This window comes from Sphaerodactylus townsendi, linkage group LG05 (assembly GCF_021028975.2).
Source record: "Sphaerodactylus townsendi isolate TG3544 linkage group LG05, MPM_Stown_v2.3, whole genome shotgun sequence".
Classification (NCBI taxonomy): Eukaryota; Metazoa; Chordata; class Lepidosauria; order Squamata; family Sphaerodactylidae; genus Sphaerodactylus; species Sphaerodactylus townsendi.
The window spans coordinates 127,977,329-128,121,507 of record NC_059429.1 but is presented as its reverse complement, the minus strand read 5'-3'; the positions used below and the strand labels follow the sequence as shown (position 1 = coordinate 128,121,507).

The 144,179-nt window shown below is 46.9% G+C and overlaps 1 protein-coding gene across 2 annotated transcripts; it reads right to left on the bottom strand.

Annotated features, from left to right (window-relative positions):
- Nucleotides 1-58,130: 58,130 nt before the first annotated feature.
- Nucleotides 58,131-131,861, bottom strand: SLCO4A1 (solute carrier organic anion transporter family member 4A1). Of its 2 annotated transcripts, none has more exons than XM_048495720.1 (13): nucleotides 131,796-131,861; nucleotides 108,783-108,885; nucleotides 94,666-95,647; nucleotides 90,532-90,622; nucleotides 88,042-88,163; nucleotides 83,837-83,948; nucleotides 75,392-75,546; nucleotides 71,957-72,152; nucleotides 67,731-67,896; nucleotides 64,142-64,314; nucleotides 63,885-63,949; nucleotides 60,331-60,479; nucleotides 58,131-59,545 (listed from the first exon to the last, which is right to left on the bottom strand). In XM_048495720.1, the coding sequence occupies exons 3-13, from the start codon at nucleotides 95,483-95,485 to the stop codon at nucleotides 59,396-59,398; spliced, it is 2,199 nt and encodes a 732-aa protein (XP_048351677.1). In that variant the 5' UTR covers nucleotides 95,486-95,647; nucleotides 108,783-108,885; nucleotides 131,796-131,861; the 3' UTR covers nucleotides 58,131-59,395. The 2 variants fall into 2 exon arrangements, with proteins under 2 accessions (XP_048351677.1, XP_048351676.1); XM_048495719.1 differs by lacking the exon at nucleotides 131,796-131,861 and adding an exon at nucleotides 130,144-130,223.
- Nucleotides 131,862-144,179: the final 12,318 nt, after the last annotated feature.

Sequence of the window (144,179 nt, the reverse complement as noted above, 5' to 3'; positions counted from 1 at the left end):
GTTCCCTGTGCTGGCCACAAGTCCTCCTTTTCAGTTCTCCCTTCCCACCCAGTTCCCCGCCGAAAAACACACTCTCACTCACCGGCCATGCTCCCAACTCCCGAACACACACACACTGTGTGCTGACTATGGTAATCAGACATCCATCTATTGGCTATCCCACCACTCAGGGTGGCCTGTTTGGCATGAACCAGAGTCCAGGCCTTTTCCTGGGGGTGTTTCAACTGTACGTGGGTTTAAACCACTAGGCTGTTTTAACTGTAAGCTGCCTTGAACCACTAGGAAAAACATGATATAAATGTCTCTTATGAATAAATAAAGATACATCGATCAATCGAGATAAATAAATTAATATGGTTTATGTTGTAGGGTTCGAAGTTGTATGGTCAGTGTTTAGTAGCATTTCCTGACAGGGTTGGCATCTTCAGAGGATCCTCTGAAGATCCTCTGAAGATGCCAGCCACAGATGCAGGCGAAACGTCAGGAGAGAATGCTGCTAGAACACGGCCATACAGCCCGGAAACCACACAGCACCCAAGTGATTCCGGCCGTGAAAGCCTTCGACAATACATTAATATGGTGCTACCTGTGATTGAATGTGGGACCCAGGTTTGAAAAGGCTGAAGTCCAAATGCACCCAGAAGTAGTTACGTCCAAAATGAAAGAAGCAATTAACTGAATGTTCTATTATGGGTTTCACCCTGAATCTTCCAGCTAGTACTTGTAAATAAATCGTTCCTTATTGTGCACAGAAGTACCTCAAATTGCATTCAACTGTTTCCGCAGTTCAAAATATCCCACCTGTTGTTAAGTCATTTCTAGATTTCCAATTTGCACATACCGTTTATCTTGACCGAAAATGCTCCAGAGATAATTTGGTATGCAAATAACTTAAACCAGCATCCTTCCTAACCCATACCTCTTTTGTGGACAGTTTTCATATTTTGAACATGCATGCTGCCAGTACACAGTTCATGCATTATTATCCTATATTATAGGTGGAGTTCTTATAACTTCCAGATGTGAACTATTATTTATCAGCCCCTGCCAGCATGGCTAATTGGCCATGCTGGCAGGGGCTGATGGGAATTGTAGCCCATAACATCTGGAGTGCCAAAGGTTCGCCACCACTGTTAGTATCTCACATATTCCTGCTGAGCCTAGAGGGCTAACCTCCTCTCTTTCATGAGAAAGGGGTACGGTTCCAGGATAACATCCTCATAACAACCAGAAATTAATGGGTAGAAGATAGAGTCACAGTGATCCCCAGACTTTTGGATACAGTGACCCACAAGTCCAAATTTACTTGGGGACCCACCTGAAAAAAAGGAACATTAATCCGGCTTTCTGCAATCTATAGAAAACTGAACATAGGTTCCAGGTTCCCCTGGCCACTGGCCACTGCGGGGCGGGGGGGGGCAGTATGATTGTCAGATCCAGGTTAGGAAACACATGAAGATTTGGAAATGGTGTCTGGGGGAGGACAGGAATCTCAGCAGAGTACAATGCCAAACAGCCCACCTTCAGTCCAAAGCATCTGTTTTCTCCAGGGAAAAACTGATCTATATAGTCTGGAGATGAGCTGTAGTTCTGGGGGGATTCCCAAGTCCCACCTGGAGGCTAACATCCCTACAATTTATTCAAGAAAGCTTTTCTACATAGGCAATAGAGTTCCACTGTACTAAGTGATTCACAAAGTTACTTAGACAAGTTATTAGGGATTGTGGTCTATTCTGCTCAGAGGTGTATCTAGGGAAAATATAGCCCGGTGCAAAATCTGTTTTCCCCCCAACCCCCCCCCCCGTATGGCCAACCGCCCTCCCCCACCATGATCAAACAACTTTTTTTGCACCAGGTCTTGAGGTCAGTGTATGGACCCGGGGAAAAGGAGAAGGGGCGTGGGGGGTGAGTTTCCAGGGCCCCCCCCATGACTAAGTGGCTGCAGCCCGGGAACATTTGACCCCATATGTCCCCCTGGGCGGTATGCCCCATTTCTGCTATGTATCATTTAATGAAACGTGGATCATGCTATGAAATTTTAGTATAACTAAATATGGCCCCTTCCGCACAGGCAAAATAATGCGTTTTCAAACCACTTTCACAACTGCTTGCAAGTGGATTTTGCTATTCCGCACAGCTTCAAAGAGCACTGAAAGCAGTTTGAAAGTGCATTATTCTGCATGTGCGGAATGAGCCTATGTTAAGAACTATGCTTTTCTTTGGTTCCGTTTTTTTAAATTCTGATGGATTCTACAATCCTAAGCCTACTGCATTGTTTATTGAATCCTGCTCATTGTATTGACTTTCTCTGTGTAATCCATATTGAGTTCAAGCAACAAAGGTCGATTATAAATTATGTAAACGAATACAAAAATAAAATAATTTTTTTAAAAACCCAAATAATTAAAATCAGAATAGCCTGGAGCTAGCTATCACAGGCTTCAGGGCCCATGCACGGTGTAGTGATTAAGGGCAGGTGAACTCCAATCCAAAGAACTAGGTTTGATTCCCCACTCCTCCACCTGAGTGAACTGATGAACTGGAATTGTTTTCCCACTCCTTCACACGAAGCCTGCCGAGTGTCCTTAGTCTAGTCACAGTTCTCTCAGAACTCTTTTAGCTCCACCTGCCTCACGCTGGGTTACTATCCACTCACCTCTTACTGTGCAACCCCGCAGCGCCCCCGCCTGGAAAAGCCTCCGTGGCTTTTGACCACGGAGACATTTGTTTCCCACTCGCTCCCTGGACACTGGTGGCGTCTCTGTCATTTGTCTCTCGGCGGGTGCTACAGCAACGGGGATCTCTCCCTGCTGTTGCTGTTGCTCTTGTGGTTTCTGCTGTTGGTGGGCGGTTTCGCTTTCGGCCTCTCGCTCTACTCCTCCCCCCTCCTTCTCGCTCTTCCCCCCTCCCTTCTCCGTCGTCGTGGCTGCTTTCGCTTTCCGTGAAAATCCCCTCCGTTGCCAACTCCCGGGCCGAAGTTTGGGGATTTTAGACTGTTTCTGCCATTCAGCCCCTCCTGAGCTCCTGTCAGTTCACTGGAGGAGTCTTTGCCGCTCTTCCACCTCCTTTGCCGCTGCTGCGGTTTTTGAAAATGTTCCTCTTCAGAGGACCTAATTCTGCCGCTACTGCAAGGGAGGTGGAGAGGCGGCAAATCCCGGGCAGCTGCGCAGTGAGCGCCGGTGATGTGGGGAGCGTCCGGGATCCCCGCGTCTTTTACAGAGGTGACCCCGCGGCTTATGGTGAGTGGATAGTGACCCAAGGTGCCTGTTGTGGGAAGAGGAAAGGAAAGGAGTTTGTAAGCTGTCTTGAGGCTCCTTACAAGAAGAAGAAGAAGAAGAAGAAGAAGAAGAAGAAGAAGAAGAAGAAGAAGAAGAAGAAGAAGAAGAAGAAGAGGAGGAGGAGGAGGAGGAGGAGGAGGAGGAGGAGGAGGAGGAGGAGGAATTTGGATTTATATCCCCCTTTTCTCTCCTGCAGGAGACTCAAAGGGGCTTACAATCTCCTTGCCCTTCCCCCTCACAACAAACACCCTGTGAGGTAGGTGGGGCTGAGAGAGCTCCGAGAAGCTGTGACTAGCCCAAGGTCACCCAGCTGGTGTGTGTGGGAGTGTACAGGCTAATCTGAATTCCCCAGATAAGCCTCCACAGCTCAGGCGGCAGAGCTGGGAATCAAACCCGGTTCCTCCAGATTAGATACATAGACTCTAACTTGGACCTAATGAAATTTCTAACGGAAAAGCAGACCCAATTAGTAACCCCCTCTCGGCACACACAAATAATTAGTAACCCCCTCTCGGGAACTGGTGAGAACCTGCTGGATCCCACCTCTGGAATGATCTCTTCCCAGCATTTTGCTAAATGCCTCTCTACACGCCACCATGTGACGAGCCGCTAAAGCAAATAAAAAATGATAGCGCTGATTCCCTGCCTGGCAAACATCTGTTCCGAGCTTTAATTATGTGTGGTGCAGAAAGACAGTCTCAAATCAAAACACTTTTCCTTGGGGGAGGGAAGGAAGGAGCCGAACCAGTCCCACTCCGCAACTCCAATTTGTGGATACATTTATCTCCGCGAACTGGATATTGGAGGCCCGACAGTGATCACGTTTGTTTTAATGAGTACTTTGAACTTAATTCATTTTAGCTCTCAGCTGCCTTCTGCACAATTACATCGCTGTTATCTGGAATTCACAGCACGCTCCTTCATGTTTCAATCTGTTTCTCGCCTTTCTGGGCATGTGCGCCTGCATTCTTATCTGGGCACAGAGAAGGCAAAGACAGAGGCAACATTTTAAGAAGGGGGCAGTCAGTTCGAAAATGCCACCACTTCCATCGTGAGTCAACATGTTTCTCCTCCTCTGAAACAAAGCAATTTTGCCAATTTGTAACAGAAGCCTGCAGTTGATGGTGCCACTGAAGAAGAAGAAGAAGAAGAAGAAGAAGAAGAAGAAGCAGGAGAAGAAGAAGAAGAAGAAGAAGAAGAAGAAGAAGAAGAAGAAGAAGAAGAAGAAGAAGAAGAAGAAGAAGAAGAAGAAGAAGAAGAAGAAGAAGAAGAAGAAGAAGAAGAAGAAGAAGAAGAAGAAGAGGAGTTTGGATTTATATCCCCACTTTCTCTCCTGTAGGAGTCCATGCACGTAGGTAAGGGGGGGGGGTTTTCTCGGGTTTGAACCCCCCCCATTCATGTCCGAAGCTCCGCCCACCAGTTTGTGGGTTTTTAAAACGTTTTAGTGCTTTTTCGGTTTTTTGCCCGCCTCACAACAAACACCCTGTGAGGTAGGTGGGGCTGAGAGAGCTCCAAGAAGCTGTGACTAGCCCAAGGTCACCCAGCTGGCATGTGTGGGAGTGCACAGGCTAATCTGAATTCCCCAGATAAGCCTCCACAGCTCAGGTGGCAGAGCTGGGAATCAAACCCGGTTCCTCCAGATTAGATACATGAGCTCTTAACCTCCTACGCCACTGCTGACTAGTGTTCATCTTCAGAAGAAGAGGAGGAGGAGGAGGAGTTTGGATTTATATCCCACCTTTCTCTCCTGTTCAGGGGCATACTACCTATGGGGACATGGGGTACACATAGACCTGGGCGCTAGTGTAACCCCCATGCTCAGAATGGGTTGACCCAGAAAGGGGTGGAGACTCAAAGCAGCAAAAGGCTGCAGAGCTCATGCAGTTTGGAGGAGACAAGGCTACCAGACTCGGACCTTGATTTGTATAAGCCCTTAACACCTTGTTAAGGTAACTGCAATGTTGTTGTAAACTAGTGGGAAGGTAGTTGTTTATTTTTGCTATTTTGTAAATGTTGGAGTTTATTGTTTCAGGGTTTCTTTTTGTGGTTGTAATGGGTGAGAGTTCTCCTGGAAACGTTCATCATGTTGAATCCTGTTCACCAAGCCCTTGGAGTCTTCAGGAGCCAACCCACTTGCAAAGAAGAATTGGACTTGGCAATATCAGTAGACTAAATATAAGGACTTGAAAATGAAACCTGAACAGGACCTTGAAGTGTGATGTTCAATGTTGATGTTTGATGTTATATGTTAAGAAGTAAACCATTTTGTTTTTTATTTGTTGTTGCAAACTCATTCCAAGTTCTGCCCCACAGAACCCACAGATAGAGGTTATACTAGCACCAGCTCAAGGCAGTAGATCTGGATGCCAGCGTCAGCTCTGAGCGTCAGACCTGGACACCAGTGTCGGCTCCGAGCAGTAGACCTGGGCTCTGGGCAGTAGACCTGTGTGCCTGTTGCGGGGGGTGGAGTGGGGGCGGAAAATTCAGATTTTTGTTTCCGGACTCCATTTTTCCTAGATACTCCTCTGCTCTTGTAAGGAGACTCAAGGTGGCTTACAAGCTCCTTTCTCTTCCCCTCCCCACAACAGACACCTTGTGAGGTAGGCTTCACATGGAGGAGCGGGGAAACAAATCCAGTTCGCCAGATAAGTGTCCACCGATCAGATGGAAGAGTGTGGAAACAAACCCAGTTCTCCAAATTAGAGTCTACCACTCTTAACCGCTACACCATGTTTGCAAGATTCAAGCCTAGTCGAATTTTAAAGACCCCTCCAAGATTTCAAGTTCATAAGCTTTTGAGGGCAAATCTCCTTTCGTCAGATATCCGTCTCGAGATATTTGTCTCAAAAGCTTAAGCCCTGCAAATTTTGTCTGACTTTATGATGCTGCCAGATTTAGATCTAACGGGCTGGTGCACTTGACTTTTATAACCGTCCTCCCCAATTAGAGAAACATTTTTCTGTCTTGGTTTCCAACGTTTCCATTTTTCATAAGTTGAAGGATGTGCAAATATGAATGGGCCATTTTAAATGAACGCCGAAGCAGTGAGCAGCTTATCGGAAACACGAGGGAAGAACGAGGAGGAGGGTTCGTCCAGCATTTAACTTGGTAGCCTGTATTTCAAACTGTGAAGCTGGGAGGAAAGAGGATTCCTGCTGTGCATAAAGAACTCACAGAGTTCTTTAAATATCACTTTGTCCACCCCAAGTTTGTCTGTGCTGGTTTATCCTCTGAGCAGGGAAGGAAAAGGTAGGCAATTTGCATGCCGAAGTCTTTAGCGACATACCCCGAGAAGTCTCATCTGAGATTTCCGTACGTCAATTTCCCAGTCATTCTGTCTGATAATGCAGAACACAATTACGCTCAAGTGTTTTTCTAACTGCCTCCTAAGTGGAAAGAGTTCCAATTCATCTTTTAATCTTAATGAAAGTACAGCACAGTTACTTCTTGGAACAAAAAAAATCAATGTGATGAGTTGAGACGCATAATTACAGCTGACGTCTGGCTTGGGGAAGTCATTATGACATCGCTCCAGTTATCCGGTGGGACCTGACGGGAGCCGAAAGAGCCGTGATATTTTTTGAATGAAACTATCTGAGGACAGAAGGAAGTGGTCATTTAAAGAGTGGTAATAAAGGAAATAAAATGGCAATAAAGGAAATAAAATTGTCCATGACAACCATGAACGTGAGTCAGCCTGCAACTAGTGGCAAAAGACAAAACTGAGCAAATTAAAATATAAGCTCAACCTGGCTCAAAACACAAGTGTGGTTTCTGGACCACCATGTGGCAACTCCACTTGTGGTTCAGAACAACTGATCTGAAGCTAGAGGTTACAAGGATCCCACCTTGCCCTGCTAAATGTGCTTTCCCACAATCTTATCATCCTAGCTTGTAAATTCCTGTCTCTTTTGGGGGGAGGAGCTGTTTCCGTTCCGCTCCAGTTAAACTCCCTCTAGTGGTCGATTCGGTATTACATCAATTTATGTCCGGAAAAAAACTCTGCAATTTAAATCTGCAGGGAGATATGCCAAACATAAATTGATATGATATTGAATTGGGCACTACAGCTAGCAAAACAGGTGTAGAACAGAAACAAACCCCCTCCCGCACCTGAAACAGGAACTTACAAAAGAGAAAAGCCCTCTGATAGGACTGAGAGAGACTGAGATAAGACTGGCATCTTTTCTGCATCTACTTTCTCATAAGCAACTCTATTGCAGCAAGAACATCTGTTGAAAATGCTATTGAGTGTAGATTGTTCCAGTCAAATATATGCACGGACACCCAGGAGGACTTGAACGCACAGTTTTGCAGCAGCATAGAATGTACACTTAATCACATTTGTTGAACTAGGTCTTGTAATTTGCCTGTTCATGATGCCCTTGAGAAACTGAAGAATGGGAGGAAAAATGACCGGCAAATGGCCTCCATAGTGACACTCGAGGAATTTTCTCCATGTCTCTAAGCCCTTTAACATAGATAATAGGGGAAATTCCTAGACAGTTACCTTGAAGTTGTTACGGCGCTGCCTGGGTAACTTTTACTCTCCCAGATCCACCAGCTCTCAGCAGCGCAGAGGAACAGAAACAGGACCCAACACAATGAGAACAGTGAAAATAAAAATGAGTTTATTGAGATGCTGACCTACGTGTCAGCACCTCCACACCACAGCAACTGCAACCGCCTAGCAGCTTTATGACAACTTATATACACTTTCTCCCACCCGGGAATCCAGGGGAATACAAGACAGCCTACAACCATTCATTTACAGATACATAGGAACCAATTAGAGTCCGGTGGGCAGTCCCTTCTTGAATTTTGTGGCAGAAGCCAGGCGAGGTGATGATGTAGGCACAGGTGGGAAAAACACAAAAGAGTCCTTTGGGTGCTAATGATGACAGCACCCTTATCTGCTTGCTGATGGGATTAGGCAGATGGATGTGCTTCTTCCGGGGTCCCTTTTGTCAAACGTCCATTCATGGTTTTTGCAAATGAAAGGGACATGCCCAGGTGGAGCAGGGGTGGATTCCTGCCCTGAGCGAAGGAGGTTCCATGCAGAAACAAATACAAAATACAACTACAATTCCTGCTTTCTACCCAATACAACTTGTTCCTATCTAACTTATAAAGAAATGAAACGTAACTTTCACCTTTATTAAACAGCAAGATCAGACATGGAATAATTCATTTCTGGCTCCGCTATCAAAGTGACATCACATCTTCCCCAAAGTCCAGCTTCCGAAGACATTGCCCCTAAAATCTCTCGGTATTTTCTGAGCAGTGCTGGCAACCTCGTGTGTAACACAATACTGACTTTGTGATGAGATAAGAATCTCTCTCTCTCTCTCTTACTCTGGCATAAGGGGCTTCATGCTGGTAAAATGCACTCTGGTAAATAAATACAGTCTTGTGAGAGCTTCTTGAACCACCGGGGAGAGCCTTGCAAAGGAAAAATGTGCCAACAGGATTTCAGAGCATCAGTTTTTGAGAGTTAAAATTCCCTTTATCAGTTATATTTCAAAAATGTTGTTGGTCTCGGGCATCCAATCCAAAGTAGGGGGTCCGGACCTAGCCTTGGAGCTGGCACAGCCCTGAATGGGTGCCCATCTCACAGGTGCAAGGGGCAAATGGGTCGGCGGAAGGGCATGTTACCTAAGCAGGTGGGTGCTATGCAGCTACATGGTGCTCGACTCAGAAGCAGCTATCCATGTCTAGAATGCTGCTCCAGGGTGGCCAGGGGCATTCTGGGGATGCACCAGGAGGCGGAGCCAACTTTAGACACCTTCCACTGCCTGGCCGGCCTCCGTGTGATGGCAGAGCCAGCCTTGGAGATATGCCAGGTTTTTCATGGTGCATCTCTGTTATTCCCTGTGAGGCGGGTGGGGCTGGGAGAGCTCTGAAGAACTGTGACTAGCCCAATGTCACCCAGCTGGCATGTTTGGAGTGCACAAGCTACTCTGGTTCACCGGATAAGCCTCTGCCACTCAAGTGGAGGAGTGGGGGATCATAAGAGCATAAGAACACACCAGCTGGATCAGACCAGAGTCCATCTAGTCCAGCACTCTGCTACTCGCAGTGGCCCACCTTTGGGAGCTCACATGCAGGAGGTGAAAGCAATGGCCTTCTGCTGCTGCTGCTCCCAAGCACCTGGTCTGCTAAGGCATTTGCAACCTCAGATCAAAGAGGATCCAGATTGGTAGCCAGAGATCGAATTCTCCTCCATAAATCTGTCCAAGCCCTTTTTAAAGCTATCCAGGTTAGTGGCCATCACCACCTCCTGTGGCAACATATTCCAAACACCAACCACACATCGCATGAAGAAGTGTTTCCTTTTATTAGTCCTAATTCTTCCCCCCCAGCATTTTCAATGAATGCCCCCTGGTTCTAGTATTGTGAGAAAGAGAGAAAAAATTCTCTCTGTCAACATTTTCTACCCCATGCATAATTTTATAGACTTCAATCATATCCCTCCTCAGACATCTCCTCTCCAAACTAAAGAGCCCCAAACGGTGCAGCCTCTCCTCATAAGGAAGGTGCTCCAATCCTTCAATCATCCTCGTTGGCCTTCTCTGCACTTTTTCTATCTCTTTGATATCCTTTTTGAGATGCGGCGACCAGAACTGGACACAGTACTCCAAGTGCGGTCGCACCACGGCTTTATATAAGGGCATGACAATCCTTGCAGTTTTATTATCAAGTCCTTTCCTAATTATCCCCAGCATAGAGTTTGCCTTTTTCACAGCTGCCATGCATTGAGTTGACATTCCCATGGTACTATGAATCTGGTTCTCCAGAATAGAGTGCACCTGCTCTTAACCACTACACCACGCTGGCTCTGGGTGACTGGGTGTTCAGGTGTAATGTTGGGTTTGACAGATAAATTTGCAGTCTAAATTATAAAATGTCACTTTTCGCCCTGGCGGCTAAGAAAACTCAAGCCCAAACTGTACATAATTGGGGCAATATCTATTTGAAAGCCTGTTTTTATATGTCATTTTATCTGTTTTGAAGTTATATAGGATTTTATCGTCATCACTGTAACCATTTGATTGCAACAGCCTTTGGCCCTAGGCAGTAAACTGTACCTGTACGTGTGCAATAAGTTTGTTTTCTGCCTTTTGCGGCAGCTCAAGACAACAGACGAGCCTCAGTCTACGAATGCAAAATCCTGAGGAACAACAAGCCGTTCAAAATTCAAATCATAATAATTTACAATTTAAACAGGCTCATAAAAACATCTCAGCAATCAACTCCTTTCAAACGTCTTCCATTAAAAAAAGAGAACACCCAGATCATTAATCAAAACATAATCAAATTAGGTCTCGCAAGTTCCATGGAAACCCCAAAGGGAATTAGCTTTCCTCACCCTTCGGAGAAGCGACTTTGCAGAATTGGCACTGCATTTTGTGGGCCTCACCCAAGTGGCAGGGGTCAGCTGTTCACAACGGCCGTTTCCCCACAGATACGTTAAAACGTTTTGGGGCAGCAAACAAAATGTTTCCTCCAAGGAGCTCTGCACTGGTTTTTTCCCCCAAAAAACATTTTATTTGCCGCCTCAAAACATTTAAAATGCATCCTCTTTTCTTGCAATTCTTTTGGCTGAGATGTTTTTTTGAAGGCTTCATTTGCCTGCTGTCCCTGGTCGAATCCCCACTACCGTCTTAGCTAGGTTTCAGAACACAAACTAACCAGGTTTGAGGGACGACCTCCCCGGTCGAATCCCCACTACCGTCTTAGCCAGGTTTCAGAACACAAACGACCTCAAACCTGGTTAGTTTGTGTTCTGAAACTGGCTAAGACAGTAGTGGGGATTCAACCAGGGAGGTTGTCCCTCAAACCTGGTTAGTTTGTGTTCTGAAACCTGGCTAAGACGGTAGTGGGGATTTGACCCCTTTCAGGTGCCACTTTGTGAGTTCACTCCTTGTCTGTGAGTTCACTCATTTTTTAGATTTCTAGGGGCTTAATCTTCACAGCGCCAACTATTGAAGACTCAGGGAATTGCAGCATGGGGCAGTGAACCATTGAAGCACCAATTCGTTCATGCACTGGGAGAAAAACAGGGAAAAACAAAATGGCAGCCAGGAATCGTTCCAAAGGGGAGAGTGTGAACAAAAGCGGGGGATTGAAAATGTTTTACAAATGGCAAGCAAAACCCAAGACAAAGCAAAACAATCAAGAGGGACGTCAGGTGTCACTTTCTCCAGGGCTCCCCTGAATATGAACCCATGAGGAGGCCCTCTGCGGGGTCTTGACACCATCTCACAAAGTTGGTGAGGAGAAGAAGAGTTTGGATTTATACCCAACCTTTCTCTCCTTTAAGGAGACTCAAGGTGGCTTACAAGCTCCTTTCCCTTCCTCTCCCCACAACAGACACCTTGTGAGGCAGGTGAGGCTGAGAGAGTTTGTTTGTTTGTTTGTTTGTTTGTTTGCTTGCTTGCTTGTTTGTTTGTTTGTTTGTTTATTGGGTTTATAGACCGCCCTCCCCCGGAGGGCTCAGGGCAGTGAACACATATAGATAGAGCACAATAACAATTTAAAACCACAATTTCAATAAATTCAGGCTCTAATAATTAAAATATAAACCCTATAAACCCTATTCCCAGAGAACTGTGCCTATCCCAGCAGGAATGAAGGAGTGCGGAAACACATCTGGTTCACCAGATAGGCCTCCGCCATCCAGGTGGAGGAGTAGGGAATCAAACCCAGTTCTCCAGATTAGAATTCACCTGCTCTTAACCAGTACACCACACTGGGAAGGAGTTTGCAGGCCACTCATGGTAGAGAAAAACAGCACATAAAAACCAAGTCTTCTTCAAGTCAGAAGAGGTAGTTTGTCATTGCCTTCCTCTGTCTCGTATTCAAATGCCAGCCCTGCTTCGCTTCTGAGATCTGACAAGACATTGAGTGACTCAGTACCATTCCACGTCCCCTCCACTTAAACACATCTTCCAAATATTATTTTACCCCAGCCATTTCTAACTGTTTTGTGAAAGAAATATAGAGCAGAGTGCCGTTAGCAGAAATATAATAACCAGTTCCATAGCTACTATCTTTCACAGCAGCTTCTTACAGTGCTAAGCACTTCTTGAGATAAAACTCATCCTTGTGGTATTGTAGGAATTAAGTCCCAGGGGAATGATTTGAGATCTGTTGTAATAACTATGTGCTCTTTCAGAAAGTAGAGACCAAGGAGATGTCTCTGAGATGCTTGTGGGTGTTTAGTCATATTCGTACAATGACTCAGCTGCCACATGCCTGCCTGTGAGCTGGGTTTCTTGCCTTCTCATGCATATAACGAAGTATGGCCAGCTTTCTCTCACCATAAGCTACATGGGCTGGTGTCAGAGGTGGGATCCAACAGGTTCTAACAGGTTCCTGAGATTAGGTTACTAATTATTTGTGTGTGCCGAGAGGGCGTTACTAATTGGTGATTTTGCCACGTGATTTTTGCCTTAGTTACACCCCTCCTCTCAGCAGTAGCGCGCAGAACTTGAAGCAGTCTAGCAGGAGGTGCACCGGCGTGTGTGGCAGCCTGCTTCGCGCCTGCATTCAAGCTTCCCCCTCACTCTGCGACCGGCACGCAGCAAGGCTCCCGCTGCCACAGCCCCTCACCAGAAATGCCTCCCGCACTCGAATGCCCGGCCACGCACTCGGCTCGTGCCCTCCTCTCGCCTTGAAGCCCCATTAGCGCTACGCCACAGTTTGAATCCCACCACCATGGGAACCTGATACTAAAATTTTTGGATCCCACCACTGGCTGGTGCATATTTGCTGATCTGGTTCAGAATTTGGAGACTGTCTTAATGTCGCACAGAACTTTGATATCTGTTTTGTATGTCACTTTTGTGTAGTACCAGCTCATGGTTGTGTCAGATGAGTTGCTAATTTTGTTACAGTTTCATCTCTTATACTTGTAAACACAGCCTTTGATTTTCTTTTTTTTAGTATTATGTGTCTTTCTTTGTATGTATGGTTTACCTTATAATAGAGTACTACTTACCCATGTGAGCAGTTGAAAGTTGTGGATAAGTCTTATCCACAGAACAGGTAAAGAAAACAGCCTAAATTTCCTAAATGTTCAGACTGAACCGTCTGCTTCGAATTAGCTATCTAGTGACCCACTAGTTTTGGGTTGATGGGCGGCAGCCATTATTTCTGATTCACACAAACCTCACCTGTGGTTCATGCGAAGAATTTAGGGAAGGAATGAGTCAGCTTCTGATTTTGCCAGGATATTCAGAGGCAACAACAGAAGTTATTGCTGCTTCTGAGCTCTCCGAACCTTGACGCAAAGGTAAAGTGATCTTCCTGTCCTTTTGGTGCACAGTGAACTTGTGGGGGCGGGGGGGGGGAGGACATTTTTTTAAGAACATAAGAACTAGCCTGCTGGATCAGACCAGGGTCCATCTAGTCCAGCACTCTGCTACTCGCAGTGGCCCACCAGGTGCCTTTGGGAGCTCACATGCAGGAGGCGAAAGCAATGGCCTTCTGCTGCTGCTGCTGCTCCTGAGCACCTGGTCTGCTAAGGCCTTTGCAATTTGAGATCAAGGAGGATCAAGTTTGGTAGCCATAGATCGACTTCTCCTCCATCAATCTGTCCAAGCCCCTTTTAAAGCTATCCAGGTTAGTGGCCATCACCACCTCCTGTGGCAGCACATTCCAAACACCAATCACACGTTGCGTGAAGAAGTGTTTCCTTTTATTAATCCTAATTCTTCCCCCCAGTATTTTCAATGTATGCTCCCTGGTTCTAGTATTGTGAGAAAGAGAGAAAAAAATTCTCTCTGTCAACATTTTCTACCCCATGCATGCATTTCCTCCCAGCATGAAGGGAGAGCCAACAGGGGCATAACGAGGCAGCCCTGGGCAAACTGTAGCCCTGGGCAAAAGCTGAGTTGGATGCCCCCCCCCCATGGGTGGCCACTCCACCATGACCAAATTTTTTTTGCACCAGGACATTGGTGCCTGCAGGGGGTGCATTTTTAGACATATCAGCACCAATATTTCAGCATATCATCAGGAAACTGTCCTTATGCTACTCCCCAGGTTTGGTGAGGTTTGGTTCAAGGAGTCCAAAGTTATGGACTCCCAAAGGGGGTGCCCCATTCCCCATTGTTTCCAATGGGAGCTAATAGGAGATGGGGGCTACAGTTTTGAGGGTTCATAACTTTGCCCCCCCTGAACCAAACTGCACCAAACTTGGGGGGTGCCATCATCTCCAGATGATACCCTGAAATTTTGGTGCCGATACTTTCAAAAATGCACCCCCTGCAGGAACATCCTAGAAATTTGCCCAAGAATCTTTGTTCTGCATTGAGTTTTCTGCATTGCTGTCAATGGGGGGTTGCAGGCTTGGGGGGGGGGCACATTTCTGAAGGCACAGTCTCAAAACTTTCAGGGTCTCATCAGGAGACTGCCCTAATGATACCCCCCAAGTTTGGTGCAGTTTGGTTCAGGGGGGGCCAAAGTTATGGACCCTCAAAACTGTAGCCCCCATCTTTTATTAGCTCCCATTGGAAACAATGGGGGATAGGGGCACCCCCTTTGGGAGTCCATAACTTTGGACTCCCTGAACCAAACCTCACCAAACCTGGGGGGTTGCATAAGGACAGTCTCCTGATGATACGCTGAAATTTTGGTGCCGCTAGCCTAAAAACTGCGCCCCCTGCAGGCCAAAAATGGAAAACCACTAAATACCCAAAAACGAACCCAGCATTTTGATGCCCCCCACAAGGTGATGCTCTGGGCAGCTGCCCACCTTGCCCAATGGGCATTACGCCAGTGAGAGCCAAATTCTTTTCAACTTGGGTGGAATCCCAGCTCTATAATTACGTTAACCTCGAAGCACGGCTGTATAAATAAGCCTTGCAGTGAAAAAGGTGTTTGGGGACTTTCCCATTATCAGCCCATTCTCTGACATCACCTGTGACTGCCACCTATTAAATCAGGAGGAGATGGTTCCTAGCACCTGGCTGCTTTTCCTCTCACCTGTCTTGCCCTGTCACAGCTCTATGGAGGCTGTGTGCCTTGGACATCCATCTGACAGGCCTTCCGTGGCTCCTGCCATTCCCATCCTCTTGCAGGGATCTTCCTGGGAAGCAGGTGACTGGCCGTGGCAAAGACCAGAACCGCTACCTTTCAGTGGTTGCTGCTGTTCCTTAACAGGACAGACTTCTAGGGCCTCTGTCCAAACTCTTCCCAGGGTGTCCTCTGGTTGCGTTTGGAAGCCTCTTTGCCTCTGAGCCAGAGGTGGGATCCAGCAGGTTCTCACAGGTTCCCGAGAGTAGGTTACTAATTATTTGTGTGTGCCGAGAGGGCGTTACTAATTGGTGATTTTGCCATGTGATTTTTGCCTCAGTTACGCCCCTCCTCTCAGCTGTAGCACGCAGAACTTGAAGCAGTCTAGCAGGAGGTGCACCGGTGTGCGTGGCAGCCTGGGCGCCTGCATGCATCTACTCCATATTCTCGATTCTGCAAGGACTCACGCAGCAGCTGCTGCCTGTGCCATTGCAGCCCTCGCCCAGCAATGCTCCCTCACCCTGAATGCCTGGCCACACTCCCAAGAAGCCCCACCCAGCCCCATTGGCGCTACGCCACAGTTTGAATCCCACCACCATGGGAACCTGTTACTAAAATTTTTGGATCCCACCACTGCTCTGGGCAATTGTGCTGTGTGGAATTTGCTGTATGGAACTGAACCGGCTTGATATGTTTCCACTTTTGTTGTACATTTTATATTTTATATTTTTCAGACTTTGCCATAAAGCAGGTTTTCTCCTTGTAAAAATATATATATATATATTGTAAGCCGCCTCGAGCCCTTTGCGGGATTGGCAGGATAAAAATGGGAATAAACAAACAACAAATAAATAATGGTCGACAGTACCAAAAAGCAATTTTAGAATGCTGGAAAAAAATAAAATAAATAATAACATAGAGCAGTGATGGCGAACCTATGGCACGGGTGCCCGAGGTGGCATTCAGAGCTCTTTCTGTGGGCACGCGTGCACAAAGTTCATCATGTGGGGGTGGGATGGAAAATCCCCCCCCCCACCCACACACACACATCTAGGCTAGCCTGGGCACGACCCTTTACCTGGGAGTAAGCTCGATTGCTGGTAATGGGGCTTGCTTCTGAGTAAACCCTCCTAGGGTTGTGATTCACCCATTCGAAGCGTTGCACGGTTGCTTCACCAAGCTTACTCCCGAGTAATGGGCACCTTGGAGCCAACCGTTTTTTCTAAACTAAGACCTCAGTATTCAGGTTAAATTAGCGTACTGGCACTTTGCGATAAATAAGTGGGTTTGGGGTTGCAATTTGGGCACTCGGTCTCGAAAAGGTTCGCCATCACTGACATAGAGGGTTCCCATCTGCATATCACTGATCCATACCCAACCTGAAGTTGCAGCTGTAGATTTAGAAAGCTGTAGACTTGCTAAAAGTCCATTCATTTGAAATAACCACAAGCCTTTGAAGTCTGTAATGGAGGTCAAATTTTATCCAACGAGGACCAACGAGCTCTGTTATTATCACTTCACTTTATGTTTGTTGTAGACAACCGAGTGTGCATTTGTATTCCATTATTTAATCATTTTGCTACTGAAAGCACAGTGGTGCATATTGTTTCATCTTTGTGAATATATAATTAGAACACATGCACTGATTGATGTATTACAGGTGAGTGTATATTTAGTGCAAGCTCTTTGGCCCCTTCCGCACGTGCAGAACAACGCACTTTCAATCCACTTTCACAATCGTTTGAAAGTGAATTTTGCTATTCCGCACAGTAAAATCCAGCTGCAAAGGGCATTGAAAGTGGATTGAAAATGGATTATTTTGCGTGTGCAGAAGGGGCCTTTGTGTTGCTACGGGTGCACTAACCCTTAAATTATTTTACCGTGGTGGACCCGCCAAGAGGTTGGCAGCACAGTTGTGGTGTCCCCTGCCCCTGTTTTCCTATACTGGACCCTGAAATAATGATAAACGACAAGACAAAAGAGAAGAATGCAATTATCACAATGCATGCTGTTGCATTATGCTGGCCAGTGGTGGGATCCAAAAATTTTAGTAACAGGTTCCCATGGCGGTGGGATTCAAACTGTGGCGTAGCGCCAATGGGGCTGGGCAGGGCATGATGGGGCATGGCCGGGCATTCCTGGGGCGGGGCATTCCTGGGCGTGGCTGTGGCAAGGATGCAGCTGCTGCGCCAGTCCTTGGGCGGGAAACGAGTGCACGCAGGCGCAGGCTGCCACGCACGCTGGTGCACCTCCTGCTAGACTGCTTCAAGTTCTGCGTGCTACTGCTGAGAGGAGGGGCGTAACTGAGGCAAAAATCACATGGCAAAATCACCAATTAGTAACGCTCTCTCGGCACACAGAAATAATTAGTAACCTACTCTCGGGAACCTGTGAGAACCTGCTGGATCCCACCTCTGATGCTGGCCACAAAGACAAACTCAAACCTCTGAGAACAAAGCGATGCATTATAAAACACAAATGTGGCATCAGGCACATGATTTATTGCTAGAAGAAGAGAGGACAAGAGCCCTTGAAATAGCCTTGCAATCCTTTGTTTGGGTCAGGGGCATGGAACGCACTCGGGGTTTGTTCTGTCTCCTCCGTATCAGCTGGGACTTGGGCCGAACGTTTGCATCCAAACCCAGTGGCGGATTTCGTTTGCTTATCTGCCAGAGAGAATATAATTTACCGAAGAGTGCTTTGAGCCAAAGGCTGGCTTCATCAGATACACGATGCTATGATTCAGGGGCATTGGGCATCTAGTGGCAAGAATGCAGGTTGCCAATCTCCAGGTAGGATCATCCATACGAAAAAAAGGTAGGTACACCTGAAAGTTATCAAAAAAAATATTCTGTACCTTTAAGGCTCAAGTTGACAAATTACTATCTTCACAATGACATTTTTACTATAGAAATAATTTTTATGCTCTTACAATGATATAACTCAAATAAAAAACTCTCTTTGCAAGGAAATAAGATAAATATACAATATACAAGGGGTCCCTTGTGCATCAGATTTTCTGAAAATGCCAGCCACAGATGCAGGCGAAACGTCAGGAGAAAATGCTACTGGAACACGGCCATACAGCCTGGAAACCACACAACGCTCTAGTGATTCCAGCCATGAAAGCCTTTGACAATGCATATGACCATAATGTTCTTGTGTAACCCCCATGCTTAGAATGGGTTGACCCAGAAAGGGGTGGAGACTCAAAGCAGCAAAAGGCTGCAGAGCTCATTTAGTTTGGAGGTGACCAGGCTACCAGACTCGGACCTTGATTGGTATAAGCCCTTAACACCTTGTTAAGGTAACTGCAATGTTGTTGGGAACTAGTGGGAAGGTAGTTGTTTATTTTTGCTATGTTGTCAATGTTGGAGTTTATTGTTTCAGGGGTTTTTGTGTTTGTAATGAGTGACAGTTCTCCTGGAAACGTTCATCATGTTGAATCCTGTTCACCGAGCCCTTGGAGTCTTCAGGAGCCAACCCACTTGCAAAGAAGAATTGGACTTGGCAGTATCAGTAGACTGTAACTAGAAGGACTTGAAAATGAAACCTGAACAGGACCTTGAAGTGTGATGTTAAATGTGGATGTTGTATGTTAAGAAAGTAAACCATTTTGTTTTTAAAATTTGTTGTTGCAAACTCATTCCAAGTTCTGCCTCACAGAACCCACAGATAGAGGTTACACTTGCATTTAAGATTGTGTGTGTGTCTGGAGTTGCATTTAGAGATACTTCAGCTCAGGGTGGTTTGGTTCCTGTTCTGTTTGCCAGCTTCTCAATGGGCTGTTGTTTCTTAATAGGCTGTTGTTCTGTTTGTCGGCTGGTTCAACAGGTTGCTCCAGCTATTCCTTCCTAATGGTACTTTGCGTCCAGATGTGCAGATGCTTATCTGGCGAATAACCACAGGACCCGTCTCAGAATCGAACGGGCCACAGCCCTCTTTATTAATAACATCTTTAAACAGAAGCTGGGCTTCAAGAGGAGCACGTCCATTTAGCAGCCGGTCAGCACTCCTGGCTGACCCCGGCACCAACCCCAGCCCCTGTTGGGGAGGACATAGAGGTATATGGCCACCAGGGTGCCCGCCCTTGGTGGCCCTCTAACTGCTGGGGTGTCAGGCTCAACTTGCAGAGGCCTCCGCGGCATGTCCATGAGCCCGCCCCACCCCAAGCCTCTTAAGGAGGCCTCCAACCGTTGAGTAGGTCCATCATGTAAGCTCGGCCTCTCCACAAGGACGTGCTCCTCGCCAAACTGCCAGGGCTGCGACAATAAAGCAGTAAAACCAACCCCTAAAATTTAGGGAGGGCAGGTGGGTCAGTTTTGCTCCAGGTATCAAAAGAGGCTGGAGCAACTGCGTGCTGCCTAATTTATAGGGAGCGTGCTCCACCCTTTCCAACTCGTGTGCATCACGCGATCAGGGCCGGGTGTGGCTCAGCTGCCCAGCCAGCCCAGGGCACAGATGCTCCCCGCTTCGGAGAACTCTCTGTGCCCTGCCCCCATTATGGCCCAGTTGAGTCTAGTGCCATTATTTATAGCGCAATTGGCTATTTCTGTATCCACATTGTCACGCATGCTAATGGAGTTGCCTGCCACCTTTCCTTCCCTGTGCTGTCTCTAGACTAGCATTATTTCACTTGACCATGTCAATTCTATACCAATTTCAGCACTAAAATAAAAAGCCCTTAACTCTCTGAAATGTTGGCCCGAAGAATGGGAGGAACTGCTGTGGTGCGGACAAGGAAATTGGGGAGGAGAAAAAAACCACCTGAAGAAACTTAGGCAGTTTCCGCACAGCCAAGGGAGAGACCCTGCATCGGCATTAATCATGCCGATGCAGGCTCTGGGGCCGTTTGCACAAACGGCCCCATGAGATGCGCAGCTGTGGGAGCAAGCTCCAAAGTCACAGTGTCGCCAGATTCTCCTTCGCCCCAAATGCTCGCTACCAGTTGCGATTGCTGCTGAGGTAGCTGTGGAAATCGACTTTATTGTCGCCTCGAGGGAGGGAAGGGGACACTTCATGGCTGGCTAAATGGCTGGAAGCCTTAATACGGGAGACCAGGGGGTGTGTTCCCTTCCCTCCTTGGAGCGACGATAGAGCGACGCGGCTGCCAGCAGAAGGTAACAAGGCATTTGGGGCCAGGGAGGGGAGGGGAAAATGCCGGCTTCCACCCGCTGCCATTCGCATGGCAGCGGATGGAAGCCAGCGTTTGCAGGAAAACTCACTCCCCAAGCGAATTTTGAATACACCGTTTGGGCGGGCACAGAGCGCTGCTGCATCGATTTGGCAGTGGTGCCTGTGTGAAGGGTCCCCGCCAAAACGGTGTTTTACCGGTCTGAAGCCGTTGCTTTCAGCCCGTGCAGAAACTGCCTTAGACACATGGGGATCTTTGTCGATTTCCCTGTGAAGGGAGAGAAAAATTCACATGCTCAGAGTTTGGGGCGACTGTGAGGATTCTCTGATCTGAAGGCGGGATGACTGCTGAAGAAGGGAAAACATATGTGTAACCAAGAATCAAAACCAAAGGGCAGATACACTCGGACTACACATGTGTCAATGGCCTTAAGAGGATGAAAAGGCACCAGAAGGTGGAGATCAAGAAAGAATTTTGTGAGAGAAAGGAGAAAGGCAGGAGAGTGAACACATATTATCGTACATGTGTAGTATCAGGAACGGTGCCTGCCTCTTCCTGGCATCAAACAAATGCAGGGAACAAGGTGATAGGAATGATTCCTGGGCAAGGGAGTGTTGTTTCTGCTGGGGCTGGCTCTAGATCTCTGTCCTTCAGTGTAACCGGACCTGTGATATGCTAATGGAACTCTTTTCTGTTTGGTCTGTTTCTATATGTTTCTATATGTAGATAACTAGGCTAACTTTGTCCAGCGTCGCGGAGAAGGTGGAAGAACTAGAGCCTGTGAGGGTAGCTCGGCAGGAGGCTATCTCTGTACCGGCCTTGGGATGCTTAGCTTCAAAAAAATTCTTTCTCACCTTTCTTTCACACATTCTCTGGGAAAACGGGAAGGGGGAATTCAGGGGACCGCAAAGGGGGATAAATGTAACTGTGGAAGCCAGCTCCCACAGAACTGACTTCCTAAAGTTGAGTGCTTGATGCCAACTCAATAAACTGTTATTACTGTTCCTCAATCTAGAGTCCATTTATTGACTACAGGTCCAAGACATAACAGTAGTTGGTGGTATAACCCGGGCATACAGCAGTCATGTGGGTCTTTTGATGCTAGAGGATTGCAAATGTGCCTGCAAATGGGCGTGTGGAGCACCTACCACTGTGCTAAACAGTCCTGTAAAACAAAACACTACAAAACTGGATCTGTACTCAGCACAAGGCAGAGGTGGGATCCAGCAGGTTCTCACAGGTTCCTGAGAGTAGGTTACTAATTATTTGTGTGTGCCGAGAGGGGGTTACCAATTGGTGATATTGCCACGTGATTTTTGCCTTAGTTACGCCCCTCCTCTGCTCCTCAGCAGTAGCATGCAAAACTTGAAGCAGTCTAGCAGGAGGTGCACCAGCTTGCGTGGCAGCCTGTGCCTGCGTGCATTCGTTTCCTGCTCAAGGACCGGCACAGCAGCTGTGTCCTTGCCACAGCCCTGCCCAGCAATGCCCCGCCCCTGGAGTGACCGGCCATGCCCCCCTCATGCCCCGCCCAGCCCCACTGGCGCTACGCCACTGTTTGAATCCCACCACCATGGGAACCTGTTACTAAAATTTTTGGATCCCACCACTGGCACAAGGCCATTTCAAGATATGTTGTTGTCCTACACATGATACGCCATGACCTCCTCTTGTACCACAACAGGCAGCCTCCAACTACAAGGGCTTGTTGTGGATCTGGCCCTGGGTGTCTTGCATGCTCTCCGTTGCCAGGAGCAACTGAGATCCCCTCAGAATGCCACAACCAAGCTGGCTTGTCCAAAGAACTGTTTTCACATTTAAAAAGCAAACTAGAGTCTTGTTTTGTGGAAGGCTTTCACAGCTGGAATCACTAGGATGTTGTGGGTTTTCCGGGTTGTATGGCCATGTAGAACGCAGAGGTCTGGACCCCCGGACAGCTGGGCAGGGCTGGCATCAGCATACTCTGGGGCTCCTAGGGGGGGGGGGGCACCAATGCTGACCCCATCTACACACCTCGGCAGGATAAATGGGAAAGGCGGCCCAGACGACTTCCTGCCTGCCAAACCTCTGCTTGCCATTTAAAGGGTTTTCTTGCGTTCAAACCAATTCCCTTTGTCATAAGAGGCAAAACCTATTAAAAATGGAGCAGTTGAGAACCAAGCTGCAGAATCAACATCAGCACTTACAACGCCCACACAGGCAACGGCAATTCAGAAGCATCTGCTATTTAAAAAAAAATCTCATCTCTCTTTGCAAAGCTGACTTAAAATGAAAGATCTGGCAATCTCAATGGAAACTAAATAATGAAATTGCCTGCCTAATCCCTCCGGAGAACGGGTTGCATAAGGCAGGTGCAGCTGTTGAAAGCCATTTCGAATCTTCGCCGCTCTGTGGTAGCCGGTGGAGGGGAACCCCAGTAAAGGCTGTGGAGCTGTTCTTGAGAGGCATATTTGCTCTTCCAGAGAGTGACGAGCCGTCAAGTATCCTAGTTCCAGGCCATGAAAGAAATATGAACACCTTGATTTGAATCTGGAAAGAGATGGTTATCCAGTAAGGCTGCAGCAACATAAGCACCTTCCCAGGTACAAGGTGAGCAGCCTCATTCTGCACCAGTTGTCTACTCGCTCTGTACCTGTTGTCTTCTACTTTCAAACTGTCTTCAAGGGCAGCCCCATATGGACTGGTCTAAAGTAGTCAAGTTAGCCTTGAGCTCTTGTAACCCCCATGCTCAGAATGGGTTGACCCAGAAAGGGGTGGAGACTCAATGCAGCAGAAGGCTGCAGAGCTCATTTAGTTTGGAGGAGATAGGGCTACCAGACTCCGGACCTCCGACCGATTTCAGTAGTGAAGTTCCCTAACACCTTGTTACGGTAACTGCACCGTAATGTTGTTGGGAACTAATGGGAAGGTATTATTTTTTTGCTATGTTGTAAATGTTGGAGTTTATTGTTTCAGGGTTTTTTTGTGTTTGTAATGGGTGAGAGTTCTCCTGGAAACCTTCATCATGTTGAATCCTGTTCACCAGGCCCTTGGAGTCTTCAGGAGCCAACCCCGTTGCAGGAAGAATTGAACTTGGCAATATCAGAAGACTGTAACTAGAAGGACTTGAAATGAAACCTGAACAGGACCTTGAAGTGTGATGTTAAATGTTGATGTTTGGTGTTATATGTTAAGAAAGTAAACCACTTTGTTTTTTTTAATTTGTTGTTGCAAACTCATTCCAAGTTCTGCCCCACAGAACCCACAGATAGAGGTTACAGTCTCTTATCATGGATCAGCAAGGCAAGGTTAGTGCTGTATAGGCAAAGTAAAAGCTTTTGCACAGGATGGAACTAAAGAAAGCATATTGACACGCCTCAAATTATTTTCTAAAAAGCCCCAACTCCACCATACATTCACAAAACCACCATCCAAAGATAGATAGATAGATAGATAGATAGATAGATAGATAGATAGATAGATAGATAGATAGATAGATAGATAGATAGATAGATAGATAGATAGATAGATAGATAGATAGATAGATAGATAGATAGATAGATAGATAGATAGATAGATAGATAGATAGATAGATAGATAGATAGATAGATAGATAGATAGGTAGGTAGGTAGGTAGGTAGGTAGGTAGGTAGGTAGGTAGGTAGGTAGGTAGGTAGGTAGGTAGGTAGGTAGATGATAGATAGATAGATAGATAGATAGATAGATAGATAGATAGATAGATAGATAGATAGATAGATAGATAGATAGATAGATAGATAGATAGATAGATAGATAGATAGATAGATAGATAGATAGATAGATAGATAGATAGATAGATAGATAGACCTACCCCTAAAATAAGCCCTACCCTGAAAATTAAGTGCTAATGCAATTTTTGGTGCAAAAATTAATATAAAACCCTGTCTTATTTTCGGGGAAACACAACAGACAGACAGACAGACAGACAGACAGACAGACAGACAGACAGACAGACAGACAGACAGACAGACAGACAGACAGACAGACAGACGATGATAGATAGATAGATAGATAGATAGATAGATAGATAGATAGATAGATAGATAGATAGATAGATAGATAGATAGATAGATAGATAGATAGATAGATAGATAGATAGATAGATAGATAGATAGATAGATAGATAGATAGATAGATAGATAGATAGATAGATAGATAGATAGATAGATAGATAGATAGGCCCCTTCTGCACATGCAGAATAATGCACTTTCAATCCACTTTCCCAATTGTTTACAGGTGGATTTTGCTATTCCGTGCAGCTGCAAAGTGCACTGAAAGTGCATTATTCTGCATGTGCGGAAGGGGCCACAGACAGACAGACAGACAGACATATACATCCTGTCTCTACATCCTGGTTTCCAACTCAACCCAATCTTTGTGGTAGCGAGTTTTTCTTCTCCCTCTCCCCCTTTGCTAAAAAAGCAAGCCAAGAATGTGGGATGTGAGAAAGCAAATGGACTCCAGCCTTTAAATCCCCAATACAGTGAAAGTGGAGAATCATGCACAGGAAATACCCACTATCAATTATTCCTCCCCCAGATAACGCTCGAGAGGGACTAACATGAAGAGATGCTGTATTCTTGGCACACAGGGAAAGAACTTGTCTCAAGGGCGCATTTGGTAGCCATATGGATCAAATCCGCGGAGGAACACGAAGAGACTACACTCGCCTCCAATTAATTTAACTAGACAAACAAACATTGCTGGCATTCTGCCTGTCTGGTCCTTTATCATCATTTTAAAACAGAAGAGGGCTGGTCAGACAGAAGCCTTTCCCAACTGGAGATTGTATTTGTTTGGTGATAATATTTTTGGTTTATTGCAGGGTAACTATATAGGCTGTTGTGGATTTTCAAATCTGTTCAGCCCTGGTCTGGTAGTTTTTGCTCCGAACGTTTCACTGGCATCTACGGTTGGCATCTTCGGAGGCATGTCACAGTGAAGACGCCAGTCATAGATGCTGGTGGAACGTTAGGAGATAAAACTACCAGGCTATGGCCAGAAAACTCACAACAGCCAGTTGACTTTGGCAGTGGAAGCCTTTGACAATACATAACTGTAAACTAAGGTGACCAGATTGTCACCTTTGTAAACCGGGACCCGCTGGCGTATGGGCGGTCTATGCATCGCTGGCGCGATGCATGGCTTAACGCAGCCGTGCAGGAGCGCACTGGCCTCTCTGGGAGCTCCTGCTTCACGCCTCTGTGACAGGGTGCACCTGCTTTCTGGGCTGGCGCCTCCCCTGGCTTCCTCGCCTCGAAAACGGGAGGCTCCCCAGAAGGTTAGTGCTGCAGCTCCTCCTGTGCATCGCGGGCCACAGGAGCCGCCATTGGCCTTTTGGGTGCTCCCGGTTTCTCCGCCCCTGGAACAGGAGCCTTGAAGGTGCACGCAGCTCCCACGACATCAATAGTCAGATTTTCACGATTGCCTTCTGGCGCGGCTTCAGTTTCCTGCCCCACGACAGGGCAGGAGGGCAGCTGTTTCCAGAAGGCAGCGGAGCCTTCCAAAAAATCGCCCGGCGTTCAAAACCCGATGGACGCGGGACAAATTGTTTTAAGGCGGGACTATCCCGCCAAAAGCGGATGTCTGGTCACCATACTGTAAACGTAGCTTCTTTGCAGCAAACACTACAGTTCCACCTTCTGTGTTTTAAATTGATTCGTTTGATAACCCAATTGATTCATTTGATAACCCAAATTGATTCATTTGATAACCCAACAGTGGCTTGACCCCTGCCACGTATGAGAAAATGTTCCTGATGTAACAATTGCATGGGAAGTGTGGCGTACTTATGACATACGTTACAATGGAACAGTCTGTTGCCCCCTCTGAAATTTGTGTGAGTTGGTTTAGTCTCTTGGGGTGGAGAAGCCTGCTTAGTTAGTTTAAAAAAAAATTAAATAGACATGAAATTAGATATAACAATCAGAAAACAAAAAGAAACCAGAAAAAAGACAAAAAAACCCCATCCATATTATGTTGCATTAACAATTAAAAAAAAAAGAAATCAGAAACATAATACAATAAAAAAGAAAGACAATTATAAGTTGATTGACTTCCAAATATCTCTACAATTATACAAGAGAAACTTCATATAAATAGTTTACTATCAAAATCTAACATTTTGCTATAATGATTTTTGAACATAATCAAACCAATTTAGCCAGTTCTGTTGAGAGTCTTGTTCTGAAATCGGTAGAGTCAAATATTTTGGCTAATTTAGCCATTTCAAATGTCTTAAAGTTGGTTCTTTTATGAGTGACAATTCGACACTTGGGCCCCTTCCGCACACGCAAAATAATGCATTTTCAAACCACTTTCACAACTGTTTGCAAGTGGATTTTGCACCAATTCCGACATAGCTTCAAAGAGCACTGAAAGCAGCTTGAAAGTGCATTTATTCTGCATAAAAGTGAATGAGCCAGAGTGTCTGTACATCTCTTGCTAATAAATAGCTGTTATTTTGTACATACTTATCTCTTCTATACGGACATAAGAGCAGGAAATTGAGTGAGTATCCCATACCTGATTTGCTAGCAAAAGGGAATGACATAGAAAGATAGCTGAGGACAGACAAGTCGTCCTTCTGGGAAGCTTATCTTTCATTTTGTTATTTTATTATTTTTAATTTACAAGACTGTTCTTTTTGTTGCATTTATGCCCTGCCTTGCTATAGTCATTCAAGGCAGCTTACAAATACAATAAAATACAATATAATGCAATAGCATGTACAATAATAAAACCTACAACAGTATAAAGCCCAATGCAATACCATAAAAATCACACCATACGGTAAAAAAAATTAATCCTACAATAAAATGCATACAAGACCTAAATTATTAAAATCTAGATGTTAAAAGCTGTTTGAAATAAAAATATCTTCACCTGATGACAGAAGGAGAGCAAGGAAGGAGTACACTGGACTTCCATAGGAAGAGTGTTTCAAAATCTGGGAGCCACCACGAAGAAGGAGCAGCATTGGCGTAGGTGGTTAAGAGCTCGTGTATCTAATCTGGAGGAACCGGGTTTGATTCCCCGCTCTGCCATCTGAGCTGTGGAGGCTTATCTTGGGGAATTCCAGGATTAGCCTGTGCACTTTACCAAACGCCTAGCTATGGTGACTCTTGGGCTAGTCACAGCTTCTCAGGAGCTCTCTCAGCTCTCACCCACCTCTGCTACAGGGTAAGCGAGAAAGCAGAGGGGAAGGGCAAGGGAGATTGTAAGCCCCTTTGAGTCTCCTGCAGGAGAGAAAGGTGGGATATAAATCCAAAATCCTCTTCCTCCTCCTCCTCCTCCTCCTCCTCCTCCTCCTCCTCCTCTTCTTATTCTTCTTCTTCTTCTTCTTCTTCTTCTTCTTCTTTTTCTTCTTCTTCTTCTTCTTCTTCTTCTTCTTCTTCTTCTTCTTCTTCCTCTTCTTCTTCTTCTTCTTCTTCTTCTTCTTCTTCTTCTTCTAGGTCTCTACCAGATGTCCTGATGGGTTGGAGAGATAGTTTTTCCCAGTTGTATTAGCATGAAATCTCCTGCCATCACCCACAGATGTTTTATAATAAATACACGAATCATAACAAACTTAAAATCATGTGCCATTTATCCTTACTCTTCATAGAAAATATGTAAAGACCATGGAGTGGAGAAAGACACAGTATAAAGGGAATTTGTTTGTAAATGATACAATATGTTGTTATGAACAATAAACCTTTATAAGTGGCATATGACTTTAAGTTTGTTATGATTCATGTATTAATTATAGAACATCTTTGGGCCAAGAAGGCATTGAGGCTGGCGACCAACTAACCCGAAACACAGAAATATAAAGCATATGAATGTGGGCTCATTTGGAGCACCTATTTAGTTTTCATTTAGACAGTAAGAGGCGGTTTGCGTCAAAGACAAGATTGTATTGTTTAACAATTTATACTTTGTTTGGATTGAATTTGAGATTGGAAGGCACAGAGTGTGCCTAGAACAAGTTTCATAGATTTAGAAGAAGAGTTTGAATTTATTTTCCCCCTTTGTCTCCTGCTCTGTAAGGGAGCTTCAAGGGACTTACAAACTTCTTCCCCTCCCCCCACACAACAAACATCCTTTGGTGGGTGAGGCTAAGAGAGCTCCGAAGAACTGTGACTAGCCCAAGGTCATCCAGCTGGCATGTGTTGGAGTGCACAAGCTAATTTGATTCACCAGATAAGCTTCTACAACTCAAGTGGCAGAGTGGGGAATCAAACCGGGTTCCCCAGATTACAGCACACCTTCTCTTAACCACTACACCACGCTGGCTCTCTAGTTTAGTCCAGAAATTATACAGTACTTTTCTGAACCTTTGTTCAGAAATTATAAAGTACTTTTGTACTGCTAGCCATTGGATGCAAAGGGGTCGTTTCCGGGAGGTTGGCAACCCAGAAACATTTCAGTCCTGGGTCAATTCAGTCCCCTGAGCACTTGGGAACATTAGTTTCTTGAAGTCACATGCTGGGGCAGAAGGCCATGACCCAACATGTTTGAGGTGTATCATCTAGTTTGGCCTGAAGAGGACAATCCTAAACAGAGCGACACCTTTCAAAGGCTACTGAAATAATTGAAGTTGTTGTTTCTCGGCTTAGGATGGTACTGTAACATATCACCTCTGAACTAGGTTTGATGTTACCGATATTCTCTCACTGTGGACTTCTCTGGCCTAGCCACCCCCCAAGTGACTGCTTGGCTCTGCAAAATGAGGATGAGTCAAAGAGATTTAGCTCCATCTTGGTCCTCGTTGCTTCAGGGAATATCGTTCTCTGTGCTGCCACCAACCAGGTCCAAACTACGTCTTTGTGCTATTGTGGAAAGAGCCAATGGCCACCCCTTGCTCGGGGAAAACAAAAGACTTTGAGCCAGCTCTAAGGTTTTGAGAAACCACAGGATATCTGGGGAATTCAGATTCGCCTGTGCACTCCCACACACGCCAGCTGGGTGACCTTGGGCTAGTCACAGCTTCTCGGAGCTCTCTCATCCCCACCCACCTCACAGGGTGTTTGTTGTGAGGGGGGAAGGGCAAGGAGATTCTAAGCCCCTTTGAGTCTCCTACAGGACAGAAAGGGGGGGGATATAAACCCAACCTCCTCCTCCTCCTCCTCCTCCTCCTCCTCCTCCTCTTCTTCTTTCTCTCTCTCTCTTCTCTCTTCTTCTCTCATCTTCTCTTCTCTCAGCCACTGACTAGAGAAATGTCTCTTCTCTGCTTCTTTGATAGCAGAGCAGAGTTGGTGAGGCATCTCAAAAGAGTAGAAACTAAGGTATTAAAAATATTGTTTTTGTGCTCAGTTTTACATACATGTGTAATATATCCATGAATTTTCACTGCGGACTGGAGAAGGCTGTAGAATGGTAAACAGTTAGTTTATAACTGATAAAACAAATTGCCTTTCTGTCTGCAACATCCAAAAATAGGATAAGAATGTGCGCTAATCTCTGTAAACTTGAGGGGTCAGTCGCCGGAAGACAGAGCATCAGGTAAAAGATCCCCTTAGCATGGTAAGAATTACACCCCTAATTTAAGCACATACAAAATGAGGGGGAGGAATATATTATCTCCAGGGTAGACCTGGAGTCTTCATGGGAGAACCCTGGAAATTTGGGGGGAGGTAGGCAGAATGGAGTCCCTGCCACATGGAAGAATAAGGATCAAACATGAATGGACAAGTGGGTGGCCACACATTTTGAGATAAAAGAAGAGAAGAAGGAAGAAGAAGAAGAAGAAGAGCTAGAGAAGAAGAAGAAGAAGAAGAAGAAGAAGAAGAAGAAGAAGAAGAAGAGAGAAGAAGAAGAAGAAGAAGAAGAAAGAAAGAGAGAAGAAGAAGAGTTTGGATTTGAGTATCCCCCTTTCCTCTCTCTGCAGGGAGACTCAAAGGGCTTTACACCTCATGCCCAGTTTGCCCTCCACAACAAACACCCTGTGCCAAGGAATTAGGTGGGAGACTGAGAGGGAGGCCTCGGAGAGGTCGTGGACCCCTGGCCCAAGGTCACCAAGTTGGCATGCGTGTGGGAGTGCACAGGCTAATCTGAATTCCCCAGATAAGCCTCCCACAGCTCCCAGGCGGCAGGAGCTAGGGAATCAAACCCGGGTTCCCTCCAGGATTAGATAGCTACACGCAGTCCTTAACCTCCCTACGCCACTGCTGCTCCTGCATTTGAATTTTATGTAATTTTTTTGGAAAACTCTTGCTTTCACAGCCGCATTATGGGAGCAAAGTAGCCCTATGAGTGCCTCCATTTCCTTTAATCTTTCTATAGAAAATAAAACTTTTTTTTTTGGTTTTCCACTCTTGGTATGTCTTACTGGGTTAAAAATCCACACCAGGCAAACCAACCTATGGGCTTGTGGGCCGTCATTTTTTACTTTTCCTACATCTGTCTTGGCCATCATAAAATTCTGCATAAAACATCCTCTTTGTGTACTGGTTGTATCTTGTAAGTCACATTTCTTTCTGCATTCCCTTCAGTTGAATTTAATAAGGTGGTTCTGTTTTATGTGGAGAGCAGGCAGCTCATAGAATCATAGAGTTGGAAGAGACCCCAGGGGCCATCAAGCCCAATCTCTGCAATGCAGGAACACACAATCAAAACTCAACCTCGGCAAAGTTCTTGTTTTCTCTGTTGCATCTTTGGAATCTCACACGAGATCTACAAGTGACATTTCTTTGCTACGGGGCTTTCCTGAGCGGAGGAATGCTCTCAACTAGGAATAAAGAAGCTTTAAAAAAGAGGAAATTAAGATGTATTTGGAAGTTGGGAAAATGACCCTATCTCAATCTGTAGAGGTAACCAAATTTTCCCAGAGAGGGAATTCTCATTCTAGGGGAAGAATTATCTACATTGTTCTACTATGTGGTAATCAGAGGTGGGATCCAGCAGGTTCTCACAGGTTCCTGAGAGTAGGTTACTAATTATTTGTGTGTGTACTCTAAGAGGGGGCATTACTAATTGGTGAGATTTTGCCACGTGATTTTTGGCTCACCTTAGTTACACCCTCCTCTCAGCAGTAGCGCCACAGAACCTTGGGGCAAAACAGCGCTCTAGCAGGAGGTGCACTGGTGTAAGCGTGGCAGCCCATTCGGAGCCTGCGTGCATTTGTTTCCCACCCAAAGGACTCGGCGCGAGCGGCTGTGTCCTTTGCACCACAAAGCCCCGCCCCAGGAATGCCCCCGCCCAAATCGCTGTCATGCCCCTGGCACAGCCCTACCGGCGCTTACACCACAATTTGAATCCCACCACCATGGGAACCTGTTACTAAAATTTTTGGATCCCACCACTGGTGGTAATACTCATTATATCACACATTGGGTATAGATGCAGGGTGGAATGTGTAGTAAATAGTTGTCTGTACAGGTTCTCCAACCATTCAGAAGGAGAAGTTTCTACATTCCAGTCTGTGCCACTTTCATCTAAGCCAATCTTTGTCTCAAAATATAAAGAGGTTCCCCACCGAGAGTCTACTGTTCTTAAATGGTCCCGCCGATCGCCTTCCTCACATTTCACGCGACATTATTTATTTTTCGTTTTGCTTTGAATTGGCCCTTGGTCGCAGGGGCACTAAGAATTATCCTTTGGTCACAGAACCACCAAATGAATGAAGTAACATTACTTTTGTTTGGAATATGGCGAGACCCCTCACGCCATGTAGAGTGGTTCTTCCTCTATGCGTTGCCCTTTCTCTACACAAGTCATTGAAAACATTTTGAGAAACATTGTTTGCAAAGAAGTTGCCAGTCCCACTTCCCCTACAGCATTTGTTTGCACTCACGCTACATAAACGCGATTCTTGGTCGCCATTTTGGTAGGTCATTCCATTTTTTTTTAAAGAGACCGGGTAAGATGTGCAAAGAAGCCGCCAGAAGCCTTGTGCTACTATTCTCTAGGGAGTTGTATCCTCTGAAGGACTTTGGAGACACGGGCCCCCCCCCCCCCCCGCAAAAAAACTGACAGAAGTATAGTCTAAGATGAGGCGTGAGCTCAGGAAATGGTGCCAATGAGAGGAAGTCCAGGAGATGTAGGAAACGCCTTATGATCTCTACATTAAAGGCCCTTTCCCCACTTACCTTAAAGTTGCCGCATTGCTACTCTCTGCTCCAAGTAAGTAGCGGGGGAGTCCAGGCCTGCACTCCTCATCTCTTCAGAAGTGAACGGGCTACAGAACGCAGTCACTCGGGACGCTACCCCTCTCCTCGCTCTCAGTGCAAGGCTCTCAGCGCGCGAGCGCCTTTTAAAGTGCGTGTCTTTGTACTGATGACCCCGCTGGGGAAGCCGGGCGAACGCCAGGAATTAAATGCTGGCTTGGGAATTATGCGTCTTGCAGCTTTGGGAATCTTGGCAGCCAAGAAAGTAAAATCTCGGACAAAGGTGAGTGGGGAAAGGGCCACAGTCAGTGAAAATGTTTTCAAAACATTTTCAGAAAAATAATTACCAGGGAGCAACATGCAAATAAATCATGTCGAGGCTGGAATTGAAACGTTTTGGGTCAGAAACCAGGAGGAACTCTTCAGAGGAAATGTTTTATTTCCTGCCTCAAGACGTTTTATTTTGGTGGTGCAGAAAGAGCCTATGATGACTCTGATGGTTGAAATAAAGCAGAGGGAGCCCTTGAAGTTAGGATTAGCTACCTGTGTGAGGGGAGGAAAAGATAATGGTGGTATTTGTAAAAAAATTACACAGATAAGATCACATCCCTCATTATCTTCCCATGCAGGCCGTCCTCCACAAGCCTGTGTTCGCTGGCCCGATTTTCCGACTGTGTCAGCTCATAGGTGTCTGCAGCTGCTGCAAAGACCAGGTGTAGTAAAAAGTGTTTTATGGCTCTTGCTGAGCTGGCTGACAAGATCCTCGGCTGGGATGAAATGTAGCCTCCCGAGCCGTCTGGCTGTTTGAGGACTAATGTTGCAGGAGAGCCATCTGCCACCCTGCCAGCGCCTGAGAAATTGCATCTGCCAGAGCTATTCTTAGCTATCTGTCGGAATGCTCATAGACGTACACTGGCCAGGCAGCCCTGATCAGAGTTAGAGATGCGGCTCAGTGGGAGAACGGTATACAGAGAGTCCCAAGTTGGACTCTGAAATATCTCTAACATATCTGCTTTGCAGGCTAGGTACAGGGTCAAACATGTGGCCTGGAGGGCCAAATTACTGCGTCCTTGAGAGGGATCCTACTCGAGGCCCCTTTTTTGAATAGCTAGAGGCAAACTCCATCACTTTTGTTGCCGCAATCTTGTCTGGCAAGCCACTCCCCAATACCAGTCTGAATTGGTAAGCTGTTGCAGGCTCTGGGGTGCTGTGTGGTTTCCAGGTGCTGCTGCATGGCGGTCGTTGTTCTAGCAGCATTCTCTCCTGACGCTTTGCCTGGTTTCATCTGGCGAATTGGCTGGCATCTTCTAGAGGGATCTTGATGATGCCAGCACTAGACATCTGGTGGCTAAACGCCACGGCCCTGAAGGCAGCCCGAAAACCACATACAGCACCCCAGTGATTCCGCCGTGAAAGCCTCTCGGCGATGCTACATAGGATCTCGAAGATGCCAGCCAGCAGGATGCAGGCTAAAACATCAGGAGAGAATGTCTGCTAGAACACGTGTGGGCTATACAGCCCGAAACCACATACATAGCCCCCCAGTGACTCCGGCTGTGAAACCCTTCGGCTAATATAATATTGCAGGCTCGCTGGCTGGAAAGCAGCAAAGCAGGTGTCCCTGCTCCCCCACTCAGTTCTGGATTCTGGGCTGAGTAATGCTTGCAGGCTTGCCAGCTGAGGCAGATTACCCCTCCCCAGTGCCATATTCTGGGCACTGGTAAGCCTCGCTGCCCAGTGGCTCCTCTTAGCTGAGGTAGCCGCTCCCTCCTTCTTGTTGATCCTGGGCTAAGCCCGGCTCGCTGGAGTGCTCACGCAGGGCTGATACATCTGCTGTGCCTGGCCAGACCAAGTCAAATTTTATGCCCTCATATCTGGCCCTCAAAATGAAATGAGTTTGACACCCTTTATATATGTACTTACAAACTTACGCCTTATATGCTGCCAGTCAAGTTGCACCAAGGGTTGCAACCTCATCAAAGGAATTTCAAGGCGAGTGAGAAAACAGTAGGTGGTTTGCCACCAACCTTTCCTATTCAAGAGTTTTCCTTGGAGGTCTCTTACATCCAAGAAATTACCTACCCTGGCTTTTTTCAAGGATATGATAAGATTGGGAGTATAGTAACCATGCTGCCTGCTCTCTTTGCTCAGGTAGTACGGCATGTGAAAGACCGATGGCTCTGGATAGTGGCTGCCAATCCGAGTAGACAAAGGTGACCTTGATGGAGCAGTGGTCTGATTTGGCATAAACATCTGTTTGTCCTTGGGGCTGCATTGTGCACTTCATTCCAGTTCTTCCATCTCTTCTTCCCCACCTTAGTCAGCCTCTTCCTTGGAAACTGAGAGCAAGAGCCATAATAGCTTAGTATGATCTATTTGAAAGCCAAAGGCAAATCTGAGCTATTCCCAACTGCAGAAGTTGGCATCCCTAGGGGATGGGGCGGTATAAAAATGTAAACAATAAATAAATAAAAATAAACAATAAATTGCTCTTTTGGTCATGAAAGAGTTGCTGCTGCTGCTTGTGAGTAAACAGACTGCTCATTCACATATTATGGGGTGATCTACTGATTGTCACTAGCTAATCAAGATATTGCTGTAAAAGATGCATTTCCAGTCCACAGCTTTGTTTTGAGGGACTTTGTGTCTTTGTTCTCAGAGTTACACTGTCACAATCCAGAAGTAGTATGTAGCTTGGCTTGTTTATTGTTTTTCTTTTCTTCCCTTCATTTTCTTCCCTTCCCTTCTTTTTTCCCTTAGGAAACTTTTTTTAGGAAACGAAGCAGCAGCGTCTGTGATTATTTACTCTGCTACCTATACATATTTTCCACCACCTGCTAAATTCTGTTCTCTGAGGTGAACTAAAAACAGACTGGGGAGGGGGTCACTGCTCAAGAGGGAGATTGAGCGCCTTTCCCAACCGTAGAGTCACCTCTGCAAATTCTGCCCCCCCTCCCACATCCCGTAGCGGTATTCTGAGAGAAAGACAGATAGGGTTGCCAATCTCCAGGAGGGACCTGGTGATCCCCCAAATTACAGCTCACCTCCTGATGACAGAGATCAGTTCCCAGTGGCGTATCGGCCTAGGGACAAGGGGTACCCTTGTCCCTGGGGTACCCCTTGTCCCTGGGTGCCACTCTTCTGGTCACATGGGGGCACAAAATCGTCCCCCCATGTGACCAGGAAGTCCTGCTGTCTCGTCATCGTCCAAGCACCCTCAACCCCACCCTGGACTCCCCCCTTCCTTTAGCCCCTCCTGGCTGGGCCTCAGCCCGGTAAAGCCTGCAGATCCCGGCCTTGAGACTCTTGCTTCTTAGTAAGCACTGAGACTGGGGGGGGTGGGGCTTTGGGAGCATGGAGTCCCACTCTTCCTGTTCTCTGCTAGCCCCCCCCACCCTGGCCTCCTTCAGTGCTTATAAAAGAAGGTCTCCAAGGCCGGGACTACAGTCTCTTCTGGCCTGCCTGGAGGGGAGGTCATAAGGGACTGCAGGCTGCTGGCTGGGAGCCCATCCGGCAGGGGAAGTCTGTGGGGGAGGTGGGCACCCTAGACCTTGCCCATGTCGATGGTGACATGGGCGGGGTCGAGGGCAGTGGGGGGGTGGAGTCTGAGGGCATCAGAGGGCGGAGCTGGGGGGGGCAGAGCCTGGGGGGCGTCCTGGAGACAATTTGTCTCTAGGCGCCAGTTACCCCTGGTACACCTCTGTTAGTTCCCCTGGAGAAAATCTTATTGGTCTCTATGATGCTAAAGGCCTCACATCTACCTGGAGAAAATGACTACTTTGGAGAGAGGACTCTGTGGGATTATAACCTTCTGAGATCCCTTCCAATCCCAAATCCCACCACCCCCAGACTCCACCCATAAAGCTCCAGGGATTTCTTAGAGTTGGCAACACTAGTTTCTCTATTTTTTTTGGTGGATGACCATGTTAATCTATAGTAGCAGAGCAAGAGTCCATAAACACCCAACACAAATGTCCAGGGTGTATACTTTTGTGGGTCAACGTTTACTTTTCCAGATTTTATGTGTGTAGTTCAGCCCTCAAGCATCCAGGTCAGGGGTCTGCAACCTGCAGCTCTCTGGATGTTCATGGACTACAATTCCCATCAGCCCCTGCCAGTATGGCCAATTGATTTGATGGGATTTGTAGTCCATGAACATCTGGAGAGCCGCAGGTTGCAGACCCCTGATCCAGGTGGACATGTTGAACAACAGTTTTAACCTGCCAACCAAGACTGCACACGAGGAGCCTGAGTATTCTTTAGAGGCTTTTGATTCCAAAGATGTGAAAACCTAGCTTCATGAGAAAGTAAGTACGAAAGAAAACCCCTTTCTCCAAGCAGTAGAACTTGGGACTTGTCCAAAGCAGTTGATCGGAGGCTAGATCATGTCAAACGAACGGAAGTGCTTGCTCACTTAACAGGCAACTAACTCGCAGAATTAATTGCCAGAGGGTGTTGTGTTGTCTGGCTGTTGTGGGTTTTCCAGGCTGTGTGCCCATTGACTGGTATGTTTACCTCCCAAATCTATGGCTGGTATCTTCAGAGGCAAGTCATGGTGAGATGTGTTTCTCTCTGCGGCACAATGATTAATAACCTACCTGGCTGAATCCCAGCCTCTTAATCTGTATATTTAGTAATGCAAGAGATGTGTGATTAAAACTCAGATTCAAACAGAAACTTCAACGGTGATGCCCGAGATGCAACGCAGAGCTGGAAATCCGATGCCCGCTTACATTGAAAAGGGTAGGTTGGATCCAACCCAAGATTTCCATTAACAGGAGGGGAGGGGCAATTGTCACTCATTCTCCCTTTCTGGCGCAACCCCCCTTGATGTCTCTCGTAGCAGCATTTGGTTGAGACAAGGGAGCTATAATTAAATGTTGGAGGTAGAAACGTTCCATTTGGCTGGTAGACAATTCAGTCTGGATCCAAGCCAGTGGGATCTACATGCTTGAAAATGTGCTGAAGAGTAGCTGGAAGGGATAATTGAACAGATACATTTATGGGGAAGAGAGAGATCAGCGAAGGCATCCATGGAAAGAATCTGTGTTGCTTTCGTGCCTTCGCATGGAGGCCCTTCTCTCTTTTAAATTCTTCTCAAGAACATTACGCGAGGCTGCACAGCCTTTAGAGAATGAACCCCGCAGCCATGCCAACTGTCCCATAATCTGATCAGCTGCACCTGGGTAGCTGACCACGTGCAACGCACAAAAGAAAAGAAAAAGGGATTGCCTTGCAACGACTGAGCAATAATGAACTTGTTGCTGTAGATGAGTGGTTCCCAAACTTATTTGGCCTACCGCCCCCTTTCCAGAAAAAATATTACTTAGCACCCCCTGGAAATTATTTTTTTTTTAAATTTTAATAATAGCAATTAAACAGAAAGATATATGTATTAATGTTTCTACCTGTGGCCATCAATCACTTCGATCGCTGCAGCATTCCAATTATGAGGGCTGAATATGGCTACCACTTCTGGGGAATCACTGCTGTAGATCTATATGGCGGTCATACTTGCTTAAATACTAAGAAATACACACGTTGCACTCTGGCTGTATCCAATCTTATATATTGATCTTACATATAATTAATCAACTTAACACTTCTATTTGTATTTACATTTCCTCCATTTCTGTGACAAGAGTTCTTCAAGATACAGTATAAGTCTTCCAACACTTATAACTAAACATAAATAACCACTTAGTCCATTCAATTCCCGCCGATTCTTTTTTTCAGAGACCAAGCTTCAGTTTCAGATAGTCCATATTCCAATTCTGTAGGTTCTGTGATAAAAGCGTTTATAGAGAACTAGATCTCAGTATGTTAGTATGTTCAATCACTATATGTGTAACTTTAATTTCAGATGTACCCATTAGAAGCCTCAAAGAATTGTTGGAAGTGTGATTGAACATACTAACATACTGAGGAAGACGCACGAAAAACGTTCTCTACGTGCGAAACTGTATCTTGAAGAACTCTTGTCAGAGAAATGGAGGAAATGTAAATACAAATAGAAGTGTTAAGTTGATTAATTATATGTAAGATCAATATATAAGACTGGATACAGCCAGAGTGCAACGTGTGTATTTCTTAGTATTTAGGCTAGTGTTGACATTGCACTCTTAGAGATAGTGGTCATACTTGCTGCCATGGGGATAAAATGTGCTTGGGGGACTTTGTACCCTGTTGGACGCTCAGAGGACCTGCCCAATAATACAGACCCGCGACAAAATAAAATGAGATGGTACGGATTCTCCCTGACATAGTGGACAGCATGGAATCCAAAGTGAATGAGTGGAAGGGAGGGAAATAAAGTGTCTCTTGCCTGCTGTGTTCGCGTGGGAGCAGCTCCAACCCAGGATCGTGCAAAAGGATCACTGGTTTAGCAATCCTGGGTTGAGGGGAATACAATGGACCAAGCGTGTTTTGGGAACAGGATCTTTGTGAAGTCACACACCCCCTTGCAATGGCTTATATAGCATCCTTCACCTGTTATATTTGGGCTGCGCGGAATCCACCCATATGCCAGCAGAGGCGTAGCAAAGGGGGGAAGCGCTCGGTGCATTGGTGTGTCCTGCCCTGGAATACCCCCGCCATGCCCCCGGAATGCCCTCACCACACCCACACAGGGGCACTCGCCCAGTGTGTTGAGCCCCCACCCCCTTGGAGCTATGTCTTGGTATGCCAGTCAGTTGGGGCAAAAGCTTTCAGCCTCACCTATTTTGAAGGCAGGTAGTTGCGAGCATAAATTACAGAAGAAGAGAGAGCAAGAAAATTTGGATCCTCGTTGGAGAAAAGCAGGATATAAATATCTAAATTTCTAAACCAGGGTATAAACCTAAAAGCAGGGTATAAATATCTAAACCAGAAGATAAGCTAATGCAAAGGACTGTTCAACTAATGGCGGAATCTCCCGACTGAGGGGGCTCCTCTTTACTGCTCAAGGTATGGAAACAAATACCCATAAGGCAATGCTTTTAATCCAACCAGTTAAGCAGCTAATTGCGGCCCTACAAATAAGCCCGTATTCCTCCATCTGAAAATCGTTTCCCGCTGCTCTAGGTTTTGTATGTTTGGTCATCTGCAGATTAATACTAAAGCATTCAAGGGGCTTGAGATAATTACGATGACATTTATTTCCTCTCAGGTAGAGTACCAAAGATGGCCAAGAAGAAGAAAAAAGACCCGTCTGTTCTGGCTCCTCTGAATCCCTTACAAAATAAAACTAAGGTGAGTCAGGACAGCTGTTCCCAATTACTGGCAGGTACAAAGTACCTCCGGTCCAAGGAGCCAGAGATTAGTCCTGTTATTTTTGTCTGTTTTATTATCTCAGAGGTTTTTCCCCCCCTTTAGTATTCAGGACTCATCCAAGGGGAAACATTGTTAGAAAAGGAGAAGGGCCATTTGCCAGAGTGTGTCAGTGACAGGTTAGCAAGCCAAACTCATTGCCTTTGAATAGGACCTGGCTGTTAAAAACCGAGACGTTACACTGCAAAACGGTCCTATTGAACGAAACAGAAAACAAACCCAACATTATTTACCACTCTGAGGTGGGATTCTTACCATGTTTGCAGGTTATTTTCCATGGTGTTGCCCCCAACGACAAAAGTGTAAGTCAGTTGGTCAGCAGGCCTAGGGTAGAACCTCGGCCCAGATACCTAGGAACCACAATTTATCAGCTTCGTCAGCATGGCCAATTGGCCATGCTGGTAGGGGCTGATGGGAATTGTAGTTCCTGAACATCTGGAGAGCCGCAGGTTCCCTACCCCTGGCCTAGGGCCTTTGGTGGACTGTTCTTGAGGGGTAGCTGCCTCAGGTTTTCATTGGTCCTTTCCGTACAATTCCCCTAAAACATTTCTAAAACATTTTCAACCCCCCCTTTTACAATGATGTATGTCTGCACCCACCCCTTAAAAAGATTCCTGTTGCCATTACATGATTTCACCCCCCCCCCTTTTTAAAAGTTTTGTGTTGAATCAATGCTTCAATGTTTCACCGCCTCGCACTGCATTCTCTACTCCTTGTATTTTTTATTTGAAGACTGCCCCTCCCAAATGAAAGAACAAACATCCGCGACGGGCTGACAGCGCTGGGAGGGTGTCAGCATATAACACGCTGACATTCTCGCCATTCGATAAACGGCCCGTAAAGACAGGGAAGATGGGCACAGCGTTGCAAGACACCCATCGATTTAATTTTCCTGTGACCTTCAGACGCGTCGCTGAAAGTCCAGGGACACACACACCTCTGTTCTGCAAGACCGCCCAGAGTTGCAGATGGGGGGTGTGTGTCCCAGGTTCGCTGCCATGCCGGAAGGTCGTGCAGGGAGTAATAAGTCGATCGGAAAGGGGGAGGATGGTGTCTTTTTCCTCCAGCCGCTATGTTTCCAGAAACCTTGCTCGGGAGCCAGGTTTGGAAACAGTAACCGGCTTCAAGCGCTGGGGGAGGAGGGCGGCGTATATGCAGCTGCGCTCTCATTACGCAATCAGAAGCCTCCTAGGGACAGCATTTTTGCCATCCCTAGGGCGCTGTAAAAGGCCCGAGCGGAAAGGGCCAGAGAAATGCTGCAGATAAACAGGTGAGGGGGAATGGAGTGAGCTCAGAAAATGGCACCGAAGAGGAAGTTCAAGGAAGCCAAGAAGTGTAGGAAACATAGTCAATAAATTGCATAGCAATGGAAGACATTTTCAAATCATTTCAAATCATTTTCAAATCATTTCAGAGAATCGTTTTAAAAGGGGGTTCATTAAAAATGTTTTGAGGCTGGAAATAAAACATTTGGGGGTAAAAACTGTGTGGAACTCCACAGAGGAAACATTTTATTTCCAGCCTCAAAATGTTTGAAACGAATTGTGCGGAAAGGGCCACTCTGTATTGCTGCTGCACTAGGTGTAGTACTTCTGGTTGACACAGGCAGTGCAATGAAGTATTGGTATTCTGAGGGGGTGAAATGACCATTCTGCTCCATTCTGGTGGCAAGTCTTTATGACTTCCCCATATATACATTTTCTGCAAATTAACTACACACACATGTACATGAAAACAAGCCAAGCTCTTCATATGCTATACTAGTTTTCCGCTCACAGGATGTTATTTGTTTGCTTGTTCGTTTTTCAACATGGGTCTCACAGATCCGATACCGACCTTTAAAAAACGCAATCACTTACCTTCAATTTGAAGCTGTACAATCAAACCTGCCATCTCAGCCCTCAGCGTGACGTAGTGGTTAGGAGCAGCGGATGCTGATCTGGACAACTGGGTTCGATTGCCCACTCCTCCAGATCAGCAGTGGACGCTAATCTGGTGAACTGGATTTGTTTCCCTGCTCCTCCACATGAGGCCTGCTGGGTAGCCTTGTACCAGTCGCGGTTCTCTCAGAACTATTTCAGCCCCACTGACCTCAGAAATTGACTGTTGTAGGGAGGGGAAGGGAAGGAGTGTGTAAGCCAACTCCCTAAGGCTGAGAAAAGTGTGGTATAAAGTCAAACTAGATCATGACTAGATTATGGCATGATGGGATATGTCAGCTCAGATTGAGAGAAAAGTACCCATATGAAGCCAATATAAATTATATCTACAACCTGTGAGGCTGATGAAGCCATCGAAAAACGCGGATTAGGCACAATGTTTTCCTCCTTGTGTTTAAAAGAATTTGGACTTATGCCTGTGCACAATTTGGACTTATGCCTGTACAATTTGGACTTATGCCTGTACTTACCTGAGTGGATTCATATAAAATGTTGATGAACCAAGACGGACTGAATATATTTATGTATATACATGTTTTTGCATTGATTGACTACTTACCTTACGGATGTTGAACTGATGGGAGAGTATGAACTAAATACTTACCGGAATTCATACGGATGACCCTGAATCTATTTGTTATAGTTGTTAAAAATAAGTTGAAATAAATTCATGTATATAGATATACGCATTTGAAATATTAGTTATAGCCAGAGTGCAACAGTAGTGGTAGTTCTATTATTATTAATATTTACTATTGCACCCCCTTTTCTTATATAAAGTCAAACTCTTCATCCTCTTTCTTCTCTAGATGTTTTTGTCATCTTTTTTCCCCTGCAGTCGGAAATTTATAAATTTGAAGCTGTTGCAGACACACAAGTTGTGTCTCTTTGAAACTGCCTGAGCTTTACAGAAACTACCACGAAAGGCTTTGCAGGCAAACTCACTTTTTGTATCATGTTTTTTTTTTAATGGCGTCTAATTGCTAACAGCTTGGCTTGTTTGTTCCGTTGCTCAGTAGCAGGAAATTAATAGCTTGAAATGGAAATTACTCAGATCATTTGCATTATTGCAAGTTGCGCTTGAAGTTAAAGCAGCGCTGAGTTGTTTTACATGTTCCAGCTCTCCGAGTTTACTTACTTCCCTTTTAAAAAGAAAACCACGCTAGTCCCCCAGAGATCCATAGTATCTTAGCATGCACTGTACCTTATGGCGTTTTATGGAGGCCGTCTTCGCCATCGGGGTCTAGCAGGAAAGATCCAACCCTTCAGATCCCCAGTGAAGCTCCCAACAGTTGATAAAAAGCGGGCCGGGGGGAGGGTCGACCACAAGCCCCGCCCAACTACACCTTCTTCTATGAGGTGCCAACTGCTCTCTGAGTTCCTGGAAGATTCTAAAGGCTGTGGTTGCTGGCCTTGCCAGGTCCTTCTGGCCACTGGTAGATGATGGGCAGCAAGGTTGTCAGATCCAGGTTGAGAAACTCCTGGAGTCTTGGGCCGTTTCCTCACAGCCTGTTTATGGCGCCCTGGGAACGGTAAAAACGCCATTCCCAGGGAGCCATTCGCACAGGCAGAGCTCCTGCTAGCAGCAGCTACCGACCTGGCGGCGTCCCCCCTCCCCAGGGCGGGCGGGCTGCTCAGGGTTTGAAAACAACCCTTTAGAGGGTTGTTTTCCAACAGCAGGTTCTCGCTGGTGCGAACAGCACCCCTCAGCTGTTTCGCTCCGTCCCACGCCAGCCGTTGCTGGAGCCAGTGCCACGTCCTCCGACCCCTGGAGGTCGGAGGGCAGCTGCATGGCCACGGCCAGCAGGCCGGCGCACGGGACAAGGTGAGGGGACGGAGAGAAGAGGCGGCTCCATGCGGAGCCGCTTCTGCCATCTGCCGGGCCTCTCCGAGGCCGTGACGACGCTAGCGCAAGAACGTGCTCTCCTCCGCCTCCACGCCGGCAGAATTCTTGCCGCCGTGGAGGTGCCTGGGGGGCCGTGCAGAAACGGCCTTTGAGATGAAACCTGGGGAGGCCAGGACCTCAGTGGGGCATAAAGCTAGGGCTATTAGTGCAGTGGTGCAGTGGTTAAGAGGAGGTGGATTCTAATGTGGAGATCTGGGTTTGATTCCCCACTCCTCCACCTGAGTAGCAGAGGCTTATCTGGTGTTTCCGCACTCCTACATTCCTTCTGTGTGACCTTGGGCCATCTTCTTCTTCTTCTTCTTCTTCTTCTTCTTCTTCTTCTTCTTCTTCTTCTTCTTCTTCTTCTTCTTCTTCTTCTTCTTCTTCTTCTTCTTCTTCTTCTTCTTCTTCTTCTTCTTCTTCTTCTTCTTCTTCTTCTTCTTCTTCTTCTTCTTCTTCTTCTTCTTCTTCCATTCCAGTCTTGGAACAAAGGTCAAAGGAGGCGGTCCTCTTGACTTGACCATCTAGCAAAGACGCTCATCTGGTGAGTACACAAAAGAGATCCATTTCGTTGGCAACTCCATGATTATGTAATAATCTCCCCAGGGAGGTATACACACCCACCCAACTCTTGACCTTCAGGAGACAATTGAGGGCCTTTGACTTTAGCAGTTTAATTTGTCGACTTTAATTTGTGGGTTTTTAATTTATTTTATTATATTTGCATTCTAAGCCACCTTGAATTCCCGTGAGTAGAAATGTGGCTAATAAATGTTGTAAACAATTTTTAAAGGTTAAATAAACAAATAAATTGTACAGCATCACAGAGCAACAACAAAAAAAGTCCTAGGCCCATGGTGGCAAACCTTTGGCACTCCAGATGTTATGGACTACAATTCCCATCAGCCCCTGGGCTGGGCTGGGCATTATAGTCCATAACATCTGGAGTGCCAAAGGTTTGCCACCACTGTCCTAGGCAAAGCCAAAGATATTAAATCATGAAATCAGTTTTCAAAAATATATTCCTTTTTGATAAAATGGGGTGATAGGGGAAAAAGTTAAGAACTTATTTCTATGCTTTGTTTAAAAAAATCATAGAATCATAGAGCTGGAAAAGACAACAAGGGCCATCGAGGCCAACCCCCTGCAAGGCATATTATTTTAATTTTCCTTTGAAGATTATTTTGTCTCCCCTCCCCCTTAGGAGTTTAGGTGTTAGCATATATAGACAATTTGTGTTTACAGTGAAGTGCCCAGCTCTTCTGAATCTAATTTGGGTTTGCTTCCAGAACAAAAGTCCTTTTCATGTAAATCTTCTAAAACGTTTGGAAAATATTTTCAACCCCCCTTTAGCATGATGTACATCTACACACACCTCCTTGAAATGATTCATGGCTGCCGTTATGTGTGTCCCCTTTTTTTTACTATGTTGAAGAATCGATGCTTCCATGCTTTTCAACATCATGCTGCGATTCTTCCTACTTCGTATAATCGATGGCTTGAAGGTTACCCCCCCAACTAACAAAAACGCACAGAAATGTATTGTCGAAGGCTTTGCATAGCAAGTTCCATCCAAACACTTACTGATTGGTTCCCCACCCTGGGACATGGACAATATATACCCCATTAAATATTCCCTTCTCACTGGACCCAGTGTGTAACAGACTTCCCTCTGTGATACACCTTTGAAGATGCCGGCCACAGATGCAGGTGAAACCATAGGTGGGATCCAGCAGGTTCTCACAGGTTCCAGAGAGTAGGTTACTAATTATTTGTGTGTGCCGAGAGGGGGTTACTAATGGGTGATTTTGCCACGTGATTTTTGCCTTAGTTACGCCCCTCCTCTCAGCAGCAGCGCACAGAACTTGAAGCAGTCTAGCAGGAGGTGCAATCGGTATGCGTGGCAGCCTGCTCGCGCGGCATTCGCTTCCTACCAGGACCGGGCGAAAGGGTGGCTGCGTCCTTGCCACAGCCCTGCCCAGGAATGCCCTGCCCCTGGAATGCCCGGCCACGCCCCCGTTGTGCCCTGCCCAGCCCCATTGGCGCTACGCTACAGTTTGAATCCCACCACCATGGGAACCTGTTACTAAAATTTTTGGATCCCACCACTGGGCGAAACGTTAGGAACAAGATCCACCAGTCCATCGCCACAAAGCCCAGAAAACCCACCACAACGCACAGAAATGATTGCATAATCCGGTGAGGGGAAATGGAGAATGAACTCACAAAATGAGGCTGTTCAGAGACAGCAGAGAGGTATGGAAAATGCCTTAAGGAAACCGCACAGCATGTGAAGCCATTTTAAAAATGTTTCAGCCTACAGAGTCATTTTAAAAGGGGATTCACTGAGAATGTTTTGAGGCTGGAAATAAAATGTTTTCGAAATCAAAGGGAAGGGGGCCGTGGTGGGATCCAAAAATTTTAGTAACAGGTTCCCATGGTGGTGGGATTCAAACAGTGGCGTAGTGCCAATGGGGCTGGGCGGGGCACGACGGGGGCGTGGCTGGGCATTCTGGGGGTGGGGCATTTCTGGGTGGGGCTGTGGCAAGGACGCAACAGTTTCGCGCATACGGGTCCTTGGGCAAGAAATGAATGCATGCAGGTGCAGGCTGCCGCACACGCCGGTGCACCTCCTGCTAGACTGCTTCAAGTTCTATGCAGTACTGCTGAGGAGCAGAGGAGGGGCGTAACTAAGGCAAAATCACATGGCAAAATCACCAATTGGTCACCCCCTCTCGGCACACACAAATAATTAGTAACCTACTCTCGGGAACCTGTGAGAACCTGCTGGACCCCACCTCTGGAAGGGGGGAAAGCAATGTGGAACTCCATGGAGGAAACATTTATCTCCTGCCTCGAAACATTTTAAAAGGTTTGTGCGGGAAGGGCCACAGTTCCCCGGTTGTGAAATGTCCACAAAAAAAATCAAAAATCCGATTGCCAGAAACCTTCACCAGGACATCCCGCGTTTCAGATACAGAGATGGCTCCCAGGAACGTACAAAGAAGATTCCACAGGGGATTGTGAGGTCAGGTGAGTACACGCCAAGCGACCCGGCGCTGGGGGCACCGGGATGAACAGTGACACCAGGAATCACACGACACGTCCGCCACTGACCGGTTTGCTTGCTGAGGCCATTTGCTAGCACATTAATGCTCTTAACTATTCTCCTCCAATCAGCAGACGTTGCTTCTGCGTCTCCCCTGCACAACTCGTACTAATTAAATGGCCTGCCGAGCTCTCTTGTGGACGTTGTGATAATCCATGCTTTTGCTCCAGTTTCGGCCAGATCTCTTCCATTATGGCAATGAGATGTTAATGCATTTTTGTGCCTTGCAGGCATGTTTCTTCCTGGGTGCTTGAAAAGCAGGATTTGAGCACAAGTAGCAAAGTATCACCGTCGGCATATTGCGTGGAAATACTCGGCTGGCATTTTGAATGATTTTTCCACGTGTTTTGAGTATGCATATCTCTTGCAATCACTTAAAGCCATGGTGGCGAACCTTTGGCACTCCAGATGTTATGGACTACAATTCCCATCAGCCCATGCCAGCATGGTCAATTGGCCATGCTGGCAGGGGCTGATGGGAATTGTAGTCCATAACATCTGGAGTGCCAAAGGTTCGCCACCACTGACTTAAAGGGATAATTTTTTGTGTACGAACAACAGCTAGGGTCATGTTATGGATACCGTGGCACACGAGGACCTTGGACAACTCAGGTTCAAATCCTTACTTCTGCCATGCAAGCTCACCTTGTTCCCATTACAAACTCTCGGCCTGGCTTACCTTGTAGGGTTGTTGTGAAAAACCAAGGAGGGGAGAATGCTTGGCCATGTTGGCACAGGGGCAGATTGGTCTTGTGGCTTTTTTAGATAAAAGTTTAGAAAGGGAAGCTAACATGGAAATAATGAAATTATTATTATTGGCTTAGAAAATACCGGGGAAAAGGCTCATCTTTGCACACAGGTTAGGGCAGTTGCATATATTACAAAGACAGTGCATCACACCAAAGGTTTTTGCTTCAAACCTATATCATGATGTCGGCATTGTCAGTCCTGTATCTATACAAGCCCTTTTGCACATACATCAACGGTCCTGTCCTAATCTGATTTCTTAGCCACTTGTAGGCTTGGAGATTCGGGTGCAACAAATATCGGATTTGGCCCAAATCTGGGCAAATTCAGGCATATTCGGGCAAAAATTGGCTGACTATGTCCTGCCCGATTATGAACGAATCCGAATGCAAGGTATTCGGGCTATTCAGGTATTCAGAATTTTCGGGTACACCCAAATATTTGGGTATATCCGAATGTGTTATTTGTCTTATTCTGGCATACAGATAATTTTATGCTCGAACAAATCCGAATCTGAATTTTACCGAATTTTTAGGGTATTGACCAAGCCTAGCCACTTGTACAGGACCGTTTGAAGTTGTGAGCATGATGTTCGTGTATTATGTTCATGCTGCCTGGAAACTCAAGGACAATACTGCTATGTGTGGGCTTTTCCACATCCTCAGTTTCCTTGCTTCTAAATTCCTGGTTTCTTTGTGGGGGAAGATGTTCAGTTCCACATGTGTTTGCTCCTCCTAGTGGTCGATTCGACATCAAAGTAGTTTATATCCAGTGTAAAAACCTGCAGTTAAAATCTACAGGGAGATGTGCTGCATGTAAACTTGTTTGATCTTGAATCGACTGCTAGAAGGAGGAAAACATGCAGAACTCAACCTCCCCCCTCTCAAAAGAAGCAAGAACTTAGAAGTGAAGAATCAAAGAATGTGGGAAAACCTTGTGTGTTGGGGCTGATTCACATGATTCAGTGTCCTTGTATTTGTCATGAAGACTTTGTATCAGGCAATCATGCAATAGTGAGGCCTGTTCCACATTAATTGTTGACAACATACCTTGCCAACAAATGCTATGTGTTCTTTTAATTCCACGTTTTTCCTCCAATTGGTTCTAGGTATTTCTTCCCTTCATTTTTCCTTTATTGTTTTCCCAAGCATTTTAATAACTTTTTTCCAATCTGTTCTAGAGTTAGCTTCGGCCCCACAATCTTTATTTCTTCATTTTTCTTTCTTTTTTAACAATTCTTTTGAATACAGAGGATGAGCAGGAGGAGAAAATTACTGAAGAGAATTCCTAAGCCAGGTAGAATGGGAATTATACACACAGGTAGATTCCAAATCTGACATATTGGCAATCTGCAGTAGTTACCTCTGGAGGGTGATTTATTTATTTATTTTGTATCCTGCCCTATCCCACAGGGCTTATGTGAAGTGGGAAGCTAACAGTGCCAAGGCTGTATGTGTATTGTGTGAAAGGGTACCAGCCTATTAGAACCCAAAGTCATCATGAATCTATTAGTCGGTAACATCTAACTGTACCATCTTACAGTAAAGAACCACTGATTAGCATCTAAAATTGTGCCAAAACTGAAGTTTGTATTTAGTTAATGTCAGCCTGATTTCCATCCAGCGAAATATGTCCTGATCCTATCTGGTTTGTTCAGTAAATTTTACTTTTGGAGTGTTGTGGGGTTTCTGGGCTGTATGGCTGTGTTCTAGTAGCATTTTCTCCTGACATTTCACCTGCAACTGTGGCTGGCATCTTCAGAGGATCCTTTGAAGATACCAGCACAGATGCAGGCAAAACATCATGAGAAAACCCCACAACACTCCAGTGATTCTGGCCGTGAAAGCAATTTGACAATTTAAATTTTGTTCATTGAACCTGCCCCAGTTCTTGAAAAGTGGGGGGGGGGGATTCACCATAGGGAAAAAAGGTTCTCTTCACCATTCTGGAGTTTCTAAGGGTGAGCAGGCAAGTATAAAATGCCTGATACCTGACCATCAAAACAGCTCAGTCATAAAAAAAAAGGTGAGAAAACATGCCCGGCATAGTTAGGAGGCTGCCTGAATCTGCCACAAATAGTTAGGCGGGTGAAGGGTTGGGAACAATAGCTATATATCCATTCTAGTTCTCAATTTTACTACTCTTCTATGCAGAGAAGCACATAGAGAAAACTTTCACTTCCCTGAATAGAACAGTTTTATGACAGCTTTGCCTTGGCTGCCATCTAGTGGCTGGAGAGAAACACTGCAGGTTCTTTTGAAGAACTTGGCGGGAACTTCAAAATCTGCATTCAGACAGCAGCTCCCCTGGTGGCTGATATAATATGCTCATGCTAAACTGGGTGGGTGGGTGGGTGGGTGGGGAAGGAAAGTAACGGTATTAAGCTTTGTGGGGCCTTGCTTTTGGGAGTGCTGAAATTTCAAATGCTGCTGCTTCCATTCAGGAAATATTTTGCAGAGAAAGATGCTAGGTGGTCTTTTGAAGGCGCCACGGGGGAACAATAAGACAGCTTAACATCTGGACAAATGGTCTTTCGTTCAAAGGAATGCAAGTCTAGAAATCCAATCTTCTCTGGGACAGTCTTCAGAAATCACAGGCCCCATAGAGTCGCCAACCATGGTGTAGTGGTTAAGAGCAGGTGCACTCTAAATCTGGAGAACCGGGCTTGATTCCCTGCTCTGCCACTTGAGCTGTGGAGGCTTATCTGGTGAACTAGATTAGCTTGTGAACTCCGACACATGCCAGCTGGGTGACCTTGGGCTTGACACAGTTCTTTGGAGCTCTCTCAGCCCTACCCACCTCACAAGGTGTTTGTTGTGAGGGGGGAAGGGAAAGGAATTTGTAAGCCCCTTTGAGTCCCATTACAGGAGAGAAAGGGGGGGATATAAATCCAACTCTTCTTCCTCAACCTCATCTGAGATTACAACTTTTCTTCAGACAATAGGGATCAGTTCACCTTGAAGAAAAGGCTGCTTTGGAGGGTGGGCTTATTGACTTTATCCCCTGTTAAAGTCGCTTCTCTCTCCAAACCCTGTCCTTTTTTGGCTCCACTCTCAAATTCTCCAGGTATTTCCCAGCCAGGAGTTGGCAATAGACTTGATCAATACTCTAGAAATTCAATAAAATTCGAATTCAGATTTATTTGGGCATAAAATTATCTATATGCCTGAATAAGACAAATAACATATTCGGATATACCCGAATTTTCAGGTGTACCCAAAAAATTTGGGTCCATCTGAATACCTGAATAGTCCGAATACTTTGCATTCGGATTCGTTCATATTTGGGCAGAACATAGTCAGCCAATTTTCTGTCTGATTTTTTTGTATTCTTTGGTGTTTTTCACATTTTAGCCTGCAGGGGGTGCATTTCTAAAGCTAGCGGCATTAAAATTTCAGAGTATCATTTGGAAACTGTCTTAATGATACCAACCAAGTTTGGTGAAGTATGGTTCAGGGGGACCAAAGTTGTGGACCCCCAAAGGGGGTGCCCTCATTCCCCCATTGTTTCCAATGGGAGCAAACAGGAGATGGGGCTACCCCTTTGAGAGTCCATAACTTTGGCTTCCCTGAACCAAACTTCAGCAAACTCAGGTAATATCATCAGAACAGTTTCCAGATGATGACCTGAAATTGTGGTGCCACTAGCTTTAAAAATGCACCCCTGACAGGCACCCCCAAATTTGCCCAGATTCTCTACTTTGCAGTGTCTTGGCTCCATTGTAGCCAATGGGGAATTTCTGAGTGTGTAAACAGGCCCCTACATGTGAAGCCTGCTGACTGAGTTCTCTCAGAACTCTCTCAAAGTTCACTGATTTTGGCCCAAATATGCCTAAATTTGCCCAGAATCAGGCTGAATCCGGTATTTGTTGCACCCGAATTTCTAAGCCTAGTTGGCAACCTTTATGCTCCACCTTTTCTTTGTCACTGAATATACTGTAGATGTTGAATATATTTTAGAGCAGGGACAATTGCCTGTGACCACTGAAGGAACTTTTCAGTTTTACCACATAGTTTCTGGTGATTCCTAGAGCTACTCTTTGTCCAATCAGAGCAGCTCTAGCATTTGCCTGTTAATGGTAGAAGAACTCCATGTAATTGTGGCCATTGCTCATTTGATAGGTGGGTGGAAACTGGTCAAATTGGGTTTTTTTGGGGGGGGGAATTACAAAGAAAATAAGACCTTGTCTATTTACAGGAAGTTCTAACCACAAAGTTCTTGGTTCATCCTCTGTACCTAGAAGTGATCAGGGCCAGGAACTCTGTGGTGAAAACTTCTTCTATGTAGATGAGAACTTGTTTTTCTTTTTAATTTTTTTCTTCCAAAAGGCTGTCCTCACAAGGCCCCCTCCTATTATTGCCCTCTTTTTCACTGGTATCCAGAGATTGACTACCTCTGAATATGGAAGTTCCATTTAGTTATCATGGCTAATAGCTACTGACAGAACCATCCTCCCTGTGTCTAATTCTCTTTAAAAAACCAGTTAAACCAATAAAAACCAGTTAAACTAGACATGCAGGCAGGTATGTGTAATATCAGCATCACCCCCCAACCCCCCAGCATTAACTAGAGTAAAACACACACACACACACATACACACAACCTCACAAGGAATTGTTCTTTTTTTCCCATGGATCTAAAAACAGTTTCTTTACAGAATAGAGCAAGCAAAACATTGCATAGTTCCATTTCATTTTACACATTTCCCTCGTCCAAATACCTGCCTCGGCTACAGCACAAATACAACCTGTCAGTCAAACTTCAGTTACAGTACTTTTAAAAAAAATAAAGGAGAAATGCCCATCTTCAGAACAGTGGGGCAATAGCAGATTGTGGGTGCGCATTGGGGAAGAAACTCGGCTGGATGAAAATGCTTCAGTGGCGAGTCGAAGGAACGACTGGAATACCCACGAAAAGACGGTGATGCTGCAAAAGGGATCTTCTGCTCGGCTTGCTGGATCATCCCCGTCCTTCCCTCACCCTTCTTCAGTGGCAGAGTAAGAGGAAACTCAGCTGCGTATGTACAATATACACAAACAGCTTAACACTGGCAGGAGATAGAACCACCCCCTTCTACAGGTCCACAGGGGAAAGGAGACCCAGCAAGTTGCCCGGCTCTGTATATTCAGGGTTGCCAGTTCTGGGTTGGGAAACACCTGGAGACTGGGAGTGGAGACTGAGGGACAGAAGAGTATCTAGGGAAACTGTAGCCTGGGGCAAAATCTGAGTTTTCCACACACACACACACACACACACACCCATATGGGCAGCTGCCCTCCCCCACCACAACCAAACAACTTTTTTTGCACCAGGTCTGAAGTCTCCCCCCCCGGGGGGGGGGGAGAGCAGAGGTGGGATCCAGCAGGTTCTCACAGGTTCCCGAGAGTAGGTTACTCATTATTTGTGTGTGCCGAGAGGGGGTTACTAATTGGTGATTTTGCCACGTGATTTTTGCCTTAGTTACGCCCCTCCTCTCAGCAGTAGCGCGCAGAACTTGAAGCAGTCTAGCAGGAGGTGCACTGGCGTGCGTGGCAGCCTGCGCCTGCGTGCATTCGTTTCCCGCCCAAGGACCGGCGCAGCGGCTGCATCATTGCCACAGCCCCGCCCAGGAATGCCCCACCCCCGGAATGCCTGGCCATGCCCCCGTTGTGCCCCGCCCAGCCTCATTGGCGCTACGCCACAGTTTGAATCCCACCACCATGGGAACCTGTTACTAAAATTTTTGGATCCCACCACTGGGAGAGAGGCAGGGTGTGGGGGTGATTTTCCACCCCCACATGACTAAATGGCAGCAGCTCGGGGACATTTAACCCCATATGTCCTCTTGGGTGGTATGCCCCTGCTGAGGAGAGTGAGGTTTGGGAAGAGAAGGGACTTCAATGGGATATAATGCTATACCGTCCACCATCTCAAAGGGCCCTTTAAAAAAAACACGGCAGAACCGATCTCTTTTGCCTGGAGATCAGTTATAAGCTGAGAAGATGACCAGCCACCACCTGGAGGTTGGCAAGCCTGCGGTACATTGCAGATGTCTTTGTGATTCCGGGTGGGAACCTGCTGCTTCCTTTTAAATACTAAATTACAAAACATCAGGAAACTCAGATCAGGGAACTGAATCCAGTCCACAGATTCAGTTCCCTGATCTGAGTTTCCTGCCGTCTTGTTATTTAGTATTTAAAAGAAAAAGAAAGCAGCAGAGACCCATCCAGAAAAAAATCCTGTCCTTTTCTCCCAAGGGTTCAGGGGGACATTTACGCATTGTTTTCCCTCTCCTTGTATCCTCACACCAGCCCTGTGAGGTAGATTAGGGTCGAGGGTCCAAGATCACTCATGGTTGACAGGATACTTATGTTTCAACCTCCACACCATTTACCATGATATTTGTCTGTGCTTGCCCCCTCAAAACAATTCATAACTGCCATGAGGGGTTTTCCCGCCTGTTTTGAGTGATTGGTCGAATTGATGCTTCAACGCTTCTTGATTCCAATAGCTTGTATAATTGATTTTTCGAAAATTTTAACCCCCCCACCCCCAATTGAAAAACACACAGAAACAGCCAAGGGGGAAAGGTCTGAGCTCAGTAATGTGATAAAACGGCGTTGGAGAGGATGTTCAAGGACGGCACAGAGTTTTTGGAACATTTTTTGGGGAAAAAACAATGCAGAACCCTACGAAGGAAACATTTTATTTCCCATCTCAAAACGTTTTAAAAGGTTTGTGTGGAAAGGGTCGTTGTGCCATTCCGGTTTCTTTGGTGTAGCAATCAGAGGGCCAGGATCTCTGAAAGATGTCAGTTCAAATTCCCTGCTCTGGTCTAGAAATTCACTGGCAGACCTTGGCCTAACCTACCTCACGAGAAGAAGAAGAAGAAGAAGAAGAAGAAGAAGAAGAAGAAGAAGAAGAAGAAGAAGAAGAAGAAGAAGAAGAAGAAGAAGAAGAAGAAGAGGAGGAGGAGGAGGAGGAGGAGGAGTTTGGATTTATATCCCCCCTTTCTCTCCTGTAGGAGACTCAAAGGGGCTTACAATCTCCTTGCCCTTCCCCCCTCACAACAAACACCCTGTGAGGTAGGTGGGGCTGAGAGAGCTCCAAGAAGCTGTGACTAGCCCAAGGTCACCCAGCTGGTGTGTGTGGGAGTGCACAGGCTAATCTGAATTCCCCAGATAAGCCTCCACAGCTCAGGTGGCAGAGCGGAGAATCAAACCCAGTTCCTCCAGATTAGATACACAAGCTCTTAACCTCCTATGCCACTGCTGCTCCTGCACAAGGTTACTTAGAGGATAAAATAGAGGAGAGGAGAACCGCTGTAAGACGTTTGGGGTCTCTATTGGGAAAGGAGGCAGGGTATAAATTGTTAAATACACATTTCCTGTATTATGCTGTCACACAATAGAAAGTGAAAAGTTGTAATTTGGAATGCTCTCCTACCCAAAATCCTCCCTGTGCAAAAATAAATAGCTTGCCTGTAAAGGGAAAAGGTTCCACCAATTTTCTCTCCGCCATTCTAGTTTTCTGTGGGTAGGCATCCTTTTCCTCTCGTAAAGGAATATTCCCATATGCCACCCATCCGCCTTGTACTTTGAAAAGGCAGAGCCCAGAAACAGCTTTACTTCACATTTTTGACAGTGGTAGCAGAGTCTTAAGTCAGAGCAAGCCAGTTTACAACAAGTGAAGGACTGATAACGTTCATACGCGTTTCCCATTTTGGGCCATTTCAAATTCCAGTGCAAACCACGGGAGGTGGTTTGGACAGAAAGGCGTATTAACAAAGTTGCCTTTTTCCTTACCTAAATTCTGACGCTCAGACGAAACTGATTTGGCATTATGTCTGTTCTCTCGGGACTTCCGCTGAAGCTCAGCTCCCCATTCTAATTTGTCCCGCACAACCCAAATAAAAAGTTTTCAGGCAGGAATTAAAACATTTCCTCCGTGGAGTTCCGCCACATTTTTAGCCCAAAATGTGTTATTTCTGTCCTGAAAACATTTTATTTGCATGCTGTTCCCTACTTATTTTTTTGTGAAAACGTTTTCAAAATGTTTTCACTTGCTATCCGGTCTCTTTAAGACACAGGTGTCAAATTCGTGGCCCTCCAGATGTTATGGACTACAGTTCCCATCATCCCCTGCCAGCTGGCAAGGGATGATGGGAACTGTAGTCCATAACATCTGGAGGACTGCAAGTTTGACACCTATGCTTTAAGATATTTCCCATGCTTCCCAGACTTCCTCATTGGCACCCTTTTCAAACCTTGTGCCAGCCGTTCGACTCTGTATTTTTGTCCTTTAAGAACATAAGAACAAGCCAGCTGGATCAGACCAGAGTCCATCTAGTCCAGCTCTCTGCTACTCGCAGTGGCCCACCAGATGCCTTTGGGGTCTCACCTGCAGGATGTGAAAGCAATGGCCTTCTGCTGCTGCTGCTCCTGAGCACCTGGTCTGCTAAGGCATTTGCAATCTCAGATCAAAGAGGATCAAGATTGGTAGCCATAAATCGACTTCTCCTCCATAAATCTGTCCAAGCCCCTTTTAAAGCTATCCAGGTTAGTAGCCACCTTTCTTATTTGGGGGGGTCGTGTCTCCATAGCTTTGAAAACATGACCCCAGAAGATCCCACCACAAGGCTTTGAAGCTTTGTACCATCGGATCCACAGAGTTTAATAAAAGAAACAGAAGGACCACAAAATGGCGGTCAAGAATCATTTCAAGGCAGTGAGTGGACCAATGGAATTTTGAAAACGTTTGCAAAACATTTGCAAAAATGTTTTCAGGGCTGGTGAAGAATGGACCACAGTCTTACAGTCAAATCATCTCATAGCTCTGAGCTATACCAGAGATCCCCCTCCATTATACTCTTAAGAGCAGTAGATTCCTGCCCCCAACCCAGCCAATTTACTTTAGATCCCACCAGTGGTGGGATCCAAACATTTTAATAACAGGTCCCGATGGTGGTGGGATTCAAACAGTGGCGGCGGCGCACACACGCACCCCCAGTCCCTATTGGGCAGGGAGGTGGCTTTAGTAACCCCTTCTCGGCACTCAGAAAAAATTAGTAACCACTTCTGGAGAAGTGGTGAGAACTGGTTGGATCCCACCTCTGGATCTCACTTCAAAATCACACTGTTAACCATTACATCATCTTACTTCTCTTGAGATGTTCTCCAACCGTTTGTACACACTTCAGGATTGCCGGTTAGTATCCGTCCGGCTCCTACGATGCTTCGCTCGTTCTCACAAGAGTTCACAATTGCTAAACAAACTTTCCAAAGTCTCACACAAAGCCATGCCCTTTTCCGAAGTAGACTGTTTCTTTGGTGGTATTCTTACACCTTGGAAGGATGAAAAGCCATAACTATGCCTTCAGGAACACAAGAGGGAATTCATTTTTCTGAAAGGTTCCCCCCCCCCCCCCACACACACACACTGCCGAAAGCCATGGAGTCCAAGGCAGTAGAACAGAAAGGAGTTCTATAGCACCTTGGATACCCAACAAAATTTTCACAAAGGGAACTTTGACTCACAAAAGCTTATATGCTGAAAATCGTGCTGGTCTCCAAGGTGCTACCGGATGTGAATCTAACTGCTCTACACAGCTATTCTCTGAAAGAAGACTGCAAAGACTCCTCAAAAAGATTCTGTGGCCCACCACACACAAACCAAGAGGTGAACTCTTCATCACTCACAGAGAGGTCCCAGCAGTATGACATTACAATATTACTCAATTTGCAGAAGCAGTAAAGGGCTCGTGATGGCTTTCGGTCTCCTATCATCCTAGGCAATGCAGCAACAAACAACATAGAACGTAAGAAAACAGTCCAAGCAATTCTCAGGCCCTGCTTTCCATGGAGAACTTCCTATGCTCCTGAATGCGTGGGCGAGGGCAGGAAGCTACTGTCAAGAAGAAGAAGAAGAAAAAGAAGAAGAAGAAGAAGAAGAAGAAGAAGAAGAAGAAGAAGAAGAAGAAGAAGAAGAAGAAGAAGAAGAAGAAGAAGAAGAAGAAGAAGAAGAAGGAGAAGGAGGAGGAGGAGGAGGAGGAGGAGGAGGAGGAGGAGGAGGAGGAGGAGGAGGAGGAGGAGGTGGGGGGGAGGAGGAGGAGGAGGAGCAGGAGGAGGAGCAGGAGGAGGAGCAGGTGGAGGAGATTTTGTATTCATACCCTGCTTCTCTCAAACATAAGGAATTTCAAAGTGGTTTACAAACTCCTTCCCTTCCTCTCCTTACAACAGACACCTTGAGATGTAGGTGGGGCTGAAGAAGAAGAAGAAGAAGAAGAAGAAGAGGAAGAGGAAGAGGAAGAAGAGGAGAAGTTTGGATTTATATCCCACCTTTCTCTCCTGTAAGGAGACTCAAGGTGGCTCACAAGCTCCTTTCCCTTCATCTCCGCACAACAGACACCTTGTGAGGTAGGTGGGGCTGACAGAGTTCCAAAGAACTGTGACTAGCCCAAGGTCACCCAATAGGAATGTAGGAGAGCAGAAACACATTTGGTTCACCAGATAGGCCTCTGCCATTCAGGTGAGGGAGTGTGGAATCAAACCCGAGAAGAGGACAGGAGGAGGAGTTTGGAATTATACCCCACCTTTCATCTCCTGTAAGAACACTCAAGGCAGCTTACAAATTCCTTTCCCTTCCTCTCTTCACCACAGACACCTTGTGAGGTAGGTGGGATTGTGAGAGTTCTCAGAGAACTGTGACTGGACTAGACCCACATAACAAACAAATAGGCGGAAGAGGTCAGACAAAGGGGTCAATAGGCATTCTGGCTAGAAACTGGATTGTGATCTTTGGCTGATTCAGACACGCATCACTCTATGATTCTTCATTTCCTGGCCTCACTCCATGAGTTACAATCGAACGTACGAATGGCTCCTACTGGAAGTTATTGAATTTGACGTTCTGTTGGGAGACGTGAGACGTCGGTATGTGTACTCTGTGGTTGAGTTACATGCTGAGCCACCCCCATGTTGCAGCAATCAAGTGCTGAGCCATCAGATACAGGATTCAGGATCTTAGAACTTGCTTTATACCGTGCTTCCCCGAAAATAAGACAGTGTCTTATATTAATTTTTGCTCCCAAATATGTGCTGTGTCTTATTTTCAGGGGATGTCTTATTTTTCTGTGTTCTGTTCGTCGGGCATGCTTCCAAACAAAAACTTTGCTACGTCTTACTTTCGGGGGATGCCTTACATTTCACACTTCAGCAAAACTTCTACTGCGTCTTATTTTCAGGGGATGTCTTATATTCGGGGAAACAGGGTAGTAGCCACCAGGGGCCAGTCAATTCTCACACGCACTGGCAAAGAATTTGGAGCTTGTAATCGCAAGTGACCTGCCAGATGCAGCTGTTTTAAGTGCTTTGATACAGGAATGGTTTGAAGCTATGTTTAGCCCTTCTTTAAATAAACTAAATCAATACTGGGGTGTTGGTAAAAACTCGGTATCACAAACATTGTGGACTCAAAACAAAGGTGTCAAAACACAAGCTGGGACAACTCATATAATGAGCATCTCTTGCTCGGAGCAAGCAGGAAACACGCCTCTTGACAGCACCCCGATTCAAAATGGCAGCACCCATGAGGGGAAGACATTCAAGATGGCAGCATCAAGTTCTCCGAGCTCCGTGCACCTCCGTCCACCTCATGAGGGATAGCCTCAAAGATCCAGTGACACCCTGGTTCAGAGGTGGAAAGAAGGATTTGCGGTGTGCTTTTGTGTTTGTCAAATACTAACCGAGACAGGAACTTCATGAAATAATTCTTCCCCAAAGGGGGAGGGAAAAAAAAGAAAGCTTAAAATAATAAGTAACAGGAAAGGACAATTTTCTGGCACAATATTTTTGAGATTTGCGTGGGAAGTCTCTTGTCGTAACCACAGTGCTATATGTTCTCTGGAGACTGAAGAGGACATTCGCTCTCTTTGAGGTCACAGTTGCCATTTTCAGAGACATCAGAGCTACCTGGGAGGGATTCTAGAGGAGGTGGTTTGTAGAGCAAGCAAGCGAGGAGGAAGAAGAACGATCCAATCACCTGCAAGATAAGAAGAGGTGGGTTTGAGAGGGTTTGAGAAATGTAGCCTTTGAGATATGGGGGTTGCTTGTCCTGTCTTCCTCAGAACTGTGCAAGAATAAATCACCTGACAGGATGTGATGCTTCTTCTAGTGAACCACTGGAAATTTCAGAGAGCAGACTCACGCCACTGTATAATCCCCAGAGCTTCACCTAATAGGGCTCCTAGTGTGGGCAAGAAACGTTGCCCATGACCTCTGAAAGAACTTTCAGTTTTACCACAGAGTTTCTGGTGATTCCTAGAGCTACCCTTTGTCCCATCTGAGTAGCTCTAGGGTTTGCCAGGAACTCTATGGCAAGAATATCCTGTAAGTAAACATATACCCTCAACTATAGCTTGGAGTGGTACCATCATCTAGATCAGTGATTCCCAAAGTGGGCGCCACTGCCCCCTGGTGGGTGCTGCAGCGATCCAGGGGGGGCGGTGATGGCCACAGGTAGAAAAATTAATACATATATCTTTCTGTTTAATTGCTATTAAAATTTAAAAACATTAATTTCCAGGGGGCGCTAAGTAATATTTTTTCTGGAAAGGGGGCGGTAGGCCAAATAAGTTTGGGAACCACTGATCTAGATAATAGGTTACCACCTCAATAAGAAACAGGTACTAATTTGTGTTTTTTTTTTGGTGTTCACCACGGCTTGGCCCATCTGCATGGCGAGTGTCTTAAGAAAGGTGGAACAGAGAGCTACAAAAGGTCTCAGCAAAGGACAACTGAAGCAAACATATGATGATTTGAGATTACCTTGTAAATAAGACCAGCAATCAAGGTGTACCGGCTCATGGCAAAGTTCTGATAGACATAGCATGACCCTTGCTCTCCACACTGGTTCTGCCATAGGAGACACGACTTGTCAATCATTGAGCCAAAGGCAATTGGACCTGGAATGCCACCTGTGTAAAGACAGAATTGAGATACATCAGCTAACCAAAAAAAATATATATTTCCTGCTAAAAGATTCCAAGAGAAATTCTGGTTCCATCAAGCTGCGTGGGATCTTTTTCCATTGTATTAGTTGGAGGGCTGAAAATATCCGCCATTGGCCGTTGGGCCAGTTTCAATCATTAACTGGAGATTATTACTTGGGAAGAATCAGACAATGGTGATTTCATAATATCTTTAAAAACACTTGTTCCAAGTTCAATGTTTTATGTTAATACAAGGACACTCCCTTGGATAACAGCATAATTTATATTCTTAGGGTCAGTGGAAGTTTCCGTTATTTAACAGCGATCTCTGTTCAGCAGCTAAAGTTTCAGATACCACGAAATAGCAGTGGTTACACAAGTGAGGCAAAGACTGTGGAGAGCTTTTTACTCCAAGAGATTGTATTTGACTAACCCAATCTATAGAGGTTCAGGCATTTCTTGTCCCAGAATGGAAGACTCAGCATGGCATGTCTTTTGGCCTAATGAGCCCTCCAGGGGAGGGCGGTATATAAGATTGATTGATTGATTGATTGATTGATTGATTGATTGATTGATTGATTGGTGGTGGTGGTGGTGGTGGTGATAATGATGATAATGATGATAATGATAATGATAATAATAACAACAACAACAACAACAACAACGACCTCAGCTGGTTTGTGCCATAGACGCTGAAGCTCGATTTTCAAATTGCGGTATCTAGTGACCTTCTCGTGTTCTTTTTCAATGACCATAGCAGTCCCCGGTGACAGCAGGGTCATTGAAAAAGAACACGAGAAGGTCACTAGATACTGTGATTTGAAAATCGAGCTTCAGCGTCTATGGCACAAACCAGCTGAGGTTGTCCCAGTGGTAATCGGCACGCTGGGCGCCATCCCAAAAACACCCCAAAAACACTAGGGCAGCACTTGAAACATCTTCGAATTGACAAAATTAACACTTGTCAAATTCAGAAGGCAGCCCTGTGGGATCCGCACGAATACTACGCCGATACATTGCAACTTCCTAGGCTTCTGGGTGAGGCTTGAATTGTAATGAAGGCCAACAACCAGCTAAAGATCTGGCAGCTGTGAAATCTACAATAATAATAATAATAATGCATAACTCATAATTTATCAACAGGGCCAGTCCAAGGGCATTCAGTGCCCTAGGTTAGTTGGCCCAGGCAGGTGTGCTCTGAGATGCCCATTGGCCAGCCACCCTGGACGGAGGTGCTGGGATGATGCTTGGGCCATATTTTGTGTACCCACCCTTTGACATCTCCTGAGAGCCAGCCTGGTGTCGTGGTTAAAGGAAGGTGAATTCTGATCTGGAGAACCGGGTTTGGATTCCCCACTCCTCCACCTGAGTGGCAGAGGCTTATCTGGTGAACCAGTTGTGTTTCCACACTCCTACAAATGAAGTCTGCTGGGTGATCTTGGGCTAGTCGCAGTTCTCTCAGCCCCACCTGCCTCACAAGGCATCTGTTGTGGGGAAGAAGAAGAGAAGAAGAGTTTTGGATTTATATCCCCCCTTTCTCTCCTGTAGGAGACTCAAAGGGGCTGACAATCTCCTTTCCCTTCCCCCCTCACAACAAACACCCTGTGAGGTGAGTGGGGCTGAGAGAGCTCCGGAAAGCTGTGACTAGCCCAAGGTCACCCGGCTGGCATGTGTGGGAGTGCGCAGGCTAGTCTGAATTCCCCAGATAAGCCTCCACAACTTGAGCGGCAGAGCTGGGAATCAAACCCGGTTCCTCCAGATCAGCGTGCACCTGCTCTTAGCCACTACGCCACTGCGGGAAAGCGTTTGTAAGCCGCTTTAAGACTCCTTATGGTTGAGAAAAGCGGAGTATAAATCCAACTCCAAACTCGTCTTCAGTTGATTGGACAGCTTAGACTGGATGCTCCTGCATATGTTGTAGGGAGCTCTGGTAAAGCCCACATATTGTATACAAAGGTCCTAAATTCAGTCCCTTAGCTATCTTGTGTAGCATTCAGATGGATTTTCTCCCCCTGAGACTCTAGAATGCTATTCGGAATCAGGGCACAATACTGCAATAGATGGATTGATGGTCTGATTTGACAAAAGGCATATCCAGGTGCTCATAGACGCCTGCTGCACCAACAGCAACTTCCTTGCAGCTCAGCCGAAGATGCAAAAACCTGATTCAGCTGAAGCAAGGACTTTGAAAGCGAGGCTCAACGGAGCGACTCCTGCGTTTGTTTCAAGCCCAGCGATGCTTAACAAAAGCACTCCTAACCACAAGACAGCAGTTGGCCTCTAAGGTCCTAACACATTTCTCTTTGCATCACTACAGCTGTCTAGAACTTGCCCTGGAGCAACACGGATCAACTGTTTTGAAAGGAACTACAGCATTATTCACTGCGTGTATGGCGGGGAAAACCATTTTAGAATTGTGGATGTCAATTATGACTAGAGATCTATCCATAATTCAGTTCTTTGGATGTTAGTTCTTCCTCAAGATCTATCCATAATCCAAAAGATTTTAAAGGTTAATGTACAAATAAGACTTGAGGCTGTCCTGCTGGGATTTATGGATAGATCTCTAGAAAACAACAACATGAAACTGTGTTTTTATGTGGCAGCAGCCGCCAGAATATTACATGCACCAAAATGGAAAACTCCAGCTATTCCTACAGCTGAAGAACGCTGAGTGAAGGTACTAGAATTAGTAGAAATGGCCAAGTTAACTTTGCTACTTAAATTATGTTCCTGGACCGTTGGCAACCCTTGACAGAATATTTTAAAAATGATAACTACTGGTTTTGAAGGTTAATCATTGTCAAATTAAGATCCAATAGGGAAAAGTGAGACCTTTTATTAATAAGGATGCTAAAGGTTTAATTTCATTTTGACGCTTAATGGCCAAGTGCTGAAAGTGTAGCGTTTAAGAAGAAGAAGAAGAAGAGGTTGGATTTATATCCCCCCTTTCTCTCCTGCAGGAGACTCAAAGGGGCTTACAATCTCCTTGCCCTTCCCCCCTCACAACAAACATCCTGTGAGGTAGGTGGGGCTGAGAGAGCTCCGAGAAGCTGTGACTAGCCCAAGGTCACCCAGCTGGCGTGTGTGGGAGTGCACAGGCTAATCTGAATCCCCCAGATAAGCCTCCACAGCTCAGGCGGCAGAGCTGGGAATCAAACCCAGTTCCTCCAGATTAGATACACGAGCTCTTAACCTCCTACGCCACTACGCTCAGGGTTAACACTGAGTGTAGAAAAAAACTGGAAGTCTACATGAAAGAAGTACTTTAAAATTTGGTGAATTTCTCTTTTTGTGTATGTGTTGGACTTGGATTTTTGAAGTACAAATAAACAAAACTGACAAAAAAGGGAAAAAAGCAGACTGCTGGTTATTGATGGTGTACGTTACCTAGTGTCCTCACTACAATCCACTGGATTCCCAGAGCGAACGATCGTTGCCTGTCTGAGACACACCTAGGAAACACAAAACAAACACAAACCAATTGTCGCATCAAAACCGACCCCGAAGCAGGTGTGCTGGATCAGATACAACAGCCACTTTGCATCCAGTTGCAACTACTACTAATTTTTTTAAAAAAGTATTGTTATTTTGCAATTATGTTGTTACAAGCATCATCAACCCAAAGACTGGTTCCTGTTGCTTACCTCAAAGTAGCAGTCAGAGCCGGAATGCTACTGAGGAATGTGAAGATAATAACGACAAACACGAAAAGCAAGAGAAGGGTCCTTTTCTCGCAAGATGAAGTACACTTTCCAGCTGCAGCGGAACCAGGTTCCAGGGGAGTGCTCCCAAGGATGCAGCTGCACTCGTGGTAAACCTTGGTGAGAAAAACACATCAGTTCATGCGGATGGGGTAAAACCTAAGGTGACCAGATTGTCACCTTTGTAAACCGGGACCCGGGTGGGTGGGCGGGCGGCCGCGCGCATGCCTTCTGAGGTGCTCCCGTTTCCCGCCCTGTGACTGCCAGAAGGCAGTGCGCTCCTGCGGCGCGCCCCAGAAGGCAGTGCGGCAGCCTTCCAAAAATCAGGATGTTCAAAAAACCCGCGGGAGGCGGGACAAATTGTTTTAAGGCGGGACTGTCCTGCCAAAAGCGGGACGTCTGGTCACCGTAGTAAAACCCCTAGTAGCAGAGCAGCGCCACTCTCAGGAACTCAGTAGGAACTCACACGCGCACAGAAGCAGTCCTACTTTTATTGTTCGCAAATATTGGCTGCACAGACAAAGTGCTTCGCCAAGCGGTACGAAGACAAACGCCTCCACAGACTTCAGTACCTGCCGCCTTATATCTAGTATATCAACCAATCACAGTCTTTTCCTAATTAGAGCCAGGAAGAGGCTGCATCACATGATAAACTGTCAAGTAGATTTTGATGATCTAGCATCTGCTTAACCGTGCTGTGACAGTTCATAGAAGAAGGTAATGTCTGCTATGGGCAATTCCGAGGAGGTGGAAAGGGAAAGCGACCCTTCCTCCCACAAAATTGCTGAGGCCTGGTGTTCACATGTGGCAGAACAGGGTGGCAGAATTTCAGAGCATACCATTTCTTATGACAAGGGAGGGATTTCTTATGACAAGGGAGGCCTGCAAGACAGAGCTGTTCCACCGGGCCTTTGAGGGGTCTGGCCGCTGATGGCTCCCCCCCCCCGCTTTCCCCCCCGCTTTCTCCATAACATCTGTGGATCTACCGCCCTTTCCTTCCCTTTTCCCTTTCAGGGGACTGACTAGAGAGACGCCATCAATACGTTTGATGTTAGAACGCTGCTTTTAAGGGGGTTGGGTTTTAATATATAGAGCTGTTTCTAATTGATTTTATAGCTGATATTACTGATTTTACTGTGCTCTATTGTCTATTGTTCGCCGCCCTGAGCCCTTCGGGGGAGGGCGGCTTATAAATATAATAAATAATCATCATCATAATAATAATAATTTATTTATTAAAAATGAATATTTCCCTTGGAAAAACCTCACTGCAAGTGGAATGCTGAACCGAACGGTTCAATCCTTTTTCCGTGACAGTTTTCCGCTTGTAGGACACTTTATGTAGGAGGAGGCATTGAAAAATGAGATCTCAACCCAACCTGCAAGTTATGGTGGTACAGTCCACTCTACCGCCATTTTGCGGGATGTGTCAGAAGTCGGGTTGCTGACAGCGGATTGGAGAAATCCCTGCAGTTTTGGAGAGGTGGAGCCTAGGGGGCAGGGTTTGGAAAGGGGAGGGAGCTTCAAAGGGATGTGATGTCATAGCGTTTTATTCAGGGGAACTGATCTCTGTAGTCGGGAGGTAAATTGTAATTCCGGGAGGATTCCTGGCCCGAACTGGATGCTGGATTCTGATAACCCTAATTACAAGAGAGGAAATACTGAGAAATATTTTGCAAGTGAATCACAGCATGCCGCTGGGTGATCCTTTGGGGCACAAACCGGACTGGTTCAACTGAAAGCCCCATGTATGAAGTTCACTTGCTTCACTTTGAAGTTATAACCTTGCAAAATGCAATATTTTTCTGACCCACTCCCGATGCTGCCATGTAGCATCTGTACCGTGTAACCCCAACCATACCTCCCAGCTTCCATAGGACAACACTCTCTGGTACTCCTCAACTTCTACATGAAGGTTTTCTCTACGGAGGTTTTTAAAGAGAGGCTGGATGGCCACCTGTCAGGAGTGCTTGGATCGTGTGTTCGTGCATTGCTGGGGGTTGGACATTGTGGTGATGGGCCATAGGCCAAAAAAAAAATTATATTTGATATTAAGAAACTAAGAGGTTTGTAAGAACCAAAGATCTGTAAAATCAAAATGGGGTTTCTGTGTATAGAGACCAGCATGTCAGCAGTGACGTACTGATCATACAGGCTAAGGAAAGATAACACCTTACCTTGTCACTAAGGACTAAGATGTGCCAGAAGGCATATCCAAGACCCGTTTGGCAAACTGGCTAGATGGGAGAGCTATGTGGAACTTAACAAACATAGCCATAAAAAGATCAAAGGTTGGAATAGAAGGAATTTGATTAGATCAGTGATGGCGAACCTTTTTGAGACCGAGTGCCCAAATTGCAACCCAAACCCCACTTATTTATCGCAAAGTGCCAACCCGGCAATTTAACCTGAATGCTGAGGTTTTAGTTTTAGTTTAGAAAAAAACGGTTGGTTCCCTCTTCCTCCCCCCCACCCGCTTGAACTGGGGCCAGCCTGCTCTAGCCTCCAGCAAGTCCCGCGTGCACCTCTCTGTGCCTCTCTAGCATCTCTGCCTCCTCTGTGCCGCCCCCCCCCCCAGGCAGCAGCCACCCGGAGCACAGGCACTAGGCTCACCAGCCGAGTCCTCCCTGCTCACCGCGGTGCATGCACGTCATGCTCAGTGGCCCAGGCCAGTCTAAGTGTGTGTGCGGGGGGGTGACGAACTCTGTGTTCACGTGCCCACAGAGAGGGCTCTGAGTGCCACCTCTGGCACCCGTGCCATAGGTTCGCCATCACTGGATTAGATCATTGAAAAGGATTTTTTTTTATATCTTAATGAATAATGAACAAAGAAATGATAATGAGAGATTTATATTTACTTGTACTGTAATATAATTCTATTATATTCGTATCAAATGGTGCGTGGGTTAAAAACCAGTTTTAAAGTGGAAGGGAAGTCTTTCCTAACCTATCTTTTCTCAAAACAGCTGCTCAGGGACCACAGGTGGTCTCTGGCCTGACAACTTGATGGTCCTTGGGGTCTCTTCCAACTCTATGATGCTATGATTCTATGGCAGCCCTCTCACATTCCTTTGACTCTGCTTCTTCTCAACTTCCCCTTCGCAAGGCATCCAACCAATTTTAATAACAGGTTCCGATGGTGGTGGGATTTGAACAGTGGCGCCGCTGCACACACGCACCTCCAGTCCCTATTGGGCAGGGAGGTCGCTTTAGTAACCCCTTCTCGGCACTCAGAAAAAAATTAGTAACCATTTCTAGAGAAGTGGTGCGAACTGGTTGGATCCCACCTTTGCATCCAACCCAAAACACGTACCACCCATGCCCCTTAAGCATTCGACCCCAAACTCTTCTTACTCCATCAGCTTCCACAAATACTTTTAATTAAAAAAACTAAATTAAGGAAGATTGCACAAAAGGAATGTTTTACAATAAGAATTTACCCCCCTTCCTAGTTTGTTTGCACTGTACTCAAAACATGGCTAAATGACAAGACACAATAGAAAGGCTACAGTTGTCGGTGCTCAGAACATACCTTTTTCCCATGAGTCTGATTTGTCAGGACTCTCTTGCATCCCGCGTGGCAGGGGGAGTAATACATGATCCCATTGCTGCCACAGATAGGGCTGTATGTTTCTCTCAGACAATCGCACTCCATATTGCAAGGGGCGGACAAGTTGAGGTGGCCTTCTGGCAGGATGCTATACAAAACATAACACAGACAAGCAGATCAGCATACTATTGGGCCAGAGATCTCGACGATTCTAAGCCCAGCTCCACCCCCACAGAATATCCCAGAGAATTCAAAGCAATGGAGTTAGGCCTCATCCGAAAGGAAGAGGCAGCATGTTGTAGTGTCTACAGCTGTTGGATTCTGACTATAGAGACAACATTGCAATCCTCACTCAGTCATTAGGCAAAATGGGTGACTGCAGGCCAGTTACCATCTGTAATAGATAATGATTGTGATGGCAACAACGAGGATGGTATAAGACAGCAGTACCACATCGTTTTGTTTTTAAAAAATGGCACAGGGTAGCTCTAGAAATTGCTAGAAACTTTGTGGAATAACCACAAAGCTTCAGGTGATTCCCCGAGCTACCTTATGTCCAGTGGTGGGATCCAAAAATTTTAGTAACAGGTTCCCTTGGTGGTGAAATTCAAACAGTGGTGTAGCGCCAATGGGGCTGGGTGGGGCACGACGGGGGCGTGGCCGGGCATTCCGGGGGTGGGGCATTAATAATTTCTCTGTTACTGTAAAAAACTCTTACAGTAAAAAAGAAGTTCCTAATTTCCAGCTGGTATCTTTCTGTCCATAATTTAAACTCATCTTAGCAAGTCCTATCGTCTACTGCCAACAGAAACAACTACTTCTCCTCCGATTGCCTGTCAAATACTTCATACTTTCAAATATTTAATTTTGTTTCTAGAAATCAAAAGAAGGATACTTTCCTTAAACAAGGAACTTTACCATATTTCTAAAACATGTTTTTAAAACAGCCCAACAGGGAGAATTATCCCGTTTTCTACCTTCGCTAACCAGCCACATAGGAAACAACAGGACTTTATGATTTTTAGACCTCATGGAATTTCTAACAGAAAAGCAGACCCAATTAGTAACCCCCTCTCGGCACACCCAAATAATGAGTAACCCACTCTCGGGAACTGGTGAGAACCTGCTGGATCCCACCTCTGCTTGTGTCATTTTTAAAAAAACTTTTACCAGAAGTGACGTAGAGTTGCAGATGGCACTGTGGGTTTTTAACTTTCAATAGAGATGGGAGAAAGGGGCAGCGGGTTCCCTGACCCCATCAGGGAATTGGGACCCCTAATATATATTCTGAACGAGTGTCTCTGGTAAAGGGGTTTTATAAACCCAATGGGGACCAAACTCCACTGAGAGCTCTTCTCTGTTCTATTCTACCTGGCTGCTTACTTCCGTCCCTATTGAAGTTCTCATCAAAAATACTTGGGAGTAGGAATGGCAGGAAGCAGCCAGCACTCCACTGGGCCTGGATCTGCCTCCAGGTGAGGGTCCCCTCTTAACAGATGCCAGCTGTTGGAACCAAGGCCAGATGGAGCAACCAGACATCTTTCAAAGGTACCTAAATCCAGATCCATTTGAGGACCTCCTCCCCCAGGGACATTTTGTACTGAATGTTCATGGTCATTTTTATCAGTATATAATTTAGCCTTTGGGCAGGAGAGCTTCAAGGACTACTAGGGGTATGACAATGGCCAACCACCGCTGAATGTCTCTCACCTTGAATGCCCTATGGAGCCACCATGAATCAACTGTGACTTGGCAGTGCTCTGGGAACCAATATTTGGCTGAAAAACGGGCTAAAATATAACAAGATTATAATTTCAGGAATCTCCACAGATAAGGCCCATGTGTTGGTCACCACCCACCCAGTGGTGGGATCCAAAAATTTTAGTAACAGGTTCCTATGGTGGTGGGATTCAAACAGTGGCATAGTGCCAATGGGGCTGGGCGGGGCACAATGGGGGCATGGCCAGGCATTCCGTGGTGGGGCATTGCTGGGTGGGGCTGTGGCAAGGACGCAGCCACTGCGCTGGTCTTTGGGCGGGAAACGAATGCACGCAGGCGCAGGCTGCCACGCACGGCGGTGCACCTGCTGCTAGACTGCTTCAAGTTCCGCGCGCTACTGCTGAGGAGCGGAGGAGGGGCGTAACTAAGGCAAAAATCACATGGCAAAATCACCAATTAGTAACCCCCTTGTGACGAATGCACTTATAAAGCATTCAGTTTCCAGGGTGAAAGTCTGCCCTGAAGGGGTTAAGCCCTGGCCAGCCCTGATTGGCTAGGGAAAAAAAATGGCAAGAATATAAATAGAGTCAGCCAGAGTGCTGAGGGCTCTTTTGCCTTTTTGGTTCTTTTGGGTTCTCTTTTGAATCTGTGTGCCTTAGGGTGCGTTTTTGACAGAGTGAGCAGATCAAGCAGAGATCTGTCACTGCTGTTGGTCTGGCAGGAGTCAGACAGTACACTCTGTAAGCTGAGGAAGCTTACCAGAGACATCAGGAAGGTGTTTTGAGGGAAAACCTCTGTCTAGGCTAAAGTCTGTCCTAACAAGTACAACACCAGTCTTAGGAGGCCCAGTCCAGTGGCAGTGTGGCCAGTTTGGATGGTGGGAGAGGGAGGCTTGTGTGCCAGAATCCCACGGGGCAGAGACTGGGGTGTGTTGTTTAGTGGTTAGGTACAGTGGGACTACAGTGTCTGGACAATCGAAGAGGGAGCGTGAACCTCCAAAGTAACATCTTTTCTGAAGAAAACTCTTTCCTAAGTGCCACCTGAAGAGTGTTCTGCAGCCTGACTGTTTTCGCAAACTGAAGTGCCAACAGCATCTCTGAAACCAACAAGCTTTAAAATCCTCTCAGGTTACCTGAGAAGCCTACATTTTAAGCCAGTAATAAACGTACAAGTTTTGTTGAAGTTACAACTGTTCCAGTTTATTTTGTCTGTGTGTGTGTCCCAAGAAAGAGTGGTGTCCATTAATCAGCTTGTGGGCTATAGTACAGATTGGTGGCAGCGAAAAACAAATTAATTAATAGGAGGGTTCCTGAAACCAACTACCTGGGATCCTTCCTGTACCAGAAGCCAGCGGTCTCCCGTTATACCCCTCTCGGCCCACACAAATAATTAGTAACCTACTCTCGGGAGCCTGTGAGAACCTGCTGGATCCCACCTCTGCACCCACCTAACCTCTGAAGGGAAACAGAACCTCAAAACACGTGAAATAGAACCTCAAAACAAATGTTAAAACACAGGAAGAAGAATCTCTTCCACATCAGCTCTCTCAAAGCAAAATCATCAGCCCAACTCTAAAGACTTTTGCTTGGAGGTAAATTTCATGGTTCAACCAAACTTCTTTACAAGACTGTGGAACATATCAACTTCAGCAGGGTAAGTGTGATGTAATATAATCTTAGGATGATCATTGTAAAAAAAAACGACTGTGGTAATTTAAGGTTCTACACTGTCCAGTTCTGACCTACATAGGTTTGCCCTGGACTTAAAAAAAAACACTCTAGTATTAGTTATGCTTGAGTTCCCCTTTGCTTCTTCTCCAAGTATCATCCAAGGTCACCCAGCTGGCGTGTGTGGGAGTGCACAGGCTAATCTGAATTCCCCAGATCAGCCTCCACAGCTCAAGCGGCAGAGCAGGGAATCAAACCCGGTTCCTCCAGATTAGAAGGCACCTGCTCTTAACCACTACGCCACATTGAAAGTGATGCTGTTTCAGGGTGGGGGATAATCCACCCCAAAATAGCATCACTTTCAATGTTGTTTAACTGGGGACCCCAGATTCTCCCTTTAAGGTGGATTTAAAAGGAAAATTTGGGCTCTCTAGTTTAAACACCATTGAAAGTGATGCTGTTTGGGGGTGGATTCCAGCATCACAGCAGCTGCTGGGTGCGATGAGGGGGGGGGGGGCAAAACTCAGATTTTGCACCAGGCTCCATTTTCCCTCTATGCCTCTGCCCAGAGGGGAGGGCAGAAGGAACTGCCAGCTGCCGGCTGGGAGCCCAGCTGGTGGGGGGCAGGAGAGGGCAGGGCAGGGTAGTCTGCCATCCCCAGCCTTGGAGAGCTGCTTTTATAAGCGCTAGGCCAAGGGTGGGGCTTGGGGAGGCGTGGCCATGCCCTGGGGCGGGTGGGGATGTGGCCCCATCCCCAAACCCCCCCATAAAAAATCTATACCTACATCCCTGTCCAGGAGATAGAGTTATCACGAGGATTACCTTCTGTCATACATCTGCGTTACTCCAGCCATGGGCATATTAGGGCAGTCAACGAAAAAGATGAAGATCGCCAGCAGACTTGACAGGGTGCAAAACAAACAGAACTTGATGATTCCTGAGCAACGGAGCTTAAATTTGTTCACAATGAACCCTCCGAGGAAGGTGCCGCCTCCTCCAGCGGGGACCACCAGGTAACCTTTCAAATAATAACAAAAAAGAAATGAACACGCCATAATAGGAAATCAGGCTTCCTTTTTACAATCTCCAGCTTAAAAACAACAACACCATTCTTACTTAGAGGCCCCTGAGAAGAGTGTTTGTAGAAAAAATATACCCTGAGGTCAGAGAACTGCCAAAGCCCAGAGTTTTTGGTGGGCACACTTTTGCTGATCTGTTACCTGTAGCCCATCCCTGCCCTGTGTCCATGTGCCTGTTCTCTGCCCATTGGTTTGCAAGTGTTCCATTTATGCTTCTACTTCCCCTTGTTGAACGGAAAGTGCATAGAGATGGTGCAAAATAGTGGCATTTCTGAGAGCGTTGGCAACACTATGCCCCCTTCTGAAAATGGAGAACAATGCACTTTCAATGCGCTTTCAGTGCACTTTGCAGCTGGATTTTACTGTGTGGAATAGCAAAATCCATATGCTGTACTGTGCTTAGAAGCTGGTCAGAACCTACTTGAAACAAGAGCATGGCTGAATACATTCAAGTATTGGATCAAACTATGTTTTAACTCTGATGAGCGCAGTTTAACGTATACTGTGCGCCCAGACCTATGTGCCTCCGAATGGTATCAACTTCTTAAATCAAAAATCTACTCTGTAGGTTTAATACTTGAAGATCTCTGTATGCTGTCACCCAGAGAGATTCTGCAAACCTTAAAAAGCAGACTTCTAGAACAGGAATCCCATATCTTGTTGGGCCAAGCAAATAAATCATGCTCACCCCTTTCTGTCGGAATAGTGCCAGAACAGGGGCACATAGTCAAATATCTTGAACTATTAACTGAACCCCAACAGAGATGGATTATTACAAGGGCCAGATGCAATACTTTTCCATCGGCCATTACAAAGGGTCGCTACCTATCTATCCCTCTCCAGGATCGGGTCTGTCCACACTGTAAAACCAAGTGGAGATTCTTGCTCACATTATACTTAACTGTCTGAGATATGTAAGGGTATTAGGAATTTCTCCATGGAAGTGGATGTAGACAAATCTGAAAGAGACTCTGACAACTCCGTTGTGGAGCTTTTGTTAAATAACACAGAGGCCGTGCTCTTGGAAAAAGTAGCAACATTTCTTTTACAAGTGACAGAATTTTCTAAGTAATGTCCAATACAGTTCATCTGTCTGTGTTTTGAATGTACTTTTGATTTGTACTTCAGAAATGTGTGTAATGCTCTGGAGCCTATTTTAATATGCCTAATAAAGGTTGTTTATTGAATAGCAAAAATCCACTTGCGAACAATTGTGGAAGTGGATTGAAAGTGGATTTTTCTGCATGTACGGAAGGGGCCGGTGACAAAAGAATGCAGCACTTTGCTATTTCCAGAGAGACCCCATCTTGAATGTTGAAAGGCCTACCAAAAATCGTTTTCCCTTCTCATCATTCCACATAGCTCCAAAAGCAGGTCTTGGTGTTTTCACTTTACTCCAAGGATATCAGTCCAATTAGCTTGGCTGAGATCATCCTCATTGTTTTCTTCCAGATATAACTGGCTGCTTAGTGGTTTCTGGTTTCTTATGGAATAAGTTTCAGTTTAGGAAGGAGGAGGGGAAAATGAGCTTGTTTTCGAGAATGTTCGGGCATGGAATCTGATTGGTTCATTGATGATCATTTGATGTGGCTAGCTAGGAGCATAAATTACTTAGTGTTACCAGTTACCTTTCCTTTCCTTTGTCTTCTCTATGCTTTGCCTCAACTTTATTGAGAGAAGTTTGCACATGTACTGAGGACTTCTACTGTGATTTCTTTGCAAGTATTATTTCTAGTAATAGTTATATTCTTTGTTGTTTTATTGTGTACCTGAAATGCACCTAATGATTGTGTGTTCACTGTATACCTTTTAAATTGTTGTTTACAATCAATCTTTTAATTAAAAATATAAAAATTCTGTTTTGTTTGGTGTACTGGTTCATGGCATTGCTACTACCCAAAGGCTGGGTCAGGTCTTTGACACACTACTACTTGCTACATTGGGGAAAGGGCAGCTGAAAGGCTTGTGAGAGGGAGAAAAAGGCAGTCAGTTGAGGAGAGACAAACCCAAGTGAGTGGGTACCAGTGGCGTAGCTAGAGGGGCACAGGGGCAGTGGTGGGATCCAGAAATTTTAGTAACAGGTTCCCATGGTGGTGGGATTCAAACAGTGGCGTAGCGCCAATGGGGCTGGGCGGGGCACGACGGGGGCATGGCCGGGCATTCCGGGGGCGGGGCAGTAATAATTTCTCTGTTACTGTAAAAAACTCTGACTGTAAAAAAAGTTCCTAATTTCCAGCTGGTATCTTTCTGTCCATCATTTAAACTCATTAGAGCAAGTCCTATCGTCTACTGCCAACAGAAACAACGACTTCTCCTCTAATTGACTGCCTGTCAAATACTTCATACTTTCAAATATTTAATTTTGTTTCTAGAAATCAAAAGAAGGATACTTTCCTTAAACAAGGAACTTGACCATATTTCTAAAACATGTTTTTAAAACAGCCCAACAGGGAGAATGATCCCATTTTCTACCTTCGCTAACCAGCCACATAGGAAACAACAGGACTTTATGATTTTTGGACCTCATGGAATTTCTAACAGAAAAGCAGACCCAATTAGTAACCCCCTCTCGGCACACCCAAATAATTAGTAACCCACTCTCGGGAACTGGTGAGAACCTGCTGGATCCCACCTCTGCACAGGGGGTTGGAGCTCTGGGTACCACTCTCTCTGGATGCTTTTTAGGGCCATGCTGTCCCCCATAAAACTGTGCCCCAGTCTGGAACTTCCAGCTGCCTCCACACCCAATCTCCAAGTGAAGATTAGAGTGCCAAAGGCTGAGGCCATGGGTGAGGCCATGTTCAGACTGAGCATGAGCACTGAAGGTGGAGCTTGGGGGTTGGAGCCAACAGTATAAAGCTAGAGGTGGATAGCCTCCCTGAGCTTGGCCTCAGCCAGGCTGAAAAGGGCCTTTGTCTCGCCAACCTTCAAGTGGTGATGGGGGTGGGGTTAGCCCCACTCACCATCCTTCAATTGCACCCCTGTCCCTAAGGTGCCTGAGTTAGCCCTAATTGCCATGTTAAGTAGCTACACCCTTGGTGGGTACAAAGAGACCTGTAAGGGGATCTAGGTGAGTAGAAGGGGTCAGTCCTGGGCACTGGAGTCTTGGGCCTCCCAAAACCTGGAAGCAGCAATACAACAAACTGTTTACCTAACAAAAAAATACCAGCTCTCTTACCAAACAAGGTTGCTGCTTCTGAGGCACTTAGACTGAATTGGGATTCCAGAAACTTTGGACCAAAGGTGGACATCCCAGCAATGAGCGTGGCCTCGGTTGCTCCGGCTAAGCAGAGGAAGATGAAGGTTGGGTTCTTCAGCAGCAGCAGTGCTGACCTGCAAGATCCAGAAAATAAAAGGGAATCATTGAGAAAAATCCATTCAGAAGTGTTTTGTAATGGGGTCCTCCTCACAAAAGTGAAGCTCATTAAAGGCAAAGGTAGTCGCAAAGCCGCAGAAGGCCTGGACAGATTTATGGAGGAGAAGTCGATTTATGGCTACCAATCTTGATCCTTCTTGATCTGAGATTGCAAATGCCTTAACAATCCAGGTGCTCGGGAGCAACAGCCGCAGAAGGCCATTGCTTTCACATCCTGCATGTGAGCTCCCAAAGGCACCTGGTGGGCCACTGCGAGTAGCAGAGAGCTGGACTAGACGGACTCTGGTCTGATCCAGCTGGCTTGTTCTTATGTTCTTAGTCTCCCAATTGTAATTATTGACCCATGGGGTGGTTCCACATCATGATGTTTACTAGGCAGGCAATGATTAGGAGGTGGTTTGCCATTGCCTTCCCCAGTCATCTACATGTTACCCCCAGCAAACTGGGTATTCATTTCACTGACTTCAGAAGGCTGGAAGGCTGAGTCAACCTTGAGCTGGCCACCTGAAACCGACTTCCGTCGGGATTGAACTCGAGTCACGAGCAGAGCTTTGGCTACAGTGCTGCAGCTTCCCGCCCTGCACCACAGGGCTCTCTGAAACCCATGAGCCCGACATTTATTGACTGAGATCTCGGCCATGATGCTTTTCCATTCTGTCTCACTTGCATCTCTGCTGATTAGTTCGTGGCCTTCTGATTTTTTTTATTGTAAACCCCAGCCTTTTCCCTTATTCATTATTTTGGTTCAGTTTCCTTCCATCATGAATTTTAAGGCAGTGAACAAGGGGTTCCCACAAAATCATAAGAATATAAAAAATATCAGAAGAGTCCTGCTGGATCAGACCAGTGGTCCATTTATGGTAAGGTGACCAGATTTTCAAGGTTGAGACGCGGGACAGGGCAGGAAACTGGGGAGCGCCCCAAAAGGCAGTGCGCGGCCGCGTGAGCGGGAGGCTGCCGCACTGCCTTCTGGGGCACTACCCTGTTTCCCGCCCTGTGACAGGTCAGGAAAAGGGGAGCGCCCCGGAAGGCAGTGCGGCAGCCTTCCAAAAATCGGGAGAATTAAACAACCCTGCGGGACGCGAGACAGATTGCTCAAAAGCAGGACTGTCCCGCCAAAAGCGGGACGTCTGGTCACCTTAATTTATGGCCCAGTCCAGATTGGGGGTGGGGGGTGAAACAGGCTTGAGGAGTGGTGGAGGGCCATGCCAGTGTATTTGCCCCCTCCACTGGCACAAGGGTACCTATGTCAGTGTGCAGATGAAGATGCCAGTATTTGGGGGCCACCATCTGAACTGGGCTGCCTGCCCAGCATCCTGTCTCACACAGTGGACAACCAGTCCCTCTGGAAGGCTAACAACAGGACACGAAGACCAAGGTTTTCCGCTAACGTTGCCTCTTGGCACTGGTACTCAGAAGCCTCTGAACATGGAAATTCCCTTCAGTCACCATGGCTAATCTGTCATCCAGGCACTGACTGGATCCAGACCTGCTTTGCTTTCTTGAATTTTCTTCATCTCATGCCTTCAGACCGTACCCTGCCTTTCCTTTCTGTCTCAGACCAACTAATATAGATCCTAAACCAGTGGTTCACAACCTTCCTAACGCCACAACCCTTTAATCTAGTTCCTCCTGTTGTGGTGACCCCCAACCCTAACATGTATCCATTTTACAGATGGAGAACACTGATGCAGAGAGTTTTTGGAGACCCCTGTGAAAGGGTCGTTCGACCCCCAAAGAGGTCCCGACCCCTAGGTTGAGAACCACTGTCCGAAACCAAAGAGTGTCTCGTGTGTGTGTTTCACGAAGTATGTTTCAAACCTTAGGACCTCCATGAATTCACTTCGAATATTAATAACGAAAGACTGATGAGGTAGCAGAAAACCCCTGTAAGGTAACTCTAATTCTCTTTTTTCTCTTAAAAAAAACCCTGGGACAATTAGAGTTCATTAAGCCTGACGTCAAGACGTGGCTAAACATTCTCTCAAAGAACGGAACAGAACCCAGAAGAATAAGACATGAGCCCTCAGAATATCCGACCATGTGATTATTTAAGAATTTCTCCTCAGAAAGCAATTCCAGCTGTGACCCTTTCTTTTGGGTACGGAAAGGCCCTTGGGGAACACAAGATGATCCCAATTATCCTTCTCTCTTTCAGATATTAAAGCTGGTCAAATGCATGGCTGAGAAGAAGAAGAAGAAGAAGAAGAAGAAGAAGAAGAAGAAGAAGAAGAAGAAGAAGAAGAGGAAGAAGAAGAAGAAGAAGAGGAAGAAGAGGAAGAAGAAGAAGAAGAAGAAGAAGAAGAGGAAGAAGAAGAAGAAGAAGAGGAAGAAGAGGAAGAAGAAGAAGAAGAAGAAGAGGAAGAGGAAGAGGAAGAGGAAGAAGAAGAAGAAGAAGAAGAAGAAGAGGAGGAGGAGGAGGAGGAGGAGGAGGAGGAGGAGTTTGGATTTATATCCCCCCTTTCTCTCCTGCAGGAGACTCAAAGAGGCTTACAATCTCCTTGCCCTTCCCCCCTCACAACAAACACCCAGTGAGGTAGGTGGGGCTGAGAGAGCTCCAAGAAGCTGTGACTAGCCCAAGGTCACCTAGCTGGCGTGTGTGGGAGTGCACAGGCTAATCTGAATTCCCCAGATAAGCCACCACAGCTCAGGCAGCAGAGCTGGGAATCAAACCCGGTTCCTCCAGATTAGACACACGAGCTCTTAACCTCCTACGCCACGACTGACTCAAATGTTCACTGATACTTTGGGTCTGCCCTGAAGTTTTTTTTCTAGTTCAGCCTGGTGAAGGCTGTAGCCCAACTCTACCTAGTCAGAAATGAAATTAGCAGTGCAGGATATGGTTCCCAACCTACAGGTGGCGGCTGGTGATCTCCTGGGATTACCACTAATCTCCAGCTGGCACAGAACTGCTCACCTGGAGAAAATGGATGCTTTGGAAAGTGGAATCTATGACAGATCCCAACAGTAGAGATCTGGTGTCTCAGCCAGGCAAACCATGTGAGAAGGTGTGCTACCTTCTACCGTCCCTTCAGAAATGCACCCAGGAATATGGATACTGATGGGGCAAAAATCTGCTCTTCAGTTACATCCTGACTTGGAATAAAAGCTCACCTGACCTGCTACTGCTTTCTTAGCTTCACCGCAGAGGTGTAGCAGGGGAAAATGGTGCCCAGGGAAACACCTGCTCTGGGCAACCCCCATCCCCCCCACACCTCCACACCCCACTTATCTGAGCTGGAAGCAGCCTGGTGGGGCCTGACAGGGCGGGGCTTAGGGGTGCCTGGCTGCGACCTCCGCCTGGCCTGGTGGAGCCAGGCCGAGGGGAGAGATGTGGGAGGTGATCTTCTGCCCCCCCACGTGACCGCCTGGTGTGCGACCGGGGACATGTGCCCCACATGTCCCCATGAGCACTCCGCCCCTGCTTCACCGTACTGGCAGCTCCTATCAAAGCAACCCAGAAACATGGGGGAGTGGTGATACTGGTGCCATGGCTTGATGGTAGAGCAGCCGCTCGACATGCAGAAGATCCCAGGTTTGATCCCAGGCATCTCCATTTAAAGGACCAAGCAGAAGGTGATAGGAAAGACATCTGCTTGAGACACGGGAGAGCTACCGCCAGTCTCGGTAACAATACTGGCTTGGGTAGGCTAAGGTCTTCAGGTGTTCATGTATGCTCATGAATGTCAAAGTAGGATCTGGCAGACTTGGGCCCCTTCCACACATGCAGAATAATGCACTTTCAATCCACTTTCAATTCACTTTGCAGTTTGGATTTTGCTGTGCGGAATAGCAAAATCCACTTTTAAACCATTGTGAAAGTGGATTGAAAATGCATTATTTTTGCAAGTGTGGAAGGGGCCAAGGTTTCAAATCCCTGTTTTGCCATGGAAGCTTGCTAGTGAACTTGGGCTAATGCTTTACCTTCTTTCGGCATGCTTCCCCTGACTGGGTTGTCATTGCTATCATCAACGGACCTGTTCCACCAGGCGTTTGGCCAGCCGGGATGATGTCAACTCCACCATAAGAACATCTGGCCTCCCGTGGGTAACATAAAGGGGGAAGGAGGGGCTGAAGCCATCTGTAGTTTTAGTATTTTATATATTATTTTATTGTAAATTATGTATTTGATGTTTTAAATTGTTTTAGTGTTGAAGGACACCGCCCTGAGCCTTCGGGGAGGGCGGTATATAAATATAAATAATAAATAATAAATAAATAAAAATAGAGAGTGAATAAATATCATAACAATATCATAAGGTACCTGGGTCCTTCCCAAATCCTCTGCAATATTTGAGGGGTGTCTGCAGGAACGTCTATGAGAAAAAGGGTTTCCCGCAATTGTTGAAGCCACTGGGGTGATGGAAACTGAATGAGTGCAGGGAAAAAATCCCGAAGAATAAAACAAAACGCTGAGCTCTATTCATCTCTGTGCTGCTTTAGGATTCTGGCCTGGTCAGCATTTCAAGGCTGTTTCTGAATTTAATTTCCGCTGGAGGAAGAAGAGTTGGGTCATAATCTTGGAAAGTGGCACGAAACCAAGAATTTAACTTAATAACCCGGCTGAAACTTCTTCAGGATAATATTTTTCCAACAAATCCCTTGGCAAGCGGTAGACATGGGTCACTCTCAAGTATACGCATGCTGTTGGAATCAAGGAATTAAGCATGCTGAACTCTGCACTGATTGAGGGGTGGCCTCAAAGAACCTCATCTTGGCTGCAAAACACCTCTCCGTAAATATTGTTCAAACCTCGACAACTGCGTGAAGTTGGCTTTTCTCAAGGCCATTTTGTTATCAGTCGGGTAGAAATGATTTCCCCCCACACTATCCTTGCTCTGCTCCAGAATTTCACTCTGCCTTCTGTTAAAAAAATATCCAGAAATTCAGTTTGAATAGGAGAGTGTCTAAAAGAAAACCTAGAGCCGGAGCACAGGTAGTTTCTTGCAGTTTTTAGTTTGTTCCAGGTCATTTTCCTGATGCTCGTAGAATCGTGGAGCTGGAAGAGACCACCAGGGCCATCAAGTCCAACCTGCTGCCGTGCGGGAACACACAGAGCATTTCTGACAGGTGGTCATCCAACCTCTTTGTTTAAAAACCTCCAAAGAAGGAGACTCCACCATCCTTCGAGGCAGCGTATTCTGTCAGGGCCGCGACTCTCAGTTCCTCTCTTAAGTCTCTGTTGCATGTTAAGTTTCTGTTTCCCCAGTTTTCCCCGTTCCCGTCACTGGGAAGGACCGCCCACCCCTACCTGTATATATACTGGAACTGAGGGCAAGAACCCTCAGTTCCAGCACCTTAGGGTAACACAAATCAATAAAGTTCGTTCCTTTGTTTTAAAGCCGACTTTGTCTGAGTGTGTCCAGCCTTACAGTATTCCACTGATTTATTTATTTATTTATTGTTTAGATTTCTTAGACCACCTAATCCCCGGAGGACTCTAGGCGGTTTACAACAAATATAAATTACAACAGTTAAAATACAGTTAAAGCCCTCATTAAAAAACATAAGCAGAACATCAAATCCTAAAACAACCTGTTAAGACCCATAATACTCATAATACTGGAACCTGGGCCTCAGGCTGGGGGGGGGGGCGACATCCAAGATGGCAAGGATACGCCGTATCAGGATGGTAACAGATGGAGGGGGCTCATAATGGGACAGCCAATCCGCAGCTGGCCTCACCGAAGGCCCGGTGGAACAGCGCAGTTTTACAGGCCCTGCAGAACTCACCAAGGTCCCGCAGGGCCCGAACAGCTGGTGGAAGAGCGTTTCACCAGGCAGGGGCCAGGGCTGTAAAGGGACATATAGAGTGACACGGTCCCGCAGCCCTTACCATTGGGAAGTTCTTCCTAATGTTTACGTTGAATCTTTTCCTGTATCTTGAATCTATTACTCCTTGTCCTCATCTCTGCAGCAGCAGAAAACGAGCTTGCTCCCTCTTCAACATGACATCCCTTCAAATATTTAAACATGGCTATCATGGTTCCCCTTACCCTTCTCTTCTCCAGACTAAACATATCCAGCTCCCTAAGCCATGCAAGGCCAAGTGAATTTTGAACCAGCTACCTAAGACCGACTTCCCCTGGGATTGAACTCAGGTTGTGAACAGAGCTCTAACTGCGGTCCTGCAGCTTACCACTCTGCACCACGGGGCTCGCTAATTCAAACCCTGGCATCATCCATTCTAGGTTCATGCATCTAATTAAAATAAAACATCTTATCAGTTACACTATATCATCTTTAAGGCTCATTCCACACATGCAGAATAATGCACTTTCAAACTGCTTTCAGTGCTCTTTGAAGCTGTGTGGAATGGCAAAATCCACTTGCAAACAGTTGTGAAAGTGGTTTGAAAACGCATTATTTTCGTGTGCAGAAGGGGCCTAATATTGCATTTCAGTCTGCTCTTTTCTTTTAAGTTTCAACTTCTGCGATTATTTCTCTTCCACCATATTTTCTCAACAGGTAGTCTGTAAAAGGTTTCCAGTTCCCGACACGTTTTTCTATGTTGCTGTCTTTCACTAAAATGGTTCGTTTTGCTATATCTGAATACTCTGTGACCTTCTGTGATCTAGTCTTCTTTGGTTGGTACTTTTTCATCTCTGACTGGGCAAACTAGGACATTTCCAACCATGCTCCACGTGAAAGGTGTAGTGGTAAAGGAAGGAAAGAGTGGATGTCTACCAGTCCACCAGGGGTGTCCAACTCTGGTGCTTCGTTGTAGTCATTGGGGATTGTAGTCCATGAACTTCTGAAGTGCCAGAGTTGGACACCAATGTTTGTGCCGCAACTCAAATAAGAACATAAGAACAAGCCAGCTGGATCAGACCAGAGTCCATCTAGTCCAGCATTCTGCTACTCGCAGTGGCCCACCAAGTGCCTTTGGGAGCTCACCTGCAGGATGTGAAAGCAATGGCCTTCTGCTGCTGCTGCTGCTCCCGAGCACCTGGTCTGCTAAGGCATTTGCAATCTCAGATCAAACATTGGTAGCCATAGATCGACTTCTCCTCCATAAATCTGTCCAAGCCCCTTTTAAAGCTATCCAGGTTAGTGGCCATCACCACCTCCTGTGGCAGCATATTCCAAACACCAATCACACGTTGTGTGAAGAAGTGTTTCCTTTTATTAGTCCTAATTCTTCCCCCCAGCATTTTCAATGAATGCCCCTTGGTTCTAGTATTGTGAGAAAGAGAGAAAAAGTTCTCTCTGTCAACATTTTCTACCCCATGCATAATTTCATAGACTTCAATCATATTCCCCCTCAGACATCTCCTCTCCAAACTAAAGAGTCCCAAACGCTGCAGCCTCTCCTCATAAGGAAGGTGCTCCAATCCTTCAATCATCCTCGTTGCCCTTCTCTGCACTTTTTCTATCTCTTTGATATCCTTTTTGAGATGTGGCGACCAGAACTGAACACAGTACTCCAAGTGCGGTCGCACCACGGCTTTATATAAGGGCATGACAATCCTATAGTGGACTATAGAAGGAATAGCTCAGAAATTCAGCCCTTGACTATAAATGGAGATCAAGTAGAGCGGGTGGCCAGTTTTAAATTTCTGGGCGTTATGATTAAAGAGGACTTGACCTGGGGCGTACAGACTGTCACGGTGGTTAAGAAAGCCCAGCAAAGACTGTACTATCTGAGACTTTTAAGGAAGCAACAACTGGATGGAGAACTTCTGGTGTCCTTTTATCGGCCATGCTTATAGAGAGTAAGTCTTAACCCAACCTACTGCATCTGTGTATGGTTCTCCAGTTGCATTGTAGTGGCAGATAGGAAGGCGCCTCAAAGGGTGATCACTACTGCACAAAGGGAGTTATCGGCTGCCCTCTCCCCTCCTTGGAAGAACTCTATAATTCCCGAAGCCTAAATAAAGCCCAAAATATTCTGAGGGACCCGTCTCATCCAGCACACTCTTCTCTTTTGAACTGTTACCCATCCGGCCAGATGATACAGGGCCCTCAAAACTAGGACAAAGAGGCTTAGAGACAGGTTCTACTCCAGAGCTGTGGCTATGCTAAACTCTGCGGCTTCGTATTGATGTGTTTGGGGCTGTGTATGGATGGGTGGAGGAAGGGAAAGTGAGGATGATGTGTGAGCCTGAAATTGTGTGCATCGAGGAATGCTGCTGTAAATTTCGTTGTGCGTGCACAATGACAATAAAAATGCTTATGCTTATGACAATCCTTGCAGTTTTATTATCAAGATTTCCCTACAGGACGGGTGTGAGCAGAAGTCCTTACCGTGGCAAGTCTTTCAATGTCTTTCCAAAATCGGGGTCGGAGGCCGTTTTGTGGCTGCCGTCTTTCAGCTGATGGGCTTCGGAAACCCTCATGACGACGTAGCGCTGAGATCCTGTAGGCAGACATGTTCAACAAGAGTCAGTCTGAGCCGTGCAGTCAACAGATCTGGCTTCAATACCATCGGGCCGTTTCCAGCTCTTAAGGCCGCTGAGTTATTCAGCGGCACATGTGCATTAGTTTTTTTTTCCAAAGCTGTTTTTTTAAATTTGAAAACAAAAAACATGTTTCGAACCCAAGATATTAGACAACTTATATAAACTTCCATGCATCTTAAAGGACAAACATCTGAAATTAATTTCTCTCCAGGTTTTTGTACCTTGCCTCACAAATATGATCTCTCTGTCGTGAAGCAACTGTATTTCACGTTGTTAGGAAGCATTTTCATTCCCAAGATAATAAACGCAATAACATAGAAAAACTACCCTGGCGCCAAAAAAAGAAAAGAAAGGTTTCTGTTGCTGCTTTTTGTCCCAGGTGAATTCTCGAGGCACGTGTGCATTAGGGATAAGTTGGTGTCAACTTAAAACATTCTAGTTGAGGAGCTGGCCGGACAATGATTGGACTCTGCCAGCCATCCAGTTTAATGGCTCCCAGTGGAATTCTGAATCATCTTCAAAGTGTGGGTTTTGAACTTTAAGGCCTTATGCGGCCTGGGACCCTCATACCTGAGAGACCGCATTACCCCATATGTCCCTCTGCAGTCGGCAGAGGCCAATTTGCTGGTGGTTCCTGGCCCCTCAATGATGCAGCTGGCCTCCACACAGGCCAGGACCTTTACAGAACACTCTTCCTCCAGCTGTCCAGGCCCTGCGGGACCTTGGTGAATTCCGCAGGGCCTGTAAGACTGAGTTGTTCCGCCGGGCCTTTGGAGTGTCCAGTCGCTGAGGTGCACCCCCCCCCCCGCCCCCTTCTTTGTTTTGCTCCCTGGCTCTCTTGCTCCCTATTTTTATAATCTGCTCTTGCATATTTATTGCTATTTTTTAGGGAGGAGTTTGGTTGCTCCCTTCTTTTTGGGGTGGTTTTTAAAGGAATTGGATGGCGGGACGCCATTTTTATTGCTACTGTTTTTGACCGCTGTTTACATGGTTTTAATGGTTTTAACAAATTTTAGTACATATGGTCACTATTGTGACCCTTGTTATATATTGTACATAGATGATGTTGTGCACCGCCCAGAGCCCCTTGGGGATTGGGAGGTCTATAAATTTAAATAAATAATAAATAAATAAATAAATAATGTGGAGAATTTATATAATTAATTCAATGCATTGTTTGCCTCAGTTTCTCTTTTCTTTATGGTTTCCCTGACAAGTGACTGGTGCACTGTGCATGTATGAATTGACTGAAACTGAGCTCCCCAACCTTGTTGAACCTGTAACAATTTTAGAATTTGGAGAACAGGAAATGTCTGCCAGCACAAAATGGCAGCTGCAGAGCCTGAGGCCAATCAAGTATGGCAGCCGTGGGGTACTAGGGCCAATCACAAAAGGTTGGAAAGTTGAAAACCAAGCGTTCTCCTACTATGAAGTCAGTAGTTTCCAGATTCTCTTGGTCGAGATGGGGAGATATGTATTATAGGTAATTATAGAAGGAGGAGGAGGAGGAGTTTGGGTTTATATCCCACCTTTCTCTCCTGTAAGGGGACTCAAGGTGGCTTACAAGCTCCTGTCCCTTCCTCTCCCCACAACAGACACCTTGTGAGGCAGGTGGGGCTGAGAGAGTTCAGAAAGAACTGTGACTAGCCCAAGGTCACCCAGCAGGAACGTAGGACAGCAGTTCACCAGATGAGCCTCTGCCACTCAGGTGGAGGAATGGGGAATCAAACCCGGTTCTCCAGATTAGAATCCACCTGCTCTTAACCACTACACCACACTGGCTCTCTTATAGGAAGCTGCTGTTTACTATACACTTCAATAGACTCAAGCTTAGGTTTTCATATTAGGCCGTTTCCGCATGGCCGCGATGGAGGTTAGGTCGGCGTACATGACGCCGACCCAACCCCCCTGGGACCGTTCGCACGAACGGTCCCAGAAACCACCGGGAAGACGGCGCTGTGGAGTGCTGTCGCCCGATCAACCTACTGTCTCTGCAGCCATCCGGCACATCACCGAGGCCTGGGGACACGCCCCCCTGTCCTGCTCGACTGCTCCTGCGTCACAGGGCAGGGGTGTGTGTCCCCAGGCTCGGCAATGCGCTGGACAGCTGCAGAGACGGTAGGTCGACCGGTCACAGGGGGGAGGGATGGCGCCTTTGAGCTGCTGCGGTTCGCACGGCAGCGGCTCAAAGCCACCATTTTCCATAAACCTCGCTGGGGAAGCGAGGTTGGAAAACGGTGACTTCGCGCTGCTCAGGAGGCGCGAGGGCGGTGGGGCTGCGCAGCAGCTGCGTTCCCCGCGCGAACAGCTCCCTGCGGACGGCGTTTTTGCCGTCCCCAGGGCGCTGTTTATGGCCCGTGTGGAAAGGGCCCAAGTTTATTGTAACATTTCATTGTATTTGTTTTAAATTTTGTAAGCTGCCCGGGACCTGGTTGTGGTTGGTAATTTATGAAAAAAGCAGCTAAAGGAAATAAGTTGTTACTGAAAGAACAGCTTAAATAGTGCCTTGTGAATGTGAGAAGTTGAGTTCTTGTTTTGTTGTACACTTGAATGCTTCAGCATCTATCCTTAAAGGACAATTCTTTTTTTTAAAAAAAGCCAAGGGAATAAATATTTGAAAGGCTGAGAAAACCCTCTTAGACCTACAGGCTGCATTAAGCTGGTGGGAAACTGCACAGGATTGTTTCTAACAATGCAGAAGCCAGGATTAAAAAAAGAGAGATACCTGTGAGAAGGTAAGATACCTATGCAAAAACATGCGTACACGCAGAGACAAAGAATCCCACAGAGAGAAACATGTAGGTGTGTGAGTGCATTTGCATTGAATTTCTCATACTCTGCATAGGCAAATTTGCATAGTAGGAGGACAGTTCCCCGAGTCGGGCGGCAGCTTAAATGACAAGGCAAAGCTGTTCGCTAATGCCAAATAAACAATGCTGCACCCTTCTCTTCTGCCATATCCCGTTTTGTTTTGTTTTTCACTCCAATGTATGTGTCTGGAGGGTCAACCTAGGTGCCATAGATCTACAGTTACAGAGGAAACTGTCTGCTGTTTAGGTCTAAAGCTGGGTTACAGAAGGTCTATTTTTAAAGAAAAAGTACAGCACACGGCAAGAGCAGAGTCAATCCTCCGCCATCATTTCCCTTAACTGATTGTGCTGAATTGCTTTTATGTCTTTTCGTCCCCTTGGATTCAAGTTAAGAAGAAGAGAAGAGTTTGGATTTATATCCCCCCTTTCTCTCCTGTAGGAGACTCAAAGGGGCTGACAATCTCCTTGCCATTCCCCCCTCACAACAAACACCCTGTGAGGTAGGTGGGGCTGAGAGAGCTCCGAGAAGCTGTGACTAGCCCAAGGTCACCCAGCTGGTGTGTGTGGGAGTGTACAGGCTAATCTGAATTCCCCAGAGAAGCCTCCACAACTCAAGCGGCAGAGCTGGGAATCAAACCCGGTTCCTCCAGATCAGAGTGCACCTGCTCTTAGCCACTGCTCTTAGCCACCACGCCACTGCTGCTCCTTAAGCTGGTAGGGTGGGGGTGGGGAGAATGCTGAAATCAACAGAGGACCAGAGGCATCCTAGGGAAAATGTAGCCCAGTGCAAAATCTTTTCCACCCACCCTCCCCACATAGGGGCGGCCGCCCTCCCCCATCACGACCAAACAATGTGTTGTTGTTTTTTGCACCAGGCCTTGAAGTCAGTTAAGCTCGCAGCCTTGTAGACCGATCGGGTGCAAAAGTGGCATTAAAACGTTTCAAACAAATTAAATAGATCTTTCTGTTTATGGGGTGCTGTGTGGTTTCCGGGCTGAGTTGAAGATCCTCTGAAGATGCCAGCCACAGATGCAGGCGAAACGTCAGGAGAGAATGCTGCTAGAACATGGCCACACAGCCCGCAAACCACACAGCACCCCAGTGATTCCGGCCGTGAAAGCCTTCGACAATACATTCTTTCTGTTTATGTTCGCAAAGCAGGGAAGAGTAGCAACTTTCAAGCCTCCGATCAACCCTCCTGTGACTCAGGAAGGACATAACCTCTCGACTCCCGACATACCTGGCAGGCGATGCGGGTAACCCAAGATAGGGATGGCAGTCAAAAGGGAAGCCGCGCCAGCGCCTAGAAACCCAGTCCACCACGCTCCGACCCATAGAGTGTGGTCTGGCGTGAGATCGATTCTGTGAGTTGAAGAAACAAGGGACATTCGTTCACAATTTGCATCAGTGAAAGGTCAGGGCTAGGGCAGCCAGCTGTGGGTTGGGAAACACCTGGAGATTTTGGGAGAGGAGCTTGAGGAAGACACGGTTGGGGGAGAGGACAGACTACAGCGGGGCTATAATGCCGCAGAGTCCACCTCCAGAAGTGGCCATTTTCTCTGTCACCTAGAGATCAGCTGTAATAGCAAGCAGAGGCGTATCTAGGAAAAAATGTAGCCTGGTGCAAAATTTGAGATTTCTGCCCTCTCACCCCCACCCCGATATGGGAGTCTGCCCTCCCCCACCATGACCAAACAATTTTTTTGCACCAGGTCTTGAATTTGGTTTATGACTCCAGGGGGGAGGAAGAGGAGGAGGAGGAGGAGGAGGAGGGGGGGAGGGGGAGGAGGAGTAGGAGGAGTTTGGATTTATATCCCCCCTTTCCCTCCTGCAGGAGACTCAAAGGGGCTTACAATCTCCTTGCCCTTCCCCCTCACAACAAACACCCTGTGAGGTAGGTGGAGCTGAGAGAGCTCCAAGAAGCTGTGACTAGCCCAAGGTCACCCAGCTGGCGTGTGTGGGAGTGTACAGGCTAATCTGAATTCCCCAGATAAGCCTCCACAGCTCAGGCGGCAGAGCTGGGAATCAAACCCGGTTCCTCCAGATTAGATACATGAGCTCTTAACCTCCTACGCCACTTAACCTCCTACGGGGGTGGGGGTGATTTTCTGCCTCCCCCCACAGGACCAAAGGACCACGGCCTGGGGACATTTGACTCCATATGTCCCCCTGGGTGGTACACTCCTGATAGTGGGAGATCTTCAGCTACCCCTTGGAGGTTGACAACTGCAAGTCGGGGCTGACTTCCCTAATTATCTTTGTTAGTAGCTAATGTTTCCCTTCCATCTTTGAGTGGCAGGATGGGGGAGATCTTTACAGAGCCAACTGATACAAATTGGATTCGAAAAATACACATGCAAATGTTTCTTTTCCTCTAAGAGAACATGAACATACAACCTCTGAATTTTCCAATTGGTCACACCATGTTGGGGGACAAAGCTCCTATTGGCAGCACAACATCACAACTGGTGGCATTGACTGTACCCACATAGAATACACAAAATCACAATCCAGTATAGTTCAGGGTCGTAAATCAAATATATGATTACATTTCGTAGACCAGATGCTTGGAAGCAGCAGCAGCAGCAGAAGGCCATTGCTTTCACCTTCTGTATGTGAGCTCCCAAAGGCACCTGGTGGGCCACTGCGAGTAGCAGAGTGCTGGACTAGATGGACTCTGGTCTGATCCAGCTGGCGTGTTCTTATGTTCTTATGTAGGGCAGAAGCTCCGACTTAGTCAGCCAAAAAGGCATTTCATCTTTTTCCCCCCCTAATTGGATGTGAACTTGGGGGATCCATACGCTGGCTTGTTAAAGTCTTTAAAGGACGTCATTCTAGTGCTTGGATTCTTGAATGTGATATTATTGTTGCTTGGTTGTTTGCTGTACCATGTTACATCTTTGCACGTTTTGCATATATTGCGCCAGGATATAATTATTTCTTTGTAGCCAACAGCATAGTGATCCTGTTTTGATTTCAGTGGACTGTATCAACAACAAACTGGGGTACAAATTGCTCAGAGAACAACAGCAGCAGCACACACTCACACCTGGCTGTGGGGAAGGGGTAGCTATCTTCACCTTCTGATATGTTGATGGATCTGTTCCTTTCCTTTCCTTTTCCTTTGATGCTTGCAATTGTAGCTGAGTAGGAGCCATGCTGACCCCTTCCCAGTGGGAGGGGGGTGGCAGGTGGGTGAGGACTATCGTTGTGCTGGCCTTGAGATGGTCAACTCCCAAATATTTCAATTTCTGTTGTGTTACTGTCACACGGTGGGAACTCAGGGAGAATAAAGGCGACTGTATTTTCATAGTCTGGCCAAACTGGCTTTCTGAAAGCCAAGTACTAGCTGTTATCAATAAAGACTTCTGATCCAGCATCCAGAGTCCGCTTATTGACTCCAGTCTCGAAATCTAACAGAGTATTGGGCTTGCATTCCTACTTTATAAGCTTTGCTGGGAGATCTTAAGTTAGTCATGAAGAACTTAACTGCCTGGTGAGCATAACTACTGTACTACTTGTGCTGAGATGCCTTAAGTATTCACCTAAAAACAGGTACCACCCCCCCCCCCCAATTTGTGAAATGGCCCATTTAGAAACCTGGAAGTCTATCTCATTGCCTGGGTCATGCTTACATCTGAAAGTTTACCCAGGATCCATCCACAAAAATGAGATGAGACAAGCATCTGACACGCAGCAAACAAGGAGCAATCGTTTGTTGCTAACTTACCGTCGGCCTATTTCGGTGTAAATGTTTAGGAAGATTCCTCCAACCAGATAGCCAGCGGCAGGGCCCAAAATGGCAGCAGTGTAGAAAATTGCTAGAGGGGGAGGGGGGGAAAGAGGTGTCAGAAGCAATTTCTGCAAATATTTCAAAAAAAACCCCAAAGTTTTAAAATGTTGCCAATGTTTTGGTTTGAACAAGGTTTCATTCCGTACCCTTCCACCCACAGCCAGTTGCTAAAAATGTCTGTGAATTACCACGAGACTTGGTTGCTGCTCGGGGTGGAGAGGAGCGAAACCAGCTGATGCCGCCCCAGTAAGGGCAGAAACGGAAGGGGAGCCACGCTTGGAAAGGGCTAGCATCACCAGAAGAAAGGAGGGGCGAACTGAGACTTTAAAGGGGCTCGCCCTCCTTTGTGCCGGCCATGTGCTCGCCAGCTGACGATTTGCCCACCCATGTCAATGCACGCTCATTTTGTCATAACCTAGGTCCTTGGTGGTTTGGCGCATGGGTATTGCTCTGGAAGGGCAAGGGAGCTAGGGAGCTACGCCTTCCCTTTGGGGATGGCAACAGCAGCAAGAGGCGACCGCCCCTGCTGAACTGGGTTGAAGGGGAACTTCTCTTTCCAGGAGCGTCTGCCCGGCAGAGCCCCCGCAGTAGAGTGAAGCTCCGGACGGGGCACCTGCCCTGCGGAGCTTTAGCACGTTACCCACGTGACCAGAGCGAAACCCATGCTTAGCCTCACACTTCTGCTCAATAAAATGGCTATGGCCAATTTATTATCCCAGCAATGGAGTAGTGTGTATTGCTGGTAAAGGGCCTCGCACTAAAGAGATCTGCCCATGGACAGCAATTGGGGCTGGCTTTCACTCCATACAGACAAGGCAATAGAAACAAACTCCCATATCAGAGTTATGGCAAAGAACTGGGAATGCTGGAAGTCCTAGAGACTGAGCTGTCCATACTAGCAGATAACGTAGGAGGGATATTCCTTGCCTGTATTTTGTGTATGAATGAACGAAGGGGAGGAAGATGTGATTCTGAGAAGAAGGGCCATTATCTACTTTGCCGGTAACTCTCCTCTTTCCAACGCAAGCTGGCTAACAGCTGCATTTGTGACTAATGCTCCGTTTTGTGCGCCGAAGAGCCAATTAGATGAGTAAGAACAGAGTGAGGCAGGACTGTAAGGTTCCAAGAGAGCTGCATTTCCTTTCGGAGAGACTGACACACGCTGCCGAGTATCTTGTCGTCCACCATATTCGTGAAATGAGGGGTGGGTGCACTGAGTAAATACTGCCAATCCACATTTACACCCTGAGGACTCGCACACTTGTCCTAAGACAGCAATGCATTTTCAATCTTTGTAATGAAAATTATTGTGTTTACACACATACAAAAGTACTTCTTGAATCTCAAACCCAAATAATGCTTTCAGCTTTCAATATACACTCACATATAACTGCAATGCGTGAAACACAAATATTAGCAATAGGTAAATAATCATGTGTGTGAGCCCCTAGGGTGTAAAAGTGGATTGGGAGTATCTTGTAGTTGCATTTGCACCAGCAGGTACTGGGGGTTTATATGGGAAATGCCCTTATTTGGCATGTAATTCGGTGTATGCTGTACACCGCCCGGAGCCCTTTGGGGACGGGGCGGTATAAAAGCCTAAAGTATGTATGTATGTATGTATGTATGTATGTATGTATGTATGTATGTATGTATGTATGTATGTATGTATGTATGTATGTATAAATACATAAATACATTAGATAATTCAGGCCTGTAGCCAGAACATTTTTATAGTTGTGTGTGTGGGGCAACTAGTGGGCATCCATCGGTGGGCATCCATCAGTATTTACTATATTTATAGACCCATTTTCTACCTGAGACTCCACGGGCACTTTCACACGTGCAGAATAACGCACTTTCAATGCACTTTCACAATTGGGTGCCTTCGACAATACACTTTCACAATTGTTTGCAAGTGGATTTTGCTCTTTCGCACAGTACAATCCAGCTGCAAGGTGCATTGAAAGTGGATTGAAAGTGCATTATTCTGCCTGTGCGGAAGTGCCCAAGGTGGATTCCTTGATATAAAGTAATGCAATCAAATAGCATTAGATCTCCAAAGCAGTGCAACAGGACCAGGGTTACAAACATTCAAAAAGTGCCGAAGGGTATCAGACAGGCTACGTCAAGCAATGCTGAAAATGGAATCACAAAAAATGAAAACAATGCTGTAAAATTATGATGGGATGGCATACACCAGTGGTGGCGAACCTTTTTGAGACCGAGTGCCCAAATTGCAACCCGAACCCCACTTATTTATCACATAGTGCCACCCTGGCAATTTAACCTGAATGCTGGGGTTTCAGTTTAGAAAAACCAGTTGGCTCCCTCTTCCTCCGCCCCACCCACTTGAGCAGGGGCTAGCCTGCTCTAGCCTCCAGCAAGTCCCGTGCGCACTGCTCTGTGCCTCTCTAGCATCTCTGCCTCCTCTGCATGCCCCCCCTCGGGCAGCAGCCACCCGGAGCACAGGCACAAGGCCCACCAGCCGGGTCCTCCCTGCTCACTGCGGTGCGCACACGTCGTGCTCAGTGACCCAGGCCACATGACGAATGCTGTGTGCACCTGCCCACAGAGAGGGCTCTGAGTGCCACCTCTGGCACCCGTGCCATAGGTTCGCCATCACTGGCATACACTGTGGCGCAGACTGCAGTCCTGATTTCCATTAGCTTTATAAAAATGCTCTCCCAAACAATTATTTAATATAGTTTGCAGACTTAAATAAATATGGGAACCTTTCTTTCAATTATTGACACCTAAAACTGCAAATACAACCTTCTTCTCTCTGCAAATTTTCTGCAAAGGAAAAGGAAAGCTCTTCCACTCAAAGCAGAGTTTTCAAACTAAGAACACCTATCAGACTGTGGCTAACTGTTCTTATTTTGTTTCAGGGTAAACAAGCTGAGGTTGTGATTTCCTGTACCTAAGTCTGGAGAGCAAATTAATTTAGTTCTCTAAAAATTCTTGGTCTCTGCTGCAGTCCTATGCTTGAAACTTAGCTGTTGGTTTATAGTTAGGAACCTGTCCATTTACTTGCAGGATTACATTATGAAGCTGATCCCAAATGAGACTCCCAGTATTCAAGTCACAGTTATGAAAACTTTTAAAAACGATACACACATTGAACACAAAGCTAAATCATTAGCTCAAGGCTTCTAATGGTGCCATCTAACAAATGCCTCAGATCCAGAACTGGACATAGGCATGCATTTTCTGTGGGATGGCCTTTCTGAGGATGTGAGGAAAGCTCCTACACTTTAGTCATTCTTAGGCTTGGTCAATACCCTAGAAATTCGGTAAAATTCAGATTCGGATTTATTCGGGCATAAAGTTATCTGTATGCCTGAATGAGACAAATAACATATTAGGAAATACAAGAATATCCGGACAAACCCGGAAAATTCGGGTCCGTCTGATTTTTTTGGCATCTTTTGCATTTTGACCTTCAGGGGGTGCATTTTTAAAGCTAGCAGCACCAAAAGTTAAGGGTATCATCCAGAGAATGTTCTGATGATACCACCCAAGTTTCAGGGGGACTAAAGTTATGGACCCCCAAAGGGGGTGCCTACATCCCCCATTGTTTCCAATGGGAGATAACAGGAGATGGTGGCTACCCCTTTGAGGGTCCTGAACCTAACTTCACCAAACTTGGGCGATATCATCAAACCCATTTTTCCCATTATTGCCAGTCCTATCCTCATCAAGCATTTCAAATATTTAAAGAGAAGAAGAACAAGAGTTGGATTTATATCCCCCCCTTTCTCTCCTACAAGGAGACTCAAAGAGACTTGCAGACTTCTTTCCCTCCCCCCTTCACAACAAACACCCTGGGAGGTAGGTGGGGCTGAGAGAGCTCCGAAGAACTGTGACTAGCCCAAGGTCTCCCAACAGGAATGTAAGAGTGCGGAAACACATCTGGTTCACCAGATAAGCCTCTGCCACTCAGTTGGAGAACTGGGGAATCAAACTCGGTTCTCCAGATTAGAATCCACCTGCTCTTCGTCACTACACCATGCTGGTATAAATGCTCAGAAGAAAAAAAAGAGAAACCAATTTCAACATATTGATTACCAATATACACAGGGGAGTAGTTAGACTTGACATTCTCATCCAAATAAGTCACTCCAAGGGTATAAAGAGGCGTCGCTCCGATCCCATGAAGAAACTGTCCGAGCATGAAGATGAACCGGTAATTGGAGAGGCTGGAAACAGTTTCCGAGCACCGCATACTCTGGTTGGAGGCGCACATGCCGGTCTCCTCTGAGAAATGTACCTCATAGTGGCTGGTGGTGAAATGGGGTAACGCAAACACAAGAGACCCAATCCCCATGATGAACACGCCCCATCCGAGCCACCGTGGCTTATGTCCGTTTCCCCCAAAGTAACTGACAAACGTCAAGCACACGCAGGCCGCGATGTCGTATGAGCTGGCGATCAGCCCACTCTCGTAACTGCGCAGGTCGAACCGCCGCTCTATGGACGTGATGACGGTGTTGATGAAGCCGTTGACCGTCATGCCTTGCAGGAAAGAGGCAGCACAGAGGAAGAACAAGACCCCCTTTGGGGTATTGCAGAACTGTAAACAACCAGGAGTGAAGGCCCCCCACCCACATTCAAGATCCTCTCCTTCCGAGGAGACGTACTTAATCCCTGCACTGTATGGGTCGTTGTTTTTGGATCTGGCATCGCAGAGGGGCTTCACGCAGGAGTCCGAAGGGCTGTTGGCGTTGGAGTATAAAGTGCCGTTGCTGACTGTGGTCATACAAGAGTCTTTAGGGGTCGGGATATCAAAACTAAGGCTACTATCCACTGGGTCGGAGGTGCTAGAAAAAATAAGTTTCTGGGCGAAGCTGAATCCATTTTCTCCCACCAACTTGTGAGGCGTTTCCATCAGAGAGGAGTAAAGGGCTTGGCGCTGTCCTCTTTTTGTTCCCCCAGATTGGCTTGGATTCTTCTGATGGCGTGTTCAGATCTTGGCTTTCAAGAAAAACAATGTTGGGCCAGGAAAGCAGACAAGAGGAAGGGCAAACGAGAACTCTTGAACCACTTCATTCTGTGGAGGGAACATCAAGAAGAGTTAGAGAACGCACAACATGCCACGCACGGGCTTCCATTTTCTTCCCAAGCTCTGATTCTTTGCAGAAACTTTTGCTGCTGATGTGAATAACAGTAATGGCAAGAATCGTTGACCTGGGTGGCCCAGGGTGGCCCAATCTGGTCAGATCTTGGAACTAACCAGGCAGATCTTAGAACTAACCAGGGTTAGCCCTGGTTAAAAGGAGGAGGAGGAGGAGGAGGAGGAGGAGGAGGAAGAGAAGAAGAAGGAAAAGGAGGAGAAGGAGAAGAAGAAGAAGAAGAAGAAGAAGAAGAAGAAGAAGAAGAAGAAGAAGAAGAAGAAGAAGAAGAAGAAGAAGAAGAGAAGAAGAAGAAGAAGAAGTAGAAGCAGGAGGAGGAGGAGGAGAAGAAGAAGGAGGAGAAGAAGAAGAGGAGGAGGAGGAGGAGAAGGAGGAGGAGGAGGAGGAGGAGGAGGAGGAGAAGGAGGAGGAGGAGGAGAAGGAGAAGGAGAAGAAGAAGAAGAAGAAGAAGAAGAAGAAGAAGAAGAAGGAAAAGGAGAAGAGGAGGAGAAGGAGAAGGAGAAGGAGAAGAAGGAGGAGGAGGAATAGGAGAAGGAGAAGGAGAAGGAGAGGAGAAGGAGAAGGAGAAGGAGGAGAAGGAGAAGAAGGAGAAGAAGAGGAGAAGAAGGAGAAGGAGAAGGAGAAGGAGAAGGAGAAGGAGGAGGAGGAGGAGGAGAAGGAGAAGGAGAAGAAGAGGAGAAGGAGAAGGAGAAGGAGAAGAGGAGGAGGAGGAGGAGGAGGAGAAGAGTAGTAGTAGTAGTAGTAGTAGTAGTAGTAGTAGTAGTAGTAGTAGTAGTAGTAGTAGTAGTAGTAGTAGTTTGGATTTATATTCCCACTTCTCTCCTGTAAAAGGCTCAATGGAGCTAACAATCTCCATTCCCTTCCCTCCTCACAACAAACACCCTGTGAGGTAGGTGGGGCTGAGAGAGCTCTGAAGAACTGGCAAGGTTACCCAACTGGCATGTGTTGGTGTGCACAAGCTAATCTAATTCACCAGATAAGCCTGCACAGCTTGATTGGCAGAGTGGAGAATCAAACCCGGTTCTCCAGATTAGAGTGCACCTGCTCTTAATCACTACACCACACTTGGCATTCAGATGGGAGACCACCAAGGAAGGCAAGGGATGTCGCTCACAAGCAATGGTAAATTTCCTCTGCTTGTCTCTAGCCTTGAAATCTCTATGGGCTCTCCAGGAATTATCTGTGAGTTAACAACACTTTCCACCAATTATACCAAGAAAAACTTCACCAGAGGAGTTCTGTAGATCATCGTGCAGTTAAAGTAGGCCTACATCTGAGGTGGACTTTTTGAGATCAGTTGGCCACCCAGCACTGCACTAAAAGTATCCTTGGATTGAATGTATTTTTTCATCTTCAACAAAATGTTTCTATTGTGCTTCCATTCTCTGGATCCAAGAGAAGACCACATAGGAGCAGCAGTGATGTAGGAGGTTAAGAGCTTGTGTATCTAATCTGGAGGAACCAGGTTTGATTCCCAGCTCTGCCGCCTGAGCTGTGGAGGCTTATCTGGGGAATTCAGATTAGCCTGTACACTCCCACACACACCAGCTGGGTGACCTTGAGCTAGTCACAGCTTCTCGGAGCTCTCTCATCCCCACCTACCTCACAGGGTGTTTGTTGTGAGGGGGGAAGGGCAAGGAGATTGTAAGCCCCTTTGAGTCTCCTGCAGGAGAGAAAGGGGGGATATAATCCAAACTCTTCTTCTTCTTCTAGGGACCACATAGGGACCGCCAGTGATAACAGACGTCCAGAAGGTGAACTCCAGTGCCTCATACAAGAAGTACAAGAGAGTTTGGATTCATACCCCACCTTTCTCTCCTGTAAGGAGACTCAAGGTGGCTTACAAGATCCTTTCCCTTCCTCTCCCCACCTACCTCACAATTTTTTTTAAAAAAAGGTGGCCATGTCCTAAAAAGATAAAATAGTAGATTTCCTTAGTCTCTTGCCAGAAAGAACAAAAGCAAAGAAAGAAAGAACTGGAAAAATGATCTCATGCCAAAAGAATGGTAAGCAGATTATCTCAAATGCTTCTAGACTAACTTTTCTGACAAAAAAAAGGGGGCTCTAAGTAGTTTACTATCACAGTCAGCATAACCGACCAGACCCATCTTAGATCATTCAGCTTCTCCAACTGGGAATCCCGGAGCAGCCTCGGTCACCGAGGCAAAGGTAGCTTCCTTGCAAGCTACCTTTCGCCTTCTGGTAGCTTTTCCTTTCTAGATTGTGCTGCCTAATTAACCGCTGCCCGGGTGGCGCTGAGCTGCTGTAAACAGATGTGAAGACCTGGAATAAAATTATTCTGACACGGGAAATACCTCGTGACAATTATAAGCACTTAAGCTACAGAGAATAGCAGAGGGCACTCTTCAAGTTTGGGGAATGATGGGTAGTTTCAGCCAGGGGAGGGAAACAAAGGAAGGGTTCTGGAACATTCGGCTGTGGGGGGGGGGGGGAGGTCAGCTGAAGCCTTCATTAAAATTTCATTGGACTCAGGTTCAGGTTGCCAGATCTCCAGGGGGAGTCCGAAGATCTTCTGGAATTAAGACTAATCTCCAACCTGCAGAGATGCTCAGAAGGGCAGGGGCATAACGAGACAAACTGGAGCCCTGGGCAAAACCTGAGTTGGATGCCCTCCCCCATGGGCGGCCACCCCACCACGACCCCAAAAATTTTTTTGCACCAGGTCACTGGTGCCTGCAGGGGGTGCATTTTTAGACATATTGGCACCAACATTTCAGCATATCATCAGGAGACTGTCCTTATGCTACCCCCCAAGTTTGGTGCAGTTTGGTTCAGGGGGGACAAAGTTATGGACCCTCAAAAGGGTAGCCCCCATCTCCTTAGCTGCCATTGGAAAGAATGGGTGATGGGGGCACCCCCTTTGAGGGTCCATAACTTTGGCCCCCTTAACCAAACTGCACCAAACCTGGGGGTATCATCAGGGCAGTATCCTGATGAGACCCTGAAAGCTTTGAGACTGTGCCTTCAGAAATGTGCCCCCCAGCCTGCAACCCCCATTGACAGCAATGCAAAAAACTCAATGAAGAACAAAGATTCTTGGGCAAATTTCTGGGATGTTCCTGCAGGGGGCGCATTTTTAAATGTATCGACACCAAAATTTCAGGGTATCATCTGGAGATTGTACTGATGGCACCCCCCAAGTTTGGTGAAGTTTGGTCCAGGGTGACCAAAGTAATGGGCCCTCAAAACTGTAGCCCCCATCTCCTATTAGCTCCCATTGGAAACAATGGGGGCACCCCCTTTGGGAGTCCATAACTTTGTACTCCCTGAACCAAACCTTACCAAGGGTACCCAGCTGGTGTGTGTTGGAGTGCACAGGCTAATCTAGTTCACCAGATAAACCTGCACTCCTCAAGTGGCAGAGCAGTGAATCAAATCCGGTTCTCCTGATTAAAGTGCTCCTGCTCTTAACCGCTACACCACGTAGGCTGATTCTGCACTGAACAAGGAGTTGGACAAGATGGTCTGTATGGTCCCTTCCAACTCTATGATTCTATGACTTTTTTTAAAAAAAAGGGAAGAAGAAAAGAATGACGCCCCCTGCTAAAACTGATACCATAGGAAAGCCTCATCCTCTAACTCAATGATATGATCCACACTGTTTTTGGCACCCTACCAACGTTTTCAAAAACTGGATGGCACAACTTTTCATCAGCTTCTCATCTGAATCAGCATCAACAAGCCACAGGGCCAATTAAAAGTGGGAACTCAGCTGCAGAGACTCCCCAAGAAGAATGTCATGACTGAGCTGTCAAACGGCCTGCCGAGTAATCCTATTTCCCGAGCCGTTGCTCAGTCGTACGTAATCCTCTCGTCCACTCTCCCTGGCTTCGTGATTTTGATGGGGAATTACGAGAGCAGACGAGATGCGCCCTCATCCCGCATTTTCTCATCGTTGGGAGCGGCTTCGACGGGGCAAAGTCAAACGACTGCGTTGAACTGTAGGGCAGGCTCTAAAAGGGATGCTCGGAAAGAAACAAACCGTCTACGGAAAGAGCAGAGGGTCAGTTCACCACCGGTAAACTCTGACCCGACCAACCCGACAGCACCATGTGGACGGCAGCTGGTCATGCTGTCTTCTCAAGTCTCCCTGCCTCCCGGACAGCAAACTGCGTCTCTGGATGAGTCACGGCCGCATTTTCTGTTTGCAGATTCAAACTGCTGCATCCCCATTCTCCCGTTTCTTCTGGAAGGTGCCTTAAATGGCTTTAGGACAGAATGGGATAAACTGATGAAGAAGAAGAGTTCGGATTTATATCCCCCCTTTCTCTCCTGCAGGAGACTCAAAGGGGCTGACAATCTCCTTGCTCTTCCCCCCTCACAACAAACACCCTGGGAGGTGGGTGGAGCTGAGAGAGCTCCGAGAAGCTGTGACTAACCCAAGGTCACCCAGCTGGCGTGTGTGGGAGTGTACAGGCTAATCTGAATTCCCCAGATAAGCCTCCACAGCTCAGGCGGCAAAGCTGGGAATCAAACCCGGTTCCTCCAGATTAGATACACAAGCTCTTAACCTCCTACGCCACTGCTGATGAAGGATAGGTCCAGCAGTAAGGGCTACAGGAGCCTCCCTGCTCAGACACAGCATACTTGTTGTAATATGGTAAGGTTCTCACATATATAATAGGATTTAATGTTAGGTTATGGTAATCTCAAAATATTTTGTACATGTTTTTAATGGGCAAATTGGTATTCATCCTAGTAAATTATAATTATACTTCCCGTTATCATTGTTAACCACGATAAGGCTGGTTCTTAAAGACCCCTACGTAAAACCCAGGTATTATCTCATGTTTAAGTAATTAATATTTCACAATTCTCAGATTTAAAATTCTTAATGGCTTGTATGTTGTTAAAATTGGCAATGTTATCCGATCCACCTACCTCATGAGTAAAGTTGTGACTTGTCTAGATTTGATCGTATGTTAAGCATTTAGTATTTAAACTTTTCAGGTTAAATGTTTTTATGGGTTATTGATGGACTATGATATGTATGTGTATATGGCCTTTGGCTAATAAATGCTTGTTTAAGTGACACAGCCAGAGGCGTATCCACCGGTTGACGTGGGGTACCCAATGTCCCTGGGCACATGCTGTCTGGTTGCGTGGGGGTGCAAAATCCCCCCCCCACATGACCTGTGAGTTATGGAGGCTCAGTGCATGCGCGCCCTCATAAGAACGTAAGAAAGAGCTTGCTGGATCAGACCAGAGTCCATCTAGTCCAGCTCTCTGCTACTCGCAGTGGCCCACCAGGTGCCTTTGGGAGCTCACATGCAGGAGGTGAAAGCAATGGCCTTCTGCGGCTATTGCTCCCGATCACCTGGTCTGTTAAGGCATTTGCAATCTCAGATCAAGGAGGATCAAGATTGATAGCCTCCCCTACACTTGCGCTACCACAAGCTGCGGAACTCAGGAACCACGCAAGGTGAAGCTCCTGCTCGTTTGCTTGCCTGCCAGCGTCTTTTTTAGCCTCTTTTAGATGTGGGGGCAGGGTTCTGCGACCCCCATGTGACTAAATGGCTGCAGCCCTGGGCATTTGACCCCATATGTCCTTCTGGCCCCATATGTCCCCCTGGGTAGCGCTGAGTGACATCTGAGACACCTGGGACTGGCCCAGGGTCACCCAGCCGGCATCATGTATAGGAAAGGGAAAACAAATCCAATTCATGAGATAAGAGACCACATCTCATGTGGAGAAGTGGGGAATCCATCATGCTGACTCTATTATTAAGAGTATTGCAAGAGGAGAAGAAGAAGAAGAAGAAGAAGAAGAAGAAGAAGAAGAAGAAGAAGAAGAAGAAGAAGAAGAAGAAGAAGAAGAAGAAGAAGAAGAAGAAGAAGAAGAAGAAGGAGAAGAAGAAGGAGGAGAAGAAGGAGGAGGAGGAGGAGGAGGAGAAGGAGAAGGAGAAGGAGAAGGAGAAGAGGAGGAGGAGGAGGAGGAGGAGTTTGGATTTATATCCCCCCTTTCTTTCCTGCAGGAGACTCAAAGGGGCTTACAATCTCCTTGCCCTTCCCCCCTCACAACAAACACCCTGTGAGGTAGGTGGGGCTGAGAGAGCTCCGAGAAGCTGTGACTAGCTCAAGGTCACCCAGCTGGCATGTGTGGGAGTGCACAGGCTAATCTGAATTCCCCAGATAAGCCTCCACAGCTCAGGCGGCAAAGCAGAGAATCAAACCTGGTTCCTCCAGATTAGATACACGAGCTCTTAACCTCCTACGCCACTGCTGCTCCTTAATCAAACGTAATCAAAATTCATAGATTTCCAATCCCAGATCCTAAATGACCCAGAGTTCAGAATATGTCATATCTTGACCATGGTAGTCACCCATCTTTCACTAAAAAATGGTTCAGTTCGTTCAACCCCACCTGTTCATAATTATATTGGTAACATCTATGGAATTCTTCCATAGGCTAAGAGGATTATCCATATTATTTCCGTCACAGAGGATGAATCCCATATGGAAAGATGTAATCCTAGCTGAGCTGGGAGGGGGTAGACATCCCAGGAATGTCCAAGGTCCAGGGAAAATTCTGCAGACAAAAGTTTCACATCCAGATCTCCAGGATGGCTGAAAAAAGGATTAAAATAACTGCAGTGTGTGTGGTAGGGATATGCACACACATATCAGATTGTCATCAATAAGGGTTTCTTTGCCTGTGCAAAGTCGGGTTTTATTAGGTGGGAAATGTGTGGAAGCTTTTACAGTGTCGTAGCCGAAAGTCTGGGTGGGTCTCTTTGTATCTGAACGGAAAGGAGTTTTTATAGGCCCTCCATGCCAATCTCATACCCCACGAGGGAATGCACAGCTAGAGCCATCAGCCCTCCTCAGCATCTGTTTGGGAACAAATTATCTGGGATATAGCTCACGCTCAGATAGAGTTGCCAGTCCTGGGCTGGGAGGCTCCTGGAGCCTTGGGGGTGGAGCCTGGGGAGGGGAGGGGCCTCAGCAGCATATAAAGCCACAGGGTCCGCCCTCCTGAGCAGCCATTTTCTTCGGGTGATCTGATCCCTGTAGTCTGTCATTTCTGGCCCTATCTGAAGGTTGGCAACTCTATCTTCAAGAAATTCTCCTTGCCAAACTGCAGCCAAAGATAGGCTGACCAGCCGTCCCGCTTTTGGCGGGACCGTCACGCCTTTGGACAATTTGTCCCGCGTCCCGCGGGTTCTACAAATTGTCCCAATTTTGGGGAGGCTGCTGTACTGCCTTGGGGGCGCAAGGCAGTGCGGCAGCCACCCGTGCACCCGGCCGCAGGAGTGCATGGCCTTCTGGGGCTTGCTGTTTGCTGCTCTGTCACAGGGCGGCAAACGGCGAGCCCCAGAAACCCGTGCGCGGCCGCCTCCCTGTCCCGGATCACAAAGGTGACCATCTGGTCACCTTAGCCAAAGAACAAGAGGAGGAGGAGGATAAGTTTGGATTTATACCCTGCCTTTCTCTCCTGTAAGGAGACTCAAGGTGGCTTACAAACTCCTTTCCCTTCCTCCTCCCACAACACACACCTTGTGAGGTAGGTGGGGCTGAGAGAGTTCTGAGAGAACTGTGGCTAGCCCCAGATCACCCAGCAGGCTTCATGTGTAGGAGTAGGGGAAACAAACCTGGTTCATTAGATTAGAATCTGCTGTGTTTAGTTCAGGGAACCTTCCTCTGATAGCTCAGGAACCACAATTCCTATCAAGTTTCTGTCAGCATGGCCAATTGGCCATGCTGGTAGAGGCTGATGGGAATTGTAGTTCCTGAACATCTGGAGAGCCGCAGGTTCCCTACCCCTGGTTTAAACTCTATACCACGCTAGCTGTCTCAACACTGCCTCTTTTTACATTTGTATTATAATAGAGATCATCCTAGGTAACCCAGCAATTTTCTGGAATGGCTTTCTAGAGGGTACAGTGGTTTATTTATTTATTAAATGTATAGGCCGCCTCATCCCCGAAGGGCTCGTTTGCAATGGAAAGACAGATGCAGCATCCCTGGAATGGAAGGATTTCTGTTCATGGAATTATTGTCCATGGTTCTTTAATTACTATTTATTTTAAATATTTATCAGCTGCCTTATTTCCTATGGAGCCTGTGATGGCTTACAACATAGGTGTCAAACTCGTGGCCCTCCAGATGTTATGGACTACAGTTCCCATCATCCCCTGCCAGCATCATGCTGGCAGGGGATTATTATTATTATTATTATTATTATTATTATTATTATTATTATTATTATTATTATTATTAAAATTTAATAGACCGCCCTACCCCCGAAGGGCTCAGGGTGGTTTACAAAACAATCAACATTTGAATACAGCAAATAGTTTCAATTAAAACAGTAAATAAATTAAACATTAAAACACTAGCAGCAGTGATGATGGGAACTGTAGTCCATAACATCTGGAGGGCCGCGAGTTTGACACCTGTGGCTTACAATATGAATAAAGTACATTCCAATAATTTTAAAACATAAAGCCAACATTTAAAAACACATTTTAGGAGTACTTTAATGAAATGCAGTCCTAAATGAAGCCGTCTTCTGCCTTCTAAAATTTTTATTACATTTATATTTCTGTTAATTTTATCATCCTTGGGTTTCTATTTACTGCTATTGGCAGCATCCTCAAACTTGAAGGGCTGAGGCGATAAAACATCAGGTGGTAAACAGATAAAATACTCAACAGACTAAATTATTTCCTGGAAAGTTGACTTCTCTCTCTTTGCATGATTCCGAGGCGGCTTTTGGAAATGAAGCCAAGCCGGCTATTTCTGGATAGGCTTGTAAAGATTTCTTGACACGACCAATGAGAGTTTCCAGCACCGAATCGGTGAAGTTTTGCGGTTCCCTTCGATGGCTGTGCTTTGATTCGAACGCTTCCTCGGAATCCGTTCGGGACAATCCGATGCGCTTCCACTGACCAAATTAACTCATTAGCCGTTTGCCAGGAGATGGGGACGGATGGGTTTCTTTTCAAACTGGCTTAAAGGCTCTTTGTTTATTTTGGGTTGAAACTTTAATCCTCTCTAATCAGAACCTGAAAGAAGGACGGTCTTAAAAATAACCCTGCTCACCCGGGTAAGGATGTGCACAGTTTCCCCAAGACTTACAGCGGTGGTTCTCAACCTTCCAAATGCTGCGACCCTTTAATACAGTTCCTCATGTTGTGGTGACTCCCAACCCTAACATTTATCCATTTTACAGCTGGAGAACACTGATGCAGAGAGTCTTAGGCGACCCCTGTGAAAGGGTCGTTCAACTTAGCAGACCAGGTGCTTAGCAGACAAAATACCTTAGCAGACCAGGTGCTTAGGAGCAGCAGCAGCAGCAGAAGGCCATTGCTTTCAGCTCCTGCATGTGAGCTCCCAAAGGTACCTGGTGGGCCACTGCGAGTAGCAGAGTGCTGGACTAGATGGACTCTGGTCTGATCCAGCAGGCTAGTTCTTATGTTCTTATGACCCCCAAAGCAGAGGCGGGATCCAGCAGGTTCTCACAGGTTCCAGAGAGTAGGTTACTAATTATTTGTGTGTGCCGAGAGGGGGTAACTAATTGGTGATTTTGCCACCTGATTTTTGCCTTAGTTACGCCCCTCCTCTCAGATGTAGCGCGCAGAACTTGAAGCAGTCTAGCAGGAGGTGCACCAGCGTGCAGTATGGCAGCCTGCTTCGCGCAGGAATTCGCTTCCCACCCAAGGATCGGCACAGCTGCTGCATCCCGCTACAGTTCCCCAGGAATGCTCACCACCGAATGCCCGCCACTCGCCGTGTCTCCCACCCAGCCCCATTGGCACTACGCCACAGTTTGAATCCCACCACCATGGGAACCTGTTACTAATATTTTCGGATCCCACCACTGCCCCAAAGGGGTTACGACCCACAGGTTGAGAACCGCCGACCTACAGAATAGCATGTGCTTCAGCTAATAAGAGATGATCGCAGAGCTTATTTTCTAAAACGAGAGTTGCCTGTGATTATGTCTGGAAGAAGAACGAGTTGCCGATTCGCAACTGACTCCTAGCCATTCCATCCGTGGGCATCCCAGCCAAGAGACAAGCAGAGGTGGTTTGCCATTGCCACCTTCTCAGTGGCAACCCCTGTCTTCCTCGATGGTCTCCCATCCAAACACTACCCTTCCCAATCCTGTTTAGCTTCCCAGCTCTGATGAGCTCAGGCTAAGCTAGACTGTGGACCTTACTTGAAAAGAAGCGAAGAATAAGAAGAGTTTGGACTTAGACCCCGCTTTTCCCAACCCTAAGTCATCTGTAAGTGGCTTACAAACTTCTTCTCTTCCTCTCCCCACAACAGACACCTTGTGGGGTACGTGGGGCTGAGAAAGTTCGGAGAGAACTGTGACTGGGCCAAGGTCACCCAATATCAGAACCAACTCTTGACTGGGGCTGGTGCAACCATGCAGCCTGCTCTATGTCTAACCTGACTGACAGTGTCAGGCGGGTAGCCTCTCTCACCTTCTGACTAAGATATGAGGGCTCAGGGATCTTCATTCCAACTTGTATCTGATGAAGGGAGCTTTAGAACATAAGAACATAAGAACAAGCCAGCTGGATCAGACCAGAGTCCATCTAGTCCAGCTCTCTGCTACTCGCAGTGGCCCACCAGGTGCCTTTGGGAGCTCACATGCAGAATGTGAAAGCAATGGCCTTCTGCGGCTGTTGCTCCCGAGCACCTGGACTGTTAAGGCATTTGCAATCTCAAATCAAAGAGGATCAAGATTGGTAGCCATAAATCGACTTCTCCTCCATAAATCTGTCCAAGCCCCTTTTAAAGCTATCCAGGTTAGTGGCCATCACCCCCTCCTGTAGCAGCATATTCCAAACACCAATCACACGTTGCGTGAAGAAGTGTTTCCTTTTATTAGTCCTCATTCTTCCCCCCAGCATTTTCAATGGATGCCCCCTGGTTCTAGTATTGTGAGAAAGAGAGAAAAATGTCCTCTCTGTCAACATTTTCTACCCCGTGCATAATTTTATAGACTTCAATCATATCCCCCCCCCCTCAGCCGTCTCCTCTCCAAACTAAAGAGTTTTGATTCTTGAGAGTGTATATTTTGAAAATCTTATTTATCTTTAAAATGCTATGGGAATCAAATCTTCAAAATCCAATGAGAATGTCTTTCCTTATTTACCCAGACTAGCCCCACAAACCTAGGATTACAGAGAACTTCCAAGTTATAAAACGAAGAGCCCATCTGGGGTACAGATCCAGTATGGTGTTGGAGCCCTGCTTGGTGGAGTGGTTAAGAGTGGCGAACTCTTAATTTGGAGAACCAGGTTGGATCTTCTACACTTGAAACGTGCTGGGTGTTAAGCCAAGAAACAGACTCTGGATGGTTGATCAGTACCATTTCTTGAAAGCAGTAAGGCAGTAGTCGCTAGCTTGAGAAAGTCAATTCTGGAGCGCACCTGCTCTTAACCACTACTCCACGCTGGCTCTCTAAAGAGGGAGTTTCTTCCTTGTAAGCCAGCCTAAAATTGCATAAGATTGATAAGATGTCTTATCAGGACAGCTGAATTGTATTGGCTGAATTGTATATTGAAGATGCAGCATTTCTACTGGATGGAAAAAAACCCAGACTCCAACAAGAAGTGCAAAGAGGATATTTCATGCCCTGCCCTGGTGGAGATAATAGCAATAAAAGAGCACTCTAGAGCAATCCCCAGGTTATAGATCCCAAATTTGTTGAATGCATTGCGGAAAAGGGGGATCTGCTATGCAGGCTGGCTTTCAAGAAGCCATTTATTTTTTGGTGGCAATTAGCTTAGCATGACAAGAACAGAACTATGCAGCCCGAAATTCATGTCACGTTGGGTCTTATTTGATAGCGTTTTACCTCTGGAATGCTAAACTAAATAATACTTAAACTGACATGCTTGTAACTACCCTATTAATATCCATTTTAGATAAATGTCTGGCTCTTATTATGGAAGAACCACAGGTTTTTGATAACAATCCCAGGCTCCCCAGAGAGTGACATGCAAAGCAGACAGGCGTCTTTGTTAAAGAACTGGGAAGAGGGGAAATGTATGTTTAGTTTAAGAACATAAGAACAAGCCAGATGGATCAGACCAGAGTCCATCTAGTCCAGCACTCTGCTACTCACAGTGGCCCACCAGGTGCCTTTGGGAGCTCACATGCAGGAGGTGAAAGCAATGGCCTTCTGCTGCTGCTGCTCCTGAGCACCTGGTCTGCTAAGGCATTTGCAATCTGAGATCAAGGAGGATCAAGATTGTTGGCCATAGATCGACTTCTCCTCCATAATTCTGCCCAAGCCCTTTCTAAAGCTATCCAGGTTAGTGGCCATCACCACCTCCTGTGGCAGCATATTCCAAATACCAATCACACGTTGTGTGAAGTTTATATTTATGATTCCTCTTGTCCTGAGTCATTATATTGTAAAGTGCATCTCACTGATCATAAACATTAGCAATGCAATCCTCAGTAGAGTTACGCCATCCTAATCCCATTGACTTTGATTTGGCTTTTTATTTATTTACTTATTTATTTAATGCCGTCAACTTGCAGCCAACTTATGGTGGCTTCTTATGGGGTTTTCGAGGCAAGAGAAGTTCAGAGGTCTGGTTGGAAGCAAGTCCCATGTGTTTCAACAGAGCTTGGTTTCAAACAACGGCCTGCAGAATTGCAGCTTGACTTGGGTGTTCAAAGTGCTGTCAAGCCCCAGCAGGAGCAGAGCGAGGGGGAACAGCGCCCAGGGCATGCATGCGCCATGCACCCCCGCCATGGCCCAGAATGCCCACACCACGCCCACATATTGGCACGTGCCCGGGGCGTCCTGCCCCCCCCTGTCCCGTTGCTGATACGCCACTGAGTCCCAGCAGATAGCAACCCAGAAAGGTTTCCAGGGAAAGAGACTAACAGAGGCGATTAGCCATTGCCTGCCTCTGCATAACAACCCCAATATTCCTTGGTGGTCTTCCATCCAAGGACCAACCAGGACCAACCCTGCTTAGCCTCTGAGATCTGACGAGATCAGGCTAGTCTGGGCCAACCAGGTCAGGGGAAGCTTGAATTATCCTGTGTTTTTACCTGATTTGAAAGCAGTTTGCATAGCCACCTTCTCTCTCTGTGGGGTTCATAGAGGGAATACTTCTGACAGAGGGATCTCCCAAAATATTCAAACCAGGAGAAACTGGAAAGAAAAGAGAAAAAATAAAATTGTTATTTAAAGTATAATGAAACCAAACAGAAGGAAAGCGATCAGGTAACGCAGGGCCAGTGTCAGCGTATGCTCAAGTGGGGCAGCTGCTGGAACCCAAGGTTTTCGGCAGAGCCCATGGCTGCCAGCACACCTTGCCCACTCATGGGCAATGGGAGGTGTTGTGAGCTGAAAAGTCAAGGACACAGAAGCTGGTGGGAGTCATGCAGGTTGGCAGGAGGTAAGGAGGACAGGAGTGAATGGTGATGAGTAAGGAAGAGAGCCCTGGGTATAGGGTTGCCTGACCACCAGTGGGGGATGGAGTATAAGTTGCCAAATTCACCTGGAACCTATTCTGGAGATTTGAGGATGGAGCTTGGGGAGGACAGGGACATCAATGGCATCCATTGCCATGGAGTTCACATCAATGGCATCCAATTCCACAGAGTCCACATCAATCAAGGCCCACGCCATGGAGGCCACTGCCAATGTGGCGCCCAATGCCATAGAGGCTACTGGCCAATGGCCCAATGCCATAGGTAGAGTCCACGCCATTGATGCCCAATGCCATAGAGGCTACCGCCAATGGCGTCCAATGCCATAGAGCCGCCAATGCTGCATATCCAATGCCATAGAGGCCACGTCAATGGCGTCCAATGCCATAGACTCCACTGTATTTTCTCTTGGGAAACTGATCTTTGTGGTCTGAAGGTGAGCTGTGATTCCACAGGATCCTGAGGTCTCTCCTGGAGGCTGGCACCCCTACCTGTCTGCCCAGGGACCCTGAAAACCTGGAACCAGTCCTGAGATAATCCATGCCAAATTGGGGGGGGGGGGATAAAACTAAAATCGAGGTAGAGAAAGAACAATTTCAGAACTTCATTGAGGGACTTCATCTCCCAAACTTCATTAGAAGTTTGGGAGTTGATATAATTAATTTTAGACGAAAAAGCTTCAGGGGAGGTCAGGGATGGGGTTAAGTGCAGAGAGCAGTTAGAAGTAAGGGAGGAGATGTTAGTACACTCTGCAGTAAGATATGATTTTATGTTGGTTTGCAGCTACATAAGATTTTCCAACTTATAGTATTGGTGGGGAAATGATACAATAGTGGTTTGTCTTGCCTTCGCTAGTCTTGATAGTTGATAGAATTTTGATATAACAGAATGACTTAGTGATGGTTTTCTCATTGTACATCTCCCTAATTTTTGATGAGGAGAACTTATGTTTAGCTTCTAATTACCCTATACCACAATGTTTTTTTTCTTTTTATTTACCTCTTTTGTATTTAAATTTTGAAAACTAATAAAATATATTTTTAAAATAAGAACTTCATTGAGGAAGTCTCATTCAAAGATTTTCTGATCGAGTCTTTTACATACTTTTTCCTTGATCACAATTCTTTAGAGAGGGGCCAAGTTTTGCCTGCTTCTCCGATTATTCTGCTGCAGTCATTTTCTTTTGGGTGTACAGCTCAACTGGTACTTTCCAAGAAAACTCCCTTCTTAGCTCATCACTGTTATCAAAGGATGTCCTTCCCATCTTTATCATAGGATGTCCTTCCCATCTTGCTGTCCTTCCCATCTTTATCACCACACATAGGGGCGTGCAAGACTGTTGGCTCATCACATAGGCACGTTGCCACAGCTCTTCAAAGTTCTGTTATCAGTTCTACAACCAAGACCTGCCAACTTCATCTTATCATTAAGCAGGGCTGTTGAATAATCATCTTCACCTGGCCTTCACGGTAGCTTCTGAGATAACATAGGATGGCTTCTTCCACTTGCAAAACATTATTTTTGCCAGGCTCTTGTGGGTTTTTCAGGTTGTGTGGCCATGGCCTGGTAGTTTTTGCTCCTCACATTTTGCCTGCATCTGTGACATACCACTGAAGGCATGTGACAAACCTTGGAATATGCCAGCTACAGATGCAGGTGAAATGTTGAGCAAAAACGACAAGGCCATGACTTAACAGTCCCCCCAAAAAACCACAACAGTCCCTTGATTCAAGCTGCCAAACCCTTCAGTGCTAAGTCTGTAACAGGCCAAACTCTTGACCCTTCAGAGTAATCAGATTGGATTTCTTTGGAGTTCAAAGATCAAGACTGAGGACTGGATTTATAAGTTCAAAATCCATCCCCGGTGATACCACCAGTGACATTGGGTTGTCAACACCAAGTTGAAAAATTCCTAGGTATTTGGAGGATGGATCTCATAAAATTATAGAGTTGGAAGAGACCCCAAGGGCCATCAAGTCCAACCCACTGCAATGCAGGAACACTCAGTCACTCCTGCCATCCAGCCTTTCTTTCAAAACCTCCAAAGAAGGAGACTCCACCATTCTCCGAGGCAGTGCATTCCACTGTCGAACAGCCCTGACAGTCAGGCAGCTTTTCCTAATGTTTAGGTGGAATCTCTTTTCCTTCACCTTGAACCCATTAGATCTTGGGGGGGGGGGAACCTCAATGGGGTATAATGCTATAGAGTCCCTTTTCCAAAGCAGCCATTTTCTCCAGGGAAACTGGTCTCTATCATCTATAAATTGGTTGTAAATTCCTAGAGGCTGGCAAACTTCACTATCTGTGACCATCTTCTATAGATTACTCTGAATAACACTTAATCCAGTTTCATGAATGAGATATTTCCACATCATGGTTTGTGTTACCATAAGGTGACCAGATTGTCACCTTTGTAAACCGGGACCCGCCAGCCAAGATAAAGATCAAAGACAGTAGGATGATTGTGCTCAGCCTCGTTTCCAGCCCTGTGACAGGGCAGGAAACCGGGAAGCACCCCAGAAGGCAGTGCCCCGCGTCAGCAGACGAGGGCAGATTGCCTTCTCTGGGCTACCTGTGAAGGCTGTGCAAAAATCGGATGGTTCAAAACCCGCAGGACGCGGGACAAATTGTTTTAAGGAGGGACTGTCCCGCCAAAAGCGGGACGTCTAGTCACCATAAGTTACCAGCATCTCCACATAGTCCTGCCCAGTTCCTCATTTTATCGTGAGACTCTGGCTTCATGTGGATCTCAAGACCCCAAAAAATAGTCTTTTCAGTTGTCCAAAGGACCCATTCCCCCCCTTTTTTTGTTTCTGGAAAAGCCAAAAGGATCCAGTTGTTCAACAAAAAAATGCAATTGAATAAATGAGGAAATGTATACTAGCGAATAGAGTAACTTCTAAACTAAATTTGGTACGTGTCTCATGCAGTAGTATTTGGGTGTGTCTCTCTTTCAACTTCAGAGCTTTATTGGAATATAACAGCTGCAAATATTACCAAACTAAATGTATGAAAATGCTTTCATCATACACCAAGCAATGCAGAAATACTGGATATTTCTATTAGAGCAGTTCCTTAAAAATATTGGGGAAACTTGGCCCGTCAGTTATTTTTAGCAGTCATGATGTGACCACCTTCTATAGATTACTTTGAATAACACTTAATCTAGTTTCATGAATGAGATATTTCCACATCGTGGTTTGTGCTACCAGCATCTCCACATAGTCCTGCCCAGTTCCTCATTTTATCTTGAGACTCTGGCTTCATGTGGATCTCAAGACCCCAGAAATAGTCTTTTCAACAACAACCACAACAAACAGGACTTTTTGTATGCCAGGTAGCAGAGTCAAATGAGCCAGTCACGTCACGTCAGGTCTGTGTTTTTTTTTTACTTTGTTTCCACTCCACGATCTATAGATTTATTTTGGGCAGGCTGTAACTGGAAAGGATTCAGAATCCATTTCTGGCTCCAGTCCCGGTGAGTGAGACGGCAAAGCTAACGTCACAGTCTCTGAACTAGAATTATTTGTTCTTGGATTCCAGTGAGGCACCAACCCCATAGATGCAACTGACCAATTATTGTAAACCAATTATTAAAGCCCCATCCGCTTCCGGCCCGAGTGATCTGTGGTCCTACAAGCTTACGGATTTTTTCCAGCCATGAACAACAGGGTCACACGAAACCTACCAAACATGAAAGGAAGGAAGGAAGGAAGGAAGGAAGGAAGGAAGGAAGGAAGGAAGGAAGGAAGGAAGGAAGGAAGGAAGGAAGGAAGGAAGGAAGGAAGGAAGGAAGGAAGGAAGGAAGAAGAGTTTTGGATTTATATCCCCCCTTTCTCTCCTGTAGGAGACTCAAAGGGGCTTATAATCTCCTTGCCCTTCCCCCCTCACAACAAACACCCTGTGAGGTAGGAAGGAAGGAAGGAAGGAAACCTTCAGCAACTGCAAAACCAAAAGACAATTTTCATACAGTGGCCAAACACATGCTAAACCCTCCTTGCGTTGTTCCCAGAAATGGTACAAAGTTATGCTTCCTTGGGTCAAGGAGGTTCCATTTAATCATTGTGGCTTATAGGCATAGATCAGGGGTAGGGAACCTGCGGCTCTCCAGATGTTCAGGAACTACAATTCCCATCAGCCCCTACCAGCATGGCCAATTGGCCATGCTGACAGAGGCTGATGGGAATTGTAGTTCCTGAACATCTGGAGAGCCGCAGGTTCCCTATCCCTGGCATAGATGGACCTCTGTTAACTCTTCTAATCTCCCTTTCAAAGGCCTCTAAGTTACTGGGCATCAGCACTTCCTGGATCAGTGAATTTCATGTAAGGAATATTCTTGCTGTAAAGTCCACCAGGGAACATAGGAATGACAACCAGAGGCATATCTAGGGAAAATGTAGCCCGGTGCAAAATCTGAGTTTCCACCCTACCCCACATGGGTGGCGGGTGGGGTGGGATGGAAGGGAGGGGTGTAGGGTGATTTTCTGCCCCCCATGTGACTAAATGGCTGCTGACAACTCCGGGTTGGGAAATTCCTGAGATTTCGGGAGTGAAGCCTGGTTTCAGGGAGGGACTTCAGTGCAGTATGTTGCCACATGCTCCACCCTCTGGAGCAGCTACCTCCCCTGATGGAACTTCTCTCTGTAAGCTGGAGATTGGCTGCCATTTTGAAAACCAGGCAGGGGATGTTTGCTTTGATTCTAACTCCTCTAAGGGTGGAAGGAAGGAGCCGTTTTCCCACTGAAGACCAGATGCTTTTCGTGCAGAAAGGGTCCTCCAAGTTCAATCTCGACAGCTTGAAGGGGCAGCTCTCTATGCCTCCCTGAGCTCTTTGAAGGAAGCGTGGAATAAAAATACAGTAAGGAAACTCAGACCTGTCTTTGCCTCAGTCCCCGGGGAGCCGCTTCTAGTCCAGAGTACACAGTGCTAGGCTCAATTGATCTGGCTCAGTTACATATAAATTAGAAAAGCTTTTTTGTGCATTTGAAAAAAACAGTGAAAAGACAGACATTTGGATCGCATTCCTCTTCACTAAATTCCCAGGATAAAGCGAAACCAATGATAATGATTCGCCTTCCTCACGTAAACAAAACATCAGCTTTTGAGGAAACGCTCGCATATTTTCCAGCTCTTATGTGATCAAAACAGGTAAACTCTTTTTTTAAAAAAAATCATGGTAATGCCGAGTGACTCAGTTGTGACAGCATGACAAACAAGGCTGAAAGGAGTGTTATTATGGTTAGATGCAGTGTCCGCACTGAACTGGAAACCGATTTTTTTTTTGTAAATCAGCCACCAAAACAGAATCAGAAACCGTGGTCTGAAGTGGCATGCAAACTACGGTTTAGGATGGTTTTGAAACCTGAATTCTCCTGAAGTCTGTCAGGTGTCAGGACCAACCCTGTCAGTGCCCAGATGTCTTGCTGTGTGAGAATTGCAAATGTTTTCCTGTAAATGCTTTCCTGTTTCCCTCTTCCCTCCCTGGCAATTCCCTGGCGCCAGCTCTCCTGCAAGAAGGTGTGAACGGTTCCCAGGTTCTTTGAAGCTCTGTGGTGCAAATGTTGTAGAGTTTGAAGCACATTTGGTGTGGGTCAAATGGGGGGAGTTGAAGGATATAATCTCTGGATCTAAGCTGGAGAGCTTAGATTCAGCTTTCTTTGCTACTCTACGCGTTGCAGAAATAAACTGCTTTAGGACTTTCCTACTGTCTCTGTTATTTCCACGTTCGAGAGCCTGACATCAGGCAAGGTGGTGGGGGTTGGAGGATGGTTATGAGGTTTGATCTTCAGGCTGCTTATCTGAACCCTGGGCAGGATGCCAGGTATGTCAAGAGAGCAGGTCGTGTCCTTCCTAAGGTGGATTCCGCACAGAACGAATCTTTAGTTAGGACATTATATAGAGCATATAGCATTTTGTGGAAGAGCTTCGCACAGCTCTCTTCCCCGAAATAAGGTCAGTCAGTCATATTTCTCTCAACCTTGGTTTTTCAGAAATCACTAAAATAGCAATCTCTCCCCACTCCTCCACAGGTTGAGGACAATTCCTACCTGCTGAACACCAGCAGGCAGGAAATGCTTCATTTCCCCTGCCCAAAGCTCTTACCTTCACTTCTGCAGCTTGCACTTGGCATTTTGTGGGCTGTAGGAGATTCTCTGTGGAGATTTCCCACGGAGGTCTCCTCTGCTTACAGCTCATCTGTTTGCTATTTCACTGTCAAAAGTAGATGAATAAAGTTTGTTTAGCCCAGTGATCCCATGCACTTGTTGTGTGCCCTTTTTGTTTTGTTTTGAGGGGGCTGTCTGTGAAGCTACAGCTATGCAACTAGAGAAGCTGCAACACGCACATATTTGTGTTGCATTAGCTTCACAGACAACCCCCTCAAAACAAAAAAGAGAGGAAAAACAACACATGCATGGGACCGGTAGGCTAAGCAAACTTTGTCTACTTTTGATGGTGAAATAGCAAATGGATGAGCGGCAAGCAGAGGGAAACTCTGTGGGGAATCTCCACGGAGAATCTCCTGCAGCGCACAAAATGGCAAGAACCGCTGTAAAATTGACAAGAGCTCCATGAAGCAGGCAAAAAAAAAAGATCCAATTTGACTGGCAATACTTGTGTTCTCCCATGCTGTGGGAACATGAAATCCCCAAACACATCTTTTTGTAACGTCCCACAGATGTTACGTTTATGCTGTGCAGAATCGCATGAGATTGCTGAAGAGTGGCTGAATAAACTGCTGGAATACGCCACTATAGATAAATTATCAACATTGGCCGTTTCCGCACGGCCCATTAACGATTCCGCACGGCCAGGTCGCCGTTTCAGATAAGGCGCTGCAGCAGCGGCGCACCTGACTGCTTTCCTCCCCAGGGCGGCGTCAGGTCGCTCTAACAACAACCCTTTAAAGGGTTGTTGTTGAGGAGCGTCTTCCTTCCGGGCGGCGCTGGGTGCTAACTACAACATTGAAGACGCTGTTCGTTCATTTGTAATACCAGCCGTCACCTGTTGGTGAGTCAGTTCGCACCACACTGTCCCTCCCACGGGCGGAGGGCAGCGTATGGGCTGCGACGCTCCAGCAGGCTGCACGACGCGGACACCGTGGAGTGGGCGGATAGGAAGAGGCGACTCCGTGCAGAGCCGCTTCGCCGCCTGTCGGCCTTCCGGCTTCGTACGTTCATGCGACGGGCTTACACGCCAGAACTCTTGACGGCGTGGGGGCGCATCCTGGCCGTGCGGAAACAGCCATTGTTAAAATATTAAAAACGTGGGGAAAAAATTGGCTGGAACCCCCTTGTGAATTATACTAAACAAAACAAAAAACACCCTTTATGCATTTGTCAATATATTAACAGCATTAAGATTCTGAACTGGCTATATGGAATATAATGGTATAGTATTAGTAATACAATATATAGACATTAGGAATAGTATATATGTCAAATTAAAAGATTGCAGTTGTAAGAATAAAGAATAAGGACTCGCAGAAATTGTTTTAAGGTTAAAAATGTGAGGTTAGTGGGAAGTGAATCCGACGTATTTTTTCTTTTTTCTTTCCCCTTTTTTTCCTTTCTTCTTTCTTTTTGATTTCTATTGTTGGCAGATTCTGCAGGTATTTTATATGTGAGGTTTTTGACGTCTGACATGTTGGAGTTGATGTATTGTTGGTAAAAATATAATAAGGATCCATAATTTTTTTTTCAATTTCCACAATGACCTGCCAAAGATGTGGGGCTAAACAAGCTGACACAACCTGCACACGTCAGTTCCAGTGGGGGGGGGGGGCTGTTCTGGCAGAGGAAATTCCTGGACCTTAGAAGAAGAGTAGAAGAGTTTGGATTTATATCCCCCCCTTTCTCTCCTGCAGGAGACTCAAAGGGGCTTACAATCTCCTTGCCTTTCCCCCCTCACAACAAACACCCTGTGAGGTAGGTGGGGCTGAGAGAGTCCGAGAAGCTGTGACTAGCCCAAGGTCACCCAGCTGGTGTGTGTGGGAGTGTACAGGCTAATCTGAATTCCCCAGATAAGCCTCCACAGCTCAGGTGGCAGAACTGGGAATCAAACCCAGTTCCTCCAGATTAGACACACGAGCTCTTAACCTCCTACTGCTGCTCCATACGCCACTGCTGCTTAGCGAATGCTGCCAGGGGAAGGTAGAGTTTGAGGCAGTGGCATACCAGTAACGGGGACCGTCTGGTCACATGTGTGTGTGTGTGGGGGGGGGAGGCGCTGTCCACTGACCAGGCACAAGGACCTTGGAACGTATAATATCTAAAAGTATCTTTATCAGGAGCTACTATTTACCACAGATACATGTGCAAACCTCCTGGCCTGAATAGGAAACTTTAGTTGATGAATTTGGAAAGATGGTACTTTATGTGTGGGTCGGAATGCATCAGGGCTTTTGTGGCGATACACTTGTGTAACCATTCTTCACTGTTTCAGTGTGATGCACTATTGAGACAACACTTAATTTCAATGTTTAGAATGAGCAGTTTTTAATTTCAGTTATCAGGCACTGTGCAAATAAAAAGTATACTATATATATATATATTAATCCTCTCATTGATCCAAGATCTATGTGTGTTGTTGTGGGGGGGGGGGGGATTGTCAGTTTTTTTTCCTTGCCTCTGATTCGAGACAAGCTGCAGGTCCCTTAACCTCCCTTCCCCCCGCCCATGTCTTTTCTGTAACAAAGGTTGATTAGATCTCCTTTCCTGTGCCAAAGAGCAGAAATCTGCTGCCAAGTGGATGTCATGTTCCTTCCCGAGATAAAGGGAGAAAAAGGGTATATAATGTTTCCATTGTCAGATGCAAACATCTGTCGGCATTCGGAGCGGCCGGTTCTCCAGCAGTGGGAACGAAGGGTGTTGCAGCGGACTTGGCTCTCACTCCTGAGAAACAGCCAAGGTTGCACGGCAGCTGTCACGGGGATTGGGTTCCTCGGAAATCCCAAAGCCTTCCTCAAAGGGATCTTGTAGACCATAAAGCTGCAGCATTCCTTTAGTCTGCTCGGTCCCGGAGTTCTAGGACCAGCTTGGCGTTGGCCCAGCTCTGGTGGTGTGGTGTGGATAACTTATTGGTTAAACAATTGATAACCACCTTTCTTTTCTGCTATTGGTTTCTCACAGCCCTTTGTGTATGTGTAACCTCTATCTGTGGGTTCTGTGGGGCAGAACTTGGAAGGAGTTGCAAAGGACTAAATTTAAAACAAAATGGTTTACTTCCTTAACAAATAACACTTTTAACATTAACATTTAACATTTACAATTTACAGTCCTTTTAGGTTGCATTTCAAGGGAGCAGCAGTGGCGTAGTGGCTAAGAGCAGGTGCACTCTGATCTGGAGGAACCGGGTTTGATTCCCAGCTCTGCCGCTTGAGTTGTGGAGGCTTATCTGGGGAATTCAGATTAGCCTGTACACTCCCACACACGCCAGCTGGGTGACCTTGGGCTAGTCACAGCTTCTCAGAGCTCTCTCAGCCCCACCCACCTCACAGGGTGTTTGTTGTGAGGGGGGAAAGGCAAGGAGATTGTAAGCCCCTTGGAGTCTCCTACGGGAGAGAAAGGGGGGATATAAATCCAAACTCTTCTTCTTCTTCCTTATCTTGACAATCTACTGATAAATGCCAAGTCCAATTCTTCCTGCTGGTGGTTGGCTTATGAAGACTTCAGAGGCTTGGGGAATGGGATCCAAGATGATGAAGGTCCCCAAAAGAACTCCCATCAACTACATACATAGCAAGCCCTTAAACAAGGTGTTAAGAGCTTATCAAGAGTTAAATCAAGGTCCCAGCCTGGTAGCCTTGCTTGCTCCAACTTCACCAGTTTTTGCAGCCTTCTGCTGCTTTGAGTCTCCACCCCTTTCTGGGTCGACCCATTCTGAACATAGGGGTTACATATGCATGTCAAATTATTTTTATACACAACTGTCAAGACACCGCTATGTACCATGTGTGCCTTTTGGGCCTCTTCCGCACATGCACTTTCAATCCACTTTCAATGCACTTTGAAGCTGGATTTTTACTGTGCGGAATAGCAAAATCCACTTGCAAACCATTGTGAAAGTGCATTGAAAGTGCATTATTCTGCATGTGCAGAAGGGACCTTCTATCTGTTATGTGCACACAATGTATAATGCTGTTTTACTTTAGCAAAGACATCTCTTTCATGGGAAGAAATGAGGGAAAGGCAACTAGTTAGATGGGGAAATGAATGGATGTGAGAATATCACCTTGAATGATTATCCCAATTATGGCTGACGGAATTAAAGTGTGATCTGAAGAAGACTGTTTCGAAAACGGCTAAAATAGCGCAATCCGTTCATTCTAAATATTCGGATTTGGCACAGACCGGTCCGCTCACCATTCAGACGTAAAGTAATTCAGCCTGACAGAATATGGGCTTGACATACTGGAAATGCAGCGCACTGAAGCCTATAATGGCGTAGTGGAGCAGCAGTGGCGTAGGAGGTTAAGAGCTCATGTATCTAATCTGGAGGAACCAGGTTTGATTCCCAGCTCTGCCGCCTGAGCGGTGGAGGCTTATCTGGGGAATTCAGATTAGCCTGCACATGCCCACACACGCCAGCTGGGTGACCTTGGGCTAGTCACAGCTTCTCGGAGCTCTCTCGGCCCCACCTACCTCACAGGGTGTTTGTTGTGAGGGGGGAAGGGCAAGGAGATTGTCAGCCCCTTTGAGTCTCCTGCAGGAGAGAAAGGGGGGATATAAATCCAAACTCCTCCTCCTCCTCCTCCTCCTCTTCTTCTATATGCAGTCTCTAAAAACAATATCTTTTGTCCCTTTGAAAATTATGGATACGGAATTTTGTTACAATTAAAAATATAAGAGGACATCATTGAGATGCATCGGAGGCACGATAAGTGAATGCTGCAGTTGAAACTATTGTAAGCTGTATCGTTGAGAATTGTTAAGGAGTGTTTTGCACAGTTGGTTTTTGCACTGAATTTCACTGTTCGTGCACTTTATTGTTGTTCGTTATGCACAAATATATAAAAAGCGGTTGATGCAACGCGTCTTTGTATTGAAAAAGGCAACTCCTCCCCAAATAATTTGAGAATAAAAGAATCAAGGGTGTACTTTAGAAATGAGGAAAGGTAAGTCAGCATTGGGGTTTTCAGTCTGAAGCAGCAGGGCGAAGCATTTTAAATCCTTATTTAGAGGCAACGGTGAATGGTGGGTGGAACTCCAAAGCAACGGAGGGTAATCATGACTGTATTCCTATACCACATTTCTTAATGGATTTATACCCCACCTTTCTCTCCTGCAAGGAGTCTCAGGGAGGCTTACAAACTCCTTTCCCTTCCTCTCCCCACAACAGACACCTTGTGCGATAGGTGAGGCTGAGAGAGTTCTGAGAGAACTGTGACTAGCCCACGGTCACCCAGCAGGAATGTAGGAGTGCGGAAACACATCTGGTTCACCAGATAAGCCTCTGCCACTCAGGTGGAGGAGTGGGGAATCAAGCCCAATTCATCAGATTAGAGTCCACCACTCTTACCACTACACAACTTAGAAGAAAAAAGACTTGGATTTATTACATCTATGGGCCTCCCTGTCTCCCTCCCGAGAGGAGCTTTTTAGATTGTCTGGACGCTATATTTTGTACGCTGTGTTTTAAATGGGTTTAATAATTTAATGTTTTGAACCCTAGTTATATTGTATTTTGATTTAGATCTATGAGGGGGTTTTATTTGTTAAGTTATGTTACGTTGTTTATGTTGTACACCACCCAGAGCCCTTTGGGGGTGGGCGGTATAAAAGTTTAATAAATAACAATAACAATAACAACAACAACAATGACGATGATGATTTATATTCCCCCCTTTCTCTCCTGTAAGACGACTCAAAGGGGCTGACAGACTCCTTTCCCTTCCCCCCTCACAACAAGCACCCTGTGAGGTAGGTGGGGCTGAGAGAGCTCCAAAGAACTGTGACTAGCTCAAGGTCACCCAGCTGGCCTGTGTTGGAGTGCACAAGCTAATCTAGTTCACCAGATAAGCTTCCACATCTCAAGTGACAGAGCAGGGAATCAAACCCAGTTCTCCAGATAAGAGTGCACCTGCTCTTAACCACTACACCACAATGGCTCTTAGAAGAACTGTGCATGGGTGCTTCGCACCAGCATTCCTTTAATCCAGCTCTTTTCTGTTCTGTCCACTAAAGGTGAGCAAATGTGCTGAATTTCTGAAGAACCACCAACGTTCTTTCCAGCCTTGCTAGGTAAGGTGGGAAACCACCAAGGGTCCTCTCCATTTGAAAGATGGCAAAAGATGTGGTCTCCTGCCTGCATAATTGTTCAGTCAAACTTCTGACCTTGCAGAGAGCGTGCATGAGCACACGCTGAGCCAAGATCATGGGACTCCATTTGAGAATGGATAGTGATTTCTCCAATGCCCCAGGCATGTTTCCATTGCAGACATGCTTTTATCCTCTTTTTTTTTATAAAAATGACATCGATTGATAATCATGTTCAGCAGCTGTGCTCTGAGGAAAGCTTTCTGATTCCAGAGAGGCAGTTTTGTGCAGTGGTTAGAGTTTCAGCTTAGAAACTTGGAGAGATGGTTCAAATATCTACCGTGAGGTTCAGGGGTTGACTTGGACCTTCACATTCAACCTAATATACCTCACAAGATGGTGGTGAGGGCAAAGCGGAGGATGAGGAGAATCGCAGCATCTGTTCTGAGCTTCTCAGAGGAAGAGAAGGATAACAAATATTGTGTTAAGGGTAGCTGGAAACCGGAATATTCGTGACGTCCATATGTTTACATGGTGGTCCAAAGAGAACAAGTCAAGTTTAGCAGCAGTTAGAATATGATAAAGACTGAAAGAGCTGAAAGGAAGCAAGACACAGTGGACTTTCCTAAAGCAACCAAGAGAAGACACAGTCTGTACAGAAGAGATTTTCTGCAGGTCTGGGAGACTGTGGAAGTTTCTGCATCCTTACCCACATGTTGCACCCACAAATAGGTCAAACCCCTCTGTTTACCTGATCGTATAATTATGGCCTAGTTCCCTGTCCAGATTAGAGGGCCACTGTTAGGCATAAAATTGTCAACTGGAGGACAGAGATCAAGGAAAGTGATGGCATGCTTCACAACATCGGAGATGCTGTAAGAATTTACCCAATCTCTATGGTAAAAACAATAGAGATTAGGAGAATTCCTAGAATGTCTCAGACACCATGATGTCAATCCTGGGTACTCACCTGGAAGTGACATCATGCATTTCCCACTCCCATTTTTGCTCCCACTGCACCACTGAACAAAATCAGGAGCCGAAGGAAGAATGAGACCAAATTTCAAAAGATGTCTGGTCTGATTTGAGTTCCCATTTCTTTCAGAAACATAGGCCCCTTCCGCACGTTCAAAATAATGCACATTCAATCTATTTTCACAATTGTTTGAAAGCGGATTTTGCTATTCCGCACAGTAAAATCCAGCAAAACATCATGGTATAAAATTCCATAAAATATGGTAAAACTATACATTATTTCAAATAATAACAGAAATTTACAGATGGCGGACAACATTTCATTCCATGGGGTTGGTCCAGATCAGGGGTCTGCAACCTGCAGCTCTCCAGATGTTCATGGACAACAATTCCCCTCAATTGGCCATGCTGGCATGGGCTGATGGGAATTGTAGCCCATGAACATCTGGAGAGCCACAGGTTGCAGACCCCTGGTCCAGATGGTATAACCAGTGGTGGGATTCTGCAGGTTCGCACCAGTTCTGCAGAACCGGTTGTTAAAATGGTGCTTGTAAACAACCAGTTGTTAAATTATTTGAATCCCACCACCGGAACCGGTTGTTAAATTACTTGAATCCCACCACCGGGTATAACCACAGAATAGAGCACAGGGTGAGATGGAACAAATGACAGAGACTTGTGTTTTCTTTTGCGAGAAATGAACACACGAATCTGTTTTCACACCCAGTTTTTCTGATCAGGCAGATTTTCCTCTGTTGAAACTAATGAAGTTCTCAATGTTTGTCTGGCCTCTATTGAATAAAGGTGACATACAGACAGCATGTCCAAATAAATGTCCTAAAACAACCTTCAGGGACAGCATGGGAAATTAGATCATGCCAAAACAACAAGCATAGCCAAACCAAGAAGAAAAGAAAATGGCCTCATTGGCTGCATTGGAGCAGCAGTGGCGTAGGAGGTTAAGAGCTCATGTATCTAATCCGGAGGAACCGGGTTTGATTCCCAGCTCTGCCGCCTGAGCTGTGGAGGCTTATCTGGGGAATTCAGAGTAGCCTGTACACTCCCACACACGCCAGCTGGGTGTCCTTGGGCTAGTCACAGCTTCTCGGAGCTCTCTCAGGCCCACCTACCTCACAGGGTGTTTGTTGTGAGGGGGGAAGGGCAAGGAGATTGTAAGCCCCTTTGAGTCTCCTACAGGAGAGAAAGGGGGGGATATAAATCCAAACTCTTCTTCTTCTTCTCATCCTGAGCTCAGCTACCAAGTTCTCACACTGCTTGGGTAGAATGCCCAAGAAATGAAAAAAAATATTTTGTGGACCATGACTATGTAGGTGGCCCATAATAAATCATGGGGGGGGGGGAGGGAACTCTCTCCCACAACCCAATTTCCTCAGATCTGCACATTTCCTTGGGCAGTTGACGTGAGGGAATCACCATGATAACATTCATGTTGCAAACTTCCAAGTGGGACTTGGAGATCTTTTAGCATTACAGCTGATTTCCAGCCTATAGAGATCAGTTCCCCAGCTTCGGAGGATGGGCTCTAGTCTTTATGCTCTGTGGTTGGCCCTCCAACTAGTTGGCCACTATGTGAAACAGGATGCTGGACTAGATGGACCACTGGTCTGATCCAGCCAGGTTCTTCTCACGTTCTTAAGAAGACCTCAGCCTTTATGCCCTGCTGTTGGCCCTCTAGAGCAGGGGTCCTCAAACTATGGCCCTCCAGATGTTCATGGACTACAATTCCCATCAGCCCCTGCCAGCATGGCCCAATGGTAGGGCTCATGGGAGTTGTAGTCTATGAACATCTGGAGGGCCATAGTTTGAAGACCCCTGCTCTAGAGTAACTGGTTGGCCTCTGTGTGAGACAGCATGTTAGAGCAGATGATCTGATCTGGTTTGATCCAGCAGGCCTCTTTTTATGTTGCTAGGAATGGGCTGGTTCAGAACATAAGAACATAAGAACAAGCCTGCTGGATCAGACCAGAGTCTGATCTAGTCCAGCACTCTGCTAATCACAGTGGCCCACCAGATGCTTTTGGGAGCTTTGGTTCTTTTGTTCTGATATGCCCCCTAGTGGGGATGGTTTTATGGATTGTGGGGCCCCATACTGGACTTTTGAGGGACTGGAGCACTTTCCTTATGAGGAGAGGCTGCAGCGTTTGGGACTCTTTAGTTTGGAGAGGAGACGTCTGAGGGGGGATATGATTGAAGTCTATAAAATTATGCATGGGATAGAAAAGGTTGACAGAGAGAAATTTTTCTCTCTTTCTCACAATACTAGAACCAGGGGGCATACACTGAAAATGCTGGGGGGAAGAATGAGGACTAATAAAAGGAAACACTTCTTCACACAACGTGTGATTGGTGTTTGGAATATGCTGCCACAGGAGGTGGTGATGGCCACTAACCTGGGGATAGCTTTAAAAGGGGCTTGGACAGATTTATGGAGAAGTCGATTTATGGCTACCAATCTTGATCTTCTTTGATCTGAGATTGCAAACGCCTTAACAGACCAGGTGCTCGGGAGCAACAGCCGCAGAAGGCCATTGCTTTCACATCCTGCATGTGAGCTCCCAAAGGCACCTGGTGGGCCACTGCGAGTAGCAGAGGGCTGGACTAGATGGACTCTGGTCTGATCCAGCTGGCATGTTCTTATGTTCTTATAAGAACATAAGAACATAATAACAAGGCTGCTGGATCAGACCAGAGTCTGATCTAGTCCAGCCCTCTGCTACTCGCAGTGGCCCACCAGGTGCTTTTGGGAGCTTTGGTTCTTTTGTTCTGATATGCCCCCTAGTGGGGATGGTTTTATGGATTGTGGGGCCCCATACTGGACTTTTGCCTAGGCCCCCAGAATCACTAAAACCACCTATGATTGCAGGGGGGGGGGTGTTTGTGGGGTTTCCATCTCTGATCGACTGTCGCACTCCACTGGCCCAGCCCAGTAAAATGCATATTCCCAGGCAGACTTAGCTCTGCCTGCGGTTCACCTGTAGGTCACCTACTCAGAAGGAAAAATTTAATCCTCTGGTGGTGGTGTCCCTCCCCAGAGGCCACGACCCCTTTTCATACCACTGATGGCTGCAGGATAGGTGAGAGACGGAGATGACTCATTAAAGACCTCCTTTGCATTCAGATTGAAAGCACCAGAACTTTGCAGCAAGATCAGTTGATGGGGAAATGAGTCATTCAGATGCGGTGAGTCTACCGTGCAAAGCCGGGCCCAGGCAACAGCAAGAGGAACATTAAGAGGAAATAATTGTGCTTGATATGTGATGGTCGGGAGGTTAATGGGAGCATTCTTTTAAGCGCTGAAAGCGTTCTCTGCAACACTCCCTGTTTTCCCCACAAGCTTTAATTGAGAACTGCGTCAAGCTGTGCACAACACAGTTAAGAACATTTTCGGGGGTAGCCTTCAGTTTATCTCCTCCTCTCCCCCCCAGAGGTGGGATCCAACAGGTTCTCACAGGTTCCCGAGAGTAGGTTACTAATTATTTGTGTGTGCCGAGAGGGGGTTACTAATTGGTGATTTTGCCACATGATTTTTGCCTTAGTTACGCCCTTCCTCTCAGCAGTAGCGTGCAGAACTTGAAGCAGTCTAGCAGGAGGTGCACCTGCGTGCATGGCAGCCTCCGCCTGCGTGCATTCGTTTCCCACCCAAGGACCGGCACAGCGGTTGCGTCCTTGCCACAGCCCTGCCCAGGAATGCTCCGCCCCTGGAATGCCCGCCCATGCCCCCGTCGTGCCCTGCTCCGCCCCATCGGCGCTACACCACAGTTTGAATCCCACCATCATGGGAACCTGTTACTAAAATTTTTGGATCCCACCACTGCTCCCCCCCCCCCTTAATTTGGGCTTATCAGCATCTTCAGTTCTGAGTAAAGATATGGAATCCTTCCTTAACAAACAGGTTGGCCAGTCCCCGATTTCAGTAAATAAATGTAGCCATTCCCCCCCCCCCCGCTCCTTCCCAGGAACAACAGCTGACGGCAAGCGTTGAAACTTTTTAACATGTATTGTCGAAGGCTTTCACGGCCGGAATCACTAGGGTGTTGTGGGTTTTCCGGGTTGTGTGGCTGTTCCAGTAGCATTTTCTCCGGACATTTTGCCTGCATCTGCGGCTGGCATCTTCCAAGGATCTTCTGAAGATGCCAGCCACAGATGCAGGGTTGTATGGCTGTGTTCCAGTAGCATTTTCTCTTGACGTTTCGCCTGCATCTGTGGCTGGAATCTTCACAGGATCCTCTGAAGATGCCAGCCACAGATGCAGGCAAGACGTCAGGAGAAAATGCAACTGGAACACAGCCACACAACCCGGAAAACCCACAACACCCTAACTTTTTAACAATTCTAATTTTGAAATCAGCCTATCAGCTTCTGTCAAATTCCCTCCCCCCATAAAACCCTTGTTTTTAAATTGAGGAGGGACGGACAAGAAGTACTGGCAGAAGTTTTTGTGCTATGGAAGCTTGCCGGGTGACACTGGGCCAGTCACATACTCTCCGCTTGACCCACCTTGCAGGGTCATTGTGAGAATAAAATGGAAGAGGATTTTTTGCTAGCAGTTTTTGCTCCCCATTGGGGACAACATGGAGCTATGAATGCAGTCAATAAAAGACCGCTTTTGTTACCTCTACCATTTTCTTTTTCCAGTTCTAGGCTGGCGTTGCCACGGGGAATTAAATCTGCATTCACCGAGAAAATGGAAGGGGGGGGCACAGCATCTGTGGAAGGGGGGGCAGTAGATCAGGGGGTTCTTATCTCACCTGTCTGCCTCCCTTGCAAACGTTGGCTGCTTTCATACAGACGGGATAAAGCACTTTCACAATCTCTTGCAAGATGCAGCCTTTCACCTACAACAGGGGTCTGCAACCTGCGGCTCTCCAGATGTTCATGGACTACAATTCCCATCAGCCCCTGCCACCATGGCCAATTGGGATTTGTAGTCCATGAACATCTGGAGAGCCGCAGGTTGCAGACCCCTGACCTACAAGTTCTGAGGCATTTGAATGGTGCGTGCACAGCCAACATAGGGAGACCCCAGCAAGGGGCTTTCGGGGCAAGTGAGAAGCTGATGCAGGTTGCCAGCGCCTTCCCCCGCAGAGCCTAGGGCAAGCTCTCAAACTGTGCCCCCCAATCTCTTGAGCCCCCAGTCTTCTCTTGGCCTGCCCACTTGCCTAGAAGTCAATTAAGCTTAATTTTAAAGCAGCCACAGGATTTTGGGGGGCAGCATTGAGGTTGGGGGGGGATGGTGCCCCCAAGCAACTGGCACCGAGGCCAAAAAGAAGAAGAGGAGGAGGAGGAGTTTGGATTTATATCTCTCTCCTGTAAGGAGACTCAAGGGGGCTGACAAACTCCTTTCCCTTCCCACCACGCAACAAACACCCTGTGAGGTAGGTGGGGCTGAGAGAGCTCCGAAGAACCGTGACTAGCCCAAGGTCACCCAGCTGGCAAGTGTTGGAATGCACAAGTTAATCTAGCTCACTAAATAAGTCTCCACACCTCAAGTGGCAGAGCCGGGAATCAAACCCGGTTCTCCAGATCAGAGTGCCCCTGCTCTTAACCACTACACCCCGCTGGCTCTCCTTTGGAGCCCTCCTTTGCCCCGCCCTCATCACGCACCTGCTGCAGAGCCTTCTTGAACGGCCTCTCTTCCAAGTACCGTCTTAAGCTTCCACGATCTGAGAAGCTAAGCTAAGGTTATTCCCAGTGGTGGGCTCCAAAAATTTTAATAACAGGTTCCGATGGTGGTGGGATTCAAACAGCGGCGCCACCGCACACACGCACCTCCGGTCCCTATTGGGCAGGGAGGTTGCTTTAGTAACCCCTTCTCGGCACTCAGAAAAAATTAGTAACTGCTTCTAGGAGAAAAAATTAGTAACCACTTCTAGGAGCAGCAGTGGCGTAGGACATTAAGAGCTTGTGTATCTAATCTCGAGGAACCGGGTTTGATTCTCCTCTCTGCCGCCTGAGCTGTGGAGGTTTATCTGGGGAATTCAGATTAGCCTGTACACTCCCACACACGCCAGCTGGGTGACCTTGGGCTAGTCACAGCTTCTCAGAGCTCTCTCAGCCTCACCCACCTCACAGGGTATTTGTTGTGAGGGGGGAAGGGCAAGGAGATTATCAGCCCCTTTGAGTCTCCTACAGGAGAGAAAGGGGGGATATAAATCCAAACTCTTCTTCTTCTAGAGAAGTGGTGAGAACTGGTTGGATCCCACCTCTGCTTCCAACCCAAAACACGTACCACCCATGCCCCTTAAGCATGCGACCCCAAACTCTTCTTACTCAATCAGCTTCCACAAATACTTTTAATTAAAAAAAACCCCTAAATTAAGGAAGATTGCACAAAGGAATGTTTCACAATAAGAATTGACCTCCCTTCCCAGTTTGTTTGCACTGTACTCAAAACGTGGCTGAACTGGTTGGATCCCACCTCTGGCTACACCACCTCGCCTTCCCTCCAGCATTTGAACTCGCCACGGTTTGAGACTCTGGGTCCACGGGGTGGGGTGGGGGGTGTTCATTACGCACCGCACAGCCCGTGGTGGGATCCAAAAATTTTAGTAACAGGTTCCCATGGTGGTGGGATTCAAACAGTGGCGTAGCACCAATGGGGCTGGGCGGGGCATGATGGGGGCGTGGCCGGGCATTCCGAGGGCGGGGCATTAATAATTTCTCTGTTACTGTAAAAAAACTCTGACTGTAAAAAAGAAGTTCCTAATTTCCAGCTGGTATCTTTCTGTCCATAATTTAAACTCATTACAGCAAGTCCTATCGTCTACTGCCAACAGAAACAACGACTTCTCCTCTAATTGACTGCCTGTCAAATACTTAATACTTTCAAATACTCAATTTTGTTTCTAGAAATCAAAAGAAGGAGACTTTCCTTAAACAAGGCACTTTACCATCTTTCTAAAATATGTTTTTAAAACAGCCCAACAGGGAGAATGATCCCGTTTTCTACCTTCGCTAACCAGCCACATAGGAAACAACAGGACTTTATGATTTTTGGACCTAATGAAATTTCTAACGGAAAAGCAGACCCAATTAGTCACCCCCTCTCGGCACACACAAAGAATTCGTAACTCACTCTCGGGAACTGGTGAGAACCTGCTGGATCCCACCTCTGCGCACAGCCCCCTCCCACGCAGGTTTACTGGGAAGCGGAAGTGCCGCCCACCCAGGGATGCTACAGATCCACGTGAAGGAATACTCCAGGGTGCTGTCTCTGGGTCCAACGCCAAGGGAGTCTCTCTCCGGCGAGACACCCTTTTCTTCTCCGCCCCCGCCCCCCAGATTGTCAGGAGGGCGCCCCCGACATCAGGACAAGAGCCTCCTTCTCTGAATGGCGGAGAGCTGAGAAAGAGGGCTCTGTCAAGGGGCGACTGCAGGTGCTTGACCGGGAATAACCCCAGACAGCAGCACGCCGGAGACGCCCACCGGCTGCCCCCGCCCCCACCACTAGGCGCGCCTGCCTCCCCCAACTCGCCGCGCTTCCACAGAGCCACGACGTTTCCCCCTCCCTCCCCGAGCCTTATCCCTCGCGACCCCAGGATCGCCACCCCTCCCGCCCACCCAGCAGCTCCCAGCGGTGGGAAGGCGCGGGCTCGAACCGGGGGCTCCTCTTCGCCTTCCCACGCGGGCGAGCCGCAGTGAATTCGGATCGCGGAGCTGCGAACCCGCCCTCGGTCTGAACGCGCTGCCTTTCCCGCATTCGCCTCGACCGAAACCGGGGTTCGAACCCGCGGTGGCGATCTTGGTCAAATTTCTCTGGTCAGCTTCCTTGCCCGCCTCTTCCCGAGCTCTGGTCTCCGGCCGTTCGCCATCCGCGCATCCTCCGGCCAGCCTTGATTTCCCCCCTCCTCTTTTTGGCACCCTGGCCCTCCCAAGCAAGGTCCCCCCCCCCCGCCGCACCCAGAACATCCACCAGCTTGTGTTTAACAACATCCCCCCCCCCCCCAGACAGACAAGGGCGGTGTCGGATCCTCAAGACTTGAAGCCCCCAGAAATCCCTTTTTTGTCCTCTGGGCGTTGGAGCGGCCGAAGCAAACAATTCACCATTTACATTATTATTATTATTATTATTATTATTATTATTATTATTATTATTATTATTATTATTATTATTGATGATGATGATGATGACCAACGCCCAGAGGCGTTGTTGTTGTTGTTATTATTATTATTAATGATGATGATAATAATAATAATAATAACAATTAATTTACATACTATTACATACTATTACATTATTATTACATTATTATTAATATTATTACATTATTATTACATTATTATTAATAATAATACGTTTATTAATACTACATACTATTACATTATTATTAATTATGATAATAATAATAATAATAATGATAATAATAATAATAATGATGATGATGATGATGATGATGATGATGATAATAATAATAATAATAATAATAATAATAATAATAATAATAATAATAATAATAATAATAATAATAATAATAATTCAATTTATTAGATCGTCCTACATACTATTACATACTATTTACATGTTACCGTTATTATTGTTATTATTATTAAGGACATCACAGCCCAGCAGGCGCCTCCCGGACCCAGCCCGCCCGTCCATCTCCGAGCATGGGGCGAAGTCAGGCCCAGAGAGGGGGTCCAGGGCCCCCGGACCACTCCGTTTGGGAGGGAAGCCCTGCAGATCTGGGCCAGAACGGAACCCAGGAGGAGGTTCGACTCCCTCCCTTTGCTCGCTCTCTCCGGAGGGAGACCCAAAAGGGGGACACGGGGGCGTTTGCATTTCTCCAGCCGTGCCTCGCCGGGTGCTGAATCATGTCGGGGCCGCCCCGGGTCTTGCCCGGCTGCTGCGCTCGACCGGACGCGCATCCCGTCCTCCCCCGGATTCGGTACCTTCCCAGACGCAACCGCGGGGCTCCCCAGCAATGCTCGAAAGGAAACGCCGAGGGAGATCCCCCGCGCTCCCTGCACCTTTCCCACGGCGCAAAAGAGCATCTCCTGCCCTCTCTCTCCCTCCAGCCTCCCCCCCCCCCCAGGTCCCCCAATCGCTGGCAGAATATTCCATCCCGTTGCTCGCTTTCCTTCCACCCCCTTGGCTGCCCCCTGCAGCACACACCTTCAAGCCGGTCGGGCCATTCAAGTGCCTCACTGGGTGTGTGTGTGGGGGGGGGGGGGGAACGCGGGAGAGCCCCCCCCCTCGATCCTTCCCATTTGAGCAGCCAGGCAGGTGCATCAGCCTGCGGCCGCATCTATTTCTCACGCCCCGGCACTTTGAATGGGGAAGCGCCGCGCCTTTGGCAGAGGGCACCTGGCATTGTCTTGCAACCCCCCCCCCCCCGGACAAATGTTTTGGACTGGATCCCCCTCCCCATCCCGCATGTACCTGTTTTGCTGGGGAGGGGCTCCTGCAGATGCGCCTTCTCTCGTCTTCCATCAGTTTTCCCCCCCCGCTCGGCTCCCCGGCCCCGCCCTCCCATTCAGCTCCTCTGTAATCCCACCCACCTGCCCTGAGTGGCGTCCCGTCAAGCCAACCCCCGGCGCATCTGCGGTAGTGGCCTTATTTCAACCCAGCCAATCAGCCGGAGGACCGGCGCGCACCTTTCCCCCCCCCGCCGCTGACAGCCACCTGGCGTGACCAGGCAGGCCGGCTTAAGGGAGAGGCAGCCCGGCTGGAGTGGAAACCGAGGCGGGGGGCTTGGTGGTGGGGGGGGAGGAAAGGGTTAAAGAGGAAAGCCAGGAGGTGGGGGCGGGGGTGAGAAAGGAGAGGAGAAGGGGGAACGGCATGAGAGAAAAGGCAAGGGGGGTGGGGGAGGAGAGGAAGGCAGAATAGATGCTCTGGGTTGGCGTGGAGGTGGGGGTGTTTAGGTCCAGTCGCTTCCGTTCATGGAGACCCTATGAATTTTGGTCCTCCCAAACGTCCTATCCTGAACAACCTAGCTTGGAGACCTCTTCCGCACATGCAGAATCATGCAGTTTGGAGCCATTTTCGCAACGGTTTGCAAGGGGACGTTGCCATTCCGCACAGTAAAATCCAGCTGCAAAGTGCATTGAAAGTGGATTGAAAGTGCATGATTCTGCACATGTGGCTTCCTTTTTAGTAATGGTTTCCAGCCCAGGGTACATGGGCCCCCAGGAGTGTACAGCTAGAGCATTTGTACCCCATTTGTACCCCCATATTATCAAACCCATTCAGTATTTTTTCACATGCCCCAAATAAGCATGATAATATGGGGGTACAGTTTCCTGGCAATGGGTTTTCAGAGGGGTTCGTGCGTGAAACAAGGTTGAGAATCACTGCTTTACGGAGCCAAGTCACGTTGGGTCTTCCTCTTTCCTTCTTTCCTTCCGACCTTCCACTTTTCCTAGCATTATTGTCTTTTCCAGTAAGTCCCGTCTTCTCCTGATATGTGGCTGAAAAACAATCGCCTCAATTCAGTCATTGTAGATTCTAGACCTGATTTGATGTGCACGTGCGCGAATTATGTGCCATCGAGTTGCTCCCAACTTCTGGCAGCCCTATGAAATTACCCCCAGCATGTCCTATTGTTTCATTTATGTTTATTTATTTTATTAGGTTTGGGCATTGCCCTCCAGATTTGTTTTAACTTCTAGGGAGAATTCGGGGTTGACTTAATCTAGAACCCACTGGAAGAGCTCACCCTGTCAGCTCCCCTCCCACACCCTATTTCAAAGGAAGTTCCTTATATACAAATTGGATTTTTTGGGGGGGGGGCACAAGGGAGGGAGGAAGTTCCCTTTGGGTTATCAGAACTATAATTTGCATCTGGAACCGGGTCCGTCTTGCAGATGTGCTGATCTTCACAAGGCCCAGCCCTTGGCTATTAGATGCAGGGGCATGATTTTGCTGCCTCAGCAATCCTTTCAATTCATGCTGCCGCATGTGCACAGCCCAATTCAGTGTCCGTATTCCCTGTGGAGGGCGGAGTCCACCCCCCCCCCCACCTTCCTCAAACTTGGGCATTCAGATTCTTTTCTTTCTGTAACAAATGAGGAGGAGGAGGAGGAAAAGGCAGAATGGATAATAATTTCCTGTTCTGGCCAAGAACAAAACTAAATGTGCCCAAGGGCACCAGTATTTATTGGGGGTGGGGTGGGGGGTTAACTGCAGCTGCTATAATCCATTCCAGCCTGCTGGGAGAAGGGAGGGAGGGAGGGAAAACACAATGGCATTATCATCCAAGCCTGAGAAAGGGACAGCGTATAATTTCGGGCCTTGGGGGAGTCATGGCTAATAGCAGTGTGGGAAGCAGCCCCCCCCATAAACACCCATTAAGAGGTCCACCTCCTCCTCTCTGCCCCCCCCCCTTTCCCAGGGATTTGGGCTTCTTGTGATGCAGAGGGGGATACACAGAAGATGACAGTTCAGACGAAAGGTGGGTCATCTGGTGTTCTTGGTAGGGTTGGCCACTCCATGGGGAGTTTGGGGGTACACCCACAACGTGACCTTCCCAAGTGGTTCCCATGGCTGTAATCCCCCCCCCTCACGCCCCTCACTACACCACTGGGAAAACCCATTGCAAAGCAAACAGCCACAAGGTAAGCACCGTATGCATAAATGGCTCTACAGTCCACCTTCCGCGGCACCTGTTTTCCCCAGTGAAATTGCACTCTGTTGGACAGAGGTCAGATGTAACCTCAGGACATTGCCAGGTTCCCCCAGATTAGAGTACACCAAGTTCATGTTCCTCAAATCTCGGTTTCCTACACCTGTGTCTGGACCCAAGGTCAAAAGTCCCGACTTCTGGCCAATCCAGAGGGTTCATACCAGTGGTGGGATTCAAACAATTTAACAACCGGTTCTGGTGGTGCGATTCAAATAATTTAACTGGTTGTTTACAGGCACCGTTTTAACAACCGGTTCTGTCGAAGTGGTGCAAACCTGCAGAATCCCACCACTGGTTCATACTTTCTGCCAGTTACTCAGGTTAATGTTGGATATTCTTATTTCCTTTGAGGTGGCTTCCAAGACCAAGGCAGGCAGGGAGGGAGGGAAGGAAGGAGGGAAGGAGGGAAGGAAGGAAGGAAGGAAGGAAGGAAGGAAGGAAGGAAGGAAGGAAGGAAGGAAGGAAGGAAGGAAGGAAGGAAGGAAGGAAGGAAGGAAGGAAGGAAGGAAGGAAGGAAGGAAGGAAGGAAGGAAGGGGGGAGGGAGGGAGGCAGGCAGGCAGGGAGGGAGGGAGGGAGGGAGGGAGGGAGGGAGGGAGGAGGGAGGGAGGGAGGGAGGGAGGGAGGGAGGAGGAGGAAGGAAGGAAGGAAGGAAGGAAGGAAGGAAGGAAGGAAGGAAGGAAGGAAGGAAGGAAGGAAGGAAGGAAGGAAGGAAGGAAGGAAGGGGGAGGGAGGCAGGCAGGCAGGCAGGCAGGCAGGGAGGGAGGGAGGGAGGGAGGGAGGGAGGGAAGGAGGGAAGGAAGGAAGGAGGAGGGAGGGAGGGAGGGAGGGAGGGAGGGAGGAGGAAGGCAGGCAGGCAGGCAGGCAGGCAGGCAGGCAGGCAGGCAGGCAGGCAGGCAGGGAGGGAGGGAGGGAAGGAAGGAAGGAAGGAAGGAAGGAAGGAAGGAAGGAAGGAAGGAAGGAAGGAAGGAAGGAAGGAAGGAAGGAAGGAAGGAAGGAAGGAAGGAAGGAAGGAAGGAAGGAAGGAAGGAAGGAGAAGGAGAAGGAGAAGAAGAGTTTGGATTTATATCTCTCTCCTGTAGGAGACTCAAAGGGGCTTACAATCTCCTTGCCCTTCCCCCTCACAACAAACACCCTGTGAGGTGAGTGGGGCTGAGAGAGCTCCGAGAAGCTGTGACTAGCCCAAGGTCACCCAGCTGGCCTGTGTGGGAGTGAATTCCCCAGATAAGCCTCCACAGCTCAGGCGGCAGAGCGGGGAATCAAACCCAGTTCCTCCAGATTAGATACACAAGCTCTTAACCTCCTACGCCAGGAAGGAAGGAAGGAAGGAAGGAAGGAAGGAAGGAAGGAAGGAAGGAAGGAAGGAAGGAAGGAAGGAAGGAAGGAAGGAAGGAAGGAAGGAAGGAAGGAAGGAAGGAAGGAAGGAAGGAAGGAAGGAGATTGGAGCAGAAGAAAGCAAGCAAGCTGAAAGGGGTTTCTGGGACAGGCAGTTCACTTCTTTTCATTTTGCTGGCATGTCTTCTAGGAAGTTTCACTGAAGTGGCAACCTTCATGTCACAATGTGACCCAATTAATAAAAGCTGGCCTAAAAATCCCACAGTAACTATTGTGGGAAAGTACAACCGTGGACCAGTTGCAATCTAATCTAATCAAAGGCCTGCCAGTTTGTCGGGCTGATCGTGTCAGTTTCTCTGGCTGCAGGCTCTGAAATCCTCCTCATTACTGACAGGCTGTGATGGGATTTCTGCAGGTTTCTACTAGAGTTGCCAGATCCGGGTTGTGAAATACCTGGAGATTTGGGGGCGGGGCTCGGGGAGGGTGGGTTTTGGGGAGGGGAGGGACTTCCATGAGGTTATAATGCCTTAGAGTTCACCTTCGGAAATGGCCATTTTCTTCTGTTGAACTGATCTGGGTCACTTGGAGATCGGTTGTAATAGTAGGAGTTCTCCAGCCCCCCCCCCCCCGGAGGTTGGCAACTCTAGTTTCTACAGAGGATGAATGATGCTTTGGACCCCGTTTGGGGTCAATGAAATCGATCAATCGAATAAAAACACACAATTGAGAAAGAAATGTTGTTTAAGGCGGAATGGCCATGCCACCACGACACAAGGGGATTCCAACGTCACATTTCTCTGGTAAGACAAATACAGATATGGAGGGAAGTAACTTTTTTTTTCTCACTGGACAGTTCTACCACCCAATTCCACTCACCGGGACGTTTTTTAATAATCAAATACTAACTTTCAAAAGGAAAAGGAGGAAAAAAAATCTGTCTGGCTCTAATACAAAATTAAAACCTCTATTTTTAATAAAAATAATTGAAACATTTGTATGACAAACCCACAACTCTTAATACAACATCAAAAAACAATCAACAATACCCAAAAACAATACTAAGAGGTGAAGTCTCTGTAATGAAGGTATCATTTTCAGAGAGATCCACCAATGGTATAGGTGTGAAGGCAGTGGTGGGATCCAAAAATTTTAGTAACAGGTTCCCATGGTGGTGGGATTCAAACTGTGGCGTAGCGCCAATGGGGCTGGGCGGGGCATGACGGGGGCGTGCCCGGGCATTCCGGGGCGGGGCATTCCTGGGCAGGGCTGTGGCAAGAACGCTGCCCCGGTCCTTGGGCGGGAAACGAATGCACGCAGGCGCAGGCTGCCACACACGCCGGTGCCCCTCCTGCTAGACTGCTTCAAGTTCTGCGCGCTACTGCTGAGAGGAGGGGCGTAACTAAGGCAAAAATCGCGTGGCAAAATCACCCATTGGTAACCCCCTCTCGGCACACAAAAATAATTAGTAACCTACTCTCGGGAACCCGTGAGAACCTGCTGGATCCCACCTCTGTGTGAAGGATGCCAAGTATCTGATACCAGTAAGTTAACTTCAGTGGATAGGCTTCATATACTCATAGGTAGAAGCACATAGTATCAGGACGATGACGAAAGAATTCTTGAATGGTGGTCAATAGAAGGTGGAAGTATTGACCCAGTACTTTCGACTGTAACGTCTTCCTCGGCTACTTTAGTCAGAATCATTAATCACGAGAAACCAAAAAGAGTCTAGCTCATACAAAAAAGGCTCCATGTCAGGACTTCAACCAAATGCATACAAGGATGCTAGAAAGTAAGATACTGAAGATTCACAAGGTCAATGCAAAATGGACTGTAGTAATGCCCCATTTTTTCTCTCAGTGGGATCACCAAGTGGCTGACAGCCATCTCCGTTTGACATTCACAACAACCCTGCGGTGTGGGTTAGATTGAGAGGGTGTGATGGGCCCAAAGTCACCCAACAGATTTTGGTGGCAGAGCAGGGATCTGCTCTGAGACCAGCTTTACCGGGGGGAGGGACAGAATGATTTCAAGGGGGTGACCTATTCCACCCCCCCAATTGCATGGCTCCACCCCTTACCCCAGCATTATGACTCTCTTGGCAAATAAAGACTCGGGAGAATCACGGCCAGCTCTGCTTTTAAAAGATCGAAGCTGACTCCCTTCTAATTAAACCATTTTGTTCTGGCACAGAAAATGTCAGCAAACGTGCATTCTGAAATCACTATATTCCCCCCCACACCTTCTTCAAATGAATTGACTCAGTCCCTAATCCCGATGGGGGTGATTTGCTTATACCTACAGGGTGTTTGTTACCTCTACCTCGTTACTCAAACACGCTTCTTTGCCATTGAACGTTAAATAAGCGTGACCGTTTCCAGCTGCCAAAAAGTTTAGCTGCTTTCAGCTGAAGAGCTACACGGTCCATTGGATACCTCTGTATTATTTACGAGTGGATACCTTGCGAATGTGCTGTTTTCTCACAGACACAGACCCTGTTCTGAATGAGGAGGAGAAGAAGAAGAAGAAGAAGAAGAGAAGAAGAAGAAGAAGAAGAAGAAGAAGAAGAAGAAGAAGAAGAAGAAGAAGAAGAAGAAGAAGAAGAAGAAAAGAAGAAGAGTTGGATTTATATCCCCCCTTTCTCTCCTGTAGGAGACTCAAAGGGGCTTACAATCTCCTTGCCCTTCCCCCCTCACAACAAACACCCTGTGAGGTAGGTGGGGCTGAGAGAGCTCTGAAGAACTGTGACTAGGCCAAGGTTAACCATCTGGCACGTGTTGGAGTGCACAAGCTAATCTAATTCACCAGATAAGCTTCCACAGCTTGAGTGGCAGAGCGGAGAATCAAACCCGGTTCTCCAGATTAGAGTGCACCTGCTCTTAATCACTGCACCACGTTTAGCATTCAGATGGGAGACCACCAAGGAAGGCAAGGGATGTAACTCACAAGCAATGGCAAATTTCTTCTGCTTGCCTCTAGCCTTGAAATCCCTATGGCAGTGGTGGTGAACCTATGAAGAAGAAGGTGAACCGAAGAAGAAGAAGAGGAAGAGGAAGAGGAAGAAGAAGAAGAAGAAGAAGAAGAAGAAGAAGAAGAAGAAGAAGAAGAAGAAGAAGAAGAAGAAGAAGAAGAAGAAGAAGAAGAAGAAGAAGAAGAAGAAGAAGAAAAGAAGAAGAGTTGGATTTATATCCCCCTTTCTCTCCTTCAGGAGACTCAAAGGGGCTGACAATCTCCTTGCCCTTCCCCCCTCACAACAAACACCCTGTGAGGTGGGTGGGGCTGAGAGAGCTCTGAGAAGCTGTGACTAGCCCAAGGTCACCCAGCTGGCGTGTGTGGGAGTGTACAGGTTAATCTGAATTCCCCAGATAAGCCTCCACAGCTCAGGCGGCAGGGCGGGGAATCAAACCCGGTTCCTCCAGATTAGAGTGCACCTGCTCTTAACCGCTACGCCACTGAGGGTTTCAGCGACACTTAAGAGAGTGTTGGCATTTGCAAGTGCCTAAGTCACAACTCAGATATAACTGTTTGTATGTAAACAAGGTAGTGAGGTCACTGTTTTATGACCTGACCTGTTGTTTAACCATTGGTCTTCTTGACCACCTTTGCCCATGGGCTGAGAAGCGCGCACATCTGAAGTTATGAAGTTATCGGACTTTCTTTCTTTGAGTGAGTGTGTATCACACACATGTGAGTGAGAGACCACACTAGCCACAAGCAGAGGTGGGATCCAGCAGGTTCTCACAGGTTCCCGAGAGTAGGTTACTACTTATTTGTGTGTGCCGAGAGGGGGTTACCAATGGGTGATTTTGCCACGTGATTTTTGCCTCCGTTACGCCCCTCCTCTCAGCAGTAGCACACAGAACTTGAAGCAGTCTAGCAGGAGGTGCACCGGCGTGCGTGGCAGCCTGCGCCTGCGTGCATTCGTTTCCCGCCCAAGGACCGGCGCAGCGGCTGTGTCCTTGCCACAGCCCCGCCCAGGAATGCCCCGCCCCCAGAATGCCCGGCCACACCCCTGTCGTGCCCCTCCCAGTCCCATTGGTGCTACGCCACAGTTTGAATCCCACCACCATGGGAACCTGTTACTAAAAATTTTGGATCCCACCACGGGCCACAAGGCTAGATAGAAAGCAAGACGTCGTCTTAACAGTGTATTTGCTAGTATAGCATTTCTTGTTTTATACCCATGTAACCTTTTTCCTTTTTAAGCTAGTCAACATTCTTTATGAAAAAGCGAACTCAGCATCTCTGCATATCTTTATTTTGCCACTGTGCATTTTCTGCTACTTAAGTATCCCTCTGAATATATTGTTCAGAAATCCCAACAGAGAGCTTTGTACCTTCTGGATTGTAGTATGAGGTTGCGATTGGAGTGTTGGGTTAGTGCTGGAGAGAACCGGGTTCAAATTTTTGCTCAGCCTTGAAGCTCTCTGAACAGACTTCGCTTGAGAGAGACAGTGGTTGGCTGTGGCAATGTAAACTATTTTGTCACCCCAACCAGGCATTACCTTTGGGGCACATGTTGCCATGGGCCAGGGATAGGTGGCAGTCCAGGTCCAAATGATGAAGCCAGTCACCAGGTAGGCCCCAATGCCTGGGAGAGAGCCAGCGTGGTGTAGTGGTTAAGAGCAGGTGCACTCTACTCTGGAGTACCGGGTTTGATTCCCTGCTCTGCCACTTGAGCTGTGGAGGCTTATCTCGTGAACCAGATTAGCTTGTACACTCTGCCAGCTGGGTGACCTTGGGCTAGTCACAGTTCTACAGAGCTCTCTCAGCCCCACCCACCTCACAGGGTGTTGGTTGTGGGGGAGGGGAGGAAAAGGAGATTGTCAGCCCCTTTGAGTGTCCTTGCAGGAGAGAAAGGGGGGATATAAATCCAAACTCTTCTTCTTCCTTCTTCCTTCTCCTTCTTCTTCTGCTCTGATGAGTGGCGCATTGTGCTTTCCCATGAAGTCACTTGGGTGGCTCAGTTGGAGAACTCAACCTGGTATCTAGCTCAATTTTAGGGCTGCCACTTGCCAGCTTATCATTGGCTCCTGCCCTCAACCACCCTCAGACAAACGAGCAGTTGAAGAAAACAGGGAGGAGAAAGACACTGTGGAGATGGTGACGTCACTTCTGGCTACAGTGTCTGTGAAAATGGAACAATTTCCTAAAGCTTTATGTTCTCAACCATAAAGGGACAGGAGGGATTCCTAGAGTGTCATCGATATGGTGGGGTCACTTATGGGCATTTACCCAGAAATTATATTACCACATTGTCGAGATGCCTCTCTTCCCTCTGTCCTCCTCTCCCCCCCCCCCCCACGCACACAACTCTCAGGGGTTGCTAGCACAGGGTTGGCATTCTTACCCAAATTATGAGATTGTGGTGAGGATGATGGAGGAAGCAGCAGCAGAGGAGGAGGAGGAGGAGGAGGAGGAGGAAGAGGATTTATATCCCACCTTTCTGTCCTGTAAGGAGACTCAAGGTGGCTTACAAATTCCTTTCCTTTCCTCTTCCCTCAACAGACACCTGGTGAGGTAGGTGGGGCTGAGAGAGTTCTGAGAGAACTGTGACTAGCCCAAGGTCACTCAGCAGACTTCACTTGAAGGAGAAGGGAAGACAAGCCCAGTTGGATAAGAGTCTGCCGACGCAGGTGGTGGTGGAGGAATCAAAGCCAGTTCTCCAGATCAGAGTCCACCTGCTGTTAACCACACCTACCACCCTACATTTCTTTAAGGCAGGTCAGGATAAAAAAATCTATTATCCCTATAGTAGGTATTGGTCATTCCATACCAACAATTGCTGCACAACATGTCAATAGGCTTCAGAAGGGTTGGACCTTGACCAAATACAACAGCCTGCTTGGGGTAGGAAAGCCCCACCCAGCACTGAACCATCTTCTCTTTGTAGGAACACCTGTCTCCAGGTAGGACCTCCGAAATTACAGCTCATCTCCTGACTGCAGAGACCAGAGCCCCTGGAGAAAACGGATGCTTTGGAGGGTGGAGTCAGGGTGGAGTGTCCCCAGGTTCCATATCCAAACCTCCAGGAATTATTCAACCTGAACTGGCAATCCTACCTCCATCCCCCAAAGGGGGCCAAGGGGGAACATGGCAACCCTATCTCCAGGGGTGGGATCCAACCAGTTCTCACCACTTCTGTAGAAGTGGTTACTAATTTTTTCTGAGTGCTGAGAAGGGGTTACTAAAGCGACCTCCCTGCCCAATAAGGACTGGAGGGGCGTGTGTGCGGCGGCGCCACTGTTTGAATCCCACCACCATCGGAACCTGTTATTAAAATTTTTGGATCCCACCACTGCCTATCTCCCTGCCAGTATATGGTCCTACCAGTGAAGAGAAGCATAGCAAGATCTCCTTTGTTGTTTGTTGGCTCAGTAGCCCTCTGTCAGGCGGAGAAGTCGGGGAATCAAACCCAGTTCTCCGGATTAGAATCCACCTGCTCTTAAAAAGAAGAGTTTGGATTTATATCCCCCCCCCTTTCTCTCCTGTAGGAGACTCAAAGGGGCTTACAATCTCCTTGAACTTCCCCCCTCACAACAAACACCCTGTGAGGTGGGTGAGGCTGAGAGAGCTCCGAAGAGCTGTGACTAGCCCAAGGTCACCCAGCTGGTGTGTGTGGGAGTGCACAGGCTAATCTGAATTCCCCAGATAAGCCTCCACGATTCAAGTGGCAGAACGGGGAATCAAACCCAGTTCCTCCAGATTAGAATCCACGTGCTCTTAACCACTACACCACGCTGGCTCTTGAAACTGACTTGGTGACTGGTCCCGGCAGTCTGTCTCTGCCTTGCCTATCAAAGGGTAGAACAAGATAAAGGAGGGATCAGACACGAACCAGGGTCAGCACGATCTCTGTCTTGGCTGCTCCTTCAGTATTGTTACCTTTGGCTACACTCGACATCACTGTTAACTTCCTGTGGTCAGCCGGTGACCTCTGGTGCACTTCCTTCCTCCCTGAAGACCGTCTGTGGATGACTGTGGCTTTGACAGAAGCAGAACCAACCCTGAGGCCCATCTGCCGCACTCTTTCCCTGGAGGTTTAGTTGTTTCCTTATAAGGCTCGAAAGAGCGCTGCAAGATAGAGCTGCTAACAGGCAGGTGGCGTGGGAAAAAAAGAACGGAGCTCTTTGTTGAACACGTCGTTGTTTCGAAGATGTGCTCCTTTTTAAAAAGGAGCATTAGCGGCCAGATTGGTTTTGAATTTAGTTAATGTCCCATTCTGCAGTTTTTACCCAGATAGTAAAATTATTTTAAAATTACTACGAAGGGCCAGTTACACTATGATCCAAGACATGGAAAAGAAATTGCCTTGAAATCTGGTTAAAAGGGAGGAGGAAGAAGAAGAAGAAGAAGAAGAAGAAGAAGAAGAAGAAGAAGAAGAAGAAGAAGAAGAAGAAGAAGAAGAAGAAGAAGAAGAAGAAGAAGAAGAAGAAGAAGAAGAAGAAGAAGAGGAAGAGGACGAGGACGAGGACGAGGACGAGGACGAGGAGGTTCTAGTATTTCTCACAATACTAGAACCAGGGGGCATACATTGAAAATGCTCGGAGGAAGAATTAGGACTAATAAAAGGAAACACTTCTTCACGCAACGTGTGATTGGTGTTTGGAATATGCTGCCACAGAAGGTGGTGATGGCCACTAACCTGGATAGCTTTCAAAGGGGCTTGGACAGATTTATGGAGGAGAAGTCAATTTGATCCTCTTTGATCTGAGATTGCAAATGCCTTAACAGTCCAGGTGCTCGAGAGCAACAGCCGCAGAAGGCCATTGCTTTCACATCCTGCCTGTGAGGTCCACCTGGGGGGCCACTGCGAGTAGCAGAGAGCTGGACTAGATGGACTCTGGTCTGATCCAGCTGGCTTGTTCTCATGTTCTTATGTTCTTATGATGAAGAAGAAGAGGAGGAGGAGGAGGAGTTTGGATGTATATCCTCCTTTCTCTCCTGTAAGGAGAATCAGAGGGGCTTACAATCTCCGTTCCCTCCCCCTCCACAACAAACACCCTGTGAGGTGGGTGGGGCTGAGAGAGCTCTGAAAAGCTGTGACTAGTCCAAGGTCACCTAGCTGGCATGTGTTGGAGTGCACAAGTTAGTCTGGTTCATGAGATAAGCCCCCAGAGCTCAAACGGCAGAGCAGGGATTCAAACCCGGTTCTCCAGATTAGACTGCGCCTGCTCTTGACCACTACACCTCACTGGCTGTCTGGGTGACCTTGATTACATGTGATCTGCTTCTGAGATGAGATCTGTTTGGTGGATATCCTGCCTTCAAGTTCTCAGTGACTCTTTTTATGTCCTGGCTTATTTTTAACTAGCAGAAAAAAACCCATTGAATGAACAAATGCATCGGGTTCCAGAAAACGTTTGGGGGGTTAATGGCACCAAGCGGGCCAACCCCTCCCTTCTTTCCTTCCTCCTTGGCCCCACTTCACCAGCTCCCTCCTCCTCCTCTTCCCAGATGCCTGCATTGACTCACAAGGGTAAATGGTGCTCACTGAGGGGGGCAACACCGCCTGCCTTTCCTCCCCTTGGCCTCGTGTCACCAGCTCCCTCCTCCTCCTCTTCCCAGGCGCCTGTATCACCACACAACTGTTGGCACAGGGACATAGGTAAGGGGGAGGAGTTTCTCGGATCCAACCCCCCCCCCATTCATGTCCGAAGCTCCGCCCACCCGTTTGTGGGTTTTTAAAACATTTTTAGTGTTTTTCGGTTTTTGGCCTGCAGGGGGTGCACTGTTTGGGCTAGCAGCACCAGACTTTGACGGATTGTTTGGGGGAATCTCCTGATGTTATTACCCAGGTTTGGTGAGG

Coding starts and splice junctions, on each gene's coding strand:
- SLCO4A1 (XM_048495720.1), bottom strand. CDS start 95,485: ATGGAAACGCCTCACAAGTTGGTGGGAGAAAATGGATTCAGCTTCGCC. Junction 67,897..71,956: donor ACGCAGATGTATGACAGAAG/GTAATCCTCGTG, acceptor TGTTTTGTATAG/CATCCTGCCAGAAGGCCACC. Junction 60,480..63,884: donor GATTGTAGTGAGGACACTAG/GTAACGTACACC, acceptor GTCTTTACACAG/GTGGCATTCCAGGTCCAATT.